This window comes from Aquarana catesbeiana, linkage group LG01, assembly GCF_042186555.1.
Source record: "Aquarana catesbeiana isolate 2022-GZ linkage group LG01, ASM4218655v1, whole genome shotgun sequence".
In the NCBI taxonomy this organism is placed as follows: Eukaryota; Metazoa; Chordata; class Amphibia; order Anura; family Ranidae; genus Aquarana; species Aquarana catesbeiana.
The window spans coordinates 811,579,758-811,723,936 of NC_133324.1; the positions used below are offsets into that span (position 1 = coordinate 811,579,758).

The 144,179-nt window shown below is 41.9% G+C and overlaps 1 pseudogene; it reads right to left on the bottom strand.

The window, feature by feature from the left end:
* Nucleotides 1–13,189: 13,189 nt before the first annotated feature.
* LOC141127808 (elongation factor 1-alpha, somatic form-like) lies at nt 13,190–100,376 on the bottom strand (annotated as a pseudogene).
* Between the last annotated feature and the right edge of the window lie 43,803 nt (nt 100,377–144,179).

Consider the following 144,179-nt stretch of genomic DNA (forward strand, 5'->3'; position numbering starts at 1 on the left):
ATGACAGGAGTTTGTCTATAATAGAAAAGACAATTTATGTTATCTATAAATACATTTAATAAGGAATCTACATAGTTTTAAGACACTAAAGTAATTTTGTTTAATAAGCTAACAATTTTACCTTTTGGCAAAAGTTAAATGTATGACATTTTCTGACATTTCTTGATTACTCAGAAATGAATATATTAATGATTTGTCCTTCTGTAAATATAAACAGAAACATAACAAATACATGATATTCGCTTTGTGCCCCCTCATGGCAATCATGTTGTCATATTTTTATAGGAATGACATTTGAATTACATGCAGGGATTCATTTATAATATATAATTTTAAGGTTTGATTAATGTCAACAATGTTATAAAAAGGACTGCTGACTCATGCATTTTGATGCATTTTCAGTATACACCACACATAGTGGATTCATTTTCTCATTTAAAACATAAAAAACAAAAACTGGCCAATTTGTTATCATTAAAGATGACCCATGGAGCTGAAAGAAAATATTTCAATCTACACGGTTTGCAGGTACGTTGTAACTCATGATAGTTTAATGTTTACTGATTTTTGTGCAAATACATTTGTGCAATACAAGAATGTGTAATAATTTGAGAGCAGTGATTTAATAATGCTTAAAATGAAACAATAAAAGTGTAATATTCCTTTAAATTTCATACCTGGGGGGTGTCTATAGTATGCCTGTAAAGGGGCACATGTTTCCTGTATTTAGAACAGTCTGACAGCAAAATGACATTTGTAAAGGAAAAAAAGTCATTTAAAACTACTCGCGGCTATAATGAATTGTCAGTCCGACAATACACATAAAAGTTCCCCCAAAGGAAAGGAACCCCAAACCAAAATTTAAAAAAAAAATGCGTGGGGGTCCCCCTAATTTCCATACCAGGCCCTTCAGGTCTGGTATGGATATTAAGGGGGACCCCGCGCCAAAATTTAAAAAAAGGCAAATTTTTAAAAAAATGGCGTGGGGTCCCCCCAAGAATCCATACCAGACCCTTATCCGAGCACGCAACCTGGCAGGCTGCAGGAAAAGAGGTGGGGGCGAGAGATGGGAGGGTGCTTTGGGGTAGCCCCCCAAAACACCTTGTCCCCATGTTGATGGGGAGAAGGGCCTCATCCCCACAACCCTTGCAGGCGGGGGTCTGCAGGCGGGGGGCTGAACGGAATATGGAAGCCCCCTTTAACAAATGGACCCCAGATCCCGGCCCCCTCCCTGTGTAAATTGGTAATGGGGTACAACTGTACCCCTACCATTTCACAAAAAAGTGTCAAAAAGGTTAAAAAACACAAGAGACGGTTTTTGACAAGTCCTTCATTAATTTCATCTTCTTTCATCTTCTTTCTTCTGATCTTCCTTTGGTGTTCTTCTTCTGCCTCCATCTTCCTCTTCTCTATCTTCTTCTTCTTCCTCCACTCTTCTCGTCCCGCATCTTCCTCCTGCTTCTTCTCCGATCCGTCCGCACGATCCGCCTCAGTGGGAGTCTCCACCCGGTGACCCCGCCCTCCTCTGACGCACGGGGAAAGCCACAGGGAATTCCCCATAAAGTCCCCGTGCGTCAGAGGAGGGCGGGGTCACCGGGTGACCCCGCCCTCCATTATATAAGAAGTGTCAAAAGAATCGAAGCGTCACACGGCGGAAGACACCAACTAGGGCAAATCGTGCGGACGGAGCAGAGAAGAAGCCGGAGGAAGATGCGGCAAGAGAAGAGCGGAGGAAGAAGAAGATGAAGAAGATGGAGGAAGAAGAAGAACACCGAAGGAAGATCAGAAGAAAGAAGATGAGATCCAATTTTTTTTGAAAAAGCAGAGATTTGAGGGGTCTTATCGTTCCGGATACTTTCGGAGGAGCGGGAACAAGCCAATGGTTAAGGATGTTTCTGCGCGCTATGAGCAGCTTAGGAGGATCCATTGACAGTTTTCTTGGGGTAGCAAATTAGACGTGTTTGGGGATTCCGATTTTGATGTGAGGTATCCGAACAGGAGGAGCATAGGGTCTTTCTCGGGTTGCCAGTTAGTCACTTCATAAATGAATGTGAGGATTGAGGACCAATAGGTGGTCATCCTTGGACAAAGCCAGAAGCGGTGAAGTAACAATGGTTTACTGAATGAGCACCATGGACAAGATGGTGCAGTGGTGGAGGGATGATTCAATGAAAAAGGGTAGTAGGCTCTGTGCATTAGCTTGAATTGAGTTTCCCTCCAAGATTAATTTGGTGTAATGCTTCAGATGACCCTGTAGCCCGTGAGGATGTTATCTATATTGACTTGACCTGGTAGGTCTGTTATCCAGGATCTGATGGAAGTGTCATGTAAAGGTTTTGCAATTCAGAGGGTGGTACAAGTCTGTGATAGAGTATCTGTGCTACTCAAGCAGAGTATCCAAGAAGGATGGTTGGAATCTAATGTTTTCCTTGGGCAGGTCTTGCTGATGAAGTCTGACAATTGTGAGACTGGAAGGAAGTGGTGGGTGGGTAGAGTAAATTCTTTCGCTATGAGGTGAAAAGGTTTAAGGGCACCATTTTTGCTGTGGTATAGATAATAGGCTCTGGTCAGCCCTTTGTCTTTCCATTTGGAAAAAGGTTCATATTGTAGACCAAGGGGGAACATGGGGTTGCCTTGGATTGGGAGGAATTTGGATACATGGGGTGAGAGGCCTAATTTTTTCCTTACTTCTCTCCATGCTATTATCGTATCTCTAAACATCAGGTTTTGTTTGATATGGCTCAGGATTTGTTGCAGAGAGCTATGTAGGAGTGCTGACAGATGTATATCGGGTGGGCCGTGGCAGATTCCAGGTCATAGAGTATTTGGACGATTGTGATAGCCAGTCCATGTCTGATCTCAATTAACATGCAAGATTGTACACTCTAATGTTCGGGAGGCTGGCTCCCCCTTCACTCCTTAGGAGAACAAGTTTTGTTAGAGCTATTCTCGGTTTACCCTTTTTCCATAGAAAGGCAGTAACTGCCTTTCTTATTTAAAGTCTGTACATCTTTATGTTTAAGTTGTATTGGTAAAGTTTGTAGGGGGTATAAAAGGCGAGCAAAGCTGACCATTTTGAAGAGTGCGCGTCTCCCAAAGAGTGATAGTGGAAGGTTGGACCAGGCCTCCAGCTCACCCACAATTTTCGAGATCAGAGGAGGGTAATTGAGGTGGTAAAGAGAGGATGAATCCTTCCCTATTTTGATGCCTAAATAGGTGATATGTTTCTCATTTATGTGAAAAGGGGAGGAGGACACCCATGGCTGGGACGTGTGTGCACCCAGAGGAAGGATTTCACTCTTGGCAAAATTTATTCTCAGGCCAGAGCACTTGCAGAAGGAGTTGAAAATATTTTGTATGGCAGGAATATCTGTTTGGGGGGAAGTCGTGAGAAACAAGATGTCGTCCGCAAACAGGGCAGCTTATGGGGTTAGATTGTATTCCTGATGCTATTACTGTGGCTGACGGGGATGAATACAAGTTATGTATGAAATGCTAAAAGGGGCCTGATATACCAAACTTTTGCATTACTAAGGATAGCCATTGAAAACTAACATTGTTAAAGGCCTTTTTGGCATCTAAAGTTATAATTGCTACATCTTCTAAGGTGTGTTGTTTTGCATACTCTAAGGCGATTAAGACCTTTCTTACGTTGGAGGCAGACGATCTGCCTTTGGTGAACCCTGACTGCGCTGGGGTGTATAAGAGACGGCATAATGTTTGCCAAATGGGTAGCTATTATCTTGGATAGTATTTTGGAGTCAATGTTTAGCAGTGATATTGGGTGGTACAACCCTGGGTTCTGTGGGTCCTTACCTTTTTTTGCAATCAGTTTTATGTTTGCTTGATGGCCTGTCGGAAGGTATGGGCCCCCGTCCCATATCGAATTGTATACCAATGGGAGAGAGGAGGTAATTGAGTCTCTGAGCATTTAAAAAAATTCCGGAGTGTAGCCATCGGGGCCTGGGTCCTTACCGTTCGAGAGGCCACTGATGGAGGCCTCGATTTCCTCTGCAGTAACAGGGGCGTTTAAAGTTTTTAGCAGGTCTGGTGCAATCTGGGGAAGGGGCGTAGCATCTAACCAGTTTGCCGCTTCAGTGGGATCTATTGATTCAGGGGCATAGATGTTGGAATAAAAAAATTTCAGAGATTTATTTATTTCCTGGGGCGATGTGGAAAGAGTACCATCAGGATGTCGTAGGGCGTTGATATGGGTTGGAAGGAAGGTACCTTTGGTGAGCCTAGCCAGTAGCTTCCCTGCCTTATTTCCATATTTGTGGTATTGTAATTGAGTATGGGACATTTTCATATATTCTAGATTGTGTGCCCAAGAATCAAAAAATTCTTTAGCTTCCTGCCATAACTTACGATTTTCTGGGGTGTTTCGGTCGTTTAGTTGCTGTTGGGCTGTCCGTAGTTTGTCACTGGCCTCCAAAATAATGTATTTGGGTGGATTTCCTATGTGCCGATGCGAAGGATATAATCCTTCCCCTGAGGAACGCCTTCCCTGCCTCCCAGAATAGATTTGGTTTATCCTCATGTGAACTATTGTTGTGTGAATATTCCAACCAAGCCTCACGTAGCATTGTTTTGAAACCAGCATTTTGAGCCAAGTGAACCGGAAACCGCCATTGTCTGTATTCTGGGCAGGTCTGGAGAGCGTCTATGGTAATTGAGATAGGGGAGTGATCTGAAATTGTCATGTCATGTATAGAAGAGTCCCTAACCCTGTGAAAAAGGGATGAAGTGCAGAGGAAGTAGTCAAGTCTGGCAAGGGAGTCATGGGCTGGGGAGAAGCAAGTGAATTTCTTATCTAGGGGATGGTGTAGTCTATCAGTTGAAGAGCATTTACCATGTGGTAGAAGTGGGTGAACTGGTCACGTGTTGACGGTCTTGATCTGTAGTGTGGGCTAGATCTATCTTCACTGTTGTGTAAGATTGAGTTGAAGTCACCTCCTATAAGGTGTGGTATGCTGGTCTTTTGCTAGTTGAGATGTTAAATTGGTGAAATAAGACTTGTCCTCTCTCGATTGGAATTTTAGGTGGACTGATACTAACCTGCCTTCCTTGTCTTTGTCAACTGAGACTAAGTTGTATGCTAGTTTTTTGTGTAGGAGTATAAGTGTACCAGCCTTGCGTCCCTTGGAAGCTGCATTCTGGAGAAATCACTTTCCGCCAAGTGAGTCTCCTGTAGCAGAGCTATGTCTGACTTTAATCTTTTTAAGTGTCTGAGGATCTTCATTCCTTTTATCGGGGAGCGAAGCCCTTTAACATTCCAGGATGTAATTTGTAAATAAGCAATAGGTCAGGAATGGGGTAGATAGTGTAGGTGGTTGTATGTGGGAATTACCTGGATCTAGGAATGAGCCGAACACCCGCCCCGGTTCAGTTCACAGCAGAACATGCGAACAGGCAAAAAATTTGTTCAAACACATGAACACTGTTAAAGTCTATGGGACACAAACGTAAAAAATCAAAAGTGCTAATTTTAAGGGTTAATATGCAAGTTATTGTCATAAAAAATGTTTGGGGACCTGGGTCCTGCCCCAGGGGACGTGTATCAATGCAAAAAAAAGTTTTAAAAACGGACGTTTTTTTGGGAGCAGTGATTTTAATAATGCCCAAAGTGAAACAATAAAAGTGAAATATTCATTTAACCACTGCAGCCCCGGACCATTTGGCTGGCAAAAGACCAGAGCACTTTTTGCCATTCGGCACTGCATCGCTTTAACTGACAATTGCGTGGTCGTGCGTCATGACTCCCCAACAAAATTGATGTCCTTTTTTCTCCACAAACAGAGCTTTCTTTTGGTGGTATATGATCACCTCTGCGGTTTTTATTTTTTGCGCTATAAACAAAAAAAGCGACAATTTTGAAAAAAACGCATTATTTTTTACTTTTTGCTATAATAAATATCCCCAAAAAATATATAAAAAAACATTTTTTTCCCTCAGTTTAGGCTGATACATATTCTTCTATATATTTTTGGTAAAAAAAAATCGCAATAAGCGTTTATTGATTGGTTTGCGCAAAAGTTATAGGGTCTACAAAATAGGGGATAGTTTTATGGCATTTTTATTATTATTTTTTTTTTACTAGTAATGGCAGCGATCAGCGATTTTTATCGTGACTGTGACATTATTGGCGCTATTTTGGGACCATTCACATTTATACAGCGATCAGTGCGATTAAAAATGCATTGATTACTGTGTAAATGTGACTGGCAGTGAAGGGGTTAACCACTAGGGGGCGCTGTAGGGGTTAAGTGTGTCCTAGGGAGTGATTCTAACTGTGGGGGGGTTGGCTATGTGTGACATGACACTGATCACCGCTCCCGATTACAGGGAGCTGTGATCAGTGTCCTGTCACTAGGCAGAATGGAGAAATGCGAGTTTCCTCTCCGGGACCCGCGATCACACTCACAGAGCTCGCAGCGGTGCGTGCGCAAGCCGCTTCTTAAAGGGCAACATATGGGTGCGCTAATATGCCTGTACGTGCCCTTCTGCCGCCGTATATCAGCGTGAGCCGAACACCCTCTGGTTCGGTTCGCAGCAGACAGGCAAAAAATTAGTTTGAACGCACGGACCCCATTAAAGTCTATGGGACACGAACGTGAAAAATCGAAAGTGCTAATTTTAAGGGTTAATATGCAAGTTATTGTCATAAAAAATGTTTGGGGACCTGGGTCCTGCCCCAGGGGACATGTATCAATGCAAAAAAAAGTTTTAAAAACGTCTGTTTTTTTTGGGAGTAGTGATTTTAATAATGCTTAAAGTGAAACATTAAAAGTGAAATATTCCTTTAAATTTTGTACCTGGGGGGTGTCTATAGTATGCCTGTGTGGCGCATTTTTCCCGTGTTTAGAACAGTCCCTGCACAAAATGACATTTCTAAAGGAAAAAAAGTCATTTAAAACTACTCGTGTCTATAATGAATTGTCGGGTCCCGGCAATACAGATAAAAGTCATTGAAAAAAATGGCATGGGATCCCCCCAGTCCATTACCAGGCCCTTTGGGTCTGGGATGAATATTAAGGGGAACCCCGAACCAAAATTTAAAAAAAAAATTGCGTGGGGGTCCCCCCAAATTCCATACCAGGCCCTTCAGGTCTGGTATGGATATTAAGGGGAACTCTGAGCCAAATTTTAAAAAAATGGCGTAGGGGTCCTCCTCAAAATCCATACCAACCTGAATGGTATGGATTTTAAGAGGAACCCCGCACCAAAATAAAAAAAATGGCTTGGGGTCCGCCCAAAAATCTATACCAGACCCTTATCCGAGCACACAACAAGGCAGGCCGCAGGAAAAGAGGGGGGACAAGAGAGCATCCCCTCCTGAACCTGACCAGGCCACATGCCCTGAACATGGGAAGGGTGCTTTGGGGTAGCCCCCCAAAGCAAATTGTCCCCATGTTGATGGGGACAAGGGCCTCATCCCCATCATTGCCTGGTGGTTGTGGGGGTCTGCGGGTGGGGGGCTTATCGGAATCTGGAAGCCTCCTTTAACAAGGGGACCCCCAGATCCCACCCCCCCTGTTTGGTCCCACCTTCACTTATAAAAGAACTGTCATCGGCGTTGAAGTTTCATATGGCGGGTGCCTCCCATGGAGGTGGATCTTTTTTATTTTGTTTTTCAGTCCGTCGGCGGAGCCATAGAAGAAGATGAATGGAGTTTGTGGGACATTTATATTTTTTTATTTTTTAATAAAGGACTTGTTCCAAGGTGTGTCTTTTTTTTTTTAACATTTTGACACTTTTTTGTGAAATGGTACGGGTACAATGTACCCGTTACCATTTCAAACAGGGGGTGCGGGATCTGGGGGTACCCTTGTTAAAGGGGGCTTCCAGATTCCAATAAGCCCCCCGCCCACAGACCCCCACTGTCACATACCTGAAGGGAGACTGAAATGACGAGGTTGGCCTCAGAAGGCGCCAAGGAACAGGAGGCACACAAGTGCCTGCAGATGGAGACCTGGAAACCTGTAGCAGGAAGTTGCAGCTGGTCGCAGGACTGTGCTTGCAGAGCAGGAAGTCGCAGCTGGTCACAGGGCTATAGTCGCAGACACTCGGGTAGTTGTGCTGGGCCGAGCTGGGCACCAGGGCAAGGTCACAGGGATAGCCGGGTTCGTCAACAGGCGGGCAGCAGGGTACCGGAACATCAAGCAGAGACGGGTCAGATGGGAAGCCAGGTTCATCAACAGGCGGCTGCAGAGAAGCGGTACATTAGGCAGAGACGGGTCAGATGGGGAGCCGGGATCAGGAACCAGAGATCAGGTATAGCAGAGTTCAGAGCCAGGTCAGCAATGGGAATCAGGCAGAACAACACAGGTTTCAGGGTAACAGGAACACAGCTGAAGACCAGTCAGCAATGGTCTGGGGTTAGAGCACTTCCTTAAATAGGCCGTCTGGCACAAATTGGCGCCATGGGCATGCTCCTGCGCATGCATGCAGTCCTCCACGCAAGTGCATGTGCATTGATGCATCCAGGCATCTGCAAATGCCTGTGCATGCGCGCATGCGCACAAGTGCACACCGGACGGGAACTTATAGTTCTCTTACACCCACAACCACCAGGCAAGGGTTGTGGGGATGAGGCCCTTGTCCCCATCAACATCGGGACAAGGTGCTTTGGGGGGCTACCCCAAAGCACCCTTCCCATGTTGAGGGCATGTGGCCTGGTACGGTTCAGGAGGGGGGTTCTCTCATCCCCCCTCTTTTCCTGCGGCCTGCCAGGTTGCATGCTCAGATAAGGGTCTGGTATGGATTTTGGGGGGACCCCATGCCATTTTTTTTAATTTTGGTGCAGGGTTCCCCTTAAAATTCATACCAGACTCTTTAGGTCTGGCATGGATTTTAAGGGGGGTCCCTACACCATTTTTTAAAAAAGAATTTGGAGCAGGGTTCCCCTTAATATCCATACCAGACCTGAAGGGCCTGGTATAGAATTTGAGGGAACCCCCACGCAAATTTTTTTTAAATCTTGGTTCGGGGTTCCCCTTAATATTGATACCAGACCCAAAGGGCCTGGTAATGGACTGGGGGGGGGGATCCCATGCCATTTTTTTCAATTACTTTTATCTGTATTGCCGGGACCCGACAATTCATTATAGCCACATTTTAAATGAATTTTTTCCTTTAGAAATGTCATTTTGTGCAGGAACTGTTCTAAACACAGGAAAAATGCGCCACTTTACAGGCATACTATAGACACCCCCCAGGTACGAAATTTAAAGGAATATTTTACCTTTATTGTTTCACTTTAAGCATTATTAAAATTACTGCTCCCAAAAAAACGGTAATTTTTAAAACTTTTTTTTGCATTGATACATGTCCCCTGGGGTAGGACCCAGGTCCCCAAACACTTTTTATGACAATAGCTTGCATATTAACCTAAAAGGGGTTTTCTCTGTCATCGGATAGTATAACTTCAATCAATGTTTTAAGGTGGCATCGCTGTATGCACAACCTTCACAATAACTTTCACATGATATTAAATTTACTGTCTGATTTGCTACCTCAACTTATTGTGTTATGCATTATGTAAACCGGAGCTCATGTTTTTAAACTTGTGTCTTGTATGGCCTATGTCCAGAGCCTTTTCTAAATAAAATGTATTATTTTGTATTAAAACTTTATTTGATTTATAATTGCTGCTAAAAAAACCCACGGGGAACTTCCATTTTTCTTTTCAAACGTTTATCCTCAGATTGTTCCCTCTGGAACGGTTCTCCAAGTCCTCCATTCGATCGTGCAAGTGCTGCTGGGCTTGGGTATATTTTTCCATGGCCGCACTCATATGGTAGTGATCATTTTCAGTGGAAGATATTCCCTGTTCTGCCTCTATCAGCCTCTGGGCGTGCTCTCTCATCTCCTTTCTCAGCTGCAATATGCCTGTGAATACTGCTCTGTCCACTGCGGCTATTATAGTGGGAGAGAGAAGAGCAGCTACAGCCTGAGCAATCTTTTCATGCAAGCTCTGTGACCCCTGGTTTCCCAGACCACTTTCCTCCATGTCCTCACAGGAGAGTTCATGTGTGCAAGGAATACCTGTTCGCCGAGATTGGTGCGCGCTCTGTGATGGAGACGAGGGACATGCTGCGGCGACCATTTTAGAGTTCCCTGAGGGAGAAGGAGATGTGTCCCTCGATCATGAGCTGGAGCGTGATCGCGGCAGTGTAAGGTACCACTCCATGCACGGTGCTGCTGGGCAATCGTGCGGGGGCTTTTTCAAGGAAGGGGGTTGAGGGCTGCTTCAAAGATTTTGTATGCCAATTACCCTGTGGGATGAGCAGAGCTGCTGGTCTCCCTGTCCCTCACATACGGCGCTGGGAACCGTAAGTGATCATAGGTGTATTTTAAATGATAGAGACAGAATATCAACCAAAAACACATGATACAAATGTTATAAATTGAGTTGCAGTTCAGTGAGTAAAATAAATATTTGACCCCCTACCAACCAACAATAATTCTGGCTCCCACAATTCTGGCTTCAGTATGTGCTCATGTGGTACATAGATTAGTCCTGTCAATTTAAGAAGGTGCTCCTAACGACAACTCATTATGTGCCTAAAAGACACCTGTCCACAGAATCTCTTGCTTCTATTCAAACCTCATGATCATTGGCAAGACCAAATAGTTGTCAAAGGACATCAGGGATAAGATTGTAGACTTGCACAAGGCTGAAATGGGCTATAAGACCATCAGCAAGAAGCTTGGCGAGAAGGAGGCAATTGTTAAAGCTATTATTGACAAATGGAAGAAATACAAAATAACTATCAATCGCCCCTGGTCTGGAGCTTCATGCAAGATTTTGCCTCATGGGGTAAGGATTATAATGAGAAAAGTGAGGGATCAGCCCAGAACTACACGGGAGAAGCTTGTGAATGATTTCAAGGCAGTGGGGACTGCAGTCACCAAACAAATTATTGGTAACACAATACGCTGCCATGGATTGAAATATGCAGCACTCGCAAGGTCCCCCTCTTCAAGAAGGCACATGTACATCTAAAGTTTGCCAATGAACATCTAAATGATTCAGAAAAGGTTTGGGAGAAAGTTCTGCAGTCAGATGAGACCAAAATGTAGCTCTTTGGCATTACCGACTCACCATGTTTGGAGGAAGAAAAATGCTGACTATGACCCTAAGAACACCATCACTACAGTCAAGCAGAGGTGGAAACATTATGCTTTGGGGTCGTTACTCTGCTAAAGGTACAGGCCAGCTTTGTCTCATTGAGGGGCCAAAGGACAGGGCCATGTATTGTAAAGTTTTGGATGAGAACTTTCTTCCCTCAGCCAGAACACTGAAGATGGGTTGTGGATGGGTCTGACTCAATACATATCACCAAGGCAACAAAGGAGTGGCTCAAGAAGATGCACATTAAGGTCATGGAGTGGCCTAGCCAGTCTCCAGACCTTAATCCTATAGAAAATTTATGAAGGGAGCTGTAACTTCGAGTTGACAAGTGACAGCCAAGAAACATTAAGGATTTAGAGAAGATCTGTAAAGAAGAGTGGACCAATATCACTCCTGAGATGTGTGCAAACCTGGTAACCAACTACAAAAAACGTCTTACGTCTGTGTTTATGAAGAAACAAGAAACACCGCTCAGGTCGGTGAATACAGATAAATAGTTAAATAGATAAATAATACTCCTCTCGAGGGTGCTAGCCATGGCTTGCCCGCTGTGCAAACTGCAAAAATAAAGAAACGGTTGCATTCCAAGATGAAGAATATGAGTCTCTTATTGATCCATCCAAGTGACACACCACAGGAAAAACAACAATCAATGCAGACATGTTTTACACAGTATTATGTGCTTAATCATTGCCAATGATCAATAAAGGACTCATATTCATCATCTTGGAGTACAGCCGTTTCTTCCTTTTTACCTCTGTGCTTGCCAACAAGGGTTTCTCCACCAAATACCAAGTCATGTTTTGCTTGAGGATCAAATACTTACTTACACACTGAAATGCAACAAAATTTATAACATGTTTTTTTTTGGATTTTTGGCTGATGTTCTGTCTCTAACATTTAAAATACACCTATGATAAAAATTACAGGCCATTAATTTCTTTGTAAGTGGGCAAACTTACAAAATCTGCAGGGGATCAAATAATTTTTTTCCCCACTGTACACTGTGCTGCACATGTGCAACTCAGTGTGCATTCCCGGCATGCTCCAGCCATGCTGAAATGACTGATTCCAATGGGCATGCATGCGCAAATACCACCAAAATAAATCTCTATTTGTGGGAAAAAAAAGGACGTCAATATTGTTTGGGGAGCCATGTCGCACGGCCACGCAATTGTCAGTTAAAGCGAAGCAGTGCCGAATCGCAAACAATGCTCTGGTCAGGAAGGGGGTAAGTTCTTCCGGGGCTGAAGTGGTTAAAGTATTTTTTGGCAAAAATATTTGCCCCAGTTCCTCAAAATTTTGCTTTTTTTATGTACACTGAATGCAGCATGTGCTGTATAGTGTACATCCAGTCTCAGTCTTGGCATGTTGAGAGCAGAGCCTGGCATGCACAGGAGTTCATTAATGTCGATTCAATGGCCAAAGAGGAGCTTCAGATGACCCGATAGATCAGAAATCACCTAAAGTAGGAGAGAGACTGACAATAGTGTGAGGCAATCAGAGCTCTATTTTCGCATAGTGTTAGTGTCGCATAGTGGTAGTGTCAATAAGTAGTTTTAGCATCCTAACAGGAGTACAAAACAAAGTGATCACCTTGTTAGTGAACTGCTTCCCCTTCACTGTCCAATAACAGGATGGAGGAAGTTGATAGAACCACACACTTTACTAAAAGGCACAATAACACAGGTAGAAAAGGTGTTTTTGATAGACGTAGACTTTCTAAGCCTTCATATTTTTTTTTTATTGTAAAAATCGGTAAAAACTGTAGGGTGGGGGATAAATAACTGTTCATTTTTCAAGAGACTTTAGTCTTGCATATACTGTATACCAGTGTTTCTCAACTCCAGTCCTCAAGGCGCCCCAACAGGTCATGTTTTCAGGATTTCCCTCAGATGAAATGGCTGTGGTAATTACTAAGGCAGTGCAACTGATCAAATCACCTGTGCAAAATAATGGAAATTCTGAAAACATGACCTGTTGGGGAGCTTTGAGGACTGAAGTTGAGAAACACTGCTGTATACAACAACAAACATTAGAGGCCTAGAAACATTTTTTTTTTTTTTTTTCTCATTAACTTTGTTTAATGGTCTCAAAAAATTTGGTGACAGGTTTTTTGGTCAAGTTGTTCCCACTTAAAAATTACTGATTTAAAAACACTAATAACTTAAAACTGCCACAAACAAAAGGTCCACAAAATATTCCTTTCCTTCTGAAGCTTTTACGATGCATTGTTATCATTAGCCAGTCTTTTACTATTACACTTAAATGGCCAATTGAGACAAACAGTTCTGAGACCGATCTTCCACCGCTGGTTAAGACTGAGGTGGTGCTGGATTGTTGAAATATTCATTTCGTTTTCTGGGCCTTCTGAGCAGACTTTGTGACCTTGCCAGTACCTGCTGCCTTCTTTTCGACAGCCTTGATGACACCAACAGCAACAGTCTGCCTCATGTCACGCACAGCAAAGCGACCAAGGGGAGGATAGCCAGAGAAGCTCTCCACACTTGCTTGCCAGGGATCATATCAACGATGGCAGCATCACCAGATTTAAGGGACTTGGAATTTTCTTCCAGTTTCTTACCAGAACAATGGTCAGTCTTCTCCTTCAGCTCTGCAAACTTGCAGGCAATGTGAGCAGTATGGCAATCCAGCACAGGTGCATAGCCAGCACTGATCTTCCAATGGTGGGTCATTCTTGCTATCACCAGCAACATTACCACAACGGATATCCTTCACGGAAACGTTCTTTATGTCGAAACCAACGTTGTCACTGGGACAAGCCTCGGTCAAAGCTTCATGGTGCATTTCCACAGACTTGACTTCAGTTGTTACATTGACTGGAGCAAAGGTAACCACCATACCTGGTTTCAGGAGACCATTTTCAACACGACCAACTGGTACTGTACCAATACCACCAATCTTGTACACATCCTGCAGAGGCAGGTGAAGAGGCTTGTCAGTGGGGCGGCTAGGAGGCAGAATGCTATCAAGAGCTTCCAGCAGAGTGGTTCCACTGGCTTTTCCCTCTTTGCGGGTGATGTTCCATCCCTTGAACCATGGCATGTTGCTACTGGGTTCCAGCATGTTGTCACTGTTCCAACCCATTGATGGGCACAAAGGCAATGGTATCTGGGTTGTAACCAATTTTCTTGATGTAAGTGCTGACTTCCTTTACAATTTCCTTGTATCTCTTCTGGCTGTATGGTGGCTCAGTAGAATCCATTTTGTTAACACCAACGATAAGCTGCTTCACACCCAGAGTGTAGGCCAGAAGAGCATGTTCACGAGCTTGTCCATTCTTTGAGATACCAGCCTCAAACTCACCAACACCAGCAGCAACAATAAGCACGGCGCAGTCAGCCAGAGAAGTACCAGTGATCATGTTCTTGATGAAGTCTCTGTGGCCAGGGGCATCAATAATGGGGACATAGTACTTGCTGGTCTCAAATTTCCACAGGGAAATGTCGATGGTAATACCACGTTCACACTTAGCCTTCAGTTTGTCCAACACCCAAGCATATTTGAAGGAGCCCTTTCCCATCTCAGCAGCTTCCTTCTCGAATTTTTCGATGGTACGCTTGTCGATCCCACCACATTTGTAGATGAGATGCCCAGTTGTTGCCGCAGACCCGGTGAGGAAGAGCGCCTAGAAACATTTTTAATGACATGAAATATATTATGTTTATGGCTTCTGTGTTCTGATTTCACTTTGGAAGAAAAGCTGCTCATTAATCCTAAGCTTTCATTTAATTCTTCATGAATTAGTCGTCTAGTCTTCTCATTTAACCTAGCTTCTTTATTGTCTTATTCTTCAGAGAATGCTTAGTCTGTGTGACACTTCATTCATTTGCTTATTACTTATTCTTGTATTATTTATTTCATTTTTTACAATACATTCATGTAATCATCTTTCTCATATTTGGTCTTTTTTTTTGCTTTATACTTTCATTATCACTGACTGTTATTTGATTAGGGATATCACTGTGTAATTCTGCACTTTAATGTTATCATATGTAATTACTCCTTTGGTTTTTAATTTGTTGCTACTTCTCTTGCATGTTGGTTACTTACGCTCCTTGTTTTTCCACAAGATTTTGAATATATAGGAATTAAGGAATATGCATTTACTGTTTATTTGGCATTTCTATCTACAGTATTTTTTTTTTCATTGTTTACATGTGTATTATTAATCCAGATCTGGATTTAGAGAAAGCAAGCCAATTCCATGGCAGATGAAATTTTGTTATTTATGAACCTACTTTAAGGCCTCTTCACACTTGTATGGGCTGATGTGGTGATTTAACAAGCTCAGCATTTACATGGGCGGCCAACACACTATAATGGACCACAATTCACACCTGCACTATTTTTTTTCAATACAGCACACCACAATGCAGTAGTTGTGGTACTGAAGGTCCATTAGTTAAATGCATTAGGGTGCCTAGCATGAGGTACCATTATTATGCCATTCATGGCGGCGTCATTATGAAAATGCATTGGGGTTATTGAATACTATTTGGAAATTAACTTTAATTTGTGTTATTAATATAATATTAGAGAAAACTGCATTCATGTGCAAAATCAAATACATTATTAAACCACAATTTGAAAATGCAAGGCAAGTACAAGTTGTGTGCTAGCGTAAGCAAAGAATATGCAAAAGTCAAACCTTGTGCACACACAGTCAAAATTAATATACTAGTATAACTATATACTAGACCAGAGACTAAAGTGCCAATTACCATCTTTTTATACAGTGCCTAGTTGTCAGGGAATAGGCTGTGGAAGTACTGGCAATCTTGCCAGTAGAAGAAATGGGCGCCATAGGCGCATCATGTGACAGATGGTTCCCCCTGCTGGCCTATATAAGGCTGCCTCTGTCTGACCCAAGTTGCTGAATTGTCTTCAGCTGTTCTGTGTTCCTGAAACCTGATCTGCTTCCTGTTGTTCCTGTTGTGACCCTGATTACCCTGTGACCTGTTATGATCTTCTCCTACCTTCGACCCTGGCTTGTCTTAAGGATCTCACTTCTGCTTTACATGTCTGAGCACCTTTGAATGACCTTGGCTTGTCTTAAGGATCTCGCTTCTGCTTTACCTGCCTGACCACCTGTGAATGACCTTGGCTTGTCTTAAGGACTTTGCTTCTGCTTTAAACCTGCTTGATCGCCTGTGTATGACCCCGGCCTGCCTGAAGGACTTTGCTATCTCTTGTGTACCATACTTAACCCCGGCTAGCCATACGGATCCCACTTGCAGCAGCTGCAGCCTGATCCACTGTGTTAGAACCTCTGCCAGGCTTTTACCAAGCTTCTTGGATTCTTAAGCCCACTGCCCTCAGCACAGTTCTCTAAAGATTTACTCCTGCACCAGCCTCAAATGGCTTTCAGGAATCACCTATTCCAGTCTTCTTCACCCTGCTGGCAACCCGTGCTTCTTTGAGCATTATACCTTCTGTTCCACCTCCAGGGGTATACTGTGCTCAGCCACAAGGGGGGCCTCTCTCAGCATCTTAGCCATGGATAAGTTACGTGATAGTACAATTCAGCCATGTCAGAGGCCGACAGAGTTGGTTCCCCACTCGAAGCCTTATGCCAGCAGGCCACAGCCCTCACTCAGGCAGTACAGCGGCTTCAAGAGGGCTACTTCCAATTAGAAGGACATTTGCAGCACTTGACTGTATCCCCTGTTCCCGCAGACCCCGGTCCATCATCTCCCAGCAGGCCTCAGTCTCTTCGTCACAGGAACAGGTCAACTCTAATTCCACAGTAATGATGCCTTCTCCTGAACCGAGAGTCCCCAGCCTGAACGATTCTGGGGTGATCAAAAGAAGTTCAGAGCCTTTAAAAACACCTGCCAGCTATATCTAGCCCTCCAACCCAGAACCTTTTCTACAGAAACTATAAAGGTGGGATTCATCATTTCCTTGTTGTCCGAAGAACCCCAAGCTTGGGCCCACAGCTTTCTCCAGCAAAAGGAACCTGCACTAAATTTGTGGATATTTTCTTTGAATCAATGGCACAACACTATGACGACCAACAACGCATGGCTGTCACTACTGCTGAGACCATTCTGCATACTCTGTCCCAGGGAAAACGCTCGGTTGAGGACTACACTTTGGACCTTCAAAAATGGTCTGCTGACTCCGGGTGGAACGAGGTGACCCTTAAATATCAATATCGCCAGGGGCTCTCAGAGAAACTTAAAGATGAACTAGCTTGAGTTGACATTCCTGCTACCTTGGAGGGGCTCATCCAACTTGCCATTAAACTTGACAAGTGCTCGGTTGAGGACTACACTTTGGACCTTCAAAAATGGTCTGCTGACTCCGGGTGGAACGAGGTGACCCTTAAATATCAATATTGCCAGGGGCTCTCAGAGAAACTTAAAGATGAACTAGCTTGAGTTGACATTCCTGCTACCTTGGAGGGGCTCATCCAACTTGCCATTAAACTTGCCAGGCGCCTGCGGGAGCGGCGGTCCGAACGCTTTCAGACCCCCCGAAGTACATGGGTGTTACCCAAGATTCCTCGGGTTCACTCCACTCCACCTGGTCTTTCCTCCAATGCTGGTTCTGAGGGTGAACCCATGCAACTTGGTCTGGTCTGATCCCCATTGACTTCCGAAGAAAGACAACGCTGCCATCAGGAGAACCTTTGCTTATACTGTGGAGGGGCCAGCCACTTCCTACGGAGTTGTCCTATTAGACCCAGTAAGTCACGTCAACCACATCCAGTGAACTTTCAAGTTGCTGGTCCTTCCACCTCTCATCTTATTCTATCTGTCTCCCTACAGGTGAAGGAAGGGGAAATCCAGTTCCAGGCCATCATTGACTCAGGGTATGCAGCTGCTTCCTCAACTCTACCCTAGCAAAGAGACTTTGTATTCTGCTTTATGACAAAAAACTTAAAATACATCTGGCTGATGGTTCTTTACTCTGCTCTGGACCTGTTATATAGTGGTGGAGATTGATTGGGATAACGAAGCCATGGCCTGGTAAGGTCATGTATTTCCATCCCAGGGGACTTTAAATGAAACCATGGCCTGGTGAGGTCATGTGTTTCCATCCAAATTAAGTTCAAAAGGAGGGGAGCAATGGGGGAGGGTTTTTTTGGGACTTTACATGAAGCACGTGATAGCAAAGGAATAAATTGGTGAACACATAGGAGTTTTATTGATTGTTACAGTAACAATTACATAAAATGCTGGTATCAATGGTAGGCAAGGTAATAGCAAAACATGATAGTAACATTGGTATAACATAATAGAATCACAATAAAAATCCAGGGTTCACCAAAAGAAGATTAGATAAAAACATAATCAAATTAATGCCTGCGGGACCAATGGCCTCTTGCACCTGTAGGGGTAATGCATAATAGCTTGAAGATCTGGGTATATTTGATAGAGACACGGCATTTGGTAGCTCTATGCATTTCGTGGCCTTTGAACCACTCATCAGGAGCAAGGCACGTGATAAATCTATAATAAAGGAGTGGTATATGAGTAGTCAAAAAAATAATAAAAATATTGAAGGACATGAACAGGGGTGGGGTAAAGAGAACCCCATACCCAGTACATGCTTATTTACTCAGATATGTGTATTGGTGGTATGGTGGGTGGGTGTCGCAAGGCATCCATGGGTACCTCCAACCGAGAACCATGGCAGGCAGCTCGAAGGGGATGACCCACAAGGGCAGCAACCAGGGTAGGCATGGAAAACCAAGAGGCACTTCTGTGGAGAGGGTGGAAAATTGAGGTGCATCAAAGAGGTCACGAGGGTGTGCATGAAGTGAAGGGATGGGCAGAAAACTCGTGATTGTGAAAATAGAGGTCGTGCAGGGTTGAGGGGCCACCAGGCCAGGATGTAAAAATACCTGAGTGATTGTGAACTATGAATAGAGAAGGTGGTGGTCCGACAGTGACACCTGGGGAGTGAAGGTGAAGAGCAGAGGTGAGGAGTGCACAATTACCTGTTGGGAGTAAAAATAAAGTAAGCAGTGAGAAGGAGTGAGAGGAGGATAAGACCAAAAACTACGTGTGATCCGGTGTGTAGAAAGCCTCGGGTGTCAAAACCTCCCGGGGAGCCGCCCCTATATGCGTCACCACAGGATGGCCCACCAACGTCACGCTGCATGGCAGAGTGGGAGGAGGAGCGCCGCCAGCCGGATAACATGTGACTCCAAATCTCCCATATTGCCTGTGAGTATAGAAGCTGACTGCATGGACGTAACGGCGACAAGGAGGCGCCTCACGTCCAGCGTGGGATGCGTGATGTCGACGTGCAGTGCGATGTATCCGCCCCCCAGGCATCAAATGACATGGGAGATGGGAGGAGACCCGCAATGTGCATCACAGCTCCCGGAAATGGGGATGAAGAATAGACGGCATGGTGACCCAGCCATACAGGACACCAATAATGCAACGGACCTGAGTCAAATGTTAATAATAGACAATATAATACAGTTAAGGGAAATAAAACAAATAAATGAATAAAACAAGGGAGACTAGCCAAGGTCCATAATTGCAAAAGAGTACTGAAGTTAGACCAATAGAGCATTACCACGTGCTTCCATCCCTAGTTAATGTTATAAAGTGGTGGAGATTGATTGGGACTTTAACGAAGCCATGGCCTGGTAAGGTCATGTATTTCCATCCCAGGGGACTTTAAATGTCCCCTGGTTGCTGCCCTTGTGGGTCGTCCCCTTCGAGCTGCCCGCCACGGTTCTCGGTTGGAGGTGCCCATGGATGGCTTGCGACACCCACCCACCGTATCACCAATACACATATCTGAGTAAGTAAGCATGTACTGAGTGTGGGGTTCTCTTTACCCCACCCCTGTTCATGTCCATCAATATTTTTATTTATTTTTTTGACTACTCTTATACCACTTATTATAGATTTATAAGAAATATCATGATAAAGTAAAAGGAGACAACCCTGCTTTCAAGACTGGTGATGAAGTTTGGTTGTCGGCAATAAATCTCAAACTCTCCTGTCCATCGCGGAAACTTGGACCCAAGTTCATTGGTCCCTTCAAAATAAAAAAGATGATAAACCCAGTGGCTTTTGAATTGGCACTGCCTAGCTCTTATAAATTCATCCAGTTTTCCATGCTTCACTATTAAAACCAACTGTTCCCAGTCCTTTTCCCGAAAGAGAGGAATTGCCACCACCTCCAGTCTTGGTAGAAGGCGAAAATGAATTCAAAGTGGAGGCCATTTTGGATTGCAGAAAAAGAGGGAGACAAGTATAGTACCTCATCAAGTGGAAGGGGTACCCTCCAGAGGATAATTCCTGGGAGCCTTTGAGCAATATACATGCACCACAACTAGTACAAGCCTTCCACAGCAGACACTCTGAGAGAATAGCTAGATTGGGCATTCAGATGCTGCCCCTTGGGGGGGGGGGCACTGTGAGGGAATAAGCCGTGGAAGTACTGACAATCTTGCCAGTAGAAGAAATGGGCACCATAGGCACATCATGTGACAGATGATTCCCCCTGCTGGCCTATATAAGACTGCCTCTGTCTGACCCAAGTTGCTGGATTGTCTTCAGCTGTTCCTGTGTTCCTGAAACCTGATCTGCTTCCTGTTGCTCCTGTTGTGACCCAGGTTAGCCTGTGACCTGCTCTGAACTTCTCCTACCTCTGACCCCGGCTTGTCTTAAGGATCTCGCGTCTGCTTTACCTTCCGGATCACCTGTGAATGACCTTGGCTTGTCTTAAGGACTTTGCTTCTGCTTTAAACCTGCTTGATCACTTGTGCATGACCCCGGCCTGCCTGAAGGACTTTGCTATCTATCATGTACCATACCTAACCCAGGCTTGCCATACGGATCCCACTTAAAGCAGCTGCAGCCTGATCCACTGTGCTAGATCCTCTGCTAGGCTTTTACCAAGCTTCTTGGATTCTCAAGCCCACTGCTCTCAACACGGTTCTCTAAAGACTTACTCCTGCACTAGTCTCAAGTGGCTTTCAGGAATCACCTGTTCCAGTCTTCTTCAGCCTGCTGGCAACCCATGCTTCTTTGAGCATTATACCTTCTGTTCCACCTCCAGGGGTATACTGCGCTCAGCCATAAGGGGTGCCTCTCTCAGCATCTTGGCCTCGGATAAGGTACATGAAACTAGTACTGTTAAATTTTACTCACTACTATTATGATAGTACAAATTGTTTCCTATACAGTGTGCTAAATAACAATGGATAAGCTCTAAAACTGGGCTAGAATATTTTATTACACATGAAAATGTTAAATCTGTGTAGCGTTACATCACCATGAATGAGCTTAATCAAACTCTTTCAGTACTTAAGGGGAATCTATAATGTTTTGAAGCTTAAAAAGAATATATCATTGACAATTTTATTTTAAAGTGGACCTTTCATCAGACACATTTTTCAAGTTAAGTACATGTTTTGTAAAAAAGGTGAACCTATTCACACTTGCCCATTTTGATGCAGCAAAACGCTTGCATTTTGCTGCTTGAAAATTCATGTCAAGTAGAAAATTGCATTTTTTCCATGTTACATAGTTAGCTAGTTGGTAAGGTTGAATAAAGACAGCAGTCCATTCAGTTCAACTTGAGAATGTGTTTGTGTGACTACTGGTTTGCATATGCCTGTAAGTTCACTAAGAAACACAATGTTACTTCCACTCTCTGTCTCTGCTGACACTAGCAACTGTGGAGGGGAGTTTCACATCCTCACCTCTCTAACAATAAAGATAAACCCTTTATGCAGTTTAGGATTTATTTGTTGCTTGTCCATCTTCATTGTGTGGTCACATGTCTTCTTTAGAGATAAGATTAAAAAGTTTTCTCCAAATCTTAGAGTCACCTTTTAAAAATGTGTATATCACACAATATTATACAACCAGTACCCATGGCAAAAAAGGTATACCTTTATTTTACAATATCTTACACAATGTACTAAGATTCCATAAATCTTCACTTTTTTTACAGTGGGGTGCAGACCTTTCTATACCATATACTATTACCCAATTACATTGATCCTTTATACTGCTAATAAATCTTCGAGTTGCATAAAGCTTTGGAGACTGATGCAAAATATTATTTTACAATGGGACTTTTCTCCATTTAGGCATGCCAAATTCTACTCAACGCAGTCCTCTTTATGCTGGAGAGAGTGTGGGTCCACAGGCATGCTGATAGATATATTATGGCATTGTAAAAATCTCAATAGTTTCTGAAGGATAATTTTTCAACTTATAGCAGAGAGTACTGGAATTCAAATAACATCTTTCCCAGCTTTGGAATTTGGCAATATTAAATCTGGGAATAAAAAAGTCCCCTTCATATTCTCATACTGTTATCATTCATTTATTGTTAGCTGCTAGAACAACAATTACTAGGCACTGGAAATGGTAGTATGTGCCTAGTCCTTCAGAAACTATTGAGCTGGTTAAAATCAATTTTGTTTATGAAAATTTTTTAGCTATTAGACATGACAAATATTCTGTATTTGTAAATGCTTGCAAATCTTGGATTACCTAGACTTGTATATCACTATCAAATCCCCTCTTACGCACCTCTTCTCCAGGAAAAATATTTTTAATGTTTGTAGTCTATCCTCCTAACTGAGGTCCTCCAGCCCCCTTTTTAGCTTTGTTGCACTCCTCTGTACTCTCTCCAGTCAAGATGCAGCCGAACCAGAATTTTGCAAAGTGGTGGAATTAAAGTTTATTTCTTTAATAATTACTCTTTTTAATGCATGCTGATAGTCTGCTTGCCTTGAATGGTGCAGCTTTGAACTATTTATTCCAATCTCTATACTGTTTATGAACAAGTTATGTACACACGACCGCACTTTCTGTCAGAATAGACTCCGACGGTCTTTCTGACGGAGTTCCGATGGAGTTCTGCTGAAACGGACTTGCCTACACACGATCACACCAAAGTCCGTTCGTTTAGAATGCGATGACGTACGACAGGACTAGAAAAAGGAAGTTCAATAGCCAGTAGCCAGCAGCTTCCCTTGCATTATTTTTGGTCCGTCAGACTAGCATACAGACGAACGGTTTTCCCGATAGGAATTGAGTCCGTCGGAAAGATTTGAAACATGTTCTATTTCTAGGTCCGTCAGAATTTCAGAAAGAAAAAGTCAGATGAAGCCCACACATGATCAGAATGTCTGACGGAATGATTCCGTCGGACCTTTTCTGACGGAAAGTCTGGTCGTGTGTACGCGGCATCCACGTACGCGGTAGCCACTCAGGTTTAACTTTTGTTATTTTATATTTGTTGCCCAGTGGAATGCACTGATGCATGTTATTGTTTAATATGCCCCTAAAGCATTCCCACTTCTTGTTATTTTTTGCAAGAATTTGATTCCATTTAGTATCATGCAATATGGATTGCTACTTGTTTAAGTTGGCTCTTTTAAAATGTAGTGTTCTTGTCCTTTTCACGTGTGTCCTTTTCCTATAATTTATGGCAAATGTAATTACTTTGTGATCACTGTTACCTACATTATTATTTACTGCTAAATTTACAATCAGCTCTGTGTTATTTGTAATTAGTAGGTCAAGCAGAGCATTATCTCTAGCTGGAGCCTTCACCATTTGACTCAAGAAATAGTCCTGCATTACATTCAATAAATTACATCTCTTAGTTAAGTGAACAATTCTGTCTGCCCAAACAATATCAGGATAGTTGACATCCCCCATGGCTATAACATGTGGATGGTTCACATCTATGTTCTGCAGTTTAGTGTGAGAGAAAAATGAATGACCTCTTTCACATCTATACATGTGTGTTACCTTGCATGTTGCATGCACACAAAACAGTGTAAATATAGCCTGTCTGTCATTTATTACTTTTTACAGAGATCCTGTCAATGATTTAGGCTGGCCATACACTAGTAGAGTTTGATTCATTTTTTTTATATTTTAAGAGAAATAGTTCAATTTTCTAATTTGTTTTTGACCATAGTGATAGAAAAACTCAAAGAAGTTTTGCATTTTTTTCCACAAACAAAAATTTGTAATAGTGTATGTGGTTTTCATTAAGGAAATTACATTCATTCCAAAACTGAATGTTAAAAGCAAATACATTTTTAAGTATCTTTGAATGACATTCATCAGGTCATTGAATGAACTGAGAATTTGAGAATGTTCATACGAACGTTGAAAATCTTCTCTAGAAGGGTTTAGTTCAGCTTTAAGCAAAGTCAATGTTCCCTTAGCAACCCAACAAACTATTGGCAGTTATTTTGATTTTTCTGACTCATCCACCAAAATGTAAATATCAGAAGATTTTCCCAAAGATGGGCATGAAATATGTTTCATTTAACCCTTTTAAATCCTGGGATAAACAAAATCTTAGGTAACAAACCAAATTTTTAAGTTTTGATATGCACTAGTTTACTCAACAATGAAATCACTTTTCATGCCAAAAAGATTTTCACCTTATTTTAAAACACATCTAGAGCATCCATTTTTTTGTGTTTTGCTTTAAAAACACCAAGAATATACAGTATTTCTAAATAAACAGAGATATGTATTTTGTTTAATGCGTAACATTTTTTGTATTAATAATACGATTTTAACACAAAATGTTTGCTCCTATTTTCCCAAGTACAAAGACCCCAACTTTGTGTAGGTTATGACACATGTGTCAGCTCTGTATGGTTGATAAACAAGTGTGTAAATGTTAGATTTCAAGATATTGGCATTTCTCATGACCTGAGATATGATTCTGAGATACAGCTATAATTTATAGATAAAGTAAAAGGGATTTTTTTATGTTTTTAATCTACCTGTCATAGATTTCTACTTCACTCGTTCACAGATGAAGCTGTTGTGCATAAAGTGAAGCTGCTAAAATGTAACAGGCAGCAATAAAGTTTGTTGCAGGGCACAAAGTACTTTTGATCACCATGGTCCATTAATCATGCTAATCTGTCACCATTCATAGCAGTGATTGATGAATCAGACAGGTGAATCTCCAGCTGGACCATGTCGTTGGCTGTGGTAAATCAAAGTGATTCCTTAAAGTGGATGTAAACCCAATGTCATCCTTTCTAAACTGCTGCCATAGGGGTTATCTATAAGGATATACATGCCTCCTGCATGTATCCTTACCTGTCAAATGTCTCCCCTCTGTCTGTTATGAGACCCGAAAAACTGCAGATTCTGTGGGTGGGTCTGTTGTCTGGAGCTCAGTGGGTGAAGTCATGATGTCAGTAGACTCCCCGCCCACCTCTACACTCCCCTGTGTATTTCTAACACTGAACTTCTGCTATGATCTCTAACATCCAGTGAAAAGACAGGAAAGTAACCACATGACTTCAGCATGCCAAATCATGCTGAGGTGGGGAACAGCCAATCCCTGCAGAGCTACTGAAGAAAGGAGTGGGGGGAAATTAAAAAATACTGCATGTGTCTTAGGCTGTCACTCACAGCAAGGGGGAGTATTTGACAAAGTTTTTCTCACTTTGTCAAGATTTTTCTCACTGAACAATAAGAGAGGATTGCTCAGAGATGGATTAACTCTGTGTGGCAAGACTGGGTTCAAATGATAGGAAATCTTATACTCTACAGTATGATATAAAAAAAAAAAAATTTCGGGTTTACATCCACTTTAAACCTTCCTAAACCTGCAGCAGTTGACACTGACAGTACTTTAGTAAACGCCCTCCCAACACATGGTACCTGCTGGGAGGATGGAATATTACAGTCATGGTCATGAATAAATTATGATTAAAAAAATTCTATTTTATGCTTTAAAAGTATAGGACAAAACTATGCACAGATTGAACAGTCACTGCTACCTATTGTTTCAATAATACAACTACTGTATAAGACCATTATAAATGAGTAATGTCTCCATATTAGTGGCATGGCTTATGGAACCTTTATTTTCAGCACACTCCTATAACAACTGATTTTTTTTTTTTAACCAGGTCATAAAATGACAGTTCGTTTCCATCCTGATCTTATAAAAAATGATTTCACAATCCACTGTAGTTAAGAGTTTGTTCATTTCTTTGCTTTAATCTTACATTCCCAAAAGCATACTGGCATTCCATTTTCTCAGATCTACAATAAATTGTTCTAAAAAGAATATCTGAATTATCTGAGAAAATCAGTTTCTGCTTGATTTGAGGCAAGAATTCTTCCTAAGAAATCCATTTCCTAAACTTTTCAAAGTTAAACCAGACAATCTTTGATGCTTACTCAAAGTTACAGTCTTGTTAGATTCACCACAAATTCCAAAAACCTGTGGCTGGAGCCCGAAGGTGTATTTTACCACAGTCCTCATTGTCAGAATTCAAGCTAAAAACCTGAGAGACATCTTGTGCAATAGATATATTATGTTTGTTTTTAAACATGAGATTGTTGAAAAGTTTTGTCTGTGGAATTTTCCTGATTTGTAGATTCATGCTTATAACTTTACTTTGCTAAGAGCACAGTCCAATATTCTTTAGTAAGCCAACTCCCCATTTTCTCTTGTCTTATCTTCACCTGTTTTAATTAAGTATTCTGTTATTCATGATTAAATCATATGTAATATGTAAAATCTCTTTATTTAATCATACATAGCTTGCCATATTTTCTACAGTCATTTCTAAATTCACTTATATAACTTTTGCTGCTTTGTCTGCACAAACTTGGGTATACAGGGGATCATCATAATTCCACTATAAATTTTGCATGTTAACATAAGTTGACTTTAATCATTGTTAATGGTTTGTGAGTAATGTGGCTATGATTTTATAGGCAATTGTTACTGTAATCATTGTTAATTACATAATTATCTAATATTTATTTGTGTCTGTATAGCTACCTAACCTAGGATCACTCCCCTTTATAATTTTTCCTAATCAAGCTCTCCTATAGCTTAGTTTCTTTACAGCTGCCATATGTAATAAGGGTGTAGCCTAATACTAAAGGGGGGTGACTTTGCTAGTACACTGGATATAGACAAAGCAACTTGATCCCTGCTGCAAGAGAATCAGGACTACATATCCATTACCTCGGTCCAGAGGTATGCAATTGAATCCAAATGATAAGGCAAATAAGCATTTTCATATTTGAACTTTTATAGGCTTTACTTCTTGATATTTGTTACCCTGTACAACTAATTTATACAAAACTTAGTTGAGCAAAGTTACGTAGACTCAATTTTTAGGATTTGATTACAGTGGATACAGTTGGTATGGAATAAAGGATATTGAAAATGCATGAGATACTGTCAGGCAATTTGGACATAGTTTTATGTCATTTATAGGGGTGTGCTAAACCCCGATTCTGGTTAAGGTGTGATTGTATTGGGACGTCTTATGCTTAGAAGTTGTGGTCTGAGAGCTCTGAGATCTTTGTGAGTGCTTCAAAAATGCATTGCAGAAATAAGGAGTGCTAGTCACTTTGAGTATCCGTTTTGAACACTTTACTGTAACGGGTGGTCCATTTGCCTCCAAAACATAGCAAATGGAGTTCTAGGCATGTAGCTGTGGCTGAGAGTTTCTTATGTCATTTGCAGTTCACTCCTCTGCACATAAATTATTAACTAGAGAGCATATGCAGCCTCCAAGGAGCAGATCCTAAATGTTATAACCTACAGATCCCACCTCACCTGTGACATTGTACCAATGGTCTCCTTCTTCATCAACTGAATGCTTCCTAGTTGGGAATTTTTGTTTTTCAAAAGTTATTTTTAAGCACTTGCTATCTCAGCAAAGTTGTATGTCACAGTTGGAAAATTCTTGCAGGCCTCACTGTAGTAAAGCTGGACAGCACACATCATAACTGAAAACAACTTTAACCCTGCTTGGACTAATAATTGTCTATTGTCTGCCATGATTAAGAGAGGGCAGGGAAAGGAGATACAAAAAGATGTTGAAATGTGTATCCTTGTCCCACATGTAGCTAAACTTTTTCAATGACATCTTCAAGGATGAAAACATTGAATCAGAAACCCTGATGGTATAAGTATCCATAATACCAAAACCACATACTGACAAAGCAAACTGGTCCAAATTTTGCTCCACTTCCCTGCTTAACCTAAACGCTATACTTCTTGAAAAAATTATGGTCCCCAGATTGAGTAGTGGGATTACGAAACTTAATAGTAAAGACCAAGTAGGCCTTATGCTCATTAGGCAAGCAACAGATAATATGCACCAGTTACTTCATCCTTTACATCTTGCTAAAAAACTAGATCCCCAGCTTACTATCATTTGATATATGAAAGGCTTTAAATAGACTCATATGGCCTGATCTCTTTTACACTCTAGACAAATAGGGTTTTGGCCCACACGGTAAAAAATTTATATAGATGCTTTATACTGATCCTAAATTTTTGTTCAGTAAACTAGTTTTCGCTCCTCAAGGTTTTTGATGGGACTTCACCTTATTGGGAGGTTGCATATTCACTTGCTTGGTGATAATAAGGGAGAGTGCATACCAGAATGATCATATGTTTGGGCAGGTCCAAAACAGCATCCCAATCTGAGACTGTAAGTTGTTGTGTGAGTCCTTTTTTCCAAATCTGGAAATCTGGAATGGAGTAGGGTGATCAGTGTACAGCCATTTATACATTTGGGAAAGTAGGCCTCAAAGAGTGGAGTTTTGGAATATACGGTAAGCGTTCCAGAGAAGCAATTGGTCCTAAGAAGTGATTCTTTCAAGGAAAGGACATAATAAAATGTTTAATTTGGAAATACAGTATTTCCATTTGACTAGTTTGCTACATTTAAAGGATGCTTCTAAGGTTTGGAGAGGGATTCAACCTTTTCACAGTCTAAGCTAAATTTTTAACCGACTTAAGATCATTTCAGGCTTTAAAAGTCAACCATATACCTCAAAAGCCCCTACAGGTCTGGAATAAATTTTAAGGGGGGCCCCTATGCAAAAGAAACCAAAAAATGCTGTGAGGTCCCCCCAAAAAAACTTTATACCAGTCAGTAAGGGGGCCCTCACACCACTTCTTTTTTTTTTGCATAGGGTTCCCCTTAAAATGCATACCATATCTGAAGGGACTGGTATGAATTGGGAGGGGGGGGGAGACATGCATTTTTTTATAAACTGTCCCTGGCTACTTTGCTTACATGGCTGGGTATTCTGTTTGTTATAATTTTCTTCCATTTGCTCATAAAAAATAAATGTTTGATGTTATTATTCTAATGCCCTGTACACATGATTGGACATTGATAGGATATTCCGACAACAAAATCCATCGGCCTTTTTCTGACGGATGTTGGCTCAAACTTGTTTTACATACACACGGTCGCACAAAGTTGTCGGAATTTCCAAACGTCAACAATGCGGTGATGTACACCATGTATGACGGGACTATAAAAGGGCAGTTCATTACCAAGCGTACCACCCTTTGGGCTCCTTTTGCTAATCTTATGTTAGTAAAAGTTTGGTAAGAGACGATTCACGCTTTTTCAGACTCGTGGTTTTCAGTTCATTTTTCTGCTGTTCAGTTTGTGCTTGTGGGTTTATATCTGGTCTTCAGTGCATGTAGTGAGTTCCTATTGGATTGTGTTCTTGTCCGCTCGTTGCTGATTTTCAGGTCGCTCTTCACAGGCCTTGTTGTTCTTCAGTGCGTTCTGTTACTTCGTTCTGACCAGCCGACCGTTTTGAAGCCATGTTGTGTGTACGTACTCATCGTAGAGTTTATGCTGTGCAGGGGCTTGGTGTTGGGGTTCTTACTTTTACACAAGTCCAGTCCATGAACAAGGTGGGGAGGATTTCATGGACCAAGAATTGGACCGGAAAAAATGGACCGGAGCAAAGGCCAGTCGCCACGTTGCGGTACTTGGTGACGGGGAGAAGCCTGCAGGACCTCAAGTTCTCGACAGGCATCTCTCCCAAGGCTCTGGGGATCATTATCCCAGAGACCTGTTCTGCCATCATCCAGGTCTTGCAGAAGGACTATATGAAGGTAAGATTTTTATCCTTTAACTTCACATTTTATTGTATTTAATGTTTGATAATATATTGTATTTCTTTCCTCATTCCCTAATTACCATGATTGTAATATGCTGTAAATGTCCCCTTTGTCCTCATGCATGCTGGAATGTTTTAACGTTTTTTTTGTCCTTCATACATATTTGCCTTCACTTACCTCCCCAGCATGCTCTCCTGGGCCTATATCCACCTCGCCTAGTCACTTAAAGCGGGGTTCCACCCAAATTTTGAACAATATCTGTATGTATTCTCTTCCTTGCCTAGATGCTGACATGCCATTTAAAAAAATTTAAATCGCCGTAATTACCTTTTATTTTTCTATTCTTCTTTGCACTTCCTGGTTCTCCTCCCGTGGGAGTAGGCGTGTTTCTAGCCTCTCCCAGACTCCTGGGAGCTAGTCTCAGGCTTCCCAGGATGCCACTGAGCATGTGCGGGAACGAGCGGTGAATGCTGGGAGCACAGCATTCACCACATCCAGGAAATAAATGCTTGTGGGCTTCAAATGCCCACAATGAAGATGGAAACCGCCTGCAGTGAATAATATAAGTTATTCTTTCCGACGAAATCTGACACAGGCGGATATATTACACACAATATGTGAGTATGTAATGCTGAGAAGAAAAGTTTGTGAATGAACTCAAAAAAAAAAAAAAAACGATAGATAGGTGGACCCCCGCTTTAACAATGTATTTTGTCAGCTCCATAGTAGTTTTACCCTAAACACCCCCTAAAATGTGTACACATGTTATTTGTGTCCTTAAATTCCGGCAGAGTACCAGAGGCTTTTTTTTGGGTCCCAAACTCATTTGGAACCCTCCCTCCCCCCAACCGCTAAGTCAACCCATAACAATCCTCTATCTGCTGACTTTGCCAAACCCATACACACTATACCTACCTCTTTTGAGGTCAGATTTCTGTATGAATTCCCCAAAGCATGTAGTGCAAGGGCCTGCCTGAGTACTTTCAAATGGTACTGTTTAAAGTTTTTGGATCCTATTATTATTTTGATAGGTCATTGCAGAATGTTAAAATTGTGCTCCAATTTGGACAGCGTGTATTTTTATTTTTGTATTATGACACTTCTTACCTGTCCAGTGGGCTGCCAATAGTGTAAGTAAGGAGGGGCTGGCCAAAGTAATACACATTATTTAGGCATTCATCTCTCAATGAAGTGTAGAGGGTTACCTGTCCAAAACATCCCCCCCTAAAAATTTAACAATGGGCCATCAGAGGGGGTGAGGAATCTTATACTTTTGTCTTTAAATACTCCCTAAAATAAATGTTATACTGATGTTGGCCAATAATGTTTGTGTCTAATCTGCTTTCAATGTTTTTGTGCAAAATTACAAATTTTTATTTCCTGGTTTGACTCCACAGTTTCCTTCCAACCCACAGGAATGGCAGACTGTGGCCTCCCACTTTGCCCAGCGGTGGGACTTTCCTAACTGCGGAGGGGCAATTGATGGGAAACGTGTCCACATAGTCCCACCCCCCAACTCGGGGTCATACTATTACAACTACAAGGGGTTCAATAGTATTGTGATGTTGGCGGTGGGGTTGGCTACTTACGAGTTCCTGTATGTGGACGTGGGGAAGAATGGCTGGATGTCGGATGATGGAGTCATCACCCAGACCGAGTTCTACAGGCATCTCCAGAATGGCAGTTTGGGCTTTCCACCTCCAGAAGACAATGCGGAAGGACTCCCATTCGTCTTGTTGCGGATGAAGCGTTTGTGCTGGGGGACCATCTTTTGAGGCCATTCCCTATGAGGACCCTCACCCTGGACCAGAGGGTTTTTAATTACCGGTTGGCCAGAAGAGTGGTGGAGAATACGTTTGGAATACTGGCCAGCCGGTTCCGCCTATTTCTTACACCGATACACATGGCGGAATATAAACTCAGTTACATCATCCTGTGTTGCTGTGTTCTCCACAACTTTTTAAGAGAAATTCTTTCAACTATGCTGCCTCAGTTGGGCCTGAGGCCTGAATTAATATTAATGAACCAACCCTGACGGCGCTTGAAGCTGGCTGTCCTGGCTTGCCCCCCCAGAGTGCCTGCGAGGTCCGTATAAAATACATGGAATACTTTGCGGGTAGGGGGGCCATCGATATGCCAGACAATTTCTGAAACATTTTTAAAATAAAAATATATTTGAAACGGAACAAATATTTGCTTTGATTTACTGCTTGGCTTTTTTTTAGCTGTCTCCTCAGTTATGTTTTATTAATGTTCTAGTTTTTTGGCCTTTTTGTTCAACAGTGCAAACGAAATTTCGTTGACACATGAGGTGACAATCTCTTCTTCAGCTAACTATTATTATTATGTTGTGTGTCTGCTACACACACACCTTTTTTTTGTTAATTTATGTAATGCATAACTGACAAAAATATTAATCATTTTAAACACCATTCCTGAAGTGGGGGGTCCCTGGTATCCTCTGATGAGTGGTGTCCTCCGGGTCTTTTCTCCCCTATGTGAACAAAAATAGGTATACTTAGCACACAGATATTTGATGGCAGAAATATGAATATAAAACACTGCTTGAAAGTGGGGTACAATTGTCTGTTTTGTCAGAGTTCCAAGCTGAAGAAATTTTTTTGTCCTTTGTAAAGCTTGAATACTTACTTGTTTTGTGCAAGCTTCACAGATGGAGACACCCCTATAGTATACACTGGAGCACCTGTGTGGGCCCCCTAATAAAAAGGGTGTTCTGGTGTCCCACACCGAAAAACCGTATTGAACTGCATCTGGCCAAAACATCGTATTTTAGTGGCTGAACGAACAATGTTTCCTTCGAACGAATAATGTGCCCATGAACATGAAAGTTGCCATTTTAAAATGTACAACAATAAAGAAAAGCACATGGAGCAGCACGAACATCATAAAAATAAAGAACAGGAACACAGGACAACTACTTACTTTTTTGCAGCACTCTCCTAATCCTTCTATACTGATCGTGCTCCCTTAATTTGAGGTCTGACCACCGTTTCCTCAATTGATCCTTGGATCGCCTTACCCCAAAATTCCTGTGCAGACTCTTCACAACTTTAGCCAAGATCTTGGCCTTTCTCACATTTTGGTTGGGGTAAGGTCCATACTTCCCATCATAGTCAGCCCTCTTCAATATGTCCACCATCTCCACCATCTCTACAATGGCCATATTTGATGCCTTAAATCTTCTCCTCCGGGATCCAGACGTTTCTGGCTCCGGGCTTTCCTCCTCCTCCTCATTGCTGCTATTATCATGCACCTGCTGTCTCTCTGCCATGTGCTCTCCCCCACTGCGCTGAAAGAGAAGGGGCGGGAAATAGACTAGAAAGAACGTCAGGAGCGGGCGGAGTTTCACGCATGCGCACTGTATATAAAGCGTAACATGCGTGTGTCGTACGTACGATCTGTGAGCGGAGGAAGGAGTATCGGAAGTGCCGATCATGATAACTAAGGTACAAGTTTAACTTGGGCCTATACTGCTTATAGATTGAGGCCTATATTGGGACAAGATTAGGAGAGTTTAGCCTGATATTAGGGTTTGTCTTGTGTTGTGTCTTGCAGAGAAAATGGATCTAGTCAATGATCATGACTTTATGCCAATATTCATTGATATGTTCAGGGAGCTGCCCTGTCTGTGGCAGGTAAACCACCCCTATAATAACAATAAAACAAAGAGGAAAGCAGCGCTGGATCAATTGGTGGAATTTGTGAAGACGGTGATCCCCACGGCAGACATCCCCTATTTGAAGGCCCTAATTGGTGGCCTGAGGAGCACTTATCTAAGGGAGCGCAAGAAGGTCCAGGATTTCCAGAGATCAGCAGCTGCAGCAGATGATATTTATGTCCCCAAGCTGTGGTACTATGACAAACTGCATTTTCTGGCAGACCAGAGAGAACCCAGGCCAGCACTCTCCAGTCTTCCTTCCACGCTTCCTTCCCCCCCAGCTGTGGCTTCTGACGCCCAACTTGGGCCTTCCAGGCAGCAACATGTGGAGAAGCCCAGCTTGAGCCAGGTATAGCATTCTTCTAAATATTTCTGGTTGTCAAATTAATGATGTTAAATATATGTTACTTTTGATAAATAATTTCTGATTGACAAAGTGTTTTTCATATCAATAGACAGTAGTGGTCACAAATGATTGTGACAAGAATGAAAAATGCTGGGCTCAGAATGATAGTCTTTTCTATTTATTAACATTCAATTTGCAACAGTCATGAGATGAAAATTGTGTGTGATTGATGAACCAAAAACTAAAACTATGTCCCTTTTTCATACACAGGAAAGCCTCAGCCAGGAGGTGGCAGGGTAAGTGGCAGCCAGGAGGTGGCCGGGCCCAGTAGCCTGCCCGATACCTAGGTCCCTCCCCTCCTCCTTCCACAAAAAAGTGGCAGGAAGAGGAGTAACCTGGAGGAGGCAGCAATTGGCCTATTTTGAAAGGCTACCGCGGCCCTCAGAACCCCCCCACAGTGTTCAAGAGGACTTTGCCTATATTACAGCCTGCAAAATGCTGCAAATGGGGGAGGGCCAACGCCTAATATGTGAGTATCTCATCTTCCAAGCCCTAAATAAAGGGTTGGGGGGCCAACTCACAAGCCAAAGCCACGTTTGTGAGTTCAACCATGGTCCTCCTCCTCCAGGTCCTCCTCCTCCTCCTCCTCTACCTCCTGCCACACCTCCAACACCAGAGCCACAGCCTGGAAGGAAACGTCTAAGAAAGACCAGAAAGTGATGGCCCTGGGTTCAGTCTGGTCTGACAAAAGATGCAGGCTGTGGTATGACCACAGCCTGGGGACAGATATGTCATCTGCTACTGTTCCTGATCTCTTGTAGTCCTGGACCGGATTGTGCTCACTATCATGAGGACTCCTCAAGCCACCAATTTTGATTGTAAAATTATTGATGTGTGCCCTGGGGTACAAAGGCTTTGCAAATTTCACCAGTTTTTCCAGCATTGCCTTCCTCCTTATTTTGTTATGACCCAGAATAAATGGATATTTATTTTTCACAAATACTTGCCTATGTGTTTTACTTCAAAAAGGACAGTTTGTTTGTGAGTAGGCAGGTACATTTCCAAAATACAATGTGAAATTAACAAGGGACACCAACCAACCTCCTTGAGATTCCAAAATACAATATAATAATGGTGTTGTGGTAACTTGACACACAAAACCCACAAAAATAATTATGGAGATCACCAAAAAAAAAAAACACAAAAACAGGAGATCTTGATTAAAAAACAAACAACAAATTATCAAAAATATAGAAACATAAAACCCCAAAAAATTTCGTTAGATCTGACGAATACAAATATTATATTCATGAAATCACGAGAAATAATAAAGAAAGAAGTTTGTGAGAACTCTGTGTGAATATGAGCAGCAAAACAACTTCATTCTTCTAGCATTATAAAGAAGAAGAGAGTGCGCTGCATTAAACAATTTAAAACATTGCAGCGTGACGAAAGTGCTATATCCATTACGAACGCTAATTTTAGCAGACCGAGCAGTTCCATCTCAGGAATTTATTCTAAGCATGCATGGCACTTTGTGCGTCAGAATTGACCACACACGGTTGGGATTTACGTGAACGGATTTTGTTGTCGGAAAATTTTATAGCCTGCTCTCAAACTTTGTGTGTCGGAAATTCCGATGGAAAAAGTCTGATGGAGCCTACACACGGTCGGAATTTCCGACAACAAGCTCCGATCACACATTTTCCGTTGGAAAGTCCGACCGTGTGTACAGGGCATAAGTCTCTATTAGTGTTTTTACACTGATCATATAAAGGTTTAAATCATTTATATCACTCTATACCAGTGTTTCTCAACATTTTTCCTGTCGGGACATCCTTGAAAAGTATTTTCAGTCTCGAGGCACTCCAGTCTAAGGCTTGGTTCACAAGTTCGCAAAATTGTGCGTGTTCCTGACATGCAGACAAACACACTGCTGTTTACCAGACACGCAGGGATTTCATTATTCTTAATGGTACCCCCATGCATTGGCAAGCGTGGGGAATTTTCCGTGCAGCGCAATTAAAAAAAAAAGATAAGAGAATTTTTTCCCTGTGTTTCTGTGGGGCAGCCCACTGAAATGAATTTGCTGTCCAATCAGCACACAGCTGCACAGATGTGAACTAAGGGCTTGTTTACATGTGGGGTTGAGGGGCGGTAAAACCACATGCTTTAGCTGCATTTTTACCACCTCCAACTGCTCCCCCTTTAGCCTCAAAAGAAGCAGCTGGGGGGTACACATGCTGTGGCTGGAAGTATACCCCCAGGTAAATGGGGCTGTGCTGCAACCACCCTGCAACTGTGTGCACTTCACACAGTTGCAGCATAGTGATGATGTATTTAGGGGGTTTAAGCAGGAGGTGAGGAAGCAACATATTAATTATATGTACAATATACAAGGGTAATTAGTGAAAACAAATCTTAAAGGGACATGGCACTCAATGTAGTACTGAGAGTGACATATCTCTAATATATACACAGTCAAGTAGATAAAAATGAAACAAATGAACATAATGACAAAGAAGCAAAAATCCAAAAGTAATTCAGAGTCCATAAATGGATGAACAAAGAAAAATTAAACATGCTATCTGCCAATAGAACTTAACCAAAAAGTGCATTCTGTGCATCCTTAAATATAGAAAATATACCAAATCAAATCATTATTCAATCAAAAAAAAATGTCAAAGCAATAACTCCAAGGCCAATAATAAATAACACGTTATCTTCTCTGATTCCGCAACATGTCTGATTGACAAACGTCCGCTCACAAACGAACTAAAAAACGCAAAAAGTAAAGCACGAATCAACCCTCACCAAACTTCTACTAACACGAAATTAGCAGAAGCAGCCCAAAGGGTGGCACTAAAGAGCTGAAACACCACCTAGTACGTCTAGAATGTCACTATGTTTGTAATTGTTGGCCAACAATTGTGTGACCGTGTGTATGCAAGACAAGTTTGAGCCAACACCCTACGGGCAAAATTCCACGTTTTTTTTGTTGGAAAGTCCGATCGTGTGCACGAGACATAAGTATTACATTGAGTGCCATGTCCCTTTAAGATTTTTTTTTCACTAATTACCCTTGTATATTGTGTACATTTAATTTGCATGTAATCACATTTATCCCATCACAGGTTTTTTTTACCATCCAAGGGGTTCACATACAGTGTACTCCTTGCACCAATATTCAGTCTTGGTTTATTCTAAGACAGTATATTAGCGCTGCACTTATTTATAACTTTTTCACTTGCAATTGATCGTTTGCTGTGCCGGCTGCTATCTAACAACTTAAAGAGACAGCACGGCATAGTTGTTTTGCCTCTTCACTGCCTGTCAAATGCCTCTGAAAAGTGATCTGAGCATGGATTGCTTTTCAGAAGAACTGCCTTTTCTTGCTGGTATTATGAACAAGCCATAAAATAAAAATCAGTTCTGGTCATACAGAAATAGGGGGTCAGGATTAAAAGTAATGCATACATACATATACATGTAAACACACATGTACACACATTCACACACACATATATAAAGAAACACACACCCATACATGCAGGCACATATATAAACACACACATACATGCGCACACACACACATTTAAATATATGCACACGCACATATAAATACATGCGCACACACACACACACACACACACACATATAAATATTTGCACACACTCGCACATAAATACATGTACACACACATACATACATGCACGCACACACACACACAGATAAATACATGCACACACATACATATATGCACACACACACGCATAAACATGCACACACATGCACACACACACATGCATGCACACACAAATACATGAACACACACACACACTCATATACATGCACACACACATATAGATGCGCACACATATACATGCATATATACATATAAACACACACACACACAAATATATTCACACATATATACATACATGCACACACTGTCAGGGCTGGGCTCTCAGCCCTTCTTTCTCTATGCTCAGGTTGCTCAGCTGTCGGGTAATTGCCAGAACTCATCGTTCCACAGTGGTTCACCTGTTGATCATCTCCTGCTCATCAGTCAAGCCCACAGCCAGCCCCTCCTGGCTATTTAAACTGCCTGCTTCATTTCATCAATTGCCTTCGCCTTGGTCAAACATATCTAGAGACTCTCTGCTGTGTTCCTGTTGAAGACTTGCCTGGCTGACGTCCCTTCTGTTTCCTGATCCGGTCTGCTGCCTCTGACTACTCTGATCTCTGGCTCCCCGATTTTCTGGCTTGTTCTGACTACTCAATTTGGCTACTGAACCCTGTTATGTTTTGACTATGTTTACCAGTTGTACCATTTTTACTATTTTATTAAAAGGTGCGATTTTTACTGCATTTTCTGCCTCTGTTTCATGGTTCCTGACACACACACACACACACACACGTGCACATACATGCACACACATATATAAACACACATACAAATAGCCTTTTGAAAAATAGGCATTACTTATGTTCACTCTTCCCTGCCAGGTACTGCACTGTAGGGGTAGGCAAAGAGCGCATCTTCCTTGCTTTCATTTTAGAATGTGTAAACACAGTCTGCCCGAGCTCCCGAAGTGCCAATTGACAGTGCAGCTGAGGATCGGGAAGCTCTGTCTCATGTGACAGCCTTTCTCTGCCAAGAGGCCGCGGCACCCCTGGCGACCTCAGGCGGCACACTGGAGTGCTGCAGAACCCTGATTGAGAAAGGCTGCTCTATACAAGCATACATTTTTCCTATCTGTCTATTACTATATGCTGGTATCTGGACCATCACCTTTTTTTTAAATAGTCTTGTCAAGGCTTTCCCAACCTAGAGGATTAGTCTTTGAATTTGGGTTGCATCTCCTTGCCTGAGTCAATCTGCTTTTGAACTTCTTACAGTGTTCTTTGTTTAGAATATGGGAAACACTGTTTACTAACTCACCAGGTCATCTTTTAGCTCTTTGAGTGTAACTTAAAGATTTACTAAACCAACAACAGTACAATCAGTCTATGCAGTAAAGCATGCTTGTTATACTCACTGTGGAACCTAAGGGGCTAATCCTCCGCATTGTGTTTGGGGTCTTATCTAAACTTCCCTTGCTTCCACTGTCCCCTGATAATTTCCTGATAACACAGATTATGGAGTCAGGCTGCACATGCTCAGTTTGGTGGGTATAGCTAGAGAGGTTTTTTCCTGGGAGAGTGCATGTGATCAGCACAGAGTCAATCAGCACTATCCAGCCAGAGGGTCAGGGGTCTTGCAGTCTAATAGGACAGTCAGAAAACTCCACCCACAAGCTATAACCAGTGCTTCGCTGGACACTGATAGAGGTCACAAGACTGTTCTGGAAAAAGGTATTTAGCAGTTTATATTTGCTAAAATAATTGCATTTCCAAATTCTGTTTACTGTGGGAGACCAGATAAAGTGAAATCAGGGTCCTGGGTTTAGTGACACTTTAACCAGAAAAAGCATCCCAAATGATCTGATACCCTTGCTGCCGTGGATTCCTTTTGATTTCTAGGAAAGCCTACAGTGAGAAAATGTATGAATCAGTGCAGATTTCTTCTAATGTAAATCATATTTGGGGTAACTTAGGGAAATTGTTGTCTGAACAGTTTCTGTGTAGCAGGGGTAGTACTATTTACTTGCAGTTCTAACTCATCAGGTCATCTTTTAGCTCTTTGAGTGTAATTAAATCACCAGTAGCCTCAGGGTAGATTTCTTCTACTAATCATATCAAGGGGTAACTTAGGGAAACTGTTGTCAGAACAGTTTCTAAGAACCTAAAGTGATACTAAAGTCTATTTTTTTCTGTTAAAAATAACAATCATGTCATACTTACCTGCTCTGTGCAGTGGTTTTGCACAGAGAAGCCCAAATCCTCCTCTTCTCGGGTCCCCCTTCGGTGATCCTGACCCCTTCCTCACGTTGAGTGCCCCCACAGCAAGCAGCTTACTATGGGGGCACCCAGGTCGAGCCACTGCTCTGTGATTCCGTTCAGACACAGAGCCATGGCCTGGCCCTGCCCCACCCCCCAGGGTCACTGTTGGAAATCATGGGGCCCCATAAAGCCTACCTGACGGGGCCCCCCTGTTACAGGGGGGGATCTGGGGGACTGGTGGCAGGAGCTGGAACATGTACCAAAAGGTGAACCTTTTAATAACCATTATTATTTTAAACTTTTTACACTATTATAAAGCAGCAGAGATGTCTTATTTTAGAACTTTTTTTGACAACAACTAATTAGCAGGGATGAGCTTGGGCGTGTTTGAACCATAGTCTGAACCCACCTTAGCTTTACCACCAGTAAGCTTTTGCAGCGCTCCACCAATCAAAACTGGAGCTGAATGGGAGAGATGTCAGTGTTTTCACATCCGTGCCCATTCAGTTTGTGTCCGTGTACACTACGGACTTGTGTCCATTCACATTAGACTACCACTGAGCTGTCACATTTAGGTCTGGAAAAATAGAAAAGGACTCCTGTTCTTTTCCAGTTTTTTTTTTAACTGAATGGACAGGAGGTAGGCAGATCTAAATGCACACAACTCAATTCATATCTGGATTCCTGTAGAACTACATGGAGCTTTCAATCAGGTCCGCATGAAAAACTGACAGATGGACCTACTTGCACAGCTGGGGTAAAAAATTCCCAAAGGGGAGTGGTAAAAATGCATCTTGGCTGTGTTTTTACTGTCCCTCCCCCCTCTCCATCACATGTGTAAAGTAGCATCTCACTATATGCTCATGGTCATTATCATTACGATGATCAGAGCACAGCAGGTGCTGTATGGCACTGTCAGTGTCACATGGCTGTTCGGTGCTGACTTTGTTATGGCTGTGCTGTGTTATAGTCTGTAACACATGAAGCGGTACCCCCATAGGGGCTGCTGAGTGATTGTGGCCCACCTGTCACCCTGCCCAGCCTGCCCATTGACTTCCAGACACTCCAAGACAATAAACAAGTCCATCAGCTTTGTTTTTTTGTATTTTATTGAGGGGTTAGGACATGGATGGAGTTAAGGAATTCATGGGATGACAAGGAAAAAGATTCTTGCATGGTTTCAGACAATTTAGATACTCTCCTCCTGCACAACACTTGCTGCAGGCTATCTCTCCTTCTCCCTCCAGCACAATTCTTCAGGCGCAGCTAGCACATGGCTAGGCCGGACTCTGATTTCAACCAGGCCTTAGCAAAAGTACCTTATTACAGGCAGGGACTGCAGGCCCCTATGGTGTAGCAAAGAAAGTTCTGGTGCTAGCTGCCCACTTTGTTGGACTACTGATCCCAGTCATCCCTCTGAAGACCCTGACAGCCCTCCCAGCTGCAGCAGTCCGACTTCACTGCCAGTAACATCACAGTCTCTCCCGCTGGCTCTACATCCATCTCAGACTTCACACTCCTAGTCCACTCCGGCATGCCTCCCAGCTCTCCCAACTATGCCTGCCACTCACCGACACCTGGTGGATCCCTCCTGGAGACTTGCCCGGCAGTATTCCCCGCTGTCATCTCCTGCTCCTGTTCAGTAGAAGGTGCCACACACACATTACAGCCATAAATTAAGAAAGTCAGCACCCAACAGCCATGTGACACTGACAGAGCCATACAGCACCTGCTGTGCTCTGATCATCATAATGATAATGACCATGAGTACACAATGGGGAGTCTGGGGACTGCACCTTAGCCTGTGTGATGTGTCAGTGTGTGTGCAGGGGACTGCTTGCCTGTGCGGTGCTGCTGGGATTACTCCTGCTGCGCTGTCTCAGACGCCTCTGTGATCAGTCTCTCCCTCAGGTTGCAGCGCCAGCACTTACTGAGGGAGGGGAGCCGCATTACAACAGAATCCATCCGCTGGGGAAAGCATACAGTTAGCGGCTGGAACTTTAGTTTGTTACAAGGTACACTGGTGCAGAGCAGCATGCGGCATGGGATTGTCTGCCTGTGCCCGAAAATGGAGAAAATGGAGTCCCTCTTCTGCTCTCACCTCCTGCTCCCCTCTGTTAACCTAATGGGCCTTGGGAATTTACTATATACCTTGCTAATCAAGTGGGTGTAGGTTAATAAAGTTATGGAGCTAGTAGCTAGAAATTAACTACAAAGCTGCTCAGGCCCACTTTCTGGTAAACAGGGATGGTTGTACTGCCCTATCAACGGCCTTGCCGCATCTTCTCTCCTCATTGGCTCACTGACTTTGATTGACAGCAGTGGGGGCCAATGGCGCTTCGCTGCTGTCTCTGCCAATGAGGAGGGAGAGTCCTGGACATCCCCAGTCTCTCATGCAACATCATTAGATTGAGAGGGAGCTCAGGTAAGTATTAGGGGGGTTGAGGGGGACTGCTGCATACAGAAGGCTTTTTATCCTAATGCATAGAATGCATTAAGATAAAAAACCTTCTGCCTTTACAACCACTTTAAATTACCTCTGTTACATGGGAAAAGTTTGCTGTGTTATGTGACTGATAAATACTTTCAATACCAAAATCGTGAGGCATCATTTTCAATGGGTATGCTACATGAACAATTACAACTTCAGAACATTTCCTTACAAAGACTGAAAGGAGGCCACTTTTGTGTCTTTTTGTTCATTTCTGTGAGATCAGCTCCCTGTAAATTACTATATTTACTCTTTCAGCTCTTTAGCTCATTCAGTGGCTATGTTGAGCAATTATGTTTGCCTTTAACAAAACTACTTGAAATAAAGTACTACTATCAATTTGTCCTATTTAGGTTTTAAGTAATGTTCTACCTTGTACAGAGTGTCCTGGTAATTTGCATTTTAGCCCTGTTTGTAATTTTCTACTTTGTTTAGTTGCACTCTGGATTGACATTTCTTTGTACTCACCAATAGACACTTGACAAGAAAGTAGATAAAGATCCATATACCCTCTGCAAATATTTTTCTTTCCTACAGTATTTATTTTACTGAGTAATAGACATTGGAGCAATCAATACAACCAAACTTAAGTAAAAACTCACTCTGACCATTAACTTACAACTAATTGTGAAAATACATTACCTTGTTTATTGACTAAGAAATAAATATGCTTCAGAATATACCAATAAACATATAGCTAGAAACAAAAGATAAAACAATAGGAAAAAAAGGCTTCTTGTACCGCCAGAGCTGCTGATTCAGTATTAATTTCCTATCAAGAACAACTATTACTGCAAGATATAAGCTCCTCCACTACTCGTCTTCTCAACCCAATCCTATTTGACTAGTCTCTGTCTACTCCTTAATATGACTCCTTTGCAGGGTGAACAGTTACACTCTGGCTCTTGACATGGAAATTTATAGATAGGCAACTCCTATCCTCATATTGATTAGTGGTTCCAAATTAATAATAACTACTGTAGTAGGGAACAGACACAAAAGATACACTCCGCATCTTTCCAAATAACTGTTCTGCTTTATTATGATGCAATTGAAGGTTTTTATACACATGATTATGTAGGTATCACATTAATATTACAATTATACGTTTATGGTAACAAGGGGCGTAACATAGGCAGGCTAATTCTAATTAGGACTCGAAAGAATGCAAACATGTACTCAAAACATTATTAGTGCCATCTGCACAGTGAGGGCAGTGTGCAATACATACAAAATAGAATAAAATACAGAACTTACAAATTTCCTTTACAGTCTCCTCTCTTTTGATCAATATTTTGATCACTAACAATACCTGCTATCACCTTTAACCTGGAACCTTCACATGCATAGGTGGAGGTAGTCCTGGCCAAAGAGGCACAAACTCCATTGTGGAGAATATAATAGCTGAGCAGCTTTTTCATTACAAAATGTCTTTTCATTGTGAAAAACAAATGATTGATAAGACATATAAGATAAGATAAGACATATTTACAGAGTACTGGCTGTACACTCCTGTGGCCAGAATTGTGGCTTAATTGTTGAGAAAGAAATGTGTATATATCACGCTCTCTTCTATATAAGTCAAACCAAATAAGCAGCTGACACAACAAGTGATCAAATCTTGCAAAAAACATAAAGTGTGGGGAAGTGCAGCGCTAGAAAATATTGAAATAGTCTGTAAGACTATTTGGTATATTTCTACCAGTGATATTACAATCAGTGATAAATCTATAAAAACGTGATACCATATGGAAAATACATATAAAAAAATAAACAAAAATATTGGTCTTAGCTACATAAGCTTAGACCATATAAAAGGTGACACAAAAAAAGGTGACACAAAAAATTGTGAAAGTGTTGATAGAAGATCCACCACCGCTCTTAGTAAAGGCTTACCAGAGAGATTGGCCTATACCCACTGGGTCAATCAGGCTTGTAAAATGGGGATCCTTGGTGACAGCTACCGCAGAGGACACATGGGTCCAATCAGACATCAAAGATATATGTGAAGGAAAGGTAAAAAAGCGCTTTGTAAATAAAATAACAGCAGTGCCAGTGGTATCAGTAGTCCGTCCCGACGTGTTTCGTCCTCTAGGACATCATCTGGGGTACTGTGCCACTGTATGTACTGCCTTATATATACACTAAGAAGGACCCCCATGTTAAGACGTTCAATAGCAGCAACCTCCGAGTGTGTAAAATGGCGCTAACAGCGTGCGTTGCAAGCCTCGCTGTAAGCAAGGATATTTGGAACACACAACTAAGAGGTAGATGGTATTGATGGCGTGCGTTACAAGCCTCGCCCCTAATGAGGGAAGACGCCCGGAACGCACGGCTGGAACGCAGAAGTGCATCTTAGGATCATCTATATTAAGGAGCTTGTGTCATGACGTCGCAACGCTGCCTGTCAAGCCTCGATGTAGATGAGGACAAATGGAGCGCATAGCGTAAATGTATTGACGGCAAGACGCTACCCCCAAGCTTATACATAAGAAAGGAGCGGTAAAACCCATAACGAAATACCTTACATTTTAAAATAACTTGCGCATATCGGAACAATGAAGTAAAATAACATACGTGTATGTAAATGTAAAATAGAATGAGAGTCATCAGTCCGAGGGTTAGAAAATACAAGCATATTATAAAAGCGGTATATTCATGTCCCATAACTCCTTGGGAATAAAACGACTGTGATGACATGACAGTATAAATGTGTATGTTAGAATTAACGGACATTGCAGGGATATATTTACAAAAATTAGATAATAATAATAAGTGTTATACTTGGGAATGGTAATTGTAATAAATGACGAAAAACAAAAAAAAAGGGCAAAAGTAATCCAGATAGATTTTCCACTGAAAACAATAATGGTGGTGTTCATATTAAAAATACGTATACATAACAAAAAATTAACAAAAAATTAAATATGGAGCCATGGCTTAACATAGAGCCCCGTTGTGAAATATACCTATATTAGATAAAGTTATATAAACAATGCACCCAAATGTAAACAAAAATTCAAAAAAAGGGGGAAAAAAATGAAAAAATGAGAGAAAATTATAAAATAAACTTATAATCATTTAGGATGGAATAATGAAGGCATTAATATCCCACTCGACATTGAGCCCCAAAGGCGAGTGGGATTGGAGTTCGTAGATCCAGTACGTTTCTAACTGTGACATGCCCCAAGTCAAAGCTCCTCCCCTCCAGGGGGGACGTATCAATCGATAAAAAGGAATTGTGATCCAGTTGGATGGCGATTGTGGTACTGTCTATAGTGCCTGGGAACAGTATGTTTGGTATCGCCCCCAATGATTTTTGCGACATGTTCACCTACCCAGACGGAAAAAGCACGAGTAGTACGACCTACATAGTGCTTCCCGCACGGGCAGGTGATAAGATATACCACATATCTAGTTGCACAGGTACAGAACATTTTGATGGGGTAGGTTTTGTTGGTAACATTTGATCAAAATTCTAAAGTTTTATGTCTTCCACATATATTGTGTTGACACACTGTACACTTCTTGCATGGAAAATAACCCACCGTCTAATGAAAGAAGGTGAGATGGCTAGGAGGGTCTATGATGTTAGGGGCAATTTTATTCCGTAAGGAAGGGGCCCCTCTATAGATGACTTTGGGTTGTTCCGGTAGGATAGTGCTAAGGATGCGATCGTTCCTGAGTACATCCCAGTGACGTTTAATAATGGTTTTAATATCTTTGTGTTGGGTTGAAAATGAAGTCAATATAGAGTATTTAAAGAATTCATTGGGTATACATGGAGTTTTGGGAGTCAGCAATGATCTCCTATCAGTTTGAATGGCGTGTTGTACCTTCAACTCTATAGTAGCTAAATCGCACCCCTTATCTAGAAATTTTTGTTTCAGAGACAGTGCCTGAATTTGAAACGTGTCAATGCTAGTACAGTTCCTTCTCAGCCTTAAAAATTGGCTGTGAGGGACTGACCTGAGCCAAGATTTATGGTGGCAACTGTCGATGGGTATAAAGCTGTTACGATCAGTTGGCTTGAAGTGAGTTTGAAACTTGAATTGACGGGAACAAATCTCAATATCCAGATCAAGAAAGTGTACTTTTTTTGAACTATATTCAAGAGTTAGGGAGATCCCCCTATCATTGCAATTGAGGAATGAAAAAAAGTCCTTGAGGGACTTGGGGGAGCCATCCCATAGGAGGAGGATGTCGTCTATATATCTGGCCCTCAAGACCAGAGATGGCCTGTGTTCAGAATAGACGACATCCTCCTCCCACTTGGCCCTAAAAAGATTGGCGAGACTAGGAGGTGAACTTAGCCCCCATCGCCACACCTTTGTGTTGTAAAAAAAAATTATTGTTGAACCAAAAATAATTATGTGTTGTGGCAAACTCTAATAGTTCGATAATGTATTGTCTTTGGATGTCAGTAAGAGACGGGTCACTATTTAAAAAATGTGAGACTGCCTCAACGCCAAGAGTATGTGGGATGCAGGTATATGATGCCACATCAGCAGTGACTAGCAGATAATCACCCTGCACATCAATACCTTCCAACAGTCTAATGGTGTCTGATATATCTTTCAAATATGATGGTGTTCTTTTAACCAGCGGCTGTAATTAAAAATCAATATAACGACCAATGCGGGATGTTATTGAATTTATACCGCTTACTATTGGTCTCCCTGGTGGATGCAGGGGGTCCTTATGAATTTTGGGTAAGTGATATATTGTAGGAATCCTGAGTGCTGTGGGTATTAAGTAAGCTTTCTCTTTTTTATTCAATATCTGTCTATCAAATCCTTTATTGACTAACACAGTCAGGTCTTTTTTGAATTGATTAGTGGGATTATTGGGGAGTTCATTGTATGTATCCCAATCACTAAGGATCCTGTGAGTCAACACAATACATGTGGAAGACATAAAACTTTAGAATTTCGATCAAATGTTACCAACAAAACCTACCCCATCAAAATGTTCTGTACCTGTGCCACTAGATATGTGGTATATCTTATCACCTGCCCGTGCGGGAAGGACTATGTAGGTCGTACTACTCATGCTTTTTCTATCCGGGTAGGTGAACATGTCGCAAAAATCATTGGGGGCGATACCAAACATACTGTTCCCAGGCACTAAAGACAGTACCACAATCGCCATCCAACTGGATCACAATTCCTTATTATAGATCGATACGTTCCCCCTGGAGGGGAGGGGCTTTGACTCGGGGAGTGTCACAGTTAGAAACGTACTGGATCTACGAACTCCAATCCCACTCGCCATTGGGGCTCAATGTCGAGTGGGATATTAATGCCTTCATTAATCAATCCTAAACGATTATAAGTTTATTTTATATTATTCTCTGATTTTTTCAGTTTTTTTCCCCTTTTTTTAAATTTCTGTTTACATTTGGGTGCATTGTTTATATAACTTTATCTAATATAGGTATGTTTCACAACGGGGCTCTATGTTAAGCCATGGCTCCATATGTTAATTTTTTTGTTATGTATACGTATTTTTAATACGAACACCACCATTATTGTTTTCAGTGGAAAATCTATCTGGATTACTTTTGCCCTTTTTTTTCATTTTTCGTCATTTATTACAATTACCATTCCCAATTATAACACTTATTATTATTATCTAATTTTTGTAAATATATCCCTGCAATGTCCATTAATTCTAACATACACATTTATACTGTCATGTCATCACAGTCGTTTTATTCCCAAGGAGTTATGGGACATGAATATACTGCTTTTATAATATGCTTGTATTTTCTAACCCTCGGACTGATGACTCTCAGTCTATTTTACATTTACATACACGTATGTTATTTTACTTCATTATTCCGATGTGCGCAAGTTATTTTAAAATGTAAGGTATTTCGTTATGGGTTTTATCGCTCCTTTCTTACGTATAAGCTTGGGGGGTAGCGTCATGCCGTCAGTACATAAGACATTTACGCTATGCGCTCCATTTGTCCTCATCTACATCGAGGCTTGACAGGCAGCGTTGCGACATCACGATGCAAACTCCTTAATATAGATGATCCTAAGATGTACTTCCGCGTTCCAGCCGTGCGTTCCGGGTGTCTTCCTTTATTAGGGGAGTGGCTTGTAACGCACGCCGTCAATACCATCTACCTCTTAGCTGTGCATTCCAAATTACATCAAGGCTTGCAACGCACGCTGCTAGCGCCATTTTACATACCCGGAAGTTGCTGCTATTGAACAGCGTATCTTATTGGAGCTACGTCTTAACATGGGGGTCCTTCTTAGTGTATATATAAGGCAGTACATACAGTGATACAGTACCCCAGATGATGTCCTAGAGGACAAAAAGCATCGGGACGGACTACTGACACCACTGGCACTGCCGTTATTTTATTTATAAAGCGCTTTTTTACCTTCAGAAATGTGAGTGTTTTTACCCTCAATAAACATGTTATGAGTTTTTTATACAGTATCACGCTATGTGCTCTTATATTTCCTTCACATATATCTTTGATGTCTGATTGGACCTATCTTTAAAAACGCATCATTACAAGCACCCGGACCACCTGGAATTGTGTCCTCTGCAGTAGCTGTCACCAAGGATTCCCACTTTACAAGCCTGATTGACCCAGTGGGTATAGGTCCATCTGTGTCCAATCTCTCTGGTAAGCCTTTACTAAGAGCGGTGGTGGATCTTCTATCAACACTTTCACAATTTTTTGTGTCACCTTTTTTGTGTCACCTTTTATATGGACTAAGCTTATGTAACTAAGACCAATATTTTTGTTTAGCTTAATTGTTGGCATGCTGTCTTATCAGCATATGTAAACACAGACAATTCTACATAAAATGGAAGACGTACAAAAGACAAATATGACTTCAACATGGCTAAACTACTTTTCAAATCACATTATAAATACATACTGTATATCCCTTAAAATTAAAGTATTTCAATAAATAGTATCCTAGACTGTGATTCCAAGAGGGAAACAAATCAAACACAGAGATTTCTTTAATTTAGCCATTTTTGCAGTGTCTGGTGTGGATCCAGGTGACTTTTCCTTCAAGTTTTGAACAACTGTACATGAAATAGATGCTGTATTGAGTCTCCAAACATATCCTTATATATAAATGTCTCTTAACAAGCCACAAGTCACCTAGCTTTAGTTTTAGATCCTTCCAAACTTTTAGGTTATGGAATTGGGGAGAAAACACAAAAATGAGTTTGTCAAAAACCTTGAAAGATCAACAACATTCTCTGTGAGATCCAAATGGAGGACTTCAGCTGCTGAGACTAAATATAAGCAAGTGTGTAACACACTCCCAAACCAAATCCCATAGGGAGAGAGTCCAACATCCCCTTAGGGGCTTGATAAAATATAAGAAAACATTCAGGCAAAAGTTTTTTAGTTTCTTACTCTACTTTTTCTGCTACATTGTAGACAGTAGGGAGTGTAAAAATAAAACCTCAAAACTTCTAGTAAGGACTCCCCGATAAAAATGATTTCCTCTGTTACTCTCTGTAGATTCTGGCACTCTGTACTTAGTAGCATTTGCCACTGGACATCCAGAAAACATGTCCATACAGACAAAATGCATACTCGTAAGATCCTGATTTGGGCATCTGGATATATCTTTTTGTAATCTCTGGAAGGGATGTTCTGCTTTTGGTAACACCTTTGGTAACAGGTAAAACAAGAAGTGGTATGTTATAGAGAAACAAATGCAGAGAACCCTGGCTCTATCCCATGCTCATTTACTAAGGCAGCCATAAATGCTTGTGACTGATGACACATTCATTTGGGATGTGGCACACCTTTGTTTAAGCAGTTCTTTTGGGATATCCCATTTTCATCGTGACTGATGACACAGTCCATCTGTCAAGCTGGAGGGAAAAGAGTGACTGGCAGACATAAAAGATCACATTTTTCCAAAATCCTGTTTCATAAGAAGTTGCCCCCTGTTAACCACTTGTTGTTCTCGCTCTGGGGTCCTTAAAGCAGAATTATTAATCTCAGCTATACTGGGCCAGAACTAGGGTGGAATCTGTGAGTTGCACATACCCAGCAAGTCCCAGGGCTGTAATGCACCATCCTTGGTCGCCTGGTCTGCTTCCATGTGTGAGTTTTAAAGTTAGTATGGCTACCTCAGCAAGATGCTGGAAGGCTGAAAACAGCCAATCAAATTAACTTAGCATGCTTGATTGGTTTACCTGTTGAAGTAAAAACAAACTCCTGCCCCTTTAAATGGATCCAAAAGCTATCTTTATCTTGACTATCTATATAAATATATCCTGTTTCCCCGAAAATAAGACCTAGCGTGATTGTCGGTGATGGCTGCAATATAAGCCCTACCCCCCAAATAAGCCCTAGTTAAAGTCCTTGTAGGTCTTATTTTCATGGTAGGGCTTATTTTCAGGGAAACAGGATAGGGCTTCTTTGAGGGGTAGGGCTTATATTGCAGCCATCACTGACAATCACGCTAGGTCTTATTTTCGGGGAAACAGGGTATACTCTTTTTATAGCTCACAGGCTTGCTAAAACATGGAGCTCTGCTTCTTGAGCTGAAAAAAAGGACCCAATGACTCTGAATACAGAGTATCCTTCTGGGTGATACACTGCATACTCAGTATGGGTATTGCCATCCTCAGTATAAAACCAGGATCAAATCTACAAAAAATTAAATATCTGGGTCTTCAGGGAGTGTGTTCTGTACTGGGCTCATAGCAGCTGATAGCTACGTCATCAATTTAACACATGTGGTTTTCCTTTGTCTCCAGCCTACTCCAATAGATGTAATAAGGTGTCTGGATTCAAATGTACACATTTTTCCTTGTACATAAATAAACAAAACAAATTCATATTTTGAACCTTTCATTAGACAAACATTTAGTTGTATATTTGCTGCACAGAATGTGGGACCATTAAAAATTAAATATTTGACCAAAATAATGTCTTACTTTGACTAATAGCACCTTTGCATAAAGCTACAGCACTGATATATTGAAGTGAACCCTTCATTACTGGGTCCAGTTTGCATAAATATATTACAATGGCTTTTTTTCTATCATTCTGTTTATGTAAGAACTCCAGTTCCATGTTTCAAAAAGACAACTTTTTCCTGGCAATATTATAATTTCTCATTGCTTGCTCTGTTGTTAGTTTTAGCTAGATAACACAAGTCCTTAGTTTCCATCTGACTTTATTTTCCTCCATAAATCCAAAATATTCTTCTGCTTATACCACTGCACTTACAAGGAAAAGGGGCACATCATTTCACAATCCACACATTCTGCTTTGGATTTTAAAAATAAATAAAAACAAAAGGACCCACAATCTGTATATGACAGAACAGAAAGCTCTCAGCCACATCAACAACTACTGTATACAATTGGCTGCAGGTGCCATCTATCCTAACAGGGTGTGTGGACTTGATGTGATGGGTCTGTTATATTTTAATTTTATTTATTATTGCTCTCATATCATGGACCGCACATAAAGTTATTATCAGACCTTTAGATTTCATTTTTGTAGAAAAACTTCTTATGTATTCCATCCATCTTGGCTTTGTTAAATATTATGGCAGCTGTATTCCAATTAACAACCTCATCCTAATCTTTTTTTTTTTCTTAATAAGGGTTTATTGTATAAATGTAAAATTACAAAATTACAACATCTCAATCTCAACTAATCCCATTTTACAAATTTCCCCAATAACCTGGATTTCATTTCCAACCAAAGGTTGTCTAAACCGCTTACAATATATCTATAGTATTAATAACATTGTTAAACTCATATTAGAAATTAATACTCAAGTGATAATCTCAATATAATATATTATAATACAATATAATAATATATATCCACAGATATATTTCCTTAGAGGATGACATTTTTCTTAGATTCCATTTTTTAAATGCACTGTTTCCACTATCAAAGGATATTCAATTTATGTAATACACGGTTAAATGTAACCTTCATTTTACCATGTTTGGAAAACAGATTCAAAATAATCGTGATCACGTTGTTTATCATTAGATTAATTAACCTGGCACATTTTGTTATAAATGTTTTGTTTAAAAAACAGAATTTGGCATGGTGTCCTCCCAGCTTATCACTGATCTCTAATCCCAGCTACATTCTTTCATGAGAGCGCAAAGGAGGGGGTTACATCTGCATACATGACACACGCAAGAGATAGAACTAAAGGTTCCAGCATTCACACACATACACGAATATCTCTCTAAAATCGCTTACATTTTTCTCATTTGTATACAACGCATGCATATCATTCTCTCACTTTCTTTTAACTCTCTTTAATATTTCCCTGCTTTAAATTCTGCTTTCCTTACTTTGTTCTTATATCCTTTGCATCCCATGTATTGTAATCCCATACTTCACATACTCTAGCTTCTATGATTCTATGATCAGACCGGCAGCAAAGGTGCTCATCCCATCTTCCCTCTCTGACAACATATAAAGTATTCTGTTTTAACTCTCATTTCTCTGTTTTTACTTTTCTAGTTGTAGTGCCTGACCCCAAATTCATCCCACAACTTAATATGAAAATGTCCCTTTCTGTCTAGTGTTAATTGTCACCCTTGATCCATCCTGCTCACATAGATAGCTGTTACTCTAGCTGTTAACTCTGCATGATTTTTAGTCCCTGTGGACTTTGGTGGAAACCCAGTTACCCATTGTGGATCCCTGTCCACTTTAACCATTAATCTAGGGGCTCAGTATAGGCGGAACCGTACCTTCGGCTCATATATTTTATAGCACTCGATTTGCACTGGGCCTTTTTAGAGGGTCTCTTACCCTTCATTCCCTTACTTAATTTAATGCCCATAATGACTGGCCAGTCTTCTCTCTTCTCTACTTGTGCCTATACCCTCTTGCCTCTAAACTACTACATGTACTACTACATGTATGTACTACATATACCTTTGAACAGCACTATTCTTCCCTTTCTTATCTATAACACTCCGCTGGACAGTAGACGGACAACATAACATATAACCACTCAATACAGTTTGATTAAGGGGAGTAAAATACAGTAGGTACCCTTTGTCCCTAAAATGCCTTACCAATCAAGGAAGTCTGATAACTCAAATGTAAGCAAAAGGCTTACCTCATCCAGCTGATTTATCAGAAATTCCCAGATCATCTCAAGCTCCTCGTTTCGGATTCTCAGGTTCACCTGTAAATCCCCTCCTAGGCAAAGCTTGCCATCTGACATGGAAATTTATAGATAGGCAACTCCTATCCTCATATTGATTAGTGGTTCCAAATTAATAATAACTACTGCAGTAGGGAACAGACACAAAAGATACACTCCGCATCTTTCCAAATAACTGTTCTGCTTTATTATGACGCAATTGAAGGTTTTCATACACATGATTACGTAGGTATCACATTAATATTACAATTGTACGTTTATGGTAACATAGGCAGGCTTATTCTAATCAGGACTCGAAAGAATGCAAACGTACTGAAAACATTATTAGTGCCGTGTGCACAGTGAGGGCAGCTTGCAATACATACAAAATAGAATACAATTTTATACAGAACTTACAAATTTCCTTTACACTCTCAAAATACCCTTCCCTCCTTTCAAAAATGCAAAAATACTTCCTATAGTGGAGATATTTTCTTTTGACTTCTCTTTCTTTTTTCTTTCACCGTTTTTCCATTTTCCATATGCCTTTCAAACACCTAGTCTTACCAGACTAACCCTATTTCTCACACCAGACTCACTTTTAGTACCTCTTAAATCTGAAATTCAACCTGTTCACTCAGCAGAAACTGCACTACCTGCTCACAGCCAAATCCAATGGAGACTTTTCTCATACTCTCTACCATTTGGTACTTTTGATAACCCACGGCCTTACCAAAACCCTGCACTCACTTGGCATTTTGGACACTGCATTTTTTATGATACTCCTCATACTTATAGCAGTCTCAGTCATAAGGTATAAGACACTGCCTTAAAGTAATCCTTGGTTTTGCCCTTTCTTTCATTCTTCACATATAGTAAAAGTGCTGCAGCGTCCAAGACTCTTCCAAATGCCTGGTCTATCCCCTCGTTTCTCATTTTCTCATTTTAAGATACAGTTGTCCTTACTTTCCATTATATTTTATTATTTTCCATTAGTGGGAAAATGTGGAGAACAGAAACACCCTGCCTATATTTTGCACATATTAATGACATACTTGTCTATTTTTAAACTATTAAAAGAGCATTCTGCATAATGTTGTTTGAAACACCTAATGTACTAAGCCATTGCTTATAATTCCAGTGATATATCAAACCAATCAAATATACCATGAAAAACAAAATTCCCCCTTCCCTTTTTGCCCATTTTTCACTGTAATAGGGATGGAAGCACGTGTTTGCATTTAGCTGGCTTTAGTCATACAACTCACTCTTCTCATTTGTGGCCCAGTGTTAACCTTCCCTGCCCTACTTTCATATTTTTTTACTAGCTACCATATTGTTCCTTAATTACTTTAGTGATCCATCTCTGCAATCATTAGGCATTTTACTAACGTGCGGCCGGTGGCATGTGTTGTGGTCCGTGGGACCGCCCCAATCTCATCTTGTCTGGGAGCTGTGATGCGCACTGTGGGACGTCTCTCCCTCCACCCTTTGTAATGCTCGGTGTGGACGCCTAGTCACTGCGCATCAACGTCATGCACTGCACGCCGGATGTGTGGCGTCCTCTTGGCGCTGCTTTCCCGGCGGGCATTTTCCATCTCCATGAGGGCTGAGTATGGCTATGGTGGCACCGGTTTCCGGGCTTTGAACCGCTCGGGTGCTGGCACCGCCTCCCCTTTATGGCGCTTGTGCATGTGACGATGGGGGTGGTCATGTGGCGGCGTGCTTCATTTATGGGCAGCTGCCCTGGCTGGGCTGGCTACTCATGGCTCTCGCACACATCAGATTCCATGCCCTCTCTGGATCATGGTCTTATCTCTTCTCCTCTATCCAGCACCAGGTAATCTTTGCACCATTAGCACTCACTTTGCTCCTCCTGCACTTACACTCACTCTTGTGCCCCCCCTGGATTATGGTCTTATTTCTTTCCCTTTTTCCAGCATCAGGTAATCTCTGCACTTCCAGCAGTCACTCCGCTTTTCTTGCACTCACATTCACTCCTGTCCCCAGGCATCTTGGTGGCAACCTCTTCACTGTGGTTGTCCACCTTTACCCCTGATCATTTACCCCCATCAATTGTTTCCCCCCGTATACACTTGTCCTTACCACATAGCACAGCCCTCACTGTATTTATATCCCCAGTCACATAGCCTTTGCATTGCTATTAATTGGCTCATTCACTTTTTCATCACCAGCTTGTTACAGGTTCAAACCATGGGTGCTCTGTGTGCCCGGTCCTGCCTGGGTTGTGCCCGTGGTGGGTGCCGCCGCTGGATATGTCTCCTCAGCTCCCGACATTGATGGCCCTTGGGTAGCCTGTGGCCCCTGACATTGCACCTCCGATTGCACATATACCTGTAAGTGATTTATTGGTGGGTTCCAATCCATCTTTCCCCTTTATTGATACAAGTTTACTTATTCCAACATCTATCTCCTACTTGCAGATACATCGCATATATGCTTCTAAAGAGCAGCACAAAGTCGCAAAACGCTTTGAGCTACCAACTGCCGTGTACCATAGTACTATAGCCCTACCAAATCTTAATGACATTATATTTCTACCATCACTTTTCGTGATGGGATCAGCAAGGTCATAGGCCAGGCAGATGTTATTTTGCATTATATGTGTACCCAATCGTGACATTTGGTGGACTCTGTAATCTTATCACATTACCCATTTTTAACATGTTAATATCAGTTACCACTCTTCTAGAAAATGACACCATGGTTAGTGTATTTCTATGTATATGGAATTTATGTATGTAATCATGTATTTACAGAATATTAACCACTTGACGACCACTGCATGCCGATATACGTCGGCAAAATGGTAGCAGTGGGCAAATGGGTGTACCTGTATGTCCCCTTTAATTGGCAGGTCTCCCGGCGATTGTGTCACGGAGCCGCAAAACGGGGAAGTGCCTATGTAAACAAGTCAATCAACTGTCATCAGTAGCAGTGATCGCTGTCATGTGAGTTGAAGCCCATCCCCCCACAGTCAGAATCACTTCTTAGGACACACTTAACCCCTTGATCGCCCCCTAGTGGTTAACCCCTTACTTGCCAGTGTCATTTACACAGTAATCAGTGCATTTTTATAGCACTGATCGCTGTATAAATGCCAATTGTCCCAAAATAGTGTCAAAAGTGTCCGATGTGTCTGCCATAATGTCGCAGTCATGATAAAAATCACAGATTGCCGCCATTACTAATAAAAAAATTAATAATAAAAATGCCATAAAACTATCCCCTATTTTGTAGACGCTATAACTTTTGCGCAAACCAATAAATATACGCTTATTGCATTTTTTTTACCAAAAATATGTAGAAGAATACATATCAGCCCAAACTGGGGAAAAAATTTGTTTTTCTATATATTTTTGGGAGATATTTATTTAGCAAAAAGTTAAAAATATTGCTTTTTTTCAAAATTGTCGCTCTTTTTTTGTTTATAACGCAAAAAATAAAAACCGCAGAGGTGATCAAATACCACAAAAAGAAAGCTCTATTTTTGGGTAAAAAAAGGACATCAATTTTGTTTGTGCAACATTGCACGACCGCGCAATTGTCAGTTAAACTGATGCAGTGCCGAATCGCAAAAAGTGCTCTGGTTTAGGAAGTGGGTAAAATCTTCCGGGGCTAAAGCGGTTAAACATTTTAATATCCACCATTGCATTCAATTCAACCATGTGCTTCATTGAAAGTCCCATCCTTTTTGCTCCTTTTATATTTTTTAAAAATACAAATAAGATGCAAAAAAATGTAAGGTACAAATAATGGCTTCCGCTCGGCCAAAGAATTCAATTAAAAATTCTAACAACTACGTACAAAGCCATCCACAATTTCGCCCCCAGCTACATCACTAGCTTAGTCTCTAAATACCAACCTACTCATTCTCTTCATTCCTCTCAAGACCTCCTGCTCGCTAGCTCCCTCGTCACCTCCTCCCATGCTCGCCTCCAGGACTTTTCCAAAGCCTCTCCAATCCTATGGAATGCCCTACCCCAATCTGTCCACTCATCTCCTACTTTATTAGCTTTTAGACGATCCCTGAAAACCCTTCTCTTTAGAGAAGCCTACCCTACCCACACCTAACAACTGTATTTTCATTTTTCCATCAGCTCATTCCCCACAGTTATTACCTTTTTGTTTCCACTTGACCCTCCCTTATAGATTGTAAGCTCTAACGAGCAGGGCCCTCTGATCCCCCTTGTATTGATTTGCATTGTAAGTGTACTGTCTGCCCTCATGTTGTAAAGCGCTGCACAAACTGTTGGCGCTATATAAATCCTGTATAATAATAATAAAGCTGCTACTATAATTTGTGTGAAACACAATCAGTGATAACAATAGTAACAATAGCTGTGCTATCCTCTGTGATTATAAAGGGACAATTATTATATAAAGTGTAAATTGTGCTTCAAAAGTGCTAAACCATCTTTAAAAAGTATAAAGATAAGACAATCAGTGCAAACAAATAAAATAAAATGAAATCTAAAAATTGCAAGCTGAACACTTCAGGTTAATCACATCACCTTATATTACATACTGGTAAGACATAAGTGCAGCGCAATCACAATCCACATATAAAATGTAGTAATCAATGAGGAACCACAAGTCCCAGGCTGAAGAATTGGGAAGACATCGTGAGAGGGTGAATTCAGTCCACTGAGAAACAGAGTGACAAACCGTCCACCAGCTAATATGAATTGCGCTTACCAGATTTGATGGATCCTGAATTAGCAGGAGGTCAGACACGCTTGTTTCCACATATGGGAAGAGTATGGCTCGCCCGCATTTCGGTGAGATAAGTCAGCCCAATCCAATATATGGAAATTAAACACACACTAAGTGCTCTCCATTGGTAAACTTCAATGTAATTTATTACTAAAATGCTCACTCACATAGAGATGCCGTGAATAAAAGCAATACAACAGTACTGCTAGTAGGCAGAAATACAGTGCCGTATGTCTCCGTTGTATAGCACGGGATGGCAGCGGGTGACATCCGCAAATCAGCTCCCCCCTGTACGTCTTACGTCCCGCAGGACTTCGTCAGCAAGCGTGTCTCACCTCCTGTTAATTCACGGGTCCATCAGATCTGGTAAGCACAATTCATATCAGCTGGTGGAGGGTTTGTCACTCCTTTTCTCAGTGGACTGGATTCATCCTCTCATGGTGTCTTCCCAACTCTTCAGCCTGGAAATGTGGTTCCACATTGATCACTACATTTTATATGTGGACTCTATTTGTATTGTGATTGCGCTGCACTTATTTTTTATCAGTCTTTAAAAAGTGCAAAAGTGTTGAAAAAAGCTCCTCCTGCGTATTTGCAGCTTTTTTGCACAAGATAAAGCACTTTTACTCAAGAATACGCAGGAGAAACACTTTTTCAACACTATTGCACTTTTTTAAAGACTGTTTAGCACCTTTTAGGCACAATTTGCACTTTATATAATATTACCCAGTAGATTTTAGTGCAGAGAGTAATTGAAGAAGTCAGTTATCAGGCATTGAAGCAAATGTACATTGTAGATAAATCATAATATCATAGCATACATAGATGATCTACATGTGGAGGGAATGTGGGCAAGAGAACCGAAATCACATATACCCAGAAAGGACTACGTTTATATGTAATGGCTTCGTAGACTATAAATGTATTTTTAGGACAGACTTGAGACCATCTCACAGGAGGTTAGTAAAACAGCCTAGGCCAATCTACTTTGCCCATACTTTTATCAAATGTTAGAGGGCAGTTTTTGCTGGAGTAAAAAATTGTATATAACCATGGTACCAAATTAATTTCCCTCTTTATGTGTATACCATAGGTTGAGTTGGATGTAAGATGTCTGAGAATGCCGAACTAAGATGTAAGCCACAGAGGGGGAGATTATGTACAGATAAGTGCAATGGACTTTAGTTCTGCTTTAAAATCAAATGTACATTAAACAGTTACGTGTCACTATTATATCTGATGGTCAAGTGCAAATTTCTGGTCTCACCTTTGGCTGCATTGTGAGAAAATTCTAAAATTATAACTCATAGCCCTATCAAAATATGGGAGGCACTGAAAGGGAATATTGTTACAAAAGGAACTCAGAAATATTAGTCCAATTTTATTTAGAAGTTAATATTGCACTTATGGTGAAAGGATGTATTCTTTAGGTGTATGGATCTCTTTAAAAAAAATCTCAAATTGTGTTCTCCATCAAGAATAATAAAGGACAAACCTTCTGGTCTTGTTGATCACCTTGGTTTCAGCATCCGTCCTGCACAGCGCATCCGTAATGATGGCACGATAACACGCAATGTTTCACTGGGAAGCCAGCCTTTATGTTTCCCAAGCCTATCTTTTGAGATCTCCCCTTTTTTTAGAAGTACCCAGCTGGGTTCTTCTCCCTGGAGTCATTAAAACCAGTTACTGCATTTATGTACTTGGTTTCTTGCATACCTGCTATTATATAACCCTTTTACACACCTGATCAGCCTAAAAGAACTCGACATACTCAACTACACCCAACAGAATGTTTTGGTCATTATCTCTGGTCTCATTTTCTTTCCATGTCAAAATGTTAAAAAAATTACCATATGTCCAAGACTGGACACCAACTCTTGGAATGTTACTATTTAAAATCTATGTTCTTTACTTATCGGTAGCGAAATTGTATTGATAATACTTGTTTATGCACCTTCAAATTTAATAAAATGTGACTGTTTTAAAAAAAAAAACAAGAAATAAGTATTGAAGCTGTCATTGCTGATGTCTCATTTTGAAAATACTAGTACCTTGGCTGTCATGCTAATCCAAAAGCTTCAGAATCCTGACTCCCAACAGGAAAATGTGTGCAGAATAGGAGTACAGACTTTCCTGATCTGAATACTTGCTCTGCGTTAATATATCAAAGAGTTTAGAAACCAGAGACAGGCAGCTAGTATTTAAAGAAGGAGGTCATACATGGCAGAGTCCCTATTTTTCTCATTACAGGTTTCATTTGTAGAAAGAAAATGTCACCATAAAAGTGATACGATTTTATTTTAAGAATGTGTGTTCACCTTTCAAACTCTTACATTTCCTGTTGGATTTTAAAATAAGTTGTTCTAATTTCCTTAAGAATCCATTACTGTTGGTAATAAGGACTAGCATTTAATGGTGTGAAATCTTGTCAGATGTAAGGTTCTGACATTTGCTACTTGCTGACAACTGTGCAATGCTGTTAGATGGGAACTCCTTTGGGAAATATTGGTGCTGTTAAGACAAATGGCTTGTCTGTTAATACTGCATTGACTGTCTTATCATTTTGTTCAATTTAAATTTTGATACACTGTAGCTGCCACTGATTTTCTCCTCCCTGATAACCAGCGGGTATGCAATGTATTTGTTGAAATAATTACAGCAATTATTATAAAAGTAAATGTCTGCTTTCAAGTGCTTTTATGACATTTCATTTGTTACAGCAATATGGCCTTCACAATTTCACTCAGTCCTTTGAAGTTTCCTAATCTGTCATGTCACATTTATTTATACAATCAGGGAACAATATTCTGTAAATTGTAAGTCTATTTTAAAATTCATACACTAGTGGAAACATAACATATTTTCAGAAATATTGATCAAATTAATTTGAACATAATCATTTTCTACACCTACAAGCTCCCTCTGTATATTTATAGCTTGGTTTTATGATGTGTCAGCTTTGTAGTATTGCTTCCATCTTCTCCTGTTCCTGTTCTAAACAAACACTTTGAAGCGTATATACACCTACATATATCAACAGATGATCTTTGAAAAGCCAAGCTAAATAATACATTCTTTATTCATTTATTTAGGTTTTACCCAAAACCTGAATAACACAAACTTTTTAATGTCAGGGGACATTATTCTTTAATAATGAAGTCTAGTTATTTTTTACAAAGCACAAAATTAAGAGCCATAACAATACTTTACATCCTTTAATATTTCTTATCTGCCATTAGATTCTGCCAGTCTTCTGGATTGCAAGACAGCCAGTGCCATTCAACCCACTTTCTGTAGGACCTGGCTTGCTTCAATCCCAGAGGGAACATCATCACACCAGTCTGGGCTCACAGAAAATAGTCTTCATTATGTGGTGCCATTCTTCAGCATTCAGGACCCACTTATCATATTTGATACAACTACATATATTCACAAATGAGATATCAGCTGAAGGGAGGGTTGATATTTTTAAATATTTGGTACAGCATGTATTTGCTATAACTGCTATGCATCATATACAGTCTATTGTATTCCAACAGCCAACTTATATGAAATCTGAAAGAGAATTAACTTTATTGGAAAAGTATGTACAAGTATACAGCTGGTCATCAGCCAAAGGACTGAATGAAAAAAAACACATTCTTCCATCCACACAAACAAGGTGGATGAAGGATTCCCCCCTGGGATATTGTATTCTGACAGTAGCTTCCACTGCAGCCACTGAATTAGAAAGCGACTTCTGTCAAACAGGGACAGATGCACATTGAAATGCAGTTTCTGCCTGCTGAACCTAAAGAGTTTCAATCTTTCTATGGTCATTGATAAACATAGACATATGTATACAAATCCAGGAAACAACAGTAAAATATGTAGGTCTAGTTATATACACACTTACTATATACACATGCTAACATTTTACAAACAAACAATGCCTTGCTTTGGGATCTGTAAACATTTAAACACTGAATTACTGTACAGACACAAAAATGGTAAAAATTGTAACTGTAAAAGTGAGGATGCAGGAGTTCATTAGAGTTATACCTTGGGGGAAGGATCTGTTCTTATTATATCTGTTTGCCCTGGTGTATAGTGACCTGTAATGCCCCTGAGCCGATCCCTAGAGGCGGCATATATAGACCCATCCAGTCCTATGGCATTCTTCCTGTGCTGATAAACGACAAACCTGGGGTGAAACCTATTTTCTTATGAGGTGGCTGGCAGTCCTTGTAAGTACCAACTTGTCATTTTAGATCCTCATACACTACTACAGCTCTATGTGACTTTGACACCCTCTTGGATTATGTCCTCACTTAGATTCACTTTATGTTTGTTTTTTTAATGATTCACTTGCATGCTATCCTGAGAGGAGAAGTCGCATTCTGAGGGAAACTTAAAGTGGTTGTAAACCCCATTCATGAAATCTGACCTGGGCACATATATCTGTAGTGTTTACTTATCTCTCCCCAAAGCACTGAGTGTCATATCCTTCTGCTGCTCCAACACACGGGATAAAGGCAACTGTAAATTTGTGTCAGGGAGGGAACTTAGAGATAGATAAGCAGAGAGCTTGTCTATTCCGTCTGCAGCTCTGCATGTTCCTTTGTTCCACTACCTTTCCTCCAATCAGCTCTCACACAGTGTATGCCCAGACTCCAAACCCACTGCTGAATGAGGAAGAAAGATTTGTAACACGATGTGCACTTTCTGAAGAATGTAGAAAGCGTAAGACTGCAGATATACAGTACATGTAAAACTTATGTAGGGAGATTTGTTTTATCTTAGTGTATCATCTGAGGCTGTTCACTTCACTGCGTATAGGAAAGGGTTTACAACCACTTCAATCTAAATAATTTGGAAGCAGCCCACAATATTACTGGTTTTGGTGTGGCACTTTGAAAACAGCCCCTAACATCTTCAGCCTGTGATTGTAATTATCAACATCAAGTGGGGGATTATTTCTCTATTAGGGATGAGCCGAACACCCCCCGGTTCGGTTCACAGTAGAACATACCGAACATGCAAAGAATTTGTGCGAACACGCGAACACCGTCCCGTCTGTGGGACACGAACATGAATAATCAAAAGTGCTCATTTTAAAGGCTTATATGCAAGTTATTGTCATAAAAAGTGTTTGGGGACCTGGGTCCTGCCCCAGGAAACATGTATCAATGCAAAAAAAGTTTTAAAAACGTTTTTTCGGAGGCAGTGATTTTAATAATGCTTAAAGTGAAACAATAAAAGTGAAATATTCCTTTAACTGCTTGCCGACTGCCGGCTGTCATATGTCATTGCGGGCGGGCGTCATATGATGTGCTCCCATTTAAACAGGGAGTGCGCGCGATCCTGCGCACGCATCCCTTAGGTGGCGGTGTGTCACAGAGACACCGCTCTCCACCGAGGGGGGTGAACAGCCATTGGGCATGGCTGTTTACCACGTGATCCTCCATGATGAAGTCACGGCTGACCACAGCCGTGCATGGCGCATGCGCGCGATCGCGCTGCACATGCATGTCGGTGACGGCGTGTTCACGAGAACACTGCTTGTCACCGACGCTGGTAAACAGCCTTTGGCCGGCTGTTTCCCCACGTGTTTGGCTGTGATCCTTTCACAGCCGATCACTAAATGTAAACACAGAGCGGTAACTACTTGTTACCAGCTCTTCTCTCCTCACACACTGTTTCCAGTGTGAGGAGAGAAGAACCAGGAGCAGTGAGTTACTGATCTGTGTTCTGTAATGTCTGCACCAACAACATACTTGTCCCATCGCCCCCATTGTCATTTGTCACCCAACAGTCACCCCATAAAGTTCACCTGTCACATAAGAGACTGCCATCAGTGACTATCAGCAGTGCACCTGTTACCCATCACCCATCAGTGACCGTCAGCCATCACCCGTCACCCATCAGTGACCGTCAGCCATCACCCGTCACCCATTAGTGACCGTCACCCATCACCTGTCACCCATCAGTGACCACCAGCCATCACCCATCACCCATCACCTGTCACCCATCAGTGACCACCAGCCATCACCCGTCACCCATTAGTGACCATCAGCCATCACCTATCACCCATCAGTGACCGTCAGCCATCACCCGTCACCCATCAGTGACTGTCAGCCATCAGTGACCGTCACCCATCAGTGACCGTCAGCCATCACCCGTCACCCATCAGTGACCGTCAGCTATCACCCGTCACCCATCAGTGACCATCAGCCATCACCCATCACCCATCAGTGACTGTCAGCCATCACCCGTCACCCATCAGTGACCGTCAGCCATCACCTGTCACCCATCAGTGACCGTAGCCTGTCATCCATCACACGTCACCCATCAGTGAATGTGCCCTGTCTTACATCACCCATCAGTGACCATCAGCGGTGCACCAATCACCCATCAGTGACTGCGGCCTGTCACCCGTCTGTGACCATTACCCGTCAGTGACCATCACCCGTCACTGTCCGTGGCCTGTCACCCATCAGTGACCATCGCCTGTCACACTGCCATCACCTATCAGTGAACATCATCTGCCACCCATCGCACAGCCCATCAGTAACTGTCACCTGCCACCTGTCACACAGCCATCAGCGTCATGTCCAAAAGAATATACAACAGTGAGGGGGCATTCCAGATCCTCTCCATGACCAATGAGAGCAACGGGGAGTTCTCATCAGATTCCAATTCTGATTCTGAATCAAATTCAGCATTTGAATCAAATAGTGAATCGACAAATGATTCAGAGGAAGAATGGGTCCCTCCTAAAAGGGCACGGCACTCTGGAAACCAGGATTATATTCCCAGGCCCAGTACCAGCGCTGCCACCAGCAATAGGCCCCAAGAAAAAATTCCCAGGCCCAGTACCAGCGCTGCCACCAGCGTTAGGCCCCAGGAACAAATACCCTGTACAGCACTGCTGCCAGCGATAGGCCCCAGGAACAAATGCCCAGACCCAGTACCAGTTCTGCCACATCACGCCTGAGTACCAGCAGAGGAAATTCCAATCCAACTACTGGATTGTCACGTCCCCCAAGAGCCAGGGCCTCTACATACATGCCAGATGGTCTTGCCAACCCAACATGGCTGCCTTCTGACTCGGCATCACCAATTATTCCCCCTTTCACAGCACAGCCAGGTGTGCAGACCAACACCCAAAATTTCTCAGAGATTGATTGTTTTCATCTGTTTTTGCCCGGCACTTTGCTGCAATTTATTGTGGACCAGACAAATTTATATGCCCAGCAGTATATTGCCAACAACCCCCAATCATCATATGCCCGTCGGTTTGAGTGGAGAGATCTGAATTTTGAGGAGTTCAAATTGTTTATGGGCCTCACCATAAACATGGGGATTACAAAAAAAAATGCAGGACATGCCTATTGGTCCACCAACCCTATCCACAACATGCCCATTTATTCTGCCGTAATGTCCAGGTCCCGATATAACATGATAATGTGCTTTCTTCACTTCAGCGACAACACCCAGTGCCCTCCCCACAATCATCCAAATTACGACAAGTTATATAAAATTCGCCCACTGATAAATTTCTTTTCCCAACAATTTGCAAAATTCTATGTCCCCGATCAGAATATACGTCTCGATGAGTCCCTGGTACCCTTTTCAGGCCGGATAGGAATAAAGCAATATATTCCTAGCAAAAGGGCCAGATACAGAGTAAAATTATACAAGCCCTGTGAGAGAGCCACGGGATATCTGTATGCGTTCCGCATATATGAAGGAAGAGATTCCCAGCTCCAGCCCCCTGAATGCCCGGCCTACATGGGCACAACTGGAAAGATTGTATGGGACCTGGCAAACCCACTTCTGAACAAAGGATATTACATATACCATGACAACTTCTACACCAGCCTGCCCCTTTTTAAACACTTATACATCGCAAAAACCCTGGCCTGTGGAACCTCCAGAAAAATAGGAAGGGCTTCCCACAATCTCTAACGAACAAAAAGCTGTGAAGGGGGAAAGAACATCATTGAGATGCAACGTAGTGCTGGCCTTGAGGTGGAAGGATAAAAGGGACTTGCACATGGTGTCCACCATCCATGATGACACTGCAATTGAGGTTCAAAGAAGATGAGGTCCCATTGAAAAGCCAACATGTATCCAAGATTATAATCTCTACATGGGGGGGAGTGGATTTCAATGATCAAATGATTCAGCCCTATTTGTCAATAAGGAGGCCCCGATACTGGTACAAGAAGGTAGCAATTTATCTCATCCACTTGGCCATTTAAAATTCCTACGTAGTCTATGCCAAATCCATGGAAAGCCCCTCCCCTTCCTAAAATTCATAGAAGAAGTTGTCACGTCCCTCATCTATCACCAAAGACCCCCCCAGAAGACCTTCGCTCTGAGGCTGTTTGCTGACTTCATGAGCGCCACTTCCCCTTCAGCATTCCACCATCTGAAGCAGGCTGAAGACGGCAAAAAAAGTTGCGTGTTTTCACCAAAAGAAGATTTCGAAAAGATACCAGCTACCATTGTCCCCAGTGTCCCTCCCAACCTGGCCTTTGCATTGGTGAATGCTTCCAACTTTGTCATACATCCATAAAATATTAGCCCATATTTTTAACCATTTCCCCATTTTCATCATCTGTGCTGACCTTTTTCCATGCTTCCCCAAATAACCATGCCATTGCCTTCCATGTGAACTGACCCTGGCCTGTTTTTTTAATTATGCCTATGCCTACCGTTTGGACTGCTTCCACGTGAACTGACACTGGCCTGTTTTATGGACTATGCTTTTGCCCACTGCTTGGACTGATCTGTTGCCCTGCTACTGTAGTACATAGGGGTCTCACATATGTGAGGGGCTCCAGAATTATTTTTCTGGATGGAGAAAACAATTTTTTTTGTTTTCTCTGGGTTTCGGAATTTCCGGATTAGGGTCTGGAGTCTGAAGGCTTCATAGAGATTTGGGTGGGTCGAAGCCTCTACCCCTGTGCCCCTGTGCACAGGTCTTACCTGATTGCAGCCCTCAGCCTACTGCTGACTTACTGCCACCATGCCTCTGCCTGCCGCATGAACGGACCACACCGCTACCTGAGCTATGCAAATAATTAGCTGTAGCAAGAGGCAGTATGTTTATGAAAGGCTGGAGAGCGGTACAATAATGAGTGTCTGCAAGTAACAGTGTACCAGGACCAATATTATGGCTGTGCTGGCTGTCTCTGCCTGGACAATTTCTATGGACTGTGCTGTGTTGACAATATCCTTGTGCTGACTATAGACAATATTCCTGCCTGCTGCCTGGATAATTACCATTGCTGTCACTAAGCACATCCCTGCCTGCTGCCTGGACCAGTGCTCTCCTCTGTGGATACTACTAAAAGCACAGGTAATGCTTTTTTTTACCTTTTCCGCAATATAATTTATTTTGGATTGTAATTCTTGGTATGTACATGCTGTGTGTTAGAAATATGAAGGGCCTTCAAAAATGATAGGTTGCCACAAATTATATATGTCATTTATGCTCCTAGAACGCCTGATGGTGCTACTTGGATGTTGGGCCTCTATGTGGCCAGGCTGTGTAAAAGTCTCACACATGTGGTGTCACCATACTCAGGAGGAGTAGCACTGAACTTCACTGTACTGAAGGCCTGATCAGATGTGATCAATTTTCAGTGATTGGCCCATAGTTTGTAGACTCTATAACTTTCACAAAGACCAAATAATATACACTGATTTGGGTTATTTAAAAAAAATGGCATGGGGTCCCCCCAAAAAGCCATACCAGACCCTTATCCGAGCATGCAACCTGGCAGGCTGCAGAAAAAGAGGAGGGATGAGAGAGCGCCCCCCCCCACTCCTAAACCGTACCAGGCCACATGCCTTCAATATGGGCAGGGTAGCCCCCCAAAGCACCTTGTCCCCATGTTGATGGGGACAAGGGCCTCATCCCCACAACCCTTGCCCGGTGTTTGTGGGGGTCTGCGGGTGGGGGGCTTATCAAAATCTGGAAGCCCCCTTCAACAAGGGGACCCCCAGATCCCGGCCTCCTCCCTGTGTGGAATGGTAACGGGGTACAAATGTATCCCTACCATTTCACAAAAAAAGTGTCAAAATGGTAAAAATGACAAGACATGGCTTGGGACAAGTCCTTTATTAAAAAATAAAAAAATAAAAACGTCCCACGAAGTCTTCTTCTCTTGCTCCGCCGATGGACGAAAAAAAAAAATGCGACCGACCCGCCTCCATGGGAGGCACCCATCGTATGACACGTCTTTGCAGATGACAGTTCTTTTATAACTGAGGGCAGGGCCACACTGTGACATTCCCGGGTGACCCCGCCCCCCTCTGACGCACAGGGACATCCCTACGGCTTTCCTGGGGCATCAGAGGGAGGCGGGGCCACCCGTTTATGTAAAGACTAGTTAGAGCATGCAAAGACCAACAGGCAAGTGGGATAGGAACTAAACTAAGAGCCAGCTTGTTTAGGTGAAACTAAAAGGGAAATGCTAAAGTAAAACTGCCCATTATCTAGCAGACTAAAGCCTTAGTCGCCATATAAAATTTACAAAATGTAGTTATACACCAAACATTTACAAGATGTAGTTATACACCAAATATTAAAATTAATACAGATGTATGAATATTGGTATATATGGCTGGTAATACTGCCGCATTTCACAGTCCTCAACTGTTGAAAAAGGGTTTTGACAGTACATGCAAAATTATAAACTAAACCTGCAGCAGTCTATTTAACAGTGGTTTTAGGATGTTCTGTCGGCACAGGGTGTTCCTCCAGAGGTCTGGCATGATACAAATGGTTGCCCTGTCAAAATCCACATATATATTTTGCCAAGCAGCCCATGTGATATTTTCTTTCATTGAAAAGTAGTGCAGGCAGCATAAGACACCCTTGGGGTGGGAGGGGTCGACTAAACTGCATCCCAGAGTACAATGAATCCTATCTTTGACCAAATCAGGACAACCAACATTGGGGAGAAATCTTTGGAAGTGCTGTGATTGCCTCTGGGAGAACATGGATGCGAACATTGTTCCTTCGGCTTCTGTCCTCAAGGTCCTCCATCTGCAGCTGCATGTGGGGCATGCATAGGACATAACAACGAAAAAATGCAGTGCTACAATATTGAACATGTGAAAATAAGGCATATAAAGTGAACACCTTTGCAAATGTGAAAATATATCAAATATTAATGAAATATCCTATGCGAAATATGGAACAGCAAAAAGAATGTATGGAAAAAGAGTCCATATGAAGAGTAATGTCTCTACAAAATGGAAAAATGCAGATGTGAAAAATTGGGCATCAAATAATGTCCTATGTAAATATGGAACAGCAAAATGAAAAACAGTGAAAAAAAGGGTTCATATGAAAGATATAGGAGGGATATCTCTTCAAATTGGAAGATGCCGATGAACATCTAGAGACGTATTCAATACGGAATGAGAGGGTACCCTTACCAGATCCGTAGGATGTACGTACCGTATGGCAGTACGTCAAAAAGGCATAGGGAGATTCTTCTGTAGTTTCCAGACCAGGTGGTGTCTCCCGTGGTATCCAGACCAGATGGTGTCTTGTAGACCCAAACGGATGGTGGTAGACACGGACAGGAGTGGAAGACTATCCCTCAAATTCCCGGTTTTCAAGGAGGAATAATCCAGGAGTGGTGGTTCAGCATGGAAGAGAAAAAAGGGGGCTCCACATGGTGTAGGTCAAAACAAATGGGATTATATTGGAATAAATCACCATACAAGGATAAAAATGATCACTGAAAGATAAAAATGGCAATGTAGAAACTTAAAAATGCTAGCCCTTCGCGTTTCGACTGAACAGTCTTCAACAGGGGATTTATGCCCCTGTTGAAGACTGTTCAGCCGAAATGCGTAGGGATAGCATTTTTAGCTTCCCACATTGCCATTTTTATCTTTCAGTGATCACTTTTATCCTTGTATGGTGATTTATTCCAATAAAATCCCATTTGTTTTGACCTGCACCATGTGGAGCCCCCTTTTTTCTCTTCCATGCTGAACCACCACTCCTGGATTATTCCTCCTCGGAAACTGGGAATTTGAGGGATAGTCGTTCCACTCCTGTCTGTGTCTACCACCATCTGTTTGGGTTTGCGGCCTAGAAGACACCATCTGGTCTAGATACCATGGGAGACACCACCTGGTCTGGATACTATGGGAGAATCTCCCTATGCCTTTTTGACATAATGCCATACGGTACGTACACCCTACGGATCTTGTAAGGGTACCCTCTCATTCCTTATTGAATATGTCTCTAGATGTTTATCAGCATCTTCCAATTTGAAGAGATATCCCACCTATATCTTTCATATGAACCCTTTTTTTCACTGTTTTTCATTTTGCTGTTCCATATTTACATAGGACATTATTTGATGCCCAATTTTTCACATCTGCATTTTTCCAATTTGTAGAGACATTACTCTTCATATGAACTCTTTTTCCATACATTCTTTTTGCTGTTCCATATTTCACATAGGATATTTCATTAATATTTGATATTTTTTCACATTTGCAAAGGTGTTCATTTTATATGCCTTATTTTCACATGTTCAATATTGTAGCGCTGCATTTTTTGGTTGTTATTTCTCATTGAACTTGGTTTGTTTGTGTGCTAGCTGCTTTTGTTTTTGTTTGGGTTTAGCGCAGCATTTTCACTTTCTATACATGCATAGGACAACAGAGCTAGCTGTGTCTCCAGCACTTGAACCTTAGACATTGTGTTGTCAGCATTCTCCTCCACCTCATCTTGTCTGGAGGAGGGTAAAGATGTAGATTGTTGTAATATCTTCCCTAATATGCTTCTCCACCTGTGATGCAAGGGAGTCAAAGTCCACCTTTGTAGGGCATTAGCAGAGTAACTCACAGAGCTTAGGTGAGAGAGAGTACAGGCTTGGGGTCAGGCAGATGTCAGTCGATGCAGGCACCCCAGAGGCTGGCAGTAGTGTGTCCCAGTGGGAGCTATCATCTGAGCCATACAGGTCTGATGTGGTTAAGCCCATGGAATTGGACTCACGTGTATGAGTAGATGGGAAATGTGCCATCAGGCAGGGTATTTTGTTCTGAGATCCCAATGGTTGAGAAGAAGCAGCTGCCAATTCAGAGCTGTCCCTATGATGGTCTCGAGAAGCCCTCTGTTTAGGCATGATAAATCTCATCTTTGGAGATGGGAGAAATGTTACTGTATCAGCAGTTTAAGGAGGAAAAACTCTGGAGCTCCTGCAATGTGCTGCTTTCGCCACCATGATTTGGACATGCCCCCCGGGGCTTGTGATTATTAAACGACTTAAAAATACTTGGTAGGCACACATGTCCTCACATAAGCTGGTGTATGGTGTCAAAGTGTCAGTGAGTTAATCCAGATCTTTGGCTATAGCCTCGAAAAAACTCCAGTTGGTGCAGTAAAAGCAGGCCTGTAGCACCAGCTTTGCCTCTTTTGTCCATCTCTTCACAGTCTTAATTGAAGGCTTTGAAGATTTTGATTATTTTGTCTGTAGGTTGGTAGGAGATAGACTAGGCAGTTTCAGAGACAAAAGGCTGCACAGGGAACAAATCTGTAAGCATTCTTCATTACAGTGTAGCAATGATCTAGTGTGTTTTTGTCTCCATGGAAAAACAAACCACGTCTATATTTTGTCAGTTTGGGGTTCATATTTTCTCAGTTAAAATCTCCAAGGTTGATGATTAGGGAGTCTGTAAAGGTCTGGTCTATGCTGTGATGATCTGTTTTGCCATATATTGTAATACTGCTCTGACACAGGCTTAAGGTGGATGTAGACAACAACAAGAATAAAGGAAGAAAGCTCCTGAGGTAAAAAAAAAAAAAAAAGGTTTGCAGTTTATAAAGAGTGACTCTAGATGAGGAGTTCTTTGTTTATGTGGAAACAGATCAAGCCTCCCTATGCTTTCCTCAATAGCTTTGTTACATGTTCTGCATGGTGAAGCTGGAAACCCAGCGGAGCACATTGTCCAGAATGGAATTACTGAGTCAAATTTTGGTGAAGCACTGTGCAGCAGAACTTGAAAAATCTGTATTTGTTTTATGGAGGAGTAGTAGTTTATCCATTTTGTGTGAAGACTTACTGGATATATCATGAGGAGCGCCGTTTAAAATCCCTGGTTTCTCCATTTCACCAGAGCACCAGCACATTTCCCCTAATGGTTTCTCCTTTATCTCCTCTAAGACCTATAGAAAGCAAGTGAAACAGTTTGTGGGATGAACTGTTGTTTATTTAGAAATTATTCTCTGGTGTATCTGATTCAAAAATAAAGCTGCGTACACACGAGCGGAATGTCCGTCAGAAAAAGTCAGACGGAAGCTTTTCATCATCTATTCCGATTGTGTGTGTGCCTCATCTGACTTTTGTTTCTAAAATTCTGACGGGCCTAGAAATAGAACATGTTCTAAATATTTCCAACGGAACCAATTTCTATCGGGAAAACCGCTCGTCTGTATGCTTTTCCGACGGACCAAACGAAGCAAGTACGAGATGGAAGCTATTGGCTACTGGTTATTGAACTTCCTTTTTCTAGTCCCGTCGTATGTGCTGTACGTCACCGCGTTCTGGACGGTCGAACTTTGGGTTGACTGTGTGTAGGCAAGACTGCTTGAATGGAATTTCGTCTGAGTTCCGTCGGAGAAACTTTCGGCGTTTATTCCGACAGCAAAACCAGTCGTGTGTATGTGGCATTAGAGCTGTAAATTGGACATACCAACAAAAACAAAAGCAACAAAAACAACAGAGTACAACACTGAGGCAGCCATCCATAATGCCTGCTCAGATATATTGAGCTGTCTGAAATTTACATAACTTATTGTAAAGGAGCTTAATTTCATTATTAGTAGCAGCTGCAAGTTTACATTTGTAAATACTATGCATTTCTCCTTTATATAAAGTTTATACTGAACTTTGAAATATGGCATATTGTAAAGCAACAATAATTACTAGGAAAATGAAAATATTCTGTTCAGTATTCATGAAGAGAATGGATAGTGTTTTTGTATATATTTGCATCATGTATCACTGTATATTTTAATTTTATGAGAATTATTTTATTGCTTTATTATTCTCCGAATTTTTAAAAATACATGGTTTTTTTTTACTTTTTTTTTTGGTCTGGCAAATATACATATGAATATTTTATATTCAGAATTTCCATCAAGCGGGTTTATCTCTAGACTCTTTTTTAACATGTTTACCAAGCTAAATGTAACTGCTTTGCTGAAAGTAGACTGTTGTTTAACAGCTGAACCTCAGATTACACACACAGTTTATAGAATATTAACAAGAAAGAAATAGAACTGCCCTCAAAAGTAGTGTCAAGGGGTATTCTGTATTACCTTTTTTTGTAAATAGTAAAACATCACTTTATTTAATAAGTTAAATTAAGTCCAATATAGTTTTGCCCTAATATATTTAAAGTCACACTGCGTAATAACACAAAAGGAAACTTTCAACTATGTATTAAACTCCTTTATGAAAAAAAAATTAAATATTAAAATAGTATACAGTTATTAGGCTTTTACACACTACAAAAGTAATGGTACACTGTGTAGGAAGCTGACTTGACAGTTTGCTGTGAACTCTGTTCTTCTTAACTCTGAATGCATTCACAGAACCATTAACAGTAAAATTGTATTATTTGTTCTCAACTTTCCAAGGATTATTAATCACAACATGTGATTATATATGAGATTCTACAAATACCATAGCACAAAAATCTTAGACTAATTTGAAAAATGTGCCTGCTAGGCATTTTTGTAGCTATGCTTTGCAAAATGATATTTACAATTTGCTGCGGTAAGAGTGAATTTAATATATTTCATGTAACTATAAAAGATAAAAAGAGAACACCTTTACAGAAGTTTAGCATATGCTTTATATACACTAGATACAGCAATGGAGTTTTGCACTGTGTTAGCCATCAACAAAAGTAGAAGCGCTAATGTAGGTTTAGGGTGATACCATTTATTGACTAAATGAATAGATTGTGGGGCAAGTTTTTGAGGCACTCTGGCCACTTCTACTAATATACACAGGAGCTAATACTGGAACCCCTTTAGCTTCAGGCTGTTAGCAGTACAACCACAACAGATCTGAATCCCGCCTTGGGGTTCATTATATCCCAAACAGCACAATGATTTTGGTAATTTTTAAAAGACGTTTATAGGTTAGGGCCTGGATTACAAATAATATGTTGATCCACTGGAAATCTACTAGAACAAGCAATCATTTTTAGGGTGTAACTCTACTTTAGTTGAGCAAAAATCCCCTCTGAGTGATCAATGTATATTGCAAGGGTTTTAGTGGATAAGTGCACACGCCCGTTTAGGCAATTTTGCCTGCCTCCCCTTTCCTAACCTAACCCACCCTCCCCCTCCACAGATGCATACTCACCTCGATCCAATGACCCCAGTTCCACTGTTTGTTTACATCAAAACTGTTTAGCTATTCACTGTTCTGCACATTAGTGTCCCATAGACTTTTATGTAGCTGTGTCCTAAGGCCAGAGATGATCATAAATAGTCCCAAAGAAGTATATTGGGCTACAATGAGCAGGCGTGGCCAGGACAGTGAAGACTTGCATAATTGGATGTAAACAAACAACAGATTCACCGCTGGATCAAGTTAGGTATGAATCTGTGGAGACGGAGGGTGGGTTAGTTTAGGCCAAGGGAAGGGGTCAAAAAAGATAAGTGCACTTATTCTTTAACAAACATCGATGCAGATTTCTGCTCTTTGTTCCGAGAAAATAGCTATAAATCTAAATCTAATCAGTTCCAGGGACAGCTGCCCACATCCACATCCTATGTGATATATAGTGAAACAAACTGAAAAGAAGCCCCTCAAAGACAAAGAGGCGCCAATACTTTCAGGGATGTGAAGTTGTCAGTTATAGTCTCCAGTTATGTCTATTGCATTTCATACTTTGATAGTTTTAGAAAGTTACAGTCTCTGCAGACTGAAATGATATGGTCATTGTTTTATGGTATAATACTGTTTAACAAAAATTTAGTTTTTCCTTAATACTATGTACTTTACATCTTTTTATCTTTTTTTTTGCATTCCATGCGTGTTTCCCACACTACGTTGAAAAAGCACTGGGTGCGTGATCTCGCCCAAGAATCGCATAGGAATGCAGAGCGATTTCCTGTGTAATTCCAGTGTGTACCGGCACTTAATAAGGAAAGAAAATCTATACAAAAAGTGATATACGGTATCTCACAAAAGTGAGTACACGCCTCACATTTTGTAAATATTATATTATATCTTTTCATGTGACATCACTGAAGAGATGACACTTTACTACAATGTAAAGTAGTGAGTGTACAGTTTGTATAACAGTATAAATTTGCTGTCCCCTCAAAATAACTCAACACACAGCCATTAATGTCTAAACCGCTGGCAACAAAAGTGAGTACACCCCTAAGTGAAAATTTCCAAATTGGGCTCAATTAGCAATTTTCCCTTCCCGGTGCCATGTGACCCGTTAGTGTTACAAGGTCTCAGGTGTGAATGGGGAGCAGGTGTGTTAAATGTGGTATTCTCATTCTCACTCTTTCATACTGATCACTGGAAGTTCAACATGGCACCTCATGGCAAGGAACTCTCTGAGGATCTGAAAAAAAGAATGGTTGCTCTACATAAAGATGGCCTAGGCTATAAGAAGATTGTTAAGACCCTGAAACTGAGCTGCAGCATGGTTGCCAAGACCATACAGCAGTTTCACAGGACAGGTTCCACTCAGAACAGGCCTCGCCATGGTCGACCAAAGAAGTTGAGTGCATGTGCTCAGCATCATATCCACAAGTTGTCTTTGGGAAATAGATGTATGAGTGCTGCCAGCATTGCTGCAAAGGTTGAATGGGTGGGGGGATCAGCCTGTCAGAGCTCAGACCATACGCTGCACACTGCATGAAATTGGTCTGCATTGCTGTCGTCCCAGAAGGAAGCCTCTTCTAAAAGATGATGCACAAGAAAGCCTGCAAACAGTTTGCTGAAGACAAGCAGACTAAGGACATGGATTACTGGAACCATGTCCTGTGGTCTGATGAAACCAAGATAAACTTATTTGGTTCAGATGATGTCAAGCGTGTGTCGCGGCAACCAGGTGAGGTGTACAAAGACAAGTATGTCTTGCCTACAGTTAAACATGGTGGTGGGAGTGCCATGGTCTAGGGCTGCATGAGGGCTGCCGGCACTGGGAATCTACAGTTCATTGAGGGAACCATGAATGCCAACATGTACTGTGACATACTGAAGCAGAGCATGATCACCTATCTTCGGAGACTGGGCCGCAGGGCAGTATTCCAACATAACGACCCCAAACACACCTCCAAGATGATTACTGCCTTGCTAAAGAAGCTGAAGGTAAAGGTCTCCAGACCAAGCATGTCTCCAGACCTAAACCCTACTGAGCATCTGTGGAGCATCCTCAAATGGAAGGTGGAGGAGCGCAAAGTCTCTAACATCCACCAGCTCAGTGATGTCGTTATGGAGGAGTGGAAGAGGACTCCAGTGGCAACCTGTGAAGCTCTGGTGAACTCCATGCCCAAGAGGGTTAAGGCAGTGCTGGAAAATAATGGTGGCCACACAAAATATTGACACTTTTGGGCCCAATTTGGACATTTTCACTTAGGGGTGTACTCACTTTTGTTGGCAGTGGTTTAGACATTAATGGCTGTGTGTTGAGTTATTTTGAGGGGACAGCAAATTTACACTTTTATACAAGCTGTACACTCACTACTTTACATTGTAGCAAAGTGCAATTTCTTCAGTGTTGTCACATGAAAAGATATAATAAAATATTTACAAATATGTGAGGGGTATATATCTGAGGTGAGCATATTTTTCCACCTAGTAGATGCTAAAGGGAGTATTAAGATATACATTAAGACTAATTGAAGACAGGCAATGGGCACTGGGTGTATAACAACCTTGGGACAACATTCTAATAAATTAATAATTGTGTTTCCAAGGCGTTCTTGGAAATACTGGTACACAGTATGTTGCAACATTTCCTTAACATTAGCTTGAAAATTAGAAATTTGAGTAAACTAACATTAAACCTCAACATACTGTAGATCAGTCCCTAATGTTTTAATCTGTGTTCTACATGTATAAATGACTCTGTACTTTAACTACCCTTTATGAGTAGGGATGAGCTTCGAGTTCGAGTCGAACTCATGTTCGACTCGAACATTGGCTGTTCGCAAGTTCGCCGAACAGCGAACAATTTGGGGTGTTTGCGGCAAATTCAAATGCCGCAGAACACCCTTTAAAAGTCTATGGGAGAAATCAAAAGTGCTAATTTTAAAGGCTTATATGCAAGTTATTGTCATAAAAAGTGTTTGGGGACCCGGGTCCTGCCCCAGGGGACATGGATCAATGCAAAAAAAAGTTTTAAAAACCGCCGTTTTTTCAGGAGCAGTGATTTTAATAATGCTTAAAGTCAAACAATAAAAGTGTAATATCCCTTTAAATTTCGTAGCTGGGGGGTGTCTATAGTATGCCTGTAAAGGGGCGCATGTTTCCCGTGTTTAGAACAGTCTGACAGCAAAATGACATTTCGAAGGAAAAATTCCATTTAAAACTACCCGCGGCTATTGCGTTGCCGACAATACACATAGAAGTTAATTGATAAAAACGGCATGGGAATTCAACACAGGGAAACCCCGAACCAAAATTTAAAAAAAAATGACGTGGGAGTCCCCCTAAATTCCATACCAGGCCCTTCAGGTCTGGTATGGATATTAAGGGGAACCCCGGCCAAAATTTAAAAAAAAAATGACGTGGGGTTCCCCCTAAATTCCATACCAGACCCTTCAGGTCTGGTATGGATTTTAAGGGGAACCCCGCGCCAAAAAAAAAAAAAAACAGCGTGGGGTCCCCCCAAAAATCCATACCAGACCCTTATCCGAGCACGCAACTTGGCAGGCCGCAGGAAAAGAGGGGGGACGAGAGTGCGGCCCCCCCTCCTGAACCGTACCAGGCCACATGCCCTCAACATTGGGAGGGTGCTTTGGGGTAGCCCCCCAAAACACCTTGTCCCCATGTTGATGAGGACAAGGGCTTCATCCCCACAACCCTGGCCGGTGGTTGTGGGGGTCTGCGGGCGGGGGGCTTATCGGAATCTGGAAGCCCCCTTTAACAAGGGAACCCCCAGATCCCGGCCCCCCCTGTGTGAAATGGTAAGGGGGTACTTACCCCTACCATTTCACTAAAAACTGCTCTTCTGGTTCTTCCTCCGGCGTTCTCATCCAGCATCTCCTCTGCGGCATCTTCTATCTTCTTCTCCTCGGGCCGCTCCGCACCCATGGCATGGGGGGAGGCTCCCGCTCTTTTCTTCATCTTCTTCTTCATCCTCTTCTCTTCTTCCTTCTTCTCTTCTTCACAGGGAAGTCCCGTCAAGTCACCGTGCATCAGAGGGGGGCGAGGTCACCGGGTGGCCCCGCCCCCCGTTATTTAAGAACTGTCAGACGAGAAGACTCCGTTACACAGCGGGAGCCTCCCTCCATGCCAGCATAGGTGCGGAGCAGCCCGGAGAAGAAAATAAAGAAGAGAAGAAGGAAGAAGATAAGAGGATGAAGAAGAAGATGAAGAGAAGAGTGGGAGCCTCCCCCCATGCCATGGGTGCGGAGCGGCCCGAGGAGAAGAAGATAGAAGACGCCGCGGAGGAGATGCTGGACGAGAACACCGGAGGAAGAACCAGAAGAGCCAGAAGAACCAGAAGAAGAAGAAGATGAAGGAAGATAGAAGAAAGAAGAAGCATTTAAATAAAGGAATTGTCAAAAACTGTCTCTTGTCATTTTTAACATTTTTGACAGTTTTTTAGTGAAATGGTAGGGGTAAGTACCCCCTTACCATTTCACACAGGGGGGGGGCCGGGATATGGGGGTCCCCTTGTTAAAGGGGGCTTCCAGATTCCGATAAGATTCTGATAAGCCCCCCGCCCCCTGCTTGGATAAGGGTCTGGTATGGAATTTTGGGGGGACCCCACGCCGTTTTTTTTTTTTTTTGGCGAGGGGTTCCCCTTAAAATCCATACCAGACCTGAAGGGTCTGGTATGGAATTTAGGGGGACTCCCACGTCATTTTTTTTTTTTTTATTTTGATTCGGGGTTTCCTTGTGTTGAATTCCCATGCTGTTTTTATCAATGAACTTCTATGTGTATTGTCGGCAATGCAATAGCCGCGGGTAGTTTTAAATGAAATTTTTCCTTCGAAATGTCATTTTGCTGTCAGACTGTTCTAAACACGGAAACATGCGCCCCTTTACAGGCATACTATAGATACCCCCCAGGTACAAAATTTAAAGGGATATTACACTTTTATTGTTTGACTTTAAGCATTATTAAAATCACTGCTCCTTAAAAAACGGCCGTTTTTAAAACTTTTTTTTGCATTGATCCATGTCCCCTGGGGCAGGACCCGGGTCCCCAAACACTTTTTATGACAATAACTTGCATATAAGCCTTTAAAATTAGCACTTTTGATTATTCTTGTTCATGTCCCATAAACTTTAACGGTGTTCGCGTGTTTGAGCGAACTTTTTTCCTGTTCACATGTTCTGGTGCGAACCGAACAGGGGGGTGTTCGGCTCATCCCTATTTATGAGTGATATAAACCATTGCTGGTGCACAGTTCTACTTGGGGCATTAGGATTTTTCTGTATCTACTAACTACTGTTTATTTATTTATTGTTAGGGATGGGATTTTTTAGAGGGCTCTGATAATGTGCAATGCTGAACTTAATTGTGTTCAATAGGGAATGTGGGGGGTTTACTCTTTCTGCACCTCACTGTAACAGGAATGACTTTCACCAATGTTTAACACGGAATTTTAACATTTACACTACACTAATATATTCTTTTTATTCAGTGACTATTGTAAAAGCAGCAATTTTCTACTATTACAGGAAAATTAAATATTTTAAGACAATCAACCTACTTTTCTGCCTAACATCTAAGAGTTTAGTTTTGCTTAAGCCATTAGAGCAACATTAAGCATTCTGATAAAAGACAAAATTGTAGTCAGCGACATTTCTATTTTATGTTCTCTATAGGAAGCTGCCTTTTGTCTGCCTTTAGCAATAAAGATATAATGACACTTATTTTATGCCAGTATTTTAACAAAGGTTGCAAGACTTTATAATGAAAATGCCATTTCTAAAGTGCGTATTCCCTATACAGTAGGTACATTGCATGTATTTACCTTCGTAATGGACAGTAAAAAAATTGTACTCAGCCAACAAGCATGAAAACCTACTCACATGGATCCCTCAATGTACTGTACAATATCAGTTTTCAGCAATAATGTAAAATTCACAAAGTGTATAACAATTATTGTGAGGTGAACAATATTCTAAGATACCAGACTAGATGCATCAAGCTGCAATATGTAAAATACCAACAAAAAGTGTCTTTAAAACCTAAATTAGGGCAGCCTAAATCCCTAATACATATAAAATGTCATTGGGTGTTTCATAAAAGTGCCCATGCTATATCTTGCCGCCTTGTCAAAAATTTGTCATGGCTGTCCACTGTTGGTGTGGGTAGCAAGTAAAACTATAGATTTATGTTGTACTGTATTTGTGATGTACAACAGAAGTTACAGATGTACAGTTGAATACTGAGGAATAAATGATTGGAAAAGATACATTTTAATTGCCTTCGTTTTAAAGGATACAGTATCTCCATTTTTGCTGATAATCATTCAAACTTGAAGAGGATTGACAGAAAGAGCGTCTGCAGGGGATAGCACCAGAGAGGGGGTGATTTTTAAAAAAAATGTACTTCAGTAACTGTTGGACAATACAAAACAACAAAACAAAAACAATACATCTGCTTTAAAACATAAATGTTCTACTTTACAATAATCTAGTTAAATGGTCGTATTCTAATGGGAAAGAAATTCAGACCAAACTAGGGTGAGAGACTCAACACAGGCTAGAGACTCATGTCACTACTATTCATTGGTGTAGGGAGGTCAGTCGGTATTGGGTGCTGACACAGGGTGTCGGCTGCTCCAAATGTTTTTTTTGTACAGTGCTTCAGTGCCAATGCTAATGGAACTTGCTGGACCACTTCTGTCCATCTGACAGAGGCAGTTCCCCCTTGGCCGATCAAACGCCAAGGTGACGATTTATCCTCACTCTGAACTGCTGCTACTTCTGGTAAATTGATGGGGACAATCTGTACTGAAGATGAGTCTGTGCCTGGGGGAGCTGTACTGAGGGGTTAGGTTGGGACAGGAGGGTCTGTACTGGGGAGGGAGTCTGTACTAAGGGGGTGAGCTGGAAACAGGGGTTCTGTACTGGGAGGGAGATTTATGGTTGTGGGGCATAGGGACTTGGGGAGATTTGTACTGGCAGGAGGAGATCATTTTTATATTGTCAATTAGCCTATTCATTACCTGTTCTTATCCTCTGCTAAGACCTCTGCATCATGTACTGCTTACATTGGTTATCATGTACAGTATAGCTGTCTCCTTGCTTGCTGCATTGTCAGATGGCTGTGGGGGGGTGCTCAGTCCAACCACGTAGCTAGGGTAGTATATAGGGATATGAGACAAAACCCTACTGTATATGTACTTTGTCCCCAGGGGAACAGAACACTGAAAAAAAATTAAGTTGGAATTCTTCAAAGCATTAAGTTCTGGAGTTTAGAATTCTTGTAATTTTGTACATTTAAACTTAGCCTACTTTATGTCCTTCTGCATCATTTATAGCTTATCACAGTACACCCATACGAATAAAATAAAATGCATACATATTGTATATCAGATACAAAGCTACACTAACTGAATGACGTTAAAGCTGGCTATACATTAGTAGATTTTTAGATGAAAGTTTAAACAACAATTCTCAGTACATAATAATGTTTAGAATTATTTTTCATAGTCATCTTTTTTTTTTTTTATTCAAGATCTCCTGTTTTTTGGATTATTTTTAAATTAGTTTCTAGTGATCTCCATAATTTTTTTTTTTGCGTGTCATGCTTATACAACATTATTATCTTGTATTTTTATAAAGCTCAAGGAGGTTTGTTGGTGTCCCTTGTTAATTAGACATTATATTTTTGAAATGTACCTGCCTACTCACAAACAAACTGTCCTATTTGAAGAAAAACATAGGCAAGTATTCTCATATAAAAAATCTCCATTTATTCAGGCTCATAATAACCAAATAAAGAGGAAGGCAACACTGGAGAAACTGTATGAAACTGTATGAATTTGCAAAGCCTTTGGCCCCCAGGGCACACATCAACTCTTTGTAAATAAAAATTGGTAGTCTGAGAAGTTCACATAATAGGGAGCACAATCTGGTCCAGGACTCCCAGAGATCATGAACATGTGGTACTATAACAGCCTGCATCTTTTGTCAGACCAGACTGAACCCAGGTGGTGTCTTCTTGGAGTTCCTGTGACGGAACAGCGCTGTATAGCGGAATCATCTGGGAGTACACCACAACTCTTTCATCGGAGACAGATAGCCGCCCTGCTCCTTGAGGATCTTAGGCACATAGAAATCTTGTCCGGGACCCAGGACCAACCCCCAGAGAAGCTGATATGAGCGGTGTTTCACTTATGCTGTAACCTCAGTGTAATGAGGTAAGGGGCCACTAACTACTAGTGTAGGATTGCTGCATGGAGAGGACCCAGTAACCCTTTCTGGTCTTTGCACTTCACAACTCCCACCCATTCAAGTGATTGGTCTATGAGGAAAGTTTGCTGTTTGCACGGATTCACTGATTGGCACCTTAAGGACTGATGAGCTTTTGAAGACTTTTATTTATTTGTTGCACAAGTCACTTTCACTGCATTGTATTCATGTCTGTATGTGTTTTACCATCTGAGCACTGATTTGTTTGCACTGGACACTTTAGATTATCAAGTACGCTCCGTGATTTACCCGGACGTACAGTGTAACATTGTATTTTTCCTAATATTATATATGCCGCATATTGGGCTATTTATCTTGTGTAATCCACACACCCTTATATGCACATTTTGACTGACACTGCATGGTTTATATTGTTTATGATGATGATATTGCACTTTACTTATATTCACAAGTTCGGATATATTGATTGATCACTCTTTGAGATTAGTTCTATCCAATTGTAACTTATACCACTTTATACTATTGCATCCACTGGCAATACACCTTATGCCCATGTCTTTGGGCTAGCTGGATATACATTCACACTTTGAGCACTGTAGCACGTCGTTTATTTTTTATTTTATTTATTTTTTTGGATTAGCGCAGCACCATCCTCATTTGCTAGATGATTTATGTATTAGGGAGAATCTACATCCAAAAAATATTACGGCTTTTTTTTTGTTAAAAAAAGAAAATTTGAATAATGTTTTAATACAGTTTAAAAGCCAAATTTGGAAGATGCACAGTGTGTCAACATGTGCTATCTGCCATCAGGGGATATCAATGTACGCATTTTGTGGGTGCAACCCCTTCCTCGCAACTCTAATAGGTGAGAGGAAGGGGTTGCACCCCCAAAACACGTCCATTGATCCCCCATGATGGGAGATAGCACATGTTGACATTAGGCAGGAGATCAGGAGGGAAATCCCCATTTTGACTCCCAGTTTGTGTCCATCTTCTAAATTTGGCTTTTACAGGGTACATCACCCCATCTGATGAAGGCAATATCAACACATTTTTGACACTATAATGTCTGATATTGCCTTCAGTTTTTCAATGTTGAACTTTGTAAGTTCCTGAGTTGTGTATGTTATGTTTTGAAACATGCCTGTTTATGTACAAAAAAAAATTTCAAGGTAAAACTTTATAAAACCAAGATGTTATTTTGTTGACAAAAAATTTTTATAACGCACATGTGAATGTGCATGGAGTAAAAGGTTTTATACTCAACAATGTGTGGCTTCTTCTTTCAATGCTCAATACCAGTTTTTGTATTAAGCTGGTGTTTACAGTGACAATGGGTGTTATTTAAATAATGGAAAAAACACTTGACAAGTGCACTAGGAGAACCTAGGAGACAGATAAAAGAAACACAAGCAGTAAATCAAATTCAAGATTTTATCATGTCAATTCTTTTTTTATTTTGAATATATTTATTTATGACGCACTTCACGGGCGCTTTGGGGGGCAAGCCAGGACAGCAAGCTTCCAGGGCCGTCACTGTTGTTTCATGAAGTCCGGCCTCAGGCCCAACTGAGGCTACATAACTAGAAGTATTTCGCTTTAAAAAGTTGTGCAGTATGCAGCATGATAACACGATGTGATTACGTTTGTACTCCGCCATATTTATTGCCGTTAGAAATAGGTGGAATTGGCTGACCATTAACTCAAAGGTATTCTCCACGACTCTTCTCCAGGGTGAAGATCCTCTAGGGGAATGGCCTCATCATGTGATCATCCAGACCAAATACTTCATCAGGGATAAAAACAAATGGGAGTCCTTCAACGTTCTCTTCCACAGGTGGCAATCCCAAGCCACCAATCTGGAGACTTCAGTAGAACTCGATCTGTAGAAAGACTCCACCATCCGACATCCGCCCATTCTTCCCCACGTTCACATAGAGAAACTCGTATGTCGCCAACACCACCGCCATCAACACAATACTATGAAACCCCTTATAGTTAAAATAGTATGACCCTGAGTGGGGTGGTGGGATGATGTGGACGTGCTTCCCAACGATGAGCAAATTGGGAAGCCACAGTCTGCCATTCCTGTGGTGTTGAAGGAAATTGTGGAGTCAAAAAAGAAAAAAAATATTAGTACTTTTGCACATAACATTGCAAGCAGATTAAACACAAACATTCTTGGCCAACATCAGTATAACATTTATTTGAAGGAGTATTTAAAGACAAAAATATAAGGTCCACTTATCAGATTTCTCACCCCCTCTGATGGCCTATTAGAAACATTTTAGGGGGGGGTAAAAATGAGTTTTGGACCCCAAAAAAAGCCTCTGGCACTCTGTCTGAATTTAAGGACAGCAATAACATTTGAACACATTTTAGGGGGTGTTTAGGGTAAAGCACTACAATGGAGCTGACAAAATTCATTGTTAAGTGACTAGGCTAGGTGTATATGGGTTAAGGATAGCATGCTGGGGAGGTTAGTGAAAGCAAATATGCATGGAGGACAAAAAAGGAGCATTAAAAGCTTCCAGCATGCATGAGGACAAAGGTGACATTCACAGAATATTACAATCATGGTAATTAGGGAATGATGAAAGAAATACAATACATTAGCATACACTAAATACATAGAATGTGATGTTAACAGAGAAAACTTACCCTAATATAGTCCTTCTGCAGGACCTGTATGATGGCAGAACAGGTCTCTGGAATAATGTTCCCCAGAGCCTGGGGGATGCCTGTAGAGAACTTGAGGTCCTGTAGACTTCTCCCCATCGCCAAGTACCGCAATGTGGCAACTAGTCTCTGCTCCGGGGTGATGGCTTGCCGCATACAGGTGTCCTGCTTCGTAATATAAGGGGACAGCAAAGCCAACAAACGGTGAAAAAGGGGGTCCATCATCTGGAGAAAATTCCTAAAATCATCAGGGTTATTCTCCTGGATCTCCCGCAGCAAAGGCATTACGAGAGAATTGGTCACGCTGGAGCAACCAATTCTTGGTCCATGAACTCCTCCCCACCCTGTTCATGGACTGGGCTTGGGTCAAAGCAAGAACCCCAACACCAAGCGCCCACACAGCACGAACTCTACGATGAGCACATACCTGCAACATGGCTTCAAAACAATCGGCTGGTCAGAACGAACTAACAGAACGCACTGAAGAACAGCAAGACCTGTGAAAAGCGATCTGAAAATCAGAATCAGATACGAACTGACTACACGCACTGAAAACCACATACAAACCCACAAGCACAAACTGAAGAGCAATAATGGACTGAAAAGCACGAAAGCTGAAAAGTGCGAATCGTCTCTCACCAATCTTCTACTAACACGAGATAAACATGAGATTAGCAGAAGGAGCCCAAAGGGTGGCGCACTGGGTATTGAACTTCCATTTTCTAGTCCCATCGTACGTGTTGTACGTCACCTCGTTCTTGACGGTCGGAATTTGGTGTGACCGTGTGTATGCAAAGCAAGCTTGAGCGGAACCATCCAAGTTTTTTCGGACAGAAATTCCGATTGTGTGTACGCGGCATTAGTAGTTGGCTTGTGTTTTAGGATGTAGGACTACTTTTTTAAGGCCTATTTCTTTTTAAAAGTCAAACTTTTGGTAGTCCAAACCTCCTAAATTATTATAAAAAAACAAATGCTGCTATACTCTGAAGAGTACCCAATAAGCCCTACAACCTGGACCACTCTGCTATGCAAAACAAAATTAAAATTTTAACCGCTTCAGCCCCAGAAGATTTGGCTGCTCAATGACCAGGCCATTTTTTGTGATTCGGCACTGTGTCACTTTAACCACTTGACGACCGCCTCACGCCGATGTACGTCGGCAAGGTGGCACGGACAGGCAAAATCACGTACATATACAGTACGTGATTTGCCTTTCGCGGGTGGGGGGTCCAATCGGACCCCCCCCGGTGCCCGAGGCGGTCGCCATTTCTTCCCGGGCGATGAGAGGTCAGGGGGAGGCCATCAATTGTTGGCCACCCCCTCCCGATCGCTCCCGGCGAATGAAAATGCTTCCTTTCCCTCTGTAATGTAAACAGAGGGAAAGGAAGTGATGTCATCCCTCCTCGAGCCGGTCTTTTCATCCCGGCGCCGAGGAGAGAAGACATCAAGTAAGTCTGCACAACACTACACTAACAGTAGAACACGCCAGGCACACTTGTCACCCCCCATCACCCCCCGATCACCCCCCTGTACCCCCTGTCACTCTGACACCAATAGCATTTTTTTTTTTGCATTGGTGTCAGTTTGTGTCAGTTACAAGTGTTAGGGCAGTTAGGTTAGCCCCCTTTAGGTCTAGGGTACCCCCCCTTAGGTCCAGGGTACCCTCCTAACCCCCCCTAATAAAGGTTAACCCCTTGATTACCCCCCGTCACCAGTGTCGCTAAGCGATTGTTTTTCTGATCGCTGTATTAGTGACACAGGTGACGCTAGTTAGGGAGGTAAGTATATAGGTTCGCTGTCAGTGTTTTATAGCGACAGGGACCCCAATATACTACCTGCTAAAGGTTTTAACCCCCTGATTGCCCCCTAGTTAACCCTTTCACCAGCGATCACCGTTTAAGTGTTACGGGTGACGCTGGTTAGCTAGTTTGTTTTTTGTAGTTTATTATAGTTTATTATAGTTTTAGGGCACCCGCCGTTTATTACCTTATAAAGGTTTAACCCCCTAATTGCCCGGCAGTGATATAAATTACGTTTTTAGGGTCAGCTAAGGTCTGCGTCGCCCCAGGCAGCGTCAGGTTAGCGCCAGTACCGCTAAAACCCATGCACGCAGCATACACCTCCCTTAGTGCTATAGTATCTGAGCGGATCGATATCTGATCCGATCAGATCTATACTCCCCAGCAGTTTAGGGTTCCCATAAACATAGTGTTAGCGGGATCAGCCCAGATACCTGCTAGCACCTGCGTTTTGCCCCTCGGCCCAGCCCTGCCCAGCCCACCCAAGTGCAGTATCGATCGATAACTGACACTTACAAAACACTAAGCACACATAACTGCAGCGTTCACAGAGTCAGGCCTGATCCCTGCGATCGCTAACAGTTTTTTGGTAGCGTTTTGATACAGTCGCTGACAGTCAGGAGCTTTTTTGCCTGTGAGTCTCACTAGTGTACCCCTAAATTTAGAGCCCAAAACGGCAAATCAAAGGTACACTAGTGAAGAGGCCTACACGTTTCTGAGCATGACAGATAGTGAAGAGGAAGTCACTCATCTGTCAAGTTCAGGCTCAGAATACGATCCTGTAGAGGACAGCGGCTGCATGACAGATAGCTCTGACGACGGAGTTCTGGTCCCTGCTAAGGTCAGGCGTACCAGACCACAATCCTCTTCTGTCCTTGAAGTGCAAGAACCGCAGGGCTCTCGTATGGAGCAGAGAAGTACTAGCGCCGCTATTCCTTCTGGTGAACTGGCAAGCACCAGCGGCCTAGTACACCCTGGTCGTACATCCAGCACTGCAGTATCACGTGGTGACGTGGCGAGTCCCATAAGTGCAGTTCAAGCTGGTGAGGTGGCAAGCACTAGTAGTGTCCCGCTGCCACCAAGAAGACAAAGACAGGCCCATCGTGCCCATAGTGCCCTTCCTGCTGCATTCGCCAATCCGAATTGGGAACCCACCACTTCTGCAGCACCCGTACTTCCCCCTTTCACTGGCCAACCCGGAATTCAGGTGGAAACAGTTGACTTTACGCCACTGGATTTTTATTCACTGTTTTTCACCGAAGATCTCTATAGATCTATTGTGGACCAAAGCAATTTATACGCTGGTCAACACATCGCCGCTAATCCCCAGTCCTCCCTTGCCAGAGATTGGAGACCAATTACGGTCTCCGAATTTAAGATCTTTCTGGGCCTTTCCCTCCTCATGGGGTTGAATAAAAAGAGTAAGTTGCGGTCATATTGGTCCACTGACCCAATTTACCATTCGCCCTTGTTCTCTGCTTCCATGGCCAGGGCACAATACGAGCAGATTTTGCGGTTCATGCACTTCAACGACAATGAACTCTGTCGTCCTCGTGGAGACCCTGCATACGATCGGCTCTACAAAATTCGGCCCCTCGTAAACCACTTCAATCAACGTTTTGCAGACTTGTTTACCCCCCATCAAGTTGTCTGCATTGATGAGTCCCTGATTAAATTTTCTGGCCGCTTGTCATTCAAACAGTACCTTCCCAGCAAGCGTGCCAGATACGGGGTCAAGATGTATAAGCTTTGTGACAGGGCCACAGGCTATACATACAGTTTTATGGTTTACGAGGGCAAACTGCCCTGACTACATAGGAAGTGCTGGCAAGATAGTGTGGGATTTGGTGTCACCCTTATTCGGAAAGGGGTACCACTTGTACGTGGACAATTATTATACGAGCGTGCCACTTTTTAGTCACTTGTTTGATCATCAGATTGGAGCATGTAGCATCGTGCGACCTAATCGCCGGGGCTTTCCCCAGCGGCTTGTAGATTCCCGTCTTAGGCTGGGGGAGAGAGCCTGCTTGAAGTATAATAATTTGCTCGCTATGAAGTGGAGGGATAAGAAGAATGTTTTCGTTCTCACCTCCCTTCATGCAGACACGACGACCCAAATTCCTACGGCGACTGGTGTTGTGGAGAAACCCCTCTGTGTCCACGAATACAACCTTAATATGGGAGGGGTGGACCTCAACGACCAGTTGTTGGCGCCGTACCTAGTTGCCCGTAAGGCCAGACGCTGGTACAAAAAAGTGTCTGTTTATTTATTTCAATTGGCTTTGCTGAACGCTCATGTGCTATACAGAGCTTCAGGACGGACTGGATCCTTCCTTAAATTCCAGGAAGAGATCGTCAGAGCCCTTCTGTTTCCAGACGGTGCTCTACCTCACCTTCCCCAACTAAATGCAGTAAGCCGGCTGCATGAGAGGCATTTTCTTTATGCCATCCCGAGTACCCCTACCCAACGAGCCCCCCAAAAAAGATGTTGTGTCTGCAGCAAGCGCGGATTTAGGCGTGACACCCGGTCTTATTGTCCCTCCTGTCCTGGCAATCCTGGTCTTTGCATGGGTGAATGCTTTGAACGCTACCATACACTAGTTGAGTATTAGCGTAGGGTTCAGCACTGCACAGACTAGGCACACTAACACAGGGTCTCCCAAGATGCCATTGCATTTTGAGAGACCCAAACCTGGAACCAGTTACAAAAGTTAAAAGTTACTAAAAAAAAGTGTAAAAAAAAAAATAAAAACACAAAAAAAAATAAAATAAAAAAAACAAAAATAGTTGTTGTTTTATTGTTCTCTCTCTCTCTATTCTCTCTCTATTGTTCTGCTCTTTTTTACTCTATTCTATTCTGCAATGTTTTATTGTTATTATGTTTTACCATGTTTGCTTTTCAGATTTTTTATACTTTACTGTTTACTGTGTTTTGTTGGTAACCATTTTATTGTTTTCAGGTACGCCATTCAGTTGCAGCGCGGATTTATTTATCTTGACAGCAACAGCGTTTGCTCCCACGATATATAAAGCCGTGACTCCAGCGCTGTCGGAGGTGATTTCACCACCACAGTTACATACTTCAGCATATATGCCGAAGCGTGGGGGCAGCAGTGGGTGGAGGAGCAATTTGCTCCTGCCTTTTGCGGGAGGATGCCCCCATGCTTCGGCATATATATATTTTAGGCACAGGTTGCGTTAAATGTTTTATTTTTTACTATGTTTTTTTTTTGTATTTGCTTTGCAGGTATGGTAAGTCTTACTGTTGTACTGTAATGTTACTTTGTTTTATTGTTAACCATCATTTGCTTAGCAGGTACGCCATTCAGTTGCAGCGCGGATTTATTTATCTTGACAGCAACAGCGTTTGCTCCCACGATATATAAAGCCGTGACTCCAGTGCTTTTGGAGGTGATTTCACCACCACAGTTACATACTTCAGCATATATGCCGAAGCGTGGGGGCAGCAGTGGGTGGAGGAGCGATTTGCTCCTGCCTTTTGCGGGAGGATGCCCCCATGCTTCGGCATATATAAATGGTGCATGTATGCCCATCATTAGAAGTGGGTGGATGAAGGGAGGTATTCTAATGGTGGGCATACCCACCGATCAATATCTTTTTTTCGTTCAGCCCACAGGCTGCATGAAAAAAAAGTTTACAATATATGCCCAACAAGGACCAGCAACGTACTGGTATGTTGCTGGACTTTGAGTGGTTATACCAGAATGATGCCTGCAGGTTTAGGTATCATCTTGGTATCATTCTTTTCAGCCAGCGATCGGCTTTCATGTAAAAGCAATCTTAGCGGCTAATTAGCCTCTAGACTGCTTTTGCAAGCAGTGGGAGGGAATGCCCCCCCACCGTCTTCCATGTTTTTCTCTGGCTCTCCTGTCCCAACAGGGAACCTGAAAATGCAGCCGGTGATTCAACCAGCTGACCATAGAGCTGATCAGAGACCAGAATGGCTCCAAACATCTCTATGGCCTAAGAAACCGGAAGCTACGAGCATTTCATGACTTAGATTTCGCCGAATGTAAACAGCACCATTGGGAAATTGGGAAAGCATTTTATCACACCGATCTTGGTGTGGTCAGATGCTTTGAGGGCAGAGGAGAGATCTAGGGTCTAATAGAGCCCAATTTTTAAAAAAAAAGAGTACCTGTCACTACCTATTGCTATCATAGGGGATATTTACATTCCCTGAGATAACGATAAAATTAATAAAAAAAAATAAAAATGAAAGGAACAGTTTAAAAATAAGATAAAAAAGCAAAAAAATAATAAAGAAAAAAAAAAAAAAAAAAAAAGCACCCCTGTCCCCCCTGCTCTCGCGCAAAGGCGAACGCAAGCGTCGGTCTGGCGTCAAATGTAAACAGCAATTGCACCATGCATGTGAGGCATCACCGCGAAGGTCAGAACGAGGGCAGTAATTTTAGCAGTAGACCTCCTCTGTAAATCTAAAGTGGTAACCTGTAAAGGCTTTTAAAGGCTTTTAAAAATGTATTTATTTTGTCGCCGCTGCACGTTTGTGCGCAATTTTAAAGCATGTCATGTTTGGTATCCATGTACTCGGCCTAAGATCATCTTTTTTATTTCATCAAACATTTGGGCAATACAGTGTGTTTTAGTGCATTAAAATTAAAAAAAGTGTGTTTTTTCCCCAAAAAATCCGTTTGAAAAATCGCTGCGCAAATACTGTGTGAAAAAAAATATGAAACACCCACCATTTCAATCTGTAGGGCATTTGCTTTAAAAAAATATATAATGTTTGGGGGTTCAAAGTAATTTTCTTGCAAAAAAAATAATTTTTTCATGTAATCAAAAAGTGTCAGAAAGGGCTTTATCTTCAAGTGGTTAGAAGAGTGGGTGATGTGTGACATAAGCTTCTACATGTTGTGCATAAAATGCCAGGACAGTTCAAAACCCCCCCAAATGACCCCATTTTGGAAAGTAGACACCCCAAGCTATTTGCTGAGAGGCATGTCGAGTCCATGGAATATTTTATATTGTGACACAAGTTGCGGGAAAGAGACAAATCTTTTTTTTTTTGCACAAAGTTGTCACTAAATGATATATTGCTCAAACATGCCATGGGGATATGTGAAATTACACCCCAAAATACATTCTGTTGCTTCTCCTAAGTATGGGGATACCACATGTGTGGGACTTTTTGGGAGCCTAGCCGCGCACGGGACCCCGAAAACCAAGCACCGCCTTCAGGCTTTCTATGGGCGTAAATTTTTGATTTCACTCTTCACTGCCTAGCACAGTTTCGGAGGCCATGGAATGCCCAGATGGCACAACCCCCCCCCAAATGACCCCATTTTGGAAAATAGACACCCCAAGCTATTTGCTGAGAGGTATAGTGAGTATTTTGCAGACTTCACTTTTTGTCACAAACTTTTGAAAATTGAAAAAAGAAAAAAAAAATACATTTTTCTTGTCTTTCTTCATTTTCAAAAACAAATGAGAGCTGCAAAATACTCACCATGCCTCTCAGCAAATAGCATGGGGTGTCTACTTTCCAAAATGGGGTCATTTGGGGGGGTTTTGTGCCATCTTGGCATTTTATGGCCTTCAAAACTGTGATAGGCAGTGAGGAGTGAAATCACAACTTAATGCCCTTAGAAATCCTGAAGCCGGTGCTTGGTTTTCGGGGCCCCGTATGCGGCTAGGCTCCCAAAAAGTCTCACACATGTGGTATCCCCATACTCAGGAGAAGCAGCAGAATATATTTTGGGGTGTAATTCCACATATGCCCATGCCATGTTTGAGCAATATATCATTTAGTGACAACTTTGTGCAAAAAAAAAAAAAATTGTCACTTTCCCGCAACTTGTGTCAAAAAATAAAATATTCCATGGACTCAACATGCCTCTCAGCAAATAGCTTGGGGTGTCTACTTTCCAAAATGGGGTCATTTGGGGGGGTTTGTGCCATCTTGGCATTTTATGGCCTTCAAAACTGTGATAGGTAGTGAGGAGTGAAATCAAAAATTTATGCCCTTAGAAATCCTGAAGGCGGTGCTTGGTTTAAGGGGCCCCGTACGCGGCTAGGCTCCCAAAAAGTCCTAAACATGTTGTATCCCCGTACTCAGGAGAAGCAGCAGAATATATTTTGGGGTGTAATTCCACATATGCCCATGGCATGTTTGAGCAATATATCATTTAGTGACAACTTTGTGCAAAAAAAAAAAAAAAAAAGTGTTACTTTCCCGCAACTTGTGTCAAAATATAAAATATTCCATGGACTCAACATGCCTCTCAGCAAATAGTTTGGGGTGTCTACTTTCCAAAATGGGGTCATTTGGGGGGGTTTTGTGCCATCTTGGCATTTTATGGCCTTCAAAACTGTGATAGGTAGTGAGGAGTGAAATCACAACATTACGCCCTTAGAAATCCTGAAGGCGGTGATTGGTTTTCGGGGTCCCGTATGCGGCTAGGCTCCCAAAAAGTCCCACACATGTGGTATCCCCATACTCAGGAGAAGCAGCTAAATGTATTTTGGGGTGCAATTCCACATATGCCCATGGCCTGTGTGAGAAATATATCATTTAGTGACAACTTTGTGCAAAAAAAAAAAAAAATTGTCACTTTCCCGCAACTTGTGTAAAAAAATAAAGTATTCCATGGACTCAACATGCCTCTCAGCAAATAGCTTGGGGTGTCTACTTTCCAAAATGGGGTCATTTGGGGGGGGTTTGTGCCATCTGGGCATTTTATGGCCTTCAAAACTGTGATAGGTGGTGAGGAGTGAAATCAAAAATTTATGCCCTTAGAAATCCTGAAGGCGGTGATTGGTTTTCGGGGCCCCGTATGTGGCTAGGCTCCCAAAAAGTCCCACACATGTGGTATCCCCATACTCAGGAGAAGCAGCTGAATGTATTTTGGGGTGCAATTCCACATAGGCCCATGGCCTGTGTGAGCAATATATCATTTAGTGACAACTTTTTGTAAATATTTTTTTTTTTGTCATTATTCAATCACTTGGGACAAAAAAAAATAAATATTCAATGGGTTCAACATGCCTCTCAGCAATTTCCTTGGGGTGTTTACTTTCCAAAATGGGGTCATTTGGGGGGGTTTTGTACTGCTCTGCCATTTTAGCACCTCAAGAAATGACATAGGCAAGACATGTGGCCGAATAAATTTTTCGGTCTTTTTCCGTTTATAGCGCAAAAAATAAAAACCGCAGAGGTGATCAAATACCATCAAAAGAAAGCTCTATTTGTGGGAAGAAAAGGACGCAAATTTCGTTTGGGTACAGCATTGCATGACCGCGCAATTAGCAGTTAAAGCAACCCAGTGCCAAATTGGAAAAAGACCTCTGGTCCTTAGGCAGCATAATGGTCCGGGGCTCAAGTGGTTAACTTACAATTGCGCGGTCACGCAACGCTGTACCCAAACAAAATTGATGTCCTTTTTTCCCACAAATAGAGCTTTGTTTTGGTGGTATTTGATCTTCTCCGCAATTTTTATTTTTTTGCGCTAGAAACAAAAGAAGAGCTAAAATTTTGAAAAAAACGCAATGGGGATTATTTACGAACGGAAAATCCACTTTGCACTACAAGTGCACTGCAAGTGCACTTGGAAGTGCAGTCGCTGTAAATCCGAAGGGGACATGCAAGGAAAATTAAAAACTGCATTTGAGCTTGCACATGATTGGATGATAAAATCAGCAGAGCTTCCCCTCATTTCAGATCTACCCCTCAGATTTACAGCAACTGCACTTCCAAGTGTACTTGCAGTGCACTTGTAGTGCAAAGTGGATTTGCCTTTCGTAAATAACCCCCAATATCTTTTACTTTTTGCTATAATAAATATCCCACATTTTTTATCAAAAAAAACATTTTTTTTTCTCAGTTTAGGCCAATGTGTATTCTTCTACATATTTTTGGTAAAAAAAAAATTGCAATAAGTGTATATTGATTGGTTTGCGCAAAAGTTATAGCGTCTACAAAATAGGGGATAGATTTATGGCATTTTTATTATTATTTTTTTACTAGTAATGGCAGTGATCTGTGATTTTTTTCGGTACTGGGACATTATGGGGGACACATCAGACACTTTTGACACATTTTTGAAACCGTTGACAATTGTACGGTGATCAGTGCTATAAAAATGCACTGATTACTGTGTATATGTCACTGGCAGGAAAGGGGTTAACACTAGGCAGCAATCAAGGGGTTAACTGTATTCCCTGTGTGTCTTTATAACTGTGGGGGGGATGGGACTGTCTAGGAAGAGAGAGAGATCGGTGTTCATACATAGTATGAACACATGATCTGTCTCCTCTCCCCTGAAAGAACCAGGATCTGTGTGCGCTCGCTCTGTCACAAGCTTTTGCAGGAGCCCACCAGTCATCGCGCCCACTGGGCACTCGCATCGGGGTCAGGCACCTGCTGTGGGTGCGCGTGCGGGCCTCCGGCGGCGCACATGTTCCCCTAGTGTCCAAAAGGCAAATCGACGTAAGGTAAAACTGCAGCGGCTGGTCGGCAAGTGGTTAAAGATATAACAAGGAACTGCCCTATCTTACCATGCCCAAAACTACATCTGTTAGTAGGAAGTACCCATTGTCAGGGACAGCTAGATAACTACAGTAAACATTACAGTAGCCGAAGATAAGAGATGCTTACAGAAGAGCACATTTAAGTGATTCACGTGTTCCTTATTTCATTCCATTCCTTTCTATTAACAGTTCTTGGATCAAGTTCTCAAGGTTTTATGCTCCTGAAACTAGCCAATCAAAAAGTCACAAGGTGACTTGCCAGGTGTCAGGTATAGATTAGCTTTCTCACTACTATGGAAACCATTGACTTTTTGTAATACTAACAACAGAAAATAAAATTACCTTAAGACACATATCTTTGAACACCGTTTATATATGGGGGGAGCTACTCATGTATGCGTTCGCTTCTGCACGCGAGCTTGGTGGGACAGGGCACATTTACAATTTTTAAATTTTTTTAAATTATTTATCTTACCTTTTGTTTTTTATTTTTACACTGTTCTTTAAAAAAAAAATTGTGTCACTTTTATTCCTATTACAAGGAATGTAAACATCCCTTGTAATAGAAAAAAAGCATGACATGACCTCTTAAATATGAGATATGGGGTCAAAAAGATCTCAGATCTCATATTTACACTAAAATGCAATAAAAAAATAAAAATAACATTTTGTCATTTGAAAAAAATTAAAAAAAATAATTGCCCTTTAAGAGCTATGGGAGGAAGTGACGTTTTGACGCTTCCGCCCGGCAATGTTATATGGACGGGTGGGGGCCATCTTCCCCTCACTCATCTCCATACCCAGGAAGGAGAAGCATCCTATCGCCACCACCACTACTGACGGCTCTCGTAAGTGATATAAAGAAAAAATAACTTTATATAAAGAAAAAATAACCAGACAAATTAAATAAAATAAAATATTAGGTGCAGCTGCTAGTGTTAGTCAAAAAAATACAAAAGACCCTAATACAATACATATATAGTGACAAGCGCGCATCCTGACACAGTGTGTATTATACAGTGTGTGTAATCCTTAGTGTTTTGAACCCTATAGGTGTGATATTGAATAATAAATATCCAAAATAATTTATGTGAAAAAAACTTATTGAAGAGTTTGTTATAGTTACACTAAATATTGAATTACCATGCTCCAAACAATATTGTGAAAACAATATAGTAAAAAATGTTGGTATAGTGACACTTTTTTAGCCACAATGTTGCTAAAAAAATTTTTGGTCAGCAACAATGTAGCATCCACTCATTACTCAAAATAATATTGTGAACATCATATGGTGAAATATAGTGATATAGTGACACCAGCCACAATGTTGCAAAAAGACTCTTTGGTCAGCAACAATGTAGTATTCACTCCACACCTCAAAAATAGTGCTAGAAAAAAATAGTCTGTCAGTGAGAACTTCTTCCCCCTGAATATCCTGTGTAAGGATTTAAACAATAAAAAATATGTATTCAAACTCAGTCCTCATAGAAATATATATTATGCTGATGATGAAATAAATCTTCTACTGGAATACAACGATGATCTTCCTTTTCAGAAAATATAGTAGAAGAGGCCGCTTACCGGATCAGATGGATCTCTGGTTAGGGAGATCAAACAAGCTTGTTGCATTAGCCTACCGGCTTCCCTGATTATCACCTGGATGTCAGTTGTAGGATCTTCATCCACTTTACCCAATTCACAGAACAGGTATCCTCTGTTTTTGGTATACAGGATTTCACAACTCCAAAATGATTTTAAGTCTTTGAATTATCCATAGTATAGCCAAACACCTCAGTGGGAACAAAGCGGGAGAAACTCCATAGTGCAGATGTGTATTTCAAAAAAATTTATTTTAAAAAACTTTTTCACAGTCACATCAACAAATTCCACTGCAGTTAATCACAGCAATAACACACACCACTCTAGGAACCGCAAATCAACAACTTCAAAAGTGCACAGCAAGCGGGAACCAGATAAAAAACAGCTAAAAACAGCTAAAAAGTTCAACTGCAAATTTTAGCAGACATGTAGCGAGGGAGCAAACCGACTGACTGCATGGGGAAAAAAACTAAAAAAACGTGATGGCATCACAGCCTCTAGCTCCACCCAGCTCTCGTAAGTGGCAGAGGGCACCGGAGCAAGGCGGGAGGGGGGCCCTCTCCTGCCGCCGATAAAAGTGATCTCCCTGCAAATCCACCACAGAGACCACTATTATCGGAAACCGGACCACCCGCTGAAGAAGAGGATACCGCTGCCATGACAACGATATTCCTCTTCAAAGTGAGAACGTATATTGGCATGCGGCGGTCCGGAAGTGGTGTTGCAGACATAGTTCACTGTTGTCACTATCAGGAACCCCCACTCCCACCCAAAAAATACCATTTAGCTATTATTGGTGTGCATGCATGAAGACAGAAAATGGCTGCAAATTTTATTTTAAAAAATAGCAACTGTTTACGAAACACAGTGCTTTAGCATTGAGTTACGGTTTACATATACTTTGAATGAATGCATATAGCTGATAAGTAGATCTAAATCTGATCAATAAGATTGTGGATGGAGCAGATAGTTCAATACAGTATATTGTGATTACTAATGGAATGGAGTGTCCAACACTGCAGCTGCCAGGTAACAATTATTTATTGTGCAAAAAACAGCCAGTTTTTAGTGGATTGCTACAAATCCACATTTAGGAAATATATAATTTTTAAGAAATGTGTTTTTTCCTTTATTTGTTATGTTGAAAACTAAAATGTTTTTAGTAAAGTAAATATAAATATTTCGTATTTTCATTTTCAACAAACAATTGGTGCTCTGAGCTCCTTTTTGGATTGTTAACTGTCTATTCTTTAAATTCAAGATTAATCAATGCACTAACACTACTAAAACAGCTGGCATATATTGTATGGTGACAATAAAGGCATGAAAAATGAGTGTATGCGGCGCTAAAAACATAAAAATAAGAGTCCATAGTGTTTAAGACAAAGTTCTTGTTCAGGAAAAAGAAAAACTGGAACCACCCACGGTGTAAACAGGCACTGACACAGAGGGGGCACGCCACACACTGGAATCGAACATTCACAGGTTACCTCTACCCAAGGATGTTTGGATACTATCCGTTTGTCACTTTGCCCATATTTCAGGCTTGTACGACAGTTCATCCTATGCTCCTTCTATCAATCTTTACTGAGGTTGCAGATGTAGTGCAACTGGGATTCGGTCATTGTGGTCTGGCGTCCATTTAATCAGGTTGTTTGGATTTATGAGCTCTTGGTGCTCCTCAAACATGGAGTCATTCTATTAGAACTTAAACATATGTAAATATATCCAACTCTCATCCCCTGATGAAGGTATCAGAATACTGGAAACGCGTCGGGCATTAGGGTACACTATCCCTAGGAGAGTACATATGATGATCTGTATCTGTGTATACTTTCTTGTTTTTGTTTTGTTTTTTATGTGATGTATTTCATATATTTATGCAATGTGTAGACGACATATGTCTTTTTATTCTTACTATTAAAGATATTTTTTATCATTGAGTTGGTGGTTTGTCAAAGTCCCATCTAGGGGGTATTTTTTCTTGTTACATTATACCAGGGATGGGACCACCACACTCTACAGTTGATATGGTGGAGGTCTCTCTTTTTTCCATTGAAATCAATGGAGCAGCGCTGCAATACCACTGGCAAAACGCCGCTCCGGTGGCGTTTTGCAGGCAGATTTAACCCCTTTTCAGCTGCTAGTGGGGGGGTTAAAACCACCCTGCTAGCGGCCGAATAGTTCCGCTATAATGACGGTAAAGCGGCGCTAAAAATAGTGTCACTTTACCGCTGACGCTGGTGGCGGCACAGTGTGAAAGAGGTCGAAAAGCGGGAAAAAAATTCTCCCCCTTTTTCTCTTATTTTAGGCTTTCATAAATCATCTCTTTCTCTTGAAGCGACATCAGTTATGATCCGATCAAGATCATTAACTGCAGGAAGCACGTTTTCAAGAACTCCGCCTCCCTCAAATAGTCCACCTGTAAGGAGTAATTCCTCCTCATTCTGAGGAATTGACTCATAGGGACAGACCTGAGCCAAGACTCATGATGGCAACTGTCTGTCCCTATGTAGCCATTCCTATCCGTATCCTTGAAGTATGTAGAAGTAATGAGCCTATCGCTTTGTACCCTAATTTCCAGGTCTAAAAAGTTTATAACGGAAGTACTGGCCTCGTGTTGGAGAACAATGCCTCGATCATTGGTGTTAAGTTCACCAATGAAGAGATCCAAAGAAGCACGGTCTCCTTCCCATAGGAGGATGACGTCATCAATGTATTGTCCCCAGAAGATCAGCTCAGTCCTCTGTCGACCATAGATGACGTCCTCCTCCCACTTGACCATAAAAAGATTAGCCATACTAGGCGCAAACTTGGCACCCATCGCCACTCCCCGACCTTGCAGATAGTAGGAACCATTGAACCAAAAATAGCTGTGGCTCATAGCAAAGCAGAGGAGATGGAGAAGGAACCATTGCTGCAACCCACAAATGCCCGAATCTCTCTCCAAAAAGCATTTCACAGCTTCTCTGCACTGGCGATGGGAAATAATGGTGGGAATAAGGCCACCTCAGCAGTAGTCATAATAAACCCTTCTTTCAAAGTGATTTGCATTAAAATGTTAATGACCTGTGTGCTGTCTTTAAGACAGGAAGGAGTTTTGGAGACAAGAGGCTGCAAAAAATTGTCTATGTACCTCCCAATCCTATAAGTAACAGAATCAATTCTGCTAATTATGGGGCGGCCAGGTGGGTTAAGAGGGTTCTTGTGAACTTTCGGGAGATAGTAGATCACCAGAATGCGAATCAATAAAGATATTTTGAACAAAAAGGAGATGTTTTACTTGATCCTGGTTGCACCCCGCATTCTGTCAGATGAGAGAGAGGCTTGGAGTGCAGGGGGAATGGGCATTTCTATCTCGCCCTCCCTCCTATATAAAGAGGATATGACGAGCTCTGACCACGCCCCTTATGATGTTCCATTGGATGAAACGCCGCGTAGGGTAGAGCTCTGATGTCACAACGCTGTAACATGCCGATCATGGCCATCTTTGTGGTTGGAAACAAATGCTATCCATGACAGACTACTGTTTCTGACATGCCTGTTTTTATTCAACAAAATGTGAGTAACCTGGTTGTTTTTAAAGAAATAAATGTATCCTGGTTTTAAATACTACACCGTGAGGAACTGTCTATTCCTAACTGCTTTGTTGACAAAGTATACTGTTTACAGAGCTCAGTAGCTGAAACTCAGATTTAGACACAGAACATCTTAAGGTAGAAAAGTGATCCCCACGCCTTCACTTCTATTCCTGCCTGCCTGGTTAGATGAGGACATACTAAGATTAACTCATAGACTGAAAACACACAGCTTCTGCTCTGTTTTCTCTTTAACATGGGTGCACCCTCTATTAAATGTTATCCGTAAAATAAAGTTTATTTATAAATATTATAAAAATAAATCATATCAATAAATACAACATAATATATAAAATCATCCAATACAGAATATAAAAATTAAAATGAATAAGACCTAGGCCATAATACTGTTCTACTAATGACACATCACATGCGGGTGTTTTTCCACTGATCTCTTTAAGGCTTTTTTTTTTTGCATTACCTTTTCTTTGCAAATCTGATGTGTCACTTGCTGATTTCTATTAACATCAACTAAGCTTAGAGTATATACACAATTTGCTCAGACACTGCAAACGAGGCACAATAAAAATGACTATAATCAGCTATTTTCCTTAAGCAGCGGGGCTGTCATTGGCAGGATAAATTAGCTTTAGGTATGAATATCTTTAGGTAGTCCTTTGATAAAGGTTTCAAGCAGAATTTACATAAACAGCCCTTAAAATGTAATTAAAAATAAAAGCCTTGTAGACTCTTTCAAGGGTTGAACAATCTTTGCTAAATTTAATGAAGTGCTCATTTGACCTTCTTGACTAATTCTGCTGACTTTTACTACATATTATAGACATACTGTACACTCCCATGCATTCATCAAGTAAGGACATTTGTAATAGATTGTAATCAAAGGGATACATGCATGTTCAAGAAAGCATTTGTATTCAGATTTCTTTACTTTATGAAATCTTGCTTTAAAAGAGAAGTATGGATTTGGGAATTTTTCCTCCATTGTACTTACCTAGGTGGATGCAGCATCGTTCCGTTTGTTCGTTGGTTACTTCAAAATGTACAATCATCGCACATCCACACCAACACCTGGTCCAACCAGGCACCAATCAGTATTACCCCCCTGGGAAAAAAGTCACAGCCTAATACATTTATATGGCGCACTAATATCTCCTGCAACATCCTTCTTATGCTAAAATCATATAAACCATATTTAAGAGTTCTTCAACAACTCAGGCTCAGTGGAGGACCCAATGGTGGTGTGGAATAAGCACAAAGCATAAATAAGAGGTGTGCTTTTTCTACTAGGCTCGTGAGCCAAGAAGGAGAGGACGCAGCATTTAGATGCCATCACGGCAGACATCAAAGTTATCGATAACCAAAATAAAGCCAACCCATCCCCACAACTGACCTCCAAGAATTGTGCTCCCTGCTTTTACACACTTTTGAGAAATCCGCAATACCTAAGCCAGGAAAAGAGTCGACCTCTCCAAAAAACTTCCAACCAATATTGCTCCTTAACCTAGACATCAAAATCTATGCCAAACTCATAGCCAACAGGTTAGTAGACATCCTCCCATCCCTGATACACAATGATCAAACTGGCTTTACAAAAGGCTGACAAACTTCAAATGCCACAAGTAGGTAAATTAACATCATCCACCTTGCTGAAACCACAGGAACGCCTTCTCTGCTCCTCTCTTTGGATGCAGAGAAGGCATTCGACAGAGTACACTGGAAATACCTACAATCAATACTAAACAAGTTCGGTTTTCAAGGCCCAATCCTCAATGCAATAATGGCACTTTACACTTCCCCTTTACACTTTACCTCGCACATCATGTCAACTCCCAACCACTTCCAGACCAGCTCACGCTGAAATACGTCGGCACTTTGAAGAGGGATATCATTTTTATGGCAGCAGCTAGCTACCATAACCCTGGTATCTTCTTCTTCAGTGAGCGGTCTGGTTTCAGATAAAAGTGGTCTCTGCAGCGGATTCACCACAAGATCACTTTTATCTCTGGTGCCCTCCGCCGCTTACAGGAGATGTCAGTGGTGGTGGAGGTGATCGGGTCCTCTCCCTGGCTTGGTATGGAGGCGAGTAAGGGGAAGATGGCCCCCAACCATCTCCATACCATTGCAGGGTGGAAGCGACGTCAAAACGTCACTTCCACCCATAGCTCTTAAAGCAACATTTTTTTTTAAAAATGACATTTAATTTTTTTTATTGCATTTTAGAGTGAATATGAGATCTGAGGTCTTTTTGAAAAAAACCCAAAAAACTTTTAAACGCGCCCTGTCCTGCCGAGCTCACATGCAGAAGCGAACGCATACCACAAACCACACATGTGAGGTATCCCCGCAATCGGTAGAGTAAGGGCAATAATTCTAGCCCTAGACTTCCTCTGTAACTCAAAACATGCAACCTGTAAAATTTTTTAAATGTCGCCTTTGGAGATTTTTAAGGGTAAAAGTTTGTCGCCATTCCATAAGCGGGCGCAATTTTGAAGCGTGACATGTTGGGTACCAATTTACTCGGCGTAACATTATCTTTTACAATATAAAAAAAATTGGGGTAACTTTACTGTTGTCTAATTTTTTAATTCAAAAAAGTGTATTTTTTCTCAAAAAAGTGCACTTGTAAGAGCGCTGCGCAAATACGGTGTCACAGAAAGTATTGCAACAACCGCCATTTTATTCTCTAGGGTGTTAGAAAATATATATATAATGTTTAGGGTTCTAAGTAATTTTCTAGCAAAAAAAAACTGTTTTTAACTTGTAAACAACAAATCTCAGATAGAGGCTCGGTCCTTAAGTGGTTAAAATAACAAATGGCACAAGACACAGTCCCCTCTCTCCCCTAATCTCTTGATGGAGCCTTTAGCTGAACATATTAGGACTAATCACAAAATTTCTGGACTTACTATTAATTCCCAGGATCATAAGATCAGCTTATTTGCTGATGATGTAATCCTAATACTGGCAGACCTGACTTCTTCCCTGGCTGAGGTTCAATGTACTTTATCCCGATTCAGCAAAGTATCTTACAACAAGGTCAACGAAACAAAATCTTCTATGTTGGGGATAAAATAAGATGGAGTAGTAAGCAATCTACTTCACCAAACATTCCCATATACCAGGAAGGAACACAGTATACTACATTTAGGCACCCACCTGACTAACTCAGTAAAAAATCTTTTCCAAGCCAACTACATACCCTTCTGCACCAAACTACAAAATGATCCGGCCAACTTAGCCAAATATGAGTTCTCCTGGGCAGGGAGACTGGCAGCGTTCAAAATGATGAACTTTTCCCAACTACTCTCTCAGGTAAAAATCTTTTCCAAGCCAACTACATACCCTTCTGCACCAAACTACAAAATGATCTGGCCAACTTAGCCAAATATGAGTTCTCCTGGGCAGGGAGACTGGCAGCGTTCAAAATGATGCACCTTTCCCAACTACTCTACCTATTTAGGACACTCCCTATCCCCATCCCTTCCAAATATTTCAAATCCCTACAAGCCATCCTGGCCACCTTCATATGGCAAGGGAAAAAAAAAACTGATGTGCCCATAGAAAATTAATAAAGCACCGCTCTGCAGGAGGAATGGGGTACATTGACTACTACCTAGCCACCATTCTAACCCAGCTTAAAGAATGGTTTCTGCCCCTCCCCCATACACTCTGGGGACAAATTGAATCCTCTTTCACCACAAAAAAATCCCTATTGGCATGGTTACATGGTAATCAATTAGGATGCCCTACCCCCTCCTTTATCTCCCCGACCATGGCAGCATCAATTCAGGCCTGGCAAACATTAAATAACCTAAGCCCCAATTCTGACTGCAGCGATATAATAGTGTAGAGGATAGATGATTATTATTTATTATTATAATGATGTGAGTAATTTCCAGCAGCAAACTGATTCTTCCAGAGAGATGCATTTATTGGAAATTCAGTCAGAACAATGTCCATAAGATACTTGCAACAGATGACAAAATCCAACAGAGTAAATATGACAACAAACAGTAGAGTCACATTTGTCCTAGACTATATCTAGACCTGTGGCGTGGCCTTCATTTTCATGGAGAATGAAAAAAAGACTGCCAGCTTATACACCTTATACACCGAAGGGCTGAGCATTTTGATTGGCCGTTTCCATTAGGCCTTTGATCTGCTTCTGTCTTTCAGAGTGATAGATAATGACCCCTAGTCATAAACAACTGCAGTCATAAACTGCCCTAAATTTGCATTCTTGTATATTAACATTAACATAGCACAGAGTCACTATCTGTCCCCTTTGATATGTGGAGTAAATATTGTTTGGTCAGTATCCACTTTGATCAGCAAGTCCCCTTTGAAGTGCGTAATTAGATTAACAGCCCATGCCTCACATACCTAGGTACTTTACTGTATTATACTGTATGTGTACACATATATAATAATATAATATCCTACATAAATCGGCCAACATATTACAACACTGATGACCTCATACTTGTTAATATCCCAATAACATCCCTTGAGTATCTTATAGACAACTCCTCATTTACTAATTGGCATACAAAAGGTATCCAACACATAGACGATCTATACATAGCTGACACCCCCAAATCCTTTCCACAACTCCAAACGTATCACGTATCATGTTTCATATCTCTACACTCGCACTATCCACTGTATATCTCGATTACCCAAGTCATCATTTAATATCCCCCATCGAGCATGGACATATTAACACTCACCTCTGTCATCTAGGAAAGGTATATCAATTTTTACAATCTACTTCAACAGAAAACTGACTTCATAAAAAACGATGCAAATAACAGTTGGGAAACAGATCTGGGACATAACTATTCAACCTCTCAATGGACACAGGCATGTAAAGCAACATATAAAGCTACACGTTGTTCCATATTATGGGAACTCTCCCAAAAACTCCTACTCAGATGGTACTTAACCCCAGATAAACTTTCTGACTTCAAAGGGAACCCCTCCAATAAATGCTGGAGAAACTGTTATCAAAAGGGAGACATACTTCACATATTCTGGGGATTCCCCAAACGCAATCCTTTTTGACATGCCATTACGACCCTACTATATACAATATCGCAAACCCAAATTACCATCACTCCGGGTATGGCACTACTAAATCTAGGCATATAATCCTTGCTACACAACACACAGCACTTAACCATATACCTGCTCCTAGCTGCAAGACTCACCATAGCTAGACATTGGTAATCATCCACACCTCCCGCCTTACTAGAGACCATAGAATTGACTAAGACTCACCACTCTTATGAACTCATGATGGCGGTCAGCAGTGGGAAAATACAACAAACAATGAAAAAATGGTATTTGTGGGAATCCTGGAAATTAGATAAGAATTAAGCAACCTACCAACCCGTTTTGTTCAAAAGTTTACTGATCTAGAAATGATTGGTTTTAACCCTGAGAATTAAAAATCTTCCATTTCCTCTCTGCTCCATGTATACTTTTCCTATTGATATAAGTTAAGGCATCAAATATAGAGTATAACCAACATAGATATGCTCGGATGGGGCTTCTCCCCGCAAGACACAGCACGTTCCCTAACAGGGTGTGCCAGAGTGAGGACCAACATCCCTCTTGACTAAAGCCATACATCCGTTATGACTCCAAAGGTCTTTAAAGGTGTCAGAAACCGTGAAATCAGACCGAGACAGAAGTACAGTTAAATCACACTTGTTTAATAATAAAAGTAAAAAGAACAAACGTAGTCAAAACATAGCCAAAGTTTAGAAACCAGAACGGATAGTCAGCCAAGCCAGAAGTCAGGGATCAATGTAGCGGAACAGCAAGCAGGATCTGGAGCAAGAAGGGATGTCAGCAAAGCAAGTCTTTAAACAGGAATGGAGGAGATAGGCTCTGTGATGTTGACCAAGGCAAAAGCAGAGATCCTTTGGGCTGGATGGCTTAAGTATTCAGGACTGACGAGCAGGATATCATCAACAGCTGTGGAGAGATAGGAGCTGACAATTAGCCGACAGGTGAGCGGCCAGCTCTGAGAAAGAAGAGCTGAGCCCAGCCCTGACAGTACCCCCTCCTCAATGACCCCCCCCCTCGGAGGACCACCAGGCTTGAGGGGAAAACATCTATGCAAATCACAAAAGAGGACAGGGGCATGTACGTCCGAGGATGAGACCCAAGATTGTTCCTCCGGACATTACCCCTTCCAATGCACCAGGTACTGTATGCGCCCATGGAACCTATGGGAGTCAATAATGGACCGTAATTCATACTCCTCATGGTTCTCAACCTGTACAGGGTGAGGATGTGGAACCGAGGTGGTAAAGCGGTTGCAGACCAAAAGTTTTAATATGGAGACATGAAATACATTTGAAATATGCATGTTAGAAGGAAGGTCTAATGAGTAAGCCACTGGGTTAATCCTGTGAAGAATACAGAAAGGCCCAATAAACAGAGGTGCGAACTTCAGTGAGGGAACACGAAGTCGGAGGTTGTGAGATAACAGCCAGACCCTGTCCCCAACCTAGTAGGAAGACGCGGGCAGACGTCTGCGGTCAGCATGGAGTCTGTACCTATCATTAGCATGTCGCAAAGCCTCCTGGACTTGTGCCCAAGTGGAACGAAGACCACGGAGATGCTCCTCTAATGCAGGAATACTCTGCGTTACCATAGTAAACCATAGTTTGCCTTAAACTGGGACAATCGGGAAGCAGAATTCAAGGCACTATTATGAGCAAACTCTGCCCACAGTAATAGGTCTAACCAGTTGTTATGATGGTCAGAAATATAGCAACGTAGGAATTGCACCAAGGACTGATTGGCTCGTTCTGCGGCCCCATTAGACTGCGGGTGATACGCAGAGGAAAAAGCAAGCTGAATTCCCAACTGTGCACAAGAGGCTCACCAGAACAAGGACACAAACTGACTACCCCTGTCCAAGACAATCACCTTGGGTAGCCCATGTAAGCGAAAGATCTCCCGAGCAAAAATGGAAGCCAGTTCCTTAGAAGTGGGCAACTTTTTAAGTGGAATACAATGAGACATTTTTGAGAACCGGTCAACCAACATAAGGATAACTGTGTTGCCCTAGGAGTTGGGTAACTCCACAATGAAATCCATAGACAGGTGGGTCCAGGGCCTCTCTCCATTGGGTATGGGTTGTAGGAGGCCCACTGGAAGATGTCGTGGAGTCTTACTCTGAGCACACATGGTACAGACAGCTAAGAAGGCGGTTATATCAGCATGTAGACTAGGCCACCAGAATTGTTGGGTAATAGCCCAAAAGAGTTGATTCTTCCCATGGTGGCCAGCAGCCTTTGGAGAATGGTAAGTCTGCAGAACGGTGACTCTCTGGGACAAAGCAGTGGTCAGAAGGTTTCTCAGGAGGAGCATGGACCTGAGCAGCAAGAATTTTGTCACCCAAAGGAGAAGTGAGACTGGTGCAAACTGTAGCCAGAATACGATCAGGGGGAACCGACTCCATCTTGGAGGTGGAGTAAAATTGTAGTGACAAAGCACCAGCCCTTACATTCTTAGTACCGGGCAAGAATGAGACGATGCAATTGAAACTTGACAAGAACAGAGCCCATCACGCCCTTCTGGGAGAGAGGCGTTTAGCCTCAGACAAGAATGTGAGCTTCTTATGGTCTGTAAGAATGTGAACCGGCACAGTGATACCTTGGAGGAGATGTCTCCATTCTTTCAGGGCTAAAATGATCACCAACAGCTCTCTGTCACCAATCTCTTAATTGCACTCCACAGGTGACAATTTCTTGGAAGAGTAGCCACAAGGATGAATAGAGCTCTCAGGGGTAGGACGTTGAGACAGAAGGGCTCCAACACCAGTCTCAGAAGCAAAAACCTCAAGGATAATAGGTAACGTAAGATCAGGATGTGCCAACACAGGATAAGAAACAAAGGCAGCCTTGAGACTCTCAAAGGCCTTAACGGACTCTGGAGACCAACTCTGTGGGTTTCTGGTCATATCAGTCAGGGGCTTGACCAGAGACGAGAAGTTCCGAATAAACTTCCGATAATAGTTGGCAAAGCCCAGGAAACACTGCAGAGGATGTAAACCCATGGGTTGGGGCCACTGTAGGACAGCTGAAAGTTTCTCTGGGTCCAATGAAAAAACAGCAGTGGAAATAACATAGGTCAGAAATGTAATCTGTTCATGATGGAACTTGCACTTCTTACAATAGAGATTGTTCTCTCTTAGTTTCTGAAGCACACGACAGACATTTGTGTGGTGGCTCTCCAGGGATTGGAAAATATGAGGATATTGTCGAAATAAACCACCACACATAACTGCAACAAATCTCAGAGGACATCGTTAATAAATTCCTGGAAAACTGCCGGGGCGTTACAAAGGCCAAAAGTCATTACGAGGTACTCATAATGGCCTGTTCTGGTATCAAACGCAGTTTTCCACTGGTGGCCCTCCTTAATCCTCACGAGATTGTATGCCCCTCTCAAATCAAGCTTTGTGAAACCCATTGCCCCCTTGAGGCGGTCAAATAACTCCGTAATCAACAGAATCGGATAGGCATTCTTAATCATGAAATGATTGGGACCCCTATAATCAATACAAGGTCTCAGTTAACCACTATTCTTCTTCACAAAGAAGAAACCAGTGCCAGCACGAGATGAGGATTTGTGGATGAAACCTCGAGAAAGTGCGTCAGCAACATACTCCTCCATGGCCTTATCCTCCAAGACTGACAAAGGGTAAACCCGGCCACGAGGGGGTATGGCACCAGGTTGAAGGTCAATTGCGCAATCATACGGCCGGTGTGGAGGCAAACTGCTGACTTGACCTTTGTCAAAGACATCGCTAAAATCGCTGTACCCAATCTCTCTCCTTATATCTGATGTCAAGATATTAGCTAAAGTTTGGGCAAATAGGCTATCTAGACACATTGAGATCTTGATCCATACGGATCAAACAGGTTTCATCCCCTCTAGATCAGCAGCTACAAATATTCGCAGGCTCTTTCTGAATCTGCAATTGCCAATGGATAACGGGGGAACTGGTGCCATTTTGTCGTTGGATGCTCAGAAGGCATTCAACATGGTAGAATGGGAGTATCTATGGATGGTATTGATTGCCTTCGGTATAGGTCCAGGTTTTATAAACTGGTTAAAATTACTATATAAAGAGCCAAGGGCGAGGCTGAGGATCGAGGACACTATGTCGCCAGCTTTCCTGTTATCCTGGGGAACCAGACAGGGTTGCCCTCTGTTCCCGCTGCTGTTTGCGTTGGCAGTGGAACCACTGGCTGCTGCAATCGGACAGTCTGCAGGGATAGAGGGATTTCGACGTGCAGGAAGAGAGGATAAAATAACCTTATATGCAGACAATGCCCTAATCTTTTTGAGTGACCCCACAAAATCTCTAGAGGAATTGATGACTCTTGTCTCTGCATTTGGAAACTTTCTGGGTTTCGCATCAATTGGGAGAAGTCGGTACTGATGTCGCTACACAATGCGAATATCCCCTTACCAGACCGGGCAAAACAAATTCAAATAAAACATAAAATGAAGTATTTAGGGATTGAGGTAACGCGAAAAGTAGGAGACCCTCAACCTCAGACCACCTTTGCTCAGGTTTAAAGATAAATGTCGGAGCTGGTGCAAACTCCCATTAACTGTGATTGGCAGAGCCAATCTTATAAGGATAATCTGGGCCCCACAATTATTGTATATTTTTCATAACAGTCCGATGTGGATAGCCACATTCTGGTTCAGAAGGATAGAATCACTTTTTTGTGAACTTATTTGGAGGAAAAAAATGTACGTATTAAAGTAACATTATAGCGCAAAGGATCTTACTTACATTATCTTTGCCATACACTCACCTTTGCGATAGCGCAAAGGATCTTACTTACATTAAATTAACAACGTTAATGCTAGCTAAAGATGATGGAGGGCTTGCTATCCCATACCCTAAAAATTATTTTTTAGCTTCGCAAATACAGCAATTCCATGGCTGGACAGCGGCAGAGGATACTGATCTCATACAAGGGTTATTACTTCCAATGGGCAAGGGATACTCATTGATGTCCCTATTAGAGGCAAAAAAATTTCAAAAAGATAAGTGATTCATGACAGGTGAATTATTTATCAAAGTATGGCAAGCAATAAAAAAGATTGTTAATATTACAGGCTATACTGCTTATACACCAATATGGAATAATGCAAATTATGAAGAAGTGCGGAGACAGGAGGGATTTGGGCTTTGGCAAACTCAGGGGCTGAGATATGTGGAGCAGCTGTTCTGGAATAATAATATAAAAATCATTTGCGCAAATATCTGAGAAATTCAAGATTCCAAAACAGACCTGCCTAGCCACAATAAAGGCACAATCTCTCCCTCCTCCTAAAGGTTCTGTGAAATCCAAGTGCATGGGTTCACCTTCACTGACCGACTTGGTACCAGGAGGCATGGGAGATGAGGTGGGACTACAATGCTTGGAGCCAAACATACAGGAGGCTTCCGCAAACGCTCCTTCAAAAGAGTCTTTCTCTGAGTCTGGAGTCAATGAGGATGGCAAACGTGATCAACTTCTCCAGCTCAGTGGGTATATCTCGGGCTGCTATCTCATCCTTGATGTTATCAGAGAGACCATGAGAAAAAGCAGCCACGAGGGCCTCTTTGTTCCATGCGTAGCGCTGGTAGATTTTTATCTACCGCTGATAGGTAAATTTAGTGGGTCGCTTATTATAGGAAGTTAGATTTGCCTCTGTTCCAGCTTGGATGACGTTGCATGCAGTTCCACATTGTGCCGGTGCGTGTCATTGTCACCATTGGCAGGTGTTGGAAAAGCAACGTGTTGAAGCGAATGAGTGCTCCTCTGTCCCGGAGATAACTTGGTGGAGGTGGTCCTCTGAGTTGCATTCTGGGAGAGGGTATTTATGGGACAGATGCCATGTATTAGGGTTCGTTTTTCAGCCACCTGCTGGCCCTCCTGGCCGACAGGTATGCACTAGGAATACCACCTTGTGGTCCTTCGTTACGGAAGCCCGCGTCGCTGCGGTGTGTGGGTGGGCCCAGAAGCCTGTCTGGGGCCTACCACAGCAGCGGAGGAATGGTCCTGAGCTGTCTATCCTGAGTGAAGAAGCTGGACAACCGAGAAGATCCCAGGGGAGGACCCGTCATGGAAGGATCATGCAGAGTGCTGGTCTGGAGAGGGGCCTGGTGACTCGGTTGGAGGACGCATTCCGAAGTAATCTTACAGTATAGTACTGCCGGGTTGGCTTAAAGGTTCAAGTACTGTATCTGACATTCATCACAAACCAATACATCCTGTGGCAGAGGATCGTACAGGTTTTATTCCAGATAAGTCTGTGGCAGAGACTTTTGTTCGTGCTACGTACTGGCTGCTAGGCAAGTGAGAGATGTCTATCCAGGCGGGCAAAGATTAAATCCTATGAAAGGGGGACTATTCAATTACAAGTGTTCAATTACAAAGAATGTTCTGAAGAAATACAACAGAAAGGTATTTGAGCTTCCCTGCAGCTTTCCTACTACCTCTTTCCTGCTACTTCCCTTGTTCGTTTTATTAAAGCATTGGAAAACCTACTCAAGTGTTTGGTGCTTATATCGTCCAGAGGTAAACTCAACAGAACCATAGACCCAATGCCGGGGAAACAGAGGTGTAGAGAGTGAAGGTAACAAGCCCGCTTAAACCAGCAGCTCCACCGAGAGTTATTGCTACATGTTGGGGCGTCGTCCGGGATTTGTTAGCCGTCAATTCTCACAACCTGGAGAGGTGTTTCACCGGGAGTTTACGGTGAGAACTTGACTTTGTCATTTTCTCAGGAGAAGAAGAGGTTAAAAGTTGCAGGACTTTATTTCTGAGTGCGTAGGCGGCTGGCGCCAGTAAAAGCCCGGGAGCTACATGATCAGAAGAAAAAGTGGGAGGAGCCTACCCTACTTGATACCGCGTGGGACGCGTGTATGTGTTTGGCGCCAGAGAAGAAGAGAGGCCTCGTGATCGTGCTGAAAAGATCAGAGTGTGGCCATGTCTTTTTCGGCGATGCAGTCTATTATGGGACCAAGAATGTTCCCAGCGAGCACCGTGTCGAGTACTGTGTTGACCGGAACCCTGCTTGCAGATACTGGTATTCGTCTGAAGCCTGCAACTTATGTTGTACTGGAGCGGCCACAGTGGGAGATTCCAGGTGAGCCGCGAGACTCAGGAGCGTTTGTAACGCCATGGCAAACTGATCCATGACGTGATCCAGTTCATCCAATCTGGAAAAAATATTACCAACAAGTGGTTTGACTGCATCTTTTGAATTCATGGCCTTCGCCTACTGTCAGAAACCATGAAATCAGACCGAGGCAGAAGTACAGTTAAATCACACTTGTTTAATAATAAAAGTAAAAAGAACAAACGTAGTCAAAACATAGCCAAAGTTCAGTAACCGGAATGGATAGTCAGCCAAGCCAGAAGTCAGGGATCAATGTAGTGGAACAGCAAGCAGGATCTGGAGCCAGAAGGGATGTCAACAAAGCAAGTCTTTAAATAGGAACGCAGGAGATAGGCTCTGTGATGTTGACCAAGGCAAAAGCAGAGATCCTTTGGGCTGGACGGCTTAAGTAGGCAGGACTGATGAGCAGGATATCATCAACAGCTGAGTAACTGTGGAGATATAGGAGCTGGCAATTAGACGACAGGTGAGCGGCCAGCTCTGAGAAGGAAGGGCTGAGCCCAGCCTGACAAAAGGTTACTTCCTATCTGTTTGCTTTTACCCCTATATCCTTGGTATGTTATCTACACCTAACCAATTTATCTTACCTGTTGCAACTTAATGTATGATGAACAATGAACGCAATGTTTCTTTATACATTTATGAAACCAATAAAAACTATTGAAATGATAACAGCCGAGCGACTTTTTTAGCCACATCGGTTGTTATCACTAAAATGCCAACTGCTGGCTCTACAAAATGGTACCGGGGTGATGCGTCCAGCTGCAGGCATCACCCCGGTATAACCCCTTTAAGCCGAGAATGCATATTTGCATACGGTCGGCATGAAGGGGTTAATGGCTGTGTGTTGAGTTATTTTGAGGGCACAGCAAATTTACACTGTTATACAAGCTGTACACTCACTACTTTACATTGTAGCAAAGTGTCATTTCTTCAGTGTTGTCGCATGAAAAGACATAATAAAATATTTACAAAAATGTGAGGGGTGTACTCACTTTTGTGAGATACTGTATATAGACAAAAACAAAAAAAAATGTTTTTTTCTAAATATCTGGGTTCCTGCTCCACTCTTCTGGCTTTCTTGTGTAGGATGATATCCTCTCCCCTTTCCCGAAGCCTCTAGACTGACATCACTGACATCACTCATCTCAGGAGGCTTTGGGGCATTGCCCAGCATACTGCATATGCAGTCTGGTATACATAAAGTACAGACAGCATATGCATAATATAGTTTAGCATGATCTAAAGCTTGACTGTGAAAAGGCAATATGAAAATAAACTGCTGTGTTATCAAAAAAAGAAAAAAGATCAAACAGACATATGCACCTTGTGTGGGTAGGGACAGACCTTCCGCAGGAGGCTCATTACAGATACTGTTAACCTTTACTACGGGGGGACTGAAAACAATAGCTTCCAATTAAGGCAATGAGTAGTTATGAGTAGTATGAGCTGAACACCCCTGGTTCGGTTCGCAGCAGAACATGCAAACAGGCAAAACATTTGTGCGAACACCATTAAAGTCTATGGGATGTGAACGTGAAAAATCAAAAGTGATCATTTTAAAGGCTTATATGCAAGTTATTGCCAATAAAAAGTGTTTGGGGACCCGGGTCCTGCCCCAGAGGACATGTATCAATGCAAAAAAAAGTTTTAAACACTGACTTTTTTTGGGAGCAGTGATTTTAATAATGCTTAAATTGAAACAATAAAAATGAAATATTCCTTTATATATCATGCCTGGGGGGTTTCATTAGTATGCCTGTAAAGTAGCAAATGTTTCCCATGTTTATAACAGTACTACAGCAAAATGACATTTCTAAACGAAAAAATTTAATCTAAAACGGCTCGCGGCTGTAATGTATTGTCGGATCCTGGCAATATAGATAAAAATACCAAAAATACCCCAAAAAAATGGCGTGGATGTCCCCCCCAAAATCCATACCAGGCCCTTCTGGTCTGGTATGGATATTAAGCAGAACCCTGCACCAAAATTTTTAAAAAATGGCGTGGGGCAGGCCCTATATACTCTGAACAGCAGTATATATACTATACGGCCTGCCCTAAATACTCTGCAGAAAAACTAGGCCTTAGGTGTTGATGGTATCAGAACACTGTAACCCCTCACAGTTACTCTTGTTGGGTTCAGGAATGGGCCCTGCTGTGAAATCTTATATCAAAAATTGTAATTACATGGCCCTGTTAAACAGGGGCAGAAAAATTGGGCCTTTGGCTTTGGTGGCGCCAGCAGACTGCCTCTCGCAGTTCTTGTTGGGTCCAGGAACGGCCCTGCTTAACAATTATTTTCAAAAATAGTAATTACATGGCCCTGTTAAACAGGGGCAGAAAGCAGAAAAATTGGGCCTTTGGTTTTGGTGGTGCCAGAACACTATAAGCCCTCACAGTTACTCTTATTGGGCGCAGGAACGGGCCCCGCTGTGAAATATTATATCAAAAATTGGAATTACATGCCCCTGTTAAACAGGGGCAGAAAAATTGGGCCTTGGGCGGTCGTGGTACCACAACACTATAACCCCTCACGAATACTCTTGTTGGGAGCAGGAACAGGCCCTGCTGTGAAATATTAAATCAAAAATTGTAATTACATGGCCCTGTTAAACAGGGGCAGAAAAATTGGGCCTTGGGTGGTGGTGCCACAACATTGTAACCCCTCACAGATACTCTTGTTGGGTGCAGCAATGGGCCCTTCTGTGAAATAAATAAATATAAAAAATTTTAATTACATGCCCCTATTAAACAGGGGCAGAAAAATTGGGCCTTGGGTGGTGGTGGTGGTACCACAACACTGTAACCCCTGCATAGATACTCTTGTTGGGTGCAGGAACAGGCCCTGCTGTGAAATATTTTATCAAAAATTGTAATTACATGCCCCTGTTGAACAGGGGCAGAAAAATTGGGCCTTAGGTGGTGGTGGTGGTGCCACAACACTGTAACCCCTCACAGATACTCTTGTTAGGAGCAGGAACGGGCCCTGCTGTGAAATATTAAATCAAAAATTGTAATTAAAACAGGGGCAGAAAAATTGGGCCTTGGGTGGTGGTGCCCTAAACCAAACATATTGTTGGAAGCTAGCATCATCAAGATTGAGGAGGAATAGGATAGTCAGCATAAGCAGTCTTCAAGGGATCCCAGATCCATAGCAAATTCAATCAGTTAAATCAGCATCAGGTGCCTGATAGCTGCTGATCCAAGACTGATTCATTTTTATGAATGTGAGCCTATCAATGGAGTCTGTGGACAGGCGCACTCTTTGATCTGTTACAAACCTTCCAGCATCACTGAATGCGCGTTCAGAAAGCACGCTGGATGCAGGACAGGCCAGTAGCTCAATTGCATACTGAGCAAGTTCTGACCAGTGGTTCATCCTCAAGACCCAGTAACTCAGTGGTAGGGATGAGCTTCGAGTTCGAGTCAAACCCATGTTCGAGTTGAACATCTCCTGTTCGACTGATCGTCGAATTGCGAACGTATCGGGCCGTTGACACCAAATTCAAGTGGTGCGTCACGACCCATAATTCACTGCGGCATCGCAGTGCATTGCTGGATGATGATTGGCCAAGCATGCACTATGACCTGCATGCTTGGCCAATCACAGCACCGTCTGTATAGAGAGTATTAATTGGCCAAAGCCAGGGTGGCTTTGGCCAATTTTGGCTCAGGGGGTTTAGTACACGCCCCACACTATATAAGGCTGCCTGCGTGGCGGCCTTGTGTAGTGTGTTGCGGCAGAGAGAGATAGACAGAGAGACAGTGTCATTTGATTTAAGTTTTTAGCTGCACTTACAGTGTATTGTGTATATATATATATATATATGCATTCTAGGTGTTTATATATATATATATATATATATATATACACACTGTATTCAGTTTAGCTAGATCCGTTCCTGTTATTCTATTCCTACTGACAGGCAGGCAGGTGTTTTTACAGTATTTACAGTATTTACAGTTAGTGTACTGTGTCCTTTGCACAGTGTGCACCTAAAGCTACCTGAAGAAAATTGGTGGTGTTCTTCTGATTCTATTAATACCACAGGCAGGCAGCTGCAGTATGTAGAGTTAGTGTACTGTGTCCTCTGCACAGTGTGCACCTAAAGCTACCTGAACACAATTGCTGTTGTTCTGTTCCTATTAATACCACAGGCAGGCAGCTGCAGTATTTACAGTTAGTGTACTGTTTCCTCTGCACAGTGTGCACCTAAAGCTACCTGAAGAAAATTGCTGGTGTTCTCATACTAATAATACTACAGGCAGGCAGTTGATTCTGCTAGCTGCAGTATCAGTATATATATATACATCCCAGTTTTGTGCAGCTACATCTCACTGCAGGCCATTAGTATGTTTGGAAGGCCAACAAGGAAAGGCAGACAGTCACAAGCCAATAAAAGAGGGCAAGCAGGCTCTGTGTCTAGAGGCAACAGTGCTGGTCGTGGAGACAGTGCTGCAGGTGGTTGACGCCATGCCAGCTTAAGCCAGGTATGGTGGTTTGCGACAATCGCACCAACCTCCTTTCCGCCCTCCAACCTATGTCTGAAGCGGATCAAGCGTGGCCAGAACAGCAGCCACTTGGGCACCACATGCTTGACCAGACATATGACGACCTGCCATGCAGTCCGTTGGCAACAGCACTTGAAAGACCCACATCAAAGAAAAAAGTGGATTTCCAACCCTGCTATACCTCCAGTCCTCTCAAAAACCTGCACTGAGAGGAATGAAGGTATAGCAATAGGTGTCCCAAGTACTTGCAGCCAATCTGCTAGCAGTACACCACCAATTGATTTAGGCAGGCAAATTTCCCTACCCAAGTTGCTGAACCACAAAAAGAAATTCAGTCCCAGTCATCCACATGCTCAGCATATAAATGCTAGCTTGGCCAAATTGCTAGCACTGCAACTGCTGCCTTTTCAGTTGGTAGACTCTGCCCCCTTTCGTGAATTAATGGAATGTGCTGTACCTCAGTGGCAGGTTCCAAAATGCCATTTCTGTTCACGGAAGGCCATTCCAGCTCTCTACCGGCATGTGGAAGGCAATGTTTTGGCTTCGTTGGACAGGGCAGTCAGCAGTAAGGTTTATATTACCACTGACTCATGGTCCAGCAGGCAAGGGCAGGGACATTACCTTTCCTTCAGGGCACACTGGGTAACTTTTCTAGCAGCTGGGAAGGATGCAGGACAGGTTAGAGCTTGTTCCAGGACAGGTTGGAACTTGTTCCGCCACCACACCTCCAAAACGCTAGTGGTGATTCTGCCACAGCTCTCTCATCCACCCCCTCCTCTTCTTCTTCCTCTATGGCCTTCTGCAGATTTGTCCTCTGAACCAGCAGTGCTCCCCCTGTAAGCGTTCAAGGGGCTATGCAAGCAGTCCGGCTAAAAGATGCCATGTGGTGCTTGAGGAGTGCCTAGGGGACAGGAGCCACACTGGGGCAGATATTCTGTCAGCTCTGCAGGGGCAGGCTCAGAGGTGGTTGACACCAGGCCAGCTTCAGCCCGAAATGGTTGTATGCAACAATAGCACCAACCTTCTCCCTGCCCCTTCCTTCCACAGGGGAGGAAGAGGAGGACACACAGGAAGAAGAGGAGGAAAAAGAGGAGGAAGATTGTGTCAGCATGGATGTAAAGCATAGCACTCAGCAGCAGTCCTCAAGGGATGGTTTTTCAATCTCCAGAAACCCAAGGAGTTGTACATGGCTGGGAGGAGGTAGTTATGGATAATGTGGTCCTTGGTGACCCAGAGGACTCAGAAACAAATGCCTCTGCAAACATACGATGGGGTGTTCGGCTCATTCCTACCCAGTGGATGCTCTGTTGGAAAGGTCTCCAAGTCTGCTCTTGCCCTTAGAAATTCCTGCAACATATAATGTATACGCTGGCGATGGTTGCTTGAATCAATCAGACCTTGGCGCTGAGGACTGAAAAATTGTTTAAAGGCGTCGGTCACCTGGCCACCTTCTCCATCGCTCTTCCTCTGACTAAACAAAGCTTCAGCTACACGTTGTCCAGCACCAGGAAATGGTAACCTCCCAAGGTCTGGAAATGCGTTACACAAACCTTTCTTCAAGGCCTCCTGGAAATGTTTCATCCTCTGCTCCCTCTGCGAAGGCAGGGTGAGTTCTGCAACTTTACCCTTGTAATATGGATCAAGAAGGGTTACCAGCCAGTAATGATGCCTCCCCTTGATACCACGAATCCTAGGGTCCTTTCGCAGGCATTGCAGAATCAGGGAGGCCATGCATCATACGTTTGCAGAGGCATTCGTTTCTGAGTCCTCTGGGTTACCAAGGATCACATTATCCATAACTACCTCCTCCCAGCCATGTACAACTCCTTGGGTTTCTGGGGATTCAAAAACCATCCCTTGAGGACTGCTGCTGAGTGCTATGCTTTACATCCATGCTGACACAATCTTCCTCCTCTTTCTCCTCCTCTTCTTCCTGTGTGTCCTCCTCTTCCTCCCGCAGGGGAGGAACAGGAGGAAGGAAGGGGCAGTGAGAAGGTTGGTGCTATTGTTGCATACAACCATTCCAGGATGAAGCTGGCCTGGTGTCAACCACCTCTGAGCCTGCCCCTGCAGAGCTGACAGAATATCTGCCCCAGTGTGGCTCCTGTCCCCTAGGCACTCCTCAAGCACCGCATGGCATCTTTTAGCCGGACTGCTTGCATAGCCCCTTGAATGCTTACGGGGGAGCACTGCTGGTTCAGAGGACAAATCTGCAGAAGAGGCCATAGAGTAAGAAGAAGAGGAGGGGGTGGAGGAGAGAGCTGTGGCAGAATCACCACTAGCATTTTGGAGGTGTGGTGGCGGAACAAGCTCCAACCTGTCCTGGAACAAGCTCTAACCTGTCCTGCATCCTTCCCAGCTGCTAGAAAAGTTACCCAGTGTGCCCTGAAGGAAAGGTAATGTCCCTGCCCTTGCCTGCTGGACCATGAGTCAGTGGTAATATAAACCTTACTGCTGACTGCCCTGTCCAACGAAGCCAAAACATTGCCTTCCACATGCCGGTAGAGAGCTGGAATGGCCTTCCGTGAACAGAAATGGCATTTTGGAACCTGCCACTGAGGTACAGCACATTCCACAAATTCACGAAAGGGGGCAGAGTCTACCAGCTGAAAAGGCAGCAGTTGCAGTGCTAGCAATTTGGCCAAGCTAGCATTTATACGCTGAGCATGTGGATGGCTGGGACCGAATTTCTTTTTACGGTTCAGCAACTTGGGTAGGGAAATTTGCCTGCCTAAATCAATTGGCGGTGTACTAGGGACACCGTTTGCTATACCTTCATTCCTCTCAGTGCAGGTTTTTGAGAGGACCGGAGGTATAGTAGGGTTGGAAATCCCAGATGAGGAGCAAGGAGAAGACCACTTTTTTCTTTGATGTGGGTCTTTCAAGTGCTATTGCCAATGGACTGCATGGCAGGTCGTCACATGTCTGGTCAAGCATGTGGTGCCCAAGTGGCTGCTGTTTTGGCCACGCTTGATCCGCTTCAGACATAGGTTGCAAACAGCAACGGTGTGATCAGCTGAAGTGTATTAGAAACTGTACACACTGTATTAGATACTGTGTACACCACCAGAAAAGTAGTAGAAACTGTACACACTGTATTAGATACGGTGTATACCACCTGAAGTGTATTAGAAACTGTACACACTGTATTAGATACTGTGTACACTACCAGTAAAGTAGTAGAAACTTTACACACTGTATTAGATACTATGTACACCGCCTGCACTGTATTAGAAACTGTACAACGGCTGCACTCTGTTGTATACTGTGTACACCACCGGAAGTGTAGTAGAAACTGTACACACTGTATTAGAGAGAAAGACCAGGAACTCCCTGCTTAGGACTAAAAATGAAATAAAAGCAGGTATGCAGCCTCCCCTGGTAACCCCCTAGAGGGCTATTATGTATAAAGAGAGTAGAAAGTGGGGTGAGTGGCGCTCCCTACTGGGGGATATTATATTCTGTTTGTGCAACACCAGTGCTACCAAACCACTATAATGATATAAACATTAAGTGATAACCCCCTATCATGTAACTATGTCCAAACAATTACTGCTCTGAAAATAATCAGTACTACCATAAACCCATAAATAGCAAAGTGTAAACTCAGTAATATATAATTGTATACTTGTGCTAAGTAGATGCAATATTGTGCCAAAGACATGTGCATCATATCAAGTCCATTATGTGGATATCCAAAAAGGCGAATCGTCCACCAGAGAATAAAAATTATATTAAATGATGTTAGAGTGTCCCAAAAATGATAATAGAAAATGTAGTAAAAAAGAATAAAAATTAAAAATCAGTGCAATTCCAAAAAAATGACAAAACGAGGATATTTAAAAGTTCAAACAGTCTGGTGACTCTTGTGATCAATATTGACCGGTGACTTCTGTGCTCCCCCTATGGCTCCCCACTCACCAGCTCCTCATACCCCTACAGGGATGACAGGCAGTATGGAACATCATAGGTACTCCTCATGGATGGTCTCCTTCGGTCCCTCTGTCAATGGCCCGTGCATCCACTTAAACAGGACGTCCAGATCGGTCAGCTGCACATCTCCACCCCTGCTATCATATCCAGAAAGGGGATCTTCAATAGTAAGTCCTCATAGGAAAAGATAATGCTCCCATAGTGTAGTATTTTAGATAAAAAAGCTTTTATTAAAATTATAAAATCTCAAAGAATCCCTATGTCAGGGATAAAAGCTACAAAACACTACAGCATATGTGCATCGCTATCCAGGAAGAGCCGTCTCGCAGCGTGCAGATCAGCTAAGTTCCAGGCTCCCTGTCTCTGTACCAGAAGTGACGTAATTGCGTAGCCCCAACTTACGCGTTTCATCATCGACGGTTTCAAAGGCGGCCTCTTACTGTACATACTGTATTAGATACTGTGTACACTACCAGAAAAGTAGTAGAAACTTTACACACTGTATTAGATACTGTGTACACCGCCTGCACTGTATTAGAGACTGTACAATGGCTGCACTGTGTTGTATACTGTGTACACCACCAGAAGTGTAGTAGAAACTGTACACACTGTATTAGATGCTGTGTACACCACCTGAAGTGTATTAGAAACTGTACATACTGTATTAGATACTATGTACACCACCAGAAAAGTAGTAGAAACTGTACACACTGTATTAGATACTGTGTACACCACCTGAAGTGTACACACTGTATTAGAAACTTTGTACACTACCTGAAGTGTCTTAGAAACTATACAAACTGTATTAGATACTGTGTACACCACCAGAAAAATAGTAGAAACTGTACACACTATACTAGATACTGTGTAGACCGCCTGCACTGTATTAAAAACTGTACAATGCCTGCACTGTATTGTATACTGTGTTAGATACTGTATACACTGCCTGCACTGTATTAGAAACTGTACTATGACTGCACTGTATTGTGTACCATGTACACCACCAGAAGTCTAGTAGAAACTGTACACACTGTATTAGATACTGTGTACACCACCTGAAGTGTATTAGAAACTGTGCACACTGTATTAGATACTGTGTACATTGCCTGGAGTGTATTAGAAACTGTACACACTGTATTAGATACTGTGTATACCACCAGAAAAGTAGTAAAAACTGTACACACTGTATTACATACTGTGTACACAGCCTGCTCTGTATTAGAAACTGTACAATGTCTGTACTGTATTGTATACTGTGTACACCACCAGAAGTGTAGTAGAAACTGTACACACTGTATTAGATGCTGTGTACACCACCTGAAGTGTATTAGAAACTGTACATACTGTATTAGATACTGTGTACACCACCAGAAAAGTAGTAGAAACTGTACACACTGTATTAGATACTGTGTACACCACTGGAAAAGTAGTAGAAACTGTACACACTGTATTAGATACTGTGTACACCACCAGAGAAGTAGTAGAAACTGTACACACTGTATTAGATACTGTGTGTACAGTTTCCACACAGCTTTCCACCTCGGGTTGACTCTGGCCTCTTGGGTCCCTGTGGTAACTTTTCTGACACCTTCTGCTTAAAACCCTGAAGTGTATTAGAAACTGTACACACTGTACTAGAAACTTTGTACACCGCCTGAAGTGTATTAAAAACTGTACAAACTGTATTAGATACTGTTTACACCACCAGAAAAGTAGTAGAAACTGTAGACACTACACACTATACTAGATACTGTGTAGACCGCCTGCACTGTATTAGAAACTGTACAATGCCTGCACTGTATTGGATACTGTGTATACCAGCAGAAGTGTAGTAGAAACTGTACACAGTGCATTAGATACTGTGCACACCGCCTGCACTGTATTAGAAACTGTACTATGACTGCACTGTATTGTATACACCACCAGAAGTCTAGTAGAAACTGTACACACTGTATTAGATACTGTGTACACTGCCTGGGGTGTATTAGAAACTGTACACACTGTATTAGATACTGTGTATACCACCGGAAAAGTAGTAGAAACTTTACACACTGTATTAGATACTGTGTACACAGCATGCACTGTATTAGAAACTGTACAACAACTGAACTGTATTGTATACTGTGTACACCATCAGAAGTGTAGTAGAAACTGTACACACTGTATTAGATACTGTGTACACCACCTGAAGTGTATTAGAAACTGTACACACTGTAGTAGATACTGTGTACACTGCCTGAAGTGTATTAGAAACTGTAAAACGGTTGCACTATATTGTATGCTGTGTACACCACCAGAAGTGTAGTAGAAACTGTACACACTGTATTAGATGCTGTGTACACCACCTGAAGTGTATTAGAAACTGTACATACTGTATTAGATACTGTGTACACCACCAGAAAAGTAGTAGAAACTGTACACACTGTATTAGATACTGTGTACACCGCCTGAAGTGTATTAGAAACTGTACACACTGTATTAGATACTGTTTGCACCGCCTGCACTGTATTGTATTCTGTGTACATCACCAGAAGTGTAGTAGAAACTGTACACACTGTATTAGATGCTGTGTACACCACCTGAAGTGTATTAGAAACTGTACATACTGTATTAGATACTGTGTACATCACCAGAAAAGTGGTAGAAGCTGTACACACTGTATTAGTTACTGTGTACACCACCAGAAAAGTAGTAGAAACTGTACACACTGTATCCGATACTGTGTACACCACCTGAAGTGTAATATAAACTGTACACACTGTGTTAGAAACTTTGTACACTGCCTGAAGTGTATTAGAAACTGTACAAACTGTATTAGATACTGTGTACACCACCATAAAAGTAGTAGAAACTGTACACACTATACTAGATACTGTGTAGACCACCTGCACTGTATTAGAAACTGTACATTAGTAAGGAAAGCTAATTCGTACCTGAGAGACACAAAACACTTGATCCAATTATTGGATAATATTAAATTTGATGATAGACCAGTATATCTTGCTACAGCTGATGTTGTGTCGCTATATACTATTATTAATCATAGAAAGGCATTACAAGCCACCGAGTGGGCCTTAAGAGACCTTAGTGGATTGAAACGTAAACAAAGAAAATTTCTTGTTAATTGCCTGAAATATAGTCTGGATCACAATTATTTCTGGTATGAAGAAAATTATTATAAGCAGATCTGTGGTAGAGCAATGGGTGCCAAGTATGCACCCAGTGTGGCAAATTTGTATATGACAAAATGGGAGGAGGAGGCCCCTTATAATAAGAAACCACAGCAACTGCTTCTTTTTAAACAATTTATTGATGATATTATTGTAATTTGGGAAGGGGATAGAGAAAGTTTGATTGATTTTGGCTTTGGCCTAAACACGAATAACAAAAACATCAAACTAACCTGGGAAATAAGTGATGAGAAGATACATTTTCTAGATTTGGAGATCTCAAAAGAAAATGGAAGGCTTGTGACACAAACACATTTTAAGCTGGTAGACAATAATAGCTACCTCCCATTGGACAGCTGCCACCATACTCCATGGCTTTATAATATACCCAAAGGCCAATTTATTAGGCTAAGGAGAAATTGCACGAAGAAGGAAGTGTTCCTTAAACAAGCAGAATTTATTGGAGAAAGATTTGTCCAAAAAGGGTATCATTAAAGTTTTATTAAAGAAAAAATAGATGAGGTCTCTGCTTTAGATAGGGATACTTTAATTCAAGATTCAATTAAAAATAAAGAATGTATGAATGATGTACCATTTGTTATGGAATTTAATATCCAGCACAGACAGATCAAAACAATATGTAAGAAACACTGGAATATCATAAAAGCTGATAGACATCTGGGAGCTATGCTACCTGAAAAGCCAAAATTTATATATCGGAGGGCCCCAACCCTGAGAGATCTCATTGCAAAAAACGTGTAGGATCCACCTGCCCCAAAAAAGTTTACATTCTTTGAAGGGAAAGGATATTATCCATGTAAAACATGCTATACCTGTAGACACACAAAAGAGAGTAAAAAAAAAAAAAACGTGTTTTAAATCAACAGTCACCGGGAGAGAGTACCAGATTAAAGACTTTATTTCATGTAAGACTGAAGGTGTTGTTTATCTTCTAGAGTGTCCATGTCAGATCCAGTATGTTGGAAGAACAAAGAGGGAACTCTGGAAAAGACTAAGGGAACATACACAAAATATACAAAAAGGATTCCCAAAGCATAGCCTTTCCAGACATTATGACCAGTACCACAATAGAGACCCCTCCTCTTTATTAGTATGGGGGATTGAAAAATATAAACCTCATTGGAGGGAGGATAATAAAATTAGGAAATTAAGCCAGGCTGAATCTCGCTGGATACATGAGCTCCTTACCTTAGTACCGCTAGGACACAATGTAGAATTAGACTTGCATTGTTTTATCTCTAATTATTGATTTTTATTTTTTTATCTGAGTTTTAATATTTTTATTAATATATGCAGTTCATTCATTGGATATCGGGCTTTATATATTTTTAAGATATTTTTTTATGGGTCGAATTATGTTATTATTTTGGACATTAGTTATTTTAATTTGTATCACCATAGTTTTAATGAGAACCATTTTAGAGCTGACCACTAGATGGAGCTTTTATTATAGAACTGGGTTACTACTGTTACAGTGTACATCACAGTATTGTCGTTTGGAAGTTTTTAGTTACCCACTTGCTATTTGACAGATGTTATTTATAATTATTAGAGGTCCTGTTATGCCTTTGATAGCCTCAAGGAGTATTAATACAGATTATGTCATCGGATGGGTACTCCATTTCACTGTGTATTAGAATTGGTATGTTATCTAATTAGATGTCTTTAAATGGAATCTGTGTCCGGACTATCCTGCATTGCAACCTTTCATCATTTTTTCTCTTCTGTCCACACCCAGAGAGATTAGTTACAGTGCCATGGGTTGCAAACTTCTTGATAATGTTGCGCACTGTGGACAAAGGCAAATCTAGATCTCTGGAGATGGACTTGTAACCTTGAGATTGTTGATATTTTTCCACAATTTTGGTTCTCAAGTCCTCAGACAGTTCCCTTCTCCTCTTTCTGTTGTCCATGCTTAGTGTGGCACACACAGACACATAATGCAAAGACTAAGTGAACTTATCTCCTTTTTATCTGCTTTCAGGTATGATTTTTATATTGCCCACACCTGTTACTTGCCCCAGGTGAGTTTAAAGGAGCATCACATGCTTGAAACAATCTTATTTATCCACTATTTTGAAAGGGTGCCAAGAATTTTGACCACCCCATTTTTGGAATTTTGTGTGACATTGTGTCCAATTTGCTTTTTTTCCTCCCTTTTTTTGTTTTTTTTTCCCAATACACACAAAGGGAATAAACATGTGTATAGCAAAACATGTGTTACTGCAATACTTTTCTGTGAGAAATACTTGATTTTCTGGAAACATTTCTGGGGTGCCAACAATTTTGGCCATGACTGATATATATATATATCTATATATAGCTATAGATGTAGATATATATATATCTATATCTATAGATATATATATCTATAGATATAGATATATATATCTATATCTATATCTATTAGATATATATATAAATATATATATATATATAGATATATATATCTATATATATCTATATATATATATATAGATATATATAGATATATATATATCTATATATATATATACACATATACACACACACAAGACTGTATATATGTGTACATATATACCATATTTATCGGCGTTCAAAACGCGCCGGCATATAACACGCACCTCAAGTTTAGGAGGGAATTTTAAGGAAAAAAACGGCTATGTCTATATCGGCAGCGCTCGCTCCTCTCCCCTCAGCGGAGCGGAGATTGGCAGGGATCGGCGTATAACACGCACCCACGATTTTCCCCTGATTTTAAGGGGGAAAAAGTGGGTGTTATACGCTGATAAATACGATATATATATATATATATATATATATATTTATATTTATCAAATACACTGCCACTAACTGAATAACCTGCCTGCTTAATCTAACTCAAGCTATCTCTCTGTCCACGCCAACAACACTAGACACAGCCACTGTGTAAGCAGCCTTATATAGTCTGGGGCATGAACTTAGTCCCCATGAGCCATAATTGGCCAAATGCACCCTGCCTTTGGCCAATTATGGCTCTCTCAGCAGAGCGCGCTGTGATTAGCCAAAGCATGCAGGTCAGGTGCATGCTTTGGTCAATCATCATACAGTAATGCACTGCGATCTCGCTATATATCTTGCACTATAGGGCATTCCGTGGCGCTCGAATTTCCCGCAAACGCCCCATACTGTTCGCTGTTCTGCGAACGGGCGAACACCCGATGTTTGAGTCGAACTTATGTTTGATCTGAACATCGAGCTTATCCCTAGTTATGAGCACGTCTGTCCCTGATTTTATTATTCTTGTTCAGGCACCCACATTGTGTACAAATTAGCTTTTTGTAGGGTAAAACAGCGTTAATTAATCCTGGCACCAGGTTTGTATGGTGGGGGGCGATGCCTGCATCCAATGACATGCAATAAGCTTTCTGGCAGTAAACAGGACTTCATAAAGGAAGATTATTTCAAACTTGTCCTCCTCTGGGACAGGTAGAAGCCTAATAGGCAGGGTTTAGGGTCAACTGTGAGGGGAGAACCCATTTTTTCATTAAAAAAAACTGGACTATTTGCGAGCAATATGCATGTATGGCCAGGAATTTTTCACAACATGTGGAAGAATGTTCCTCAAGAGTTTGCACACCAAGGGCAGTTTGGAGATTTGGAGGGATGATATCTAGCTATATAAATTGGGGTTAAGTATGTGCTATGTAATATGTAGAGTTGGGTGAGGTGGTCAGAAGCCTTAAGAGAAACCAGCTTTTAACCCTCTAATATTTCAGCCCTATTCTCATCTTCCATTTCACCTGCATCTCTTGACCACCTGGTTTTAGGTCGATATGTCAAAACAGTAGCAAGAGGTGTGAGGAGGTCATTGTAAAATATGGAAATCAGCTTTTTCGGGTCTGAGCCTAGAATCGCGTCTAGAATTGGAAGTGAAGGAAGCTGGTGAAAAGATTCAGGAAATTGTGCGTGCAGGGCATGCAGCATTTGTAAATATCTGAAAAGAATAAAGTTAAGGAGGGCAAATTTGGTTTTAAGCTCTTGGTAGGTTTTTGGTCCTGTTTCCGAAATCACATATACATAATGCCACTAGAAATCTAGAGGGTATAGTCAGGTATTGTTAGAAGTACTGGTAATTGAGCATTGCGCCATAGAGGCATGTGAGTGTGGAAAGCAGGAGCCCCAATCTTGCATATCACTAGATCCCAAATTCTGAGATGGTCACATTGGAACGCAGGGAACGTCTGCGTGTGCCCCTCGTCCCACACATTATAATTTGGAGGGGGTGAATGGCAAATTGGGTTGATGAGCTGGCTACAATATACATACACACATATAGATACATTTGTTTATCTAGCTTGTCGAAATAGTACAGGTGAGACAACGGAGAAGCTATATAGTATAAATTTAACTCAGGCAGAGTCACCCCCCCAAAGAGACCGGGTTCTTGAGTGGTCTCCAGGCCAATTTGTGGAGACTCACATCAATATGAGTGTACCAGTTTTAGTAAATCTACCCCAACCTGTCTGAACCATATTGTCATTTGCCGACTTGGTACCATCCGCAGGCAGCTTAAGGCTTCAAAAAGAGGCACCATACAGTATGAGAGGAAGAAGCATTACAAGGAACAAACTAGCTCATGTCCTGACAGAAATTAACTAATCACAGTGCTCCTTCTCTGTTCAGTATCCAATCACAGGGTAAAGGAGGTTTATGAAGACATGGGCTCAAAGTAAGTAGGTTCAACGATGCTGGCCCAAGATTTAGGATGTCCATCAGCAGAGAAAAGGGGCATGGTAAAAATGTCTGTTTTAAAGCTAAATATTACAACAAAGTTTGGTATTTTTGTTTTATCTTTTATTGGGCTATTCATTATAAATTGTTATTTTGGCTGGAATTCTGCTTTAATTTGGCTTTGTTTTGGCCAAATTGCTTATTATTGTCACATCAAAACACCACATTTGAATTGAGGCCAAAAATATATGTGCCAGTCCTCTCAATCCAAAATAAAAGACCCAGCTGGTTGTTTATTTCTCATAATGAGGACATGTAACAACAGTGTGGATCTATTTATAAAACATTTTTTGTATGTCACTAGCAAATGTACAAGCTGCATTTGTTTCAAATTCATATGATAGGCTATGAATAGGCTATTCATAGGCTATCACCTCTTCAGTCTATCATGAATGCTGCTGCCAGACTTATCCACCTTACCAACCACTCAGTTTCTGCCAATCCTCTCTTCCAATCCCTACACTGGCTCCAAATCACTCAGCGAATTAAATTCAAAATACTAACCACAACATACAAAGCCATTCACAACTCTGCCCCGAGCTACATCACCAATCTTGTCTTCAAATATCACCTAAATCGTCCTCTCCGCTCTTCTCAAGACCTCCTACTCTCAAGCTCTCTTGTCTCCTCCTCCCATGCTCGTCTCCAGGATTTCTCCAGAGCCTCTCCCATCCTCTGGAACGCGCTACCTCCACCTGTCTGGCTATCCCCTACTCTTGCTACCTTCAGGCGATCCCTTAAAACTCATCACTTCAGGGAAGCCTATCACGTCTCCAACTAATCTTTTACCGCTTCCATCAGTTCATTCCCCACAGTTACAACCTTTTTTACCACCTGCCCCACCCTATTAGATTGTAAGCTCTTCTGAGCAGGGCCCTTTTAATCCTCTTGTATTTTATTGTATTATAACTGTATTGTCTCCTTTTTATATTGTAAAGCGCTGGGTAAACTGTTGGCGCCATATAAATCCTGTATAATAATAATAATCAGCTCCACCTAGTGGCCAAAACACAGTATAGTTTTCTGAACTCTCAGTGAGAAAAATTACTGCATTTTGGCCACTGGAAACAAAAATCTGCACAGCCTGCTCAATGCAAATGCTATGCTGAAACCATTATAATAATTAGTAGTAATAATTTTATTGTTTACTGCTTATTGTACATTTTATTACGTACTGTAATGGTGTTCTAAAATACAAAATGATATTGTAAGTTTGCAAGTCTGATTTGATTTGAAATATTCCAACCTACGGTCTAGAGAGCTATTGTTTGCAAAGTGTTGCATGTGTTATGTTAACAATGTTTGCCTTTTTCAGCAGTTAACTATAATGGGACAGGTATCTCCATATGTGTCAGTCTAGTCTTTTCTACCATCTGTTAAAAAGAAATTCAAGTGTATAAGCTGCCATAAATTCCCTCAGGGACAATTACACTCTTTCCAAGTAAAGATGCTAATAAAAAACACCTCCGTTTCACTTTAAATGCTCAGGTAAGTTGTTAGTCTGTCTGTTTAGGGTAATATCTATCTTACTGCCCTCCAGCCTATACATTGACAAGCAATCAATCAAACTGTGTATGCAACAAAAATATACAACAAATACAGAGATGATCTTCTTTATTAGAATAAACACTATAGATCATCTCTAGAATAAGAAAAGCCAACTGTGTATTTTCAGTTTTCATGAACCAAATAGGTGTAAACTAGGCAGTGCTGGATAAATAAGCATTTTTAAATGAATTTTAGACAATACAATGGTTAAGGACCTACTGCATTTACAACAACATCAATACTTTTCCATTGTATGATCAAATCAGGATGTCAAGTGATTGTTGAAGTCAGCAGCAAATGATTGTTGAAGGGACAGGAGTCAGATCCTTTAATGCAAAGATCTAGCATGGCCTGCTTTATACATATGTCCATATGGGCATAGAAGTCACATATGAATACATCTATCCAAAAGCAGAATTTTGTTTTAATAAGATCAAAATAACACTCTAAACCAATCTTCAGGCCTGAGTAGTGTTATGTGGGTGTCCAGTGATTTTAAGGAAGTGTCTAAAGCTGGCCATACATGGATCGAAATGATGTAGTCACATGTACCATGTATGTGTAGGCACGGTATTTGAACAGAAGTCAACCTACTGGTTGACTTCTGTTCAACCACCCTGTTGCCATTTTTTCACTCAATCAGCACAGCAGGCAAATGACTGTAGCACTGATCAGGGTATTTTGACCATAAGGAAGTCTCCCCATTGTCAGAATGCAGAGACACCATGGGGAGGATTCCATCCTCCATCTCAAATTTGACGGGGACGGGGGGAATCAATTCAGTTTTTTTCATTCAATTCACTGGTAGAATGGGAAAAAAATGGACTCATGTATGCCCAGCTTTAGCCTACGTAAATACTGACTTTAAAAAAAAAAAAAGTCTGTATTCACTTTGGAACACCATAAAGGTTGGGCAAAAAAATCCCCAGATTTGTCATAGCTCTTCTCTGCACAGACAAGGCCATCATGACCTCTCTTATCAAGTACTACTACTGCTATCCGCAATTCCTGTCTCAGGTATTCCTCTTACATCATTTCCAAAGGGTGGTGATGCGTTAAAGAAGGCTTTTTGCCATTCCTAAACCACTCAATAATGCTTAAAAAATTCATGTAAAAATAAAACACTTATTCAAATAATTCACAAGCTAGGACATGTTAATGCTAGTGGGGACAATCCCTTACATATGCAGGCTTTTCTTCTTGCTTGGAAGTGCTGCACAGTGTTGTGCCTTCATGCTACTTTGTCGTACTTCAAGTTTACCAGCCAAGGTCTGTCTGCTTGAAAGTTTGCAGTTTTCAGTTACGTTGAACATCCATAATGCTCCTTGTAACCATATGATCTTTGGGTAGGCCTTAGGTCACATGAGGAAGCAGTCATCTTTTTAATTCATTAGACTTTAATTTGGCAGTGCTGAATATTATTACTACTTAGCAGCAAGGGGCTTTATAGGTATATATTCCAAATGAATGCATTACTGCTAGTGTACTTATCACATTATTGTTTATAGCCTCCTTAAAGTGAACCTGTGCAGGGCAAAGCAACTGGCTCACCTGAGAGATGGCAGAGCACCGCTCAACTGGCTCACCTTAATTTAATGGTGGCCCCACCAACTCTTTAAAACTTACTGTATATTGAATTCTCTCCTTAGCCACTCAGTTCAGTTACTGAGAATGATGAAAGGAACCCCTGTGCATGCACCAAATTGTGGCCTAAAGCTTACAAAGGGCTTGGGAATTTATCTCATATCCCATGTGACAGTACTGGGCACCTATGCAGCCAATCAGAAAGCACCAGTTTTAGGACATGGGAAGACATAGGACAATAAATGTTAATCAAAGTCTCCACCATAAAACACTGGGTATTGCTCCTTACCTCCTGTCGAGGGAGGTAATGATAGGTGAGTATGTGTTGCTGCCATTAAAATTCCCTGCAAAGCACAAAGATGCTTTTATGTGTTGATATGTTTCATTGTGGTCAATATTCAATAAAAAAGACCCTTCTGCTTGAACTGCATAAGCACACATGTAGTACTACTGAAAGCTGAGAAGACACACGCAGCAAACACAGGTGGGTGATAAATACGCTTGACTTGCACAAGGTCTGGTAATACAAAGTGTTTGGCATCATACAAAATTAATCTGTTATCTGAGATCTGTGATTTTTCACAGGATAAGAATCATAATTCAGCTGTCTTTAGCTGACAAGGTCAGAATTTACCACAATGCTCTGGAAGAAAACATTAGGCTGAAGTGGCTTGATCACATCTTAAATCAGCTGGTGCATAATTTTAGACATGAAATCTAATTCTGTCGCAACTAGAATACTTCTCAGCATGATATGACAAATAAAACTTGTTAAAACTTTGAATTAAAGTGCACAGCAGAGAACAAAACCATAAATACTTCAGGAAGGTGACAGATAATTAATATGAATTATATGTGATTGAGTTCTCACTCAGAAGCTATCATGTGGTGAAATGCAATGCTATGAAAAAAACAAATTTTCTCTCTCGTCATTTAGAATACAATCTTAAATTAAAAATACAAAAGCATACAAATTTATTGCTTCTTTAAAATCTATTTTAAAAGGCTCTTGACTGTGTTAACAGCATGAATAAGTAGGATATAATCTTTAACCACTTCAGCCCCAGAAGATTTGGCTGCTCAATTACCAGGCCATTTTTTTGCGATTCGGCATTTTGTCGCTTTAACTGACAAATGCACGGTCATGTACCGCTGTACCCACACAAAATTGACGTCCTTTTTTTTCCCACAAATAGAGATTTCTTTTGGTGGTATTTGATCACCAATGCGGTTTTTATATTTTGCGCTATAAACAAAAGAAGAGTGACAATTTTGAAAAAAGACACACAATATCTTTTACTTTTTGCTATAATAAATATGCCACATTTTTTATTACAAAAACAATTTTTTTCCTCAGTTTAGGCCGTTATGTATTCTTCTACATATTTTTGGTAAAAAATAAAATAAAAATAACAATAAGCGTATATTGATTGGTTTGCACAAATGTTTTAGCGTCTACAAAATAGGGGATAGATTTATGGAATTTTTATGATTATTATTTTTTTTTACTAGTAATGGTGGCGATCTATAGACATATAATTGCATGAAATGTACAAAAATTTATTGTATCCATTAAAAGCATTTGGAAAATGAAAATTCATACAAAAAAACTAAACTTTTTGGATGAACGTGAATTATAAAATCTCTCCATTCAAAAAAGAAACATTAGAACCCAGAAGGGAACCCTAGTTTCAACTCGCTGAGTCTTCATTAGGGTGTTCTTGTCAGTGCTGGGCTCAGGCCTTCCTTCTCAAAGCTGGTCGCTCAGCTGTCGGCTAATTGCCAGCTCCTTTCTCTCCACAGTGACTCACCTGTTGATGATATCCTGCTCGTCAGTCCTGCCTACTTAAGCCGTCCAGCCCAGATGATCTCTAACGTTCGCCTTGGTCACATCTCTAGAGATGCTCTCCTGTGTTCCTGTTAAAGTCTTGCTTGGTTGACATTCCTTCTGGCTCCAGATCCTACTTGCTGTTCTACTACTCTCATCTCTGGCTCCCTGACGTTTTGGCTTGTCTGACTACCCATTCCAGTTCCGGAACTCTGGCTATGTTTTGACTATGTTTACTCTGGTTTTTTTTATCATTATTATTATTAAACAAGTGTGATTTAACTGTACTTCTATCTCAGTCTGATTCAGGGTTTCTGACAGTTCTTTTGGAAAGATGCAGTGAATGGCTCTCTACAAAATAAATATCAATCAATAATACAAAGCCAAAACAAGACAAAAATCTCATGAATACATATACAGTGGGGACGGAAAGTATTCAGACCCCCTTAAATGTTTCACTCTTTGTTATATAGCAGCCATTTGCTAAAATCATTTACATTCATTTTTTTTCCTCATTAATGTACACACAGCACCCCATATTGACAGAAAAACATAGAATTGTTGACATTTTTGCAGATTTATTAAAAAAGAAAAACTGAAGTATCCCATGGTCCTAAGTATTCAGACTCTTTGCTGTGACACTAATATATTTAACTCAGGTGCTGTCCATTTCTTCTGATCATCCTTGAGATGGTTCTACACCTTTATTTGAGTCCAGCTGTGTTTGATTATACTGATTGGACTTGATTAGGAAAGCCACACACTTATCTATATAAGACCTTACAGCTCACAGTGCATGTCAGAGCAAATGAGAATCATGAGGTCAAAGGAACTGCCTGAAGAGCTCAGAGACATAATTGTGGCAAAATTTCTGCTGCACTTAAGGTTCCTAAGAGCACAGTGGCCTCCATAATCCTTAAATGGAAGACATTTGGGACAACCAGAACCCTTCCTAGAGCTGGCCGTCTGGTCAAACTTAGCTATCGGGGGAGAAGAGCCTTGGTGAGAGAGGTAAAGAAGAACCCAAAGATCACTGTAGCTGAGCTCCAGAGATGCAGTCGGGAGATGGGAGAAAGTTGTAGAAAGTCAACCATCACTGCAACCCTCCACCAGTCAGGGCTTTATGGCAGAGTGGCCGGAAGGAAGCCTCTCCTCAGTGCAAGACACATGAAAGCCCGCATGGAGTTTGCTAAAAACACCTGAAGGACTCCAAGATGGTGAGAAATAAAATTCTTTGGTCTGATGAGACAAAGATAGAACTTTTTGGCCTTCATTCTAAGCGGTATATGTGGAGAAAACCAGGCACTGCTCATCACCTGTCCAATACAGTCACAACAGTGAAGCATGGTGGTGGAAGCATCATGCTGTGGGGGTGTTTTTCAGCTGCAGGGACAGGACGATTGGTTTCAATCAAGGGAAAGATGAATGCGGCCAAGTACAGGGATATCCTGGACGAAAACCTTCTCCAGAGTGCTCAGGACCTCAGACTGGGCCGAAGGTTTACCTTCCAACAAAACAATGACCCTAAGCACACAGCTAAAATAATGAAGGAGTGGCTTCACAACAACTCTGTGACTGTTCTTGGATGGCCCAGCCAGAGTCCTGACTTTTTGAGCATCTCTGGAGAGACTTAAAAATGGCTGTCCACCAACATTTACCATCCAACCTGACAGAACTGGAGAGGATCTGCAAGGAAGAATGGCAGAGGATCCCCAAATCCAGGTGTGAAAAACTTATTGCATCTTTCCCAAAAAGACTCATGGCTGTATTAGATCAAAAGGGTGCTTCTACTAAATACCGAGCAAAGTGTCTGAATGCTTAGGACTAGGGATGAGCTTCGAGTTCGAGTCGAACTCATGTTCGACTCGAACATTGGCTGTTCGCAAGTTCACCGAACAGCGAACAATTTGGGGTGTTCGCGGCAAATTCGAATGCCGCGGAACACCCTTTAAAAGTCTATGGGAGAAATCAAAAGTGCTAATTTTGAAGGCTAATATGCAAGTTATTGTCATAAAAAGTGTTTGGGGACCTGGGTCCTGCCCCAGGGGACATGGATCAATGCAAAAAAAAGTTTTAAAAACGGCCGTTTTTTCAGGAGCAGTGATTTTAATAATGCTTAAAGTCAATCAATAAAAGTGTAATATCCCTTTAAATTTCGTACCTGGGGGGTGTCTATAGTGTGCCTGTAAAGGGGCGCATGTTTCCTGTGTTTAGAACAGTCTGACAGCAAAATGACATTTTGAAGGAAAAAACTCATTTAAAACTACCCGCGGCTATTGCATTGCCGACAATACACATAGAAGTTCATTGATAAAAACGGCATGGGAATTCCCCAAAGGGGAAACCCGAACCAAAATTAAAAAAAAAAAATGACGTGGGAGTCCCCCTAAATTCCATACCAGGCCCTTCAGGTCTGGTATGGATATTAAGGGGAACCCCGGCCAAAATTAAAAAAAAAAATGACGTGGGGTTCCCCCTAAATTCCATACCAGACCCTTCAGGTCTGGTATGGATTTTAAGGGGAACCCCGCGCCAAAAAAAAAAAAAAACGGCGTGGGGTCCCCCCAAAAATCCATACCAGACCCTTATCCGAGCACGCAACCTGGCAGGCCGCAGGAAAAGAGGGGGGGACGAGAGTGTGGCCCCCCTCCCTCCTGAACCGTACCAGGCCACATGCCCTCAACATTGGGAGGGTGCTTTGGGGTAGCCCCCCAAAACACCTTGTCCCCATGTTGATGAGGACAAGGGCCTCATCCCCACAACCCTGGCCGGTGGTTGTGGGGGTCTGCGGGCGGGGGGCTTATCGGAATCTGGAAGCCCCCTTTAACAAGGTGACCCCCAGATCCCGGCCCCCCCCTGTATGAAATGGTAAGGGTACCCCTACCATTTCACGAAAAAAGTGTCAAAAATGTTAAAAATGACAAGAGACAGTTTTTGACAATTCCTTTATTTAAATGCTTCTTCTTTCTTCTATCTTCCTTCATCTTCTGGTTCTTCTGGTTCTTCTGGCTCTTCTGGTTCTTCCTCCGGCGTTCTCGTCCAGCATCTCCTCCGCGGCGTCTTCTATCTTCTTCTCCTCGGGCCGCTCCGCACCCATGGCATGGGGGGGAGGCTCCCGCTCTTCTCTTCTTCTCTTCTTCTTTTCTTCTCTTCTTCTCTTCTTCATTTTCTTCTCCGGGCCGCTCCGCAATCCATGCTGGCATGGAGGGAGGCTCCCGCTGTGTGACGGCGCTCCTCGTCTGACAGTTCTTAAATAACGGGGGGGCGGGGCCACCCGGTGACCCCGCCCCCCTCTGACGCACGGTGACTTGACGGGACTTCCCTGTGACGTCACGGGGAATGCCACAGGGAAGTCCCGTCAAGTCACCGTGCGTCAGAGGGGGGCGGGGTCACCGGGTGGCCCCCCCCCCGTTATTTAAGAACTGTCAGACGAGGAGCGCCGTCACACAGCGGGAGCCTCCCTCCATGCCAGCATGGATTGCGGAGCGGCCCGGAGAAGAAAATGAAGAAGAGAAGAAGAGAAGAAAAGAAGAAGAGAAGAGCGGGAGCCTCCCCCCCATGCCATGGGTGCGGAGCGGCCCGAGGAGAAGAAGACAGAAGACGCCGCGGAGGAGATGCTGGACGAGAACGCCGGAGGAAGAACCAGAAGAGCCAGAAGAACCAGAAGATGAAGGAAGATAGAAGAAAGAAGAAGCATTTAAATAAAGGAATTGTCAAAAACTGTCTCTTGTCATTTTTAACATTTTTTACACTTTTTTCGTGAAATGGTAGGGGTACTTATGTACCCCCTTACCATTTCACACAGGGGGGGGCCGGGATCTGGGGGTCACCTTGTTAAAGGGGGCTTCCAGATTCCGATAAGCCCCCCGCCCGCAGACCCCCACAACCACCGGCCAGGGTTGTGGGGATGAGGCCCTTGTCCTCATCAACATGGGGACAAGGTGTTTTGGGGGGCTACCCCAAAGCACCCTCCCAATGTTGAGGGCATGTGGCCTGGTACGGTTCAGGAGGGAGGTGGGGCCGCACTCTCGTCCCCCCCTCTTTTCCTGCGGCCTGCCAGGTTGCGTGCTCGGATAAGGGTCTGGTATGGATTTTTGGGGGGACCCCACGCCGTTTTTTTTTTTTTTTTTGGCGCGGGGTTCCCCTTAAAATCCATACCAGACCTGAAGGGTCTGGTATGGAATTTAGGGGGAACCCCACGTCATTTTTTTTTTTAAATTTTGGCCGGGGTTCCCCTTAATATCCATACCAGACCTGAAGGGCCTGGTATGGAATTTAGGAGGACTCCCACGTCATTTTTTTTTTTTAATTTTGGTTCGGGGTTCCCCTTTGGGGAATTCCCATGCCGTTTTTATCAATGAACTTCTATGTGTATTGTCGGCAATGCAATAGCCGCGGGTAGTTTTAAATGAGTTTTTTCCTTCAAAATGTCATTTTGCTGTCAGACTGTTCTAAACACAGGAAACATGCGCCCCTTTACAGGCATACTATAGACACCCCCCAGGTACGAAATTTAAAGGGATATTACACTTTTATTGTTTGACTTTAAGCATTATTAAAATCACTGCTCCTGAAAAAACGGCCGTTTTTAAAACTTTTTTTTGCATTGATCCATGTCCCCTGGGGCAGGACCCAGGTCCCCAAACACTTTTTATGACAATAACTTGCATATAAGCCTTTAAAATTAGCACTTTTGATTATTCATGTTCGTGTCCCATAGACTTTAACTGTGTTCGCATGTTCGAACGAACTTTTTTCCTGTTCGCATGTTCTGGTGCGAACCGAACAGGGGGGTGTTCGGCTCATCCCTACTTAGGACCATTTGATATTTCAGTTTTTCTTTTTTAATAAATCTACAAAAATGTCAACAATTCTGCGTTTTTCTGTCAATATGGGGTGCTGTGTGTACTAAAATGAGGAAAAAAATGAACTTAAATGATTTTAGCAAATGGCTGCAATATAACAAAGAGTGAAAAATTTAAGGGGGTCTGAATACTTTCCGTCCCCACTCTATATACAAATATGATACATCATACATATGCAGTAATTCACGATATGGAGATTGGAAAAAACACAGGAACAGACACCAGGATCCCTCCAGATAGCTCAGAGGACCAGAAAACAATTCAAGGGGCAATAACCTAATGTATGATAGAAAACCCAAAATGAATGCCCAATGTATCTAACATGAGCAAAAAGCATGCGGAAAAAAAGGGGGGGGGGCAATAAGCATGGACATCTTATATGAAATAAAAAGGAAAAGAAAGAAGAAGAAGAATTCAAATACATGGTAAAAAAACAAAACTGAACAAATATATACTAGCTATGGTGCATAGAGCTATCACATACACTTACTTGATAGTTCAGAAAGATCACATTGATACTGACATGTCCCAGAAAAACTGCTAGCTATTGCTGCTGATGGAGTTGGGGCAGGTAGGTGGAAAGAGCCAAAAACTTTTCACAAATACAAAATTTGCCTTTATGGATCAGGGAAAGTGTAGAGTCAGAAGACACCCTCTGTATCCAAGGAGCATTAGGAGACATATGCAGCCTATATCAAACATGAAAATAAAAAATGAAAAAAAAAAAAAGCGAAAAAAAAAAATGTCTCAAAAAAAGGCCAAAAAATGTAAAGTATAACAAGGAAATGTTCAAACCACAACAATTGCTTACCCCAATATACCTCCACAGCAGCATATAGTGAGCTTCCTAAACCTGATGGAAAGCTCCCGGATACTGCTGAAAAGCATTTCCCCTTAATAAGGTAACAGTAATGCCCCGTACACACGGTCGGATTTTCCGATGGACAATGTCCGATCGGAGCGTGTTGTCGGAAATTCCGACCGTGTGTGGGCGCCATCGGACATTTTCCATCGAATTTTCCGACACACAAAGTTGGACAGCAGGAGATAAAATTTTCCGACAACAAAATCCGATCGCGTCAATTCCGACCGTGTGTGGCCTGTTCCGACGCACAAAGTGCCACGCATGCTCAGAAGAAATTCCGACACGGGACAGCTCGTTCTGGTAAACTTAGCGTTCGTAATGGATACAGCACTTTCGTCACGCTGCAATGTTAAAAATGGTTTAATACAGCGCACTCTCTTCTTCTTCATAATGTGACAAGAATTAAGTCGTTTTGCTGCTCATATTCACACACACTTCTCACAAAGTTTTATTTGTGTTTTTTTTTGTGGGATTCCCTCAATATATTGTTATTAGTTGTCACATCTGACAGTTTTATATTTTTTTTTTTTTGGATTTTCAGCCTTTTTTTTTCTAATGTTAATGTTAATGTTTGGATTTTTTCCAAGGCTGATCTTTGTTCAATGTTATTTTTATTTTTACTCCAGAATATTTTTGTGTGTGTTTTGTGTGTCAAGTTACCCCAACACCATTGATATCTTTTATTATTTAATCTCCAGGAGGTTGTTTGGTGTTGGTGTCCCTTGTTCATTTCACATTGTATATTTGAAATGTACCTGAATCCTCACAAACCAACTGTCATTTTTGAAGTAAAACACATAGGAGAGTATAATTCAAAACAAAAATCCTTTATTAAGGGATCAGAACCAAACAAAGAGGAAGGCAACACTGGATCAACATGAGAAATTAGTGAAGCCTGGGACCCTCAGGGCAGACATCAATTCTTCAACATCAAAATTGGTGGCCTGAGGAGTCCATATGTAAGGGAGGCCAGTCTGGTCCGGGATTCACAGAGACTCGGATAGCAGCAGATGACATCTGTGTCCCCAGGCTGTGGTACCACAAGAGGCTGCATCTTTTGGCCAACCAGACTGGATCCAGGGCAATCACTGTCTGGTCTTCCTTCCACGCTTCCTTCCGGGCTGTGGCTGTGCAGTTGGAGATGTGGCAGGAGGAGGAGTAGGACCTGGAGGAGGAGGAGGAGGAGGACTGGGAGGACCTGGAGGAGGACTGGGAGGACCTGGAGGAGAGGGAGGAGGAGGAGGAGGACCTGCAGGAGGAGGAGGAGGACCATCCCAAAGCTGTGTGTGAGGTGTAATTTGGCCCCTCATACCTTTCTCCAGAGCCTCTGATATGAGGGCCTCACACATGGCTTTTTGGCCCTCCTCCATTCTCTGCATTTTATATGCTATGAATGCAGCAATGTTCTCCTGCATGGTGTGGGGTGCTCCCAGGACCTCTGTAGCCCTCCAAAAGAATGCTATAGCCGCCTCCTCTAGGGTACTCGTCCTACTGCCACTTTCTGTTTTCAGGTGTGGTGGAGGGACCTTGATATCAGCCAGCCGGCTCGGCCCGGCCACCTCCTGGCTGAGACTTCCCTGTGTATGAAAAAGGGACATGGTTGTAATGTTTTGCATCATCAATCACAATCCTAAATTAGTACTCCCAACTAACATCTAGTTAACATCATTGATTGGACAAGCAGAAATATTTAGAGGAATGCTATACCTGGCTCAATATGGGCTCCTCCACATATGGCCTGGAAGGCCCAGGTTGGGCGTCAGAAGCCTCAGCCAGGGGGGAAGGAAGCGTGGAAGGAAGACTGGAGAGGGATGGCCTGGGTTCAGTCTGGCCTGCCAGAAAGTGCAGCCTGTCGTAGTACAACATCCTGGGGACATAGATGTCATCTGCTGCTCCGGATCTCTGTGAATCCAGGACTTTCTTGCGCTCCCTCAGATATGTGCTCCTCAGGCCACCAATGAAAATCTTTAAATAAGTGATGTCTGCCGTGGGGATCACCTGCTTCACAATTTCACACAATTGCTCCAGTGCTGCCTTCCTCTTTGCTTGGTTCTTGAAATGGGGGTGGGTAATCTCCCACAGACAGAGCAGATCACTTAGCATATCCATGAATAGTGACATGAAGTCAGTATCTCTCATTAAGATATCCATGTTCACTGCAAGACACAACACAAGACAAAGCCTAATCTCAGACAAAACTCTCCCAATCTTGTTACAATATAGGCCTCAATCTAGAAGCAGTATAGGCACAAGTTTGTCTCTTACCTTCGTTCTTACGATCGGCGCGTCCAATGCTCCTTCCTCAGCTCACAGATCGTACGTAATACGCACGCGTGTTACGCTTTATACACACTGCGCATGCGTGTAACTCCGCCCACCCCTGACGTTCTTTCTAGTCTATTCCCCGCCCCTTTTCGTTCGGTGCAGTGGGTGAAGAGCACATGGCGGAGTTACAGCAGGTGCGTGCTAATTCTAGCAATGAGGAGGAGGAGGAGGAAAGCCCGGATCCAGGCACGTCCCGATCCAGAAGGAGACGTTTTAAGGCCACAAATATGTCGTTTGGGGAGATGTTGGAGATGGTCGACATCATGAAGAAGTCCGACTATGACGGAAAATATGGGCCTTACCCCAACCCCAACATCCGAAAGGCCAAGATCATTGCGAAAGTGGTCAGGAGTCTTGAGAGGAATTTCAGGGTACGACGATCGAAAGATCAGCTCAGGAAGCGGTGGTTGGACCTGAAGTTGAGAGAGCCAGAGCAGTACCGAAAGATCCGGAGAGTGCTGCAAAAAAGTAAGTAGTTGTGCTGTGTTCCTATTCTTTCTGTCTTTATTCCGTTCTTTCTGCTCCATATGCTTTTAGTAATTGTAACGTTTAAAAAGGTCAACTTTAATGTTCATGGGCCCATTATTCGTTTGTATCAAACATTTTTCTTTCGGCCTCCAGAACACCATTGCATTTTCACACATTTTTGGGGGCCTACTTGGATGCCAAATATTTGTTTGTGTAGATGGGTTTGTTACTAGAATGAAATGCCAAGTAGATTGTGTGTAAGGAGAGGACACTGAGCAGCTGTTTTCACATCTGGACACTGGAGCACTAGTGTGGGACCCCAGAACACCCTTTTTATTAGGGGGGCCACACAGGTGCTCCAGTGTATACTATAGGGGGGGCTACATCTGTGAAGCTTGTACCAAACAGGTAAAGTATTGCAGCTTGACAAAGGGCAATAAAAAATATACATCTTGGAACTCGGCTAAAATAGACAATTGTACCCCACTTCCAAGCAATGTTTCCTAGTTCTAGTTCTGCCATCAAATATCTGTGTGCTAATTATACCATTTTTGTTTTACATAGGGGAGAAAAGACTCAGAGGACACCCCTCATCCCAGGAGAACACAGACCCCCCCCTCTGGAAGAAGGGGAAATACCGCAAACCCAAGAAGCTGAGCAGGAGGAAGAAGAAGATGTGGTGGAGATTGGCACCACAACAGGTGAGTGTCTGCGACCACAGACTCAGGTAAAAGAGATGGATGGTGGCAGATTTTTGAGACCTTTTTTTTTGTTCTTTATCTCTTTTTAGGTGATCGTGATCCAGAACGCTTTACATCTGAAAGTGCCCAGATACTCATCGGGGAGATCATGGGGTGTAATCTCCAATTGCAAAACATCCAGCAACAAATCACTGATGTTATTAAAAAAAATAATAATATCATTGATGTTTTGGGGCGAAT